The sequence below is a fragment of the Panicum hallii genome, chromosome 1, assembly GCF_002211085.1.
Source record: "Panicum hallii strain FIL2 chromosome 1, PHallii_v3.1, whole genome shotgun sequence".
In the NCBI taxonomy this organism is placed as follows: Eukaryota; Viridiplantae; Streptophyta; class Magnoliopsida; order Poales; family Poaceae; genus Panicum; species Panicum hallii.
In genome coordinates this window covers 55,876,521-56,016,287 of record NC_038042.1, presented here as the reverse complement: position 1 = coordinate 56,016,287, position 139,767 = coordinate 55,876,521, and the positions used below count along the sequence as shown (strand labels likewise).

Sequence of the window (139,767 nt, the reverse complement as noted above, 5' to 3'; positions counted from 1 at the left end):
GGATTGCCCCAATCGACGCAGAACTGAATACGGCATAATGTTGACTGCCGCTCCCGTATCCACCAGCATTTTATTAACGGGCTGTCCATTGAAATACCCTTTGAGATACAGTGCCTTCAAGTGCTTGTAAATCTTGGCTTGTGGCTTCTCGAATATCACCGGTCGTGGTCCCAAATCAAGCTGGGCTACAGATGGCTCCTCGTAGGTCTGAGCGTGAAATTCTGCAGGAAGCACAAAAACCATGTGTGTATCAGCTGATACCTTCTTCTCGGCTATTGTTGACTTAGGCCGCCATTCTTTCCTTGAGGCATGCGGCTTCTTTTCCTGCTCATAACGAATTTGTTCTGCCAGATCCGGTCGCGCTTTTCTCAATGTCTCGATATATCTGGCCTCGGCTTCCTCCAAGCTCCGTAGCCTCTGAACTCGACGCTTCTGCGAACGATTTAATCCATCCGGGCACCAACGTGGGCGATGATACCTATCCTCCTCTTCATCTTCTCTTCGTAGTGGTTGAACCCGCTGTTGCTGAGTTGGCACAGGTCCTAATCACCCAAAAACCGATTCCCTTGCCTCCGTCTTCATAGGTGCACATTCTGGACAATCCTTAACAGTAGGCAATCGGCTCATACCGGAATCCCAACAGTACCTGAAGAACGGACAGTGCCAATGATCACGAGCATCTTCATGCTTCTTCAAACGCTTTCCGGTGCGATGCTCATATTCTTCGTCTTCAGACTCCCGCCGGAGGCGCTACTGGTACTGATACTCGTATTTCCTGAGAAGGTCAGAAGAAGTTGGACGTTGATTCCTGACATACCTTACTCGCTCTTCCGTAACATATTCTTTTTTCGCTTTTTGGGGCCGATTGCTGGAATCAGCCTCTTTATTGTTAACCTGGCGTCGCGATGCCATTCCTGCCATGTTTATGCCGAGCGCGAAGTCCAGCTGCCGCCTTGCAGACCGGTCATTTTGTTCCACCACGTTTACACCAGGAAAGGGCTGAGTGTCTACCTTCATGGCAGTCTTCCCCAAGATCAATCGGCCCTGCTCAATAGCCGATTATATTTGCCGACGGAGCTCCTTGCAGTCATTCGTGCCGTGGGTAAAGGAATCATGCCATTTGCAATATGATCTTCCTTTCAACTCCTGTATGGTGGGAAGTTTATGTCCCTCTGGAAACTTCAACTGCTTTTCTTTTAATAATAAGTCGAAAATTTGTTCGACTTTACTCACATCAAAGTCGAATCCTTTTGCAGGACCAGTTTGCTTCAGCCACTTACAAGGCACAGGGTTCGCGCCACGAGCCCACTCTGCAACCGATACCTCCATGTCTTCTTCAGAGTCATCGGCTTCCTCCGTGTCAGCTACCGCCACCTAACGTTTAAATTTATCTTGGTATAACTCAGGATGACGCTGCTCATACGTCGACAGTTTCTGGACCAGATGCGCCAAAGAGGTGAATTCCAGTTGAAAAGCCAGATCTCTGATCGGCTTTAATAATCCCACCGATGCTAATTCGACAGCTTCTTTTTCTGAGATCCGCGTTGAATAGCACCTGTTCTTCATTTCTCTGAAGCGTCGAACGAATTCTGCTACAGTCTCTCCACGCTTCTGTCGGAGCTGCGCCAGATCGGCAATTCCTGCTTCCGCGGCTTCTGAATGATACTGAATATGAAATTGTTCTTCCAGTTGCTTCCAGGTGCGGATGGAATCAGGACTCAATGATGTATACCATCCAAAGGCTGGTCCTGTGAGCGACTGCGAGAAGAACCTCACCCGCAACGGATCTGACACAGAAATCATACCCAGCTGAGCTAAATATCGGCTCACATGCTCGATGGAGCTGGATCCTTCTGCCCCACTGAATTTGGTGAACTCGGGGAGCCGATACTTGGGTGGCAGTGGGATTAAATCATAATCTCCTGGATACGGCTTAGTATAGCCGATTGCCCTCCTCTTTGGTAAGATGCCGAACTGATCCCTAAGGATAGCGCTGATTTGATCCGCTGTTTGTGACCCAGGGGCCGAGTGCATATTGTCATGACTTGGCCCGGTAGCATAGGTCGCTAGCCACGCTTGTTTATCTGCGTCGGCTCCAGAAACTCCCCCAACTGTCTTCTGCACAGGATGTACCGGATTATTACTATCCGGTATATACATACATACATAACCATGTGGGATCTCCTTAGGTGGCTCGCCGAAAAACTGGTGATCCATGGGATCACCGCCTTCTTTATAAACTACATAAGCTGGAGCACCATGGGACTCTGCAGCTGCAAGTGTATATGGTAGTGGTGGTCTAGTTTGGAACGGCAATTCTCCTCTATGACTTCCCAAGGTAGGTCCAGTTGGGGAATGTTGATGCTTCATAATCTCCTGGACCACACGTAGGGCCACACGCTCAAAAGCATTAACCAAACTTTCTGAATGTCGGTGCAATGAATGAGCCACCGCATAATTCACTTCCTGCCGCAGCGCTCTAGTACGATCTTCAGACGGAATGGATAAATCCACCCCATCAAGAGCACCTTCAGGTGAAAATCCCTTCCACCTGACACCATGGTTGCGAGTCCTTTCGAAAGAGCCGATGAGATCGGCTTCAAACTGAGTCTTGATTTCGTCATACCTCTGCTTGTGTTCAGCAGAGAGCTCGTCGTAAGTAATCGGATCTTCCCTTGCCATCCTGTTGATCACCGCTAACGGAGTCGACGAAGACGACGGAGTCGATGAAGATGATGCCGATGACGATGACGAAGTCGATGAAGAATGTCCCACTGGGCGTGCCAGAATGTGTTGTCGATCGAAACCCACCGGCGAGCAGCGACAGGCAACACGAGGAGCCGGGAGGCTTCCGGGACGGCTGGTGGGCCCCGGTCCCTCGGTCAACGGCCCAGCGATCTGGCGCACACCCTGGCTTGGAGTTGCTAGGCGTGCCACCTGATCCTGTACCTGATCAGGAAGGTGTGATTTGTGAAATTCCTGTAAGCACAGACACTTGTAAAAATCAGTCCGAGCCGTGATCGGCTCATCACTCCTCCCCGGTATCGGCCATAAGGAGCCGATTGCATCATTACCGGATCGGATCTTTGGGTCAGACAACATATGTATATGATAATGGGATAAAAAAAACTTGTTTTAAAGATATTAATCTAATCCGATCTACGACAGCTAAGCCCTCACTACACAACCGGAACGTCCTACACGTGATTGAGCCTAACGAATACGCAAAGCATCAGAACAAATACCTAAACAGAGACCCTAAGAACAGCTAAAGAGCCGATTCCTTAAGGAACCCTCTATGCAGACTAAGATCCGATACTAACGTACTGCCGGAACTTTCAACTCGTTTGCAAGGCCTAATCATGCACATATCGAGCTAAATCCCTAACAAGTAGGAACTAACCATAACAGATTGGATCTATCAATAAAAATAAAGCAAGACGCGATCATTGCATCCATGAACGGGTGCAATGATCGCGAAACACGCAAGAACAATGAACAGAGCAAGATCATGACATAAGAATAACATTACTCTATGCGCGCTATGATAACTAATGCTACTCGCCATCTACAAGGCTTCAGAACGAGCAACACATAAAACAACAAGCAAGAGCAATGCGCCCCCGATCACGCGAAGCGTGATCCGGGGCCACATGGCACTTACCCGATGAAGAACCCTGGAACAGGGGAGGCGATGCGCCGTGAGTTGTTGATGAATGAATCCTTTTCTTGTTTATTCATGGTACATATTTATAGTCCGTAGACTTGTTCTCCTTAACTAACCCTAACCAAACACGACACGAATCCTAACTGCCTAAGCCTGAATTTACACAGCCTTACTGGCCCCAGCCACCCGTACGGGATCCAATCTGTAATCCTACCATCACCTTTCCCTAGGCCCGTTTTGCTCCTTGGCCCACTTTTGGCCCGTCCAGAATATGGCGATAACACCCACCCAACTTCGCTTTCTCGCACCCGAGCATCGTTCCCCGCAGCGCCGGCGAGCTCAAGCTCCACCGCCGCTCGGCCTCGCCGTCGACCCGACACTACAAAGCCCCTCAACCCCAACCAAGAGCACCACGAGCACCACATCATCCCATAGAAGCTTTTTAGCTACTCCTCCACCACCCTCCGGCACCCCAACCACCGGAACACCGTCGACCTCCCTCGGAACTCCGCCGCCCCCTCGGCTTCGCCGTCGATATGCCGCCACAGCCCCTCTCTGCCTCAACAATGGCCACCCCCGAGACCGCCGTGAGTCCCTGAGCATTTCCCCTCACTTGCCCCTCGCCGCCGGTGAGCCCTCTCGCCGGAATTTGATCGGCATCGATCGGACCTCCTGTGTATCCTGGCCAAGGACCCAATTGCAACGATTCAAAACTTTCCAGGGGCCTTTCTGTAGAAAACTAATACCCTTCTCCAATTTCAAATCAGCCAACTTGTAATATTCATAGGGCTTTGTAGAAAAATCTAAAAATAGCCAAACCAATTTGATTGTACTCCTGAAATCCAGCTCTACCACTTTTATTAGTAGAGTTCAATTTGAAACCAAATGCTTTTAAAGTTATTTTAGAGTTTAGAAAAAGGGTATCTTGTGTATAACCTTTGCATACATGCTTATTTTCTTGTGCTTTTTGGTGTGTAGCCTGTTTAGGTGATCAGTAAGCTTGTGTAAAAATTGCATACTCAGTACTGCTCTGTAGTTTAAGTTCTTTTAAACTTTTGCAAATCAAATTTGAAATGGTTTGAATTTATTTAAGCATGTTCCTAAAACTTTACTACTTAGATATTTTTAACATAACTCAATCTGTTGATAATGAGTTCCTAATTAAATTTTCAAGAAATTAAAGCTCTGTTTGCTTAAGGTTTGAATTTAAACTTGAAATTTGAATTTAAATTTAAATTCTTTAGTTTCTATTTTCGGAAAATTATGAAAAATTCACAATAAGCTTATTGTTAGAAATAAACTTATCCACCAAAAATTCAAAGTTATAATCTTTATGGTTTTCAAAATAAAAATCAAACTTGTCAAATTACTTCAAAGTAATTCCATTAATATGACAATGAATTAAATACAAATAGTAGATTTGGATTCAACCCCCCCCCCCCTTTCTTGTTGTTCTATGAGTTTATGTTATTAATTTGTTGGATTGCAATTTTATTATAAAGTAAAATCCTTAACTCGAGAACCATCTAATCAAACCATTGCATATCATGTAGAGTCAACGACACTCGACGACGGAGACTACGAGCTAGTCCCGGAACACGCGCAAGGATTTTCTGAAGACCCTGCGAACGTCGCCGAGGTTATAACTGAAGCCCCGAACCAAAGTTCGGAAGTCTCTGACACCACTGACCCTAGCCCCACTCAAGAAGGCAAGCCCCGGTGCATAACCCAGTACTTCAATTTACTACAATTTTATATTTATATATTATATCTTGCATTAAGTGTAGGAGTTGAAATGGAACCCTAGATGCATGAATCCTAGGAACCTATGTGTTGTGCCTGAGTCCTTATCGCATAGATGCTCTGCTAATAGGACCGGCAGAAGTCGGGTGATTTCATATCACTCGCGCGATTTAGGAATTGAATGTTTACTATTCTGCAATCACTATAAGGATGATGGACGGGGTCATGTACTGTATCATGACTCGGAAGATTACCCCGTCTGTGTTGATAAAAGTTGTAAAGGTCATAGTGTGTGGTAGTGGTGGCTAAGCGTTTGAAAGTACTAGCCACATACCGCGAAATATGGTAAAGCGGTAAGCCTAGTACCTGATTGGCCCGGCAAATGGACATGTCTCCACCACTTGATTATTTGGTTTCTGTTGTACACATGCACCGAAGTGTGGGAGTACGTTCTGCGTAGCAGACAGGAGGACGATCATGTAGTCGCGCTACAGACGTATGTCCTGCACAATTGGTGTGCGTACGGTCCTGCAGTCACTTGTGGTGGCTCTGATCCATAACCCGAAATATGAGGGAAACGGTTGCTTCGGAATGATCTTTGGATGTTCCAAGCGTGTGAGTTAGGTTTACCCTTGCAAGGTTTGGAAATTCGATTCAGAATCGTCCGTTTCTCGCGGAGATTGAGATTGCTTATTCCTTCTGCCACATAGAGTAATAACAGTAACTATTGTTGGAATAACCTTGATGAATGCTAATCCTACCTTGCTTGTCTAGCATAGGTGCTAACCTAGAATGATTAACGAAACTAGAATCTGACAGCTAAAATATGAAAGTTAATTCATACTCTTTGTTGCTCTTCAGATGAAATTAAACCCAGAACCATTTCAAGCATTCATGAGTCTAGTTACATGGCTAATTATACCATGAAGCGGTTAAGTCTTGCTGAGTATTAGTATACTCAGTTTTGCTAGTGAAATTTTTAGATATGACCTTTGAGAATCCCATGGATAGTTCTGCATGGCCAACTTCTGTTCCGTTTGGCTGGTCCGTGGAGTGGGATCCGTCCCCGGCTGGCACTGACCCTCCTGAATGATGCCATGCTTCGGGCTGAGTGTGGTGTCAACCTTCACGATGTGTGTAGTCGCGTGTTAATTTTTTTCCGCTGTGAACTTGACAAGCATGGTTAGCTTGTCATTTTAATCAATGTTTGTTTGTTACCTTAAATTTGAAACGGTTTGTAATAATGTTTAATATGCTGTGAATTAAAAGTGGATGAGCTGTTGTGCGACTGTAAACTCACCTTCGTGCGAGATAAACCTGCTTCGATCCTGTTGAACCGTGGTTGCATCGGACGGAGACCCGACAGACCAATGGGTTATTCCGTTTGAAGTGCGTTGAGCTAGTATCAGCTGTATAGCGATGACTAGCTGTTATCACCGTATTTTGACCAGGTCAGAAGTGGGCCACGGAGCAAGATGGGCTTGGAAGGCGGTCGTGACAAAGCTTGCGAATCGGGCCCGTGTGGAAGATGGGGGCCATAAGGCCGTGTAAATTAGGAATAAACAGTTAAGATTCGTGTCGTGTTAGGTTAGGGTTAGTTAAAGAGAACAAGTCTACGGACTATAAATATGTACCATGAATAAATAAGAAACAGAATCAATCATCATCAACTCTCGGCGTATCGCCTCCCTTGTTTTAGGGTTTTTCATCGGGTAAGTGCTACGCGACCCCGATCACGTCTTGCGTGATTGGGGTAGCGTCACCCTTGCTCGTTCGCTTATACGTTGCTCGTGCTGAAGCCTTGTAGATGGCGAGTAGCGTTATTTATCCTGGCATGCGTTGAGTAATCTTTTCTTTTGGTGCTTTCATTGTGCTTTATGCGTTACTCTCGCATGTTTGATCATCGTACCTGTTCGTGGGTATGATGGTTTTATCTCGTTTCGTAGTTGTCAGTAGATCCAATCTGTTATGGCTGGTTTCTATGTATTTAGAAGCTTGGTTCAATATGTGCACGATTAGGCCTTGCAAACGAGTTGAATGATCCGATAGAATGCTCTGTGTCGGCTTTTTGCCTGAATAGAGGTTGTTCGGGAATCGGCTTTTAGTTGTTCTCTTGCTCTCTGTTTAGATCGTTTTGTCGATGCTTTTGTGTATCTATTAGGCTCAATTACGTGTAGGATGTTCCGATCGTGTAGTGAGGGCTTAGTTGTTGTGGATTGGATTAGATTGTTATTTATGAGGCAAGTTTTATTTAAATATATATGTACGTACTAGTTTCTATATTGCCTGTTCCAAAGATCCGATCCGGTATTGACGCAATCGGCTCTTCATAGCCGATACCGGGGAGGAGGTAATGAGCCGATCACGGCTCGGATTAACTTTTACATATATCTGTGTATGCAGGAGTTCGACACGTCACACCTTCCTGATCGGGTGTAGGATCAGGTGGCACGCCTAGCGACTCTCAGCCAGGGCGCGCGCCAGATCACTGGGCCGTTGACCGAGGGACCGGGGCCCACCAGCCGTCCCGGAAACCTCCCGGCTCCTCGTGTTGCCTGTCGCTGCCCGCCGGCGGGTTTTGACCGACAACACATTCTGGAACGAACTAGAAAGTTCGGGCTCCGGATGAACCCAAAGAAGTGTGCTTTTGGTGTGTCGGCTGGGCAGTTCCTGGGATTTCTAGTTCATGAAAGAGGGATAAAGATTGGCCTAAAAAGTCAGGAAGCCGTACGCACCATGGTGCCACCCACCACCAAGAAAGAGCTCCAGCAGCTCATTGGTAAGATTAACTTTGTCAGGAGATTTATTTCTAATTTGTCTGGACGGATCGAGCCTTTTATGGAGTTAGTCAAGACTAGAACGACTGACGAGTTCCGCTGGGGGCAGACCAACAGCGGGCATTTGAAGAAATCAAAGAATATTTGTCGAATCCGCCTGTGCTGGTGCCACCACAACAGGATAGACCGTTTTATATATATCTATCAATGGGCAACACTTCTATTGCTTCAGTGGTGGTACAATTGTATGATGGCAAAGAAAAGGTGGTCTTTTATCTCAGCAGAAGATTGTTGGATGCGGAAACAAGGTACCCCGACATGGAAAAACTTTGTTTATGTTTATTCTTTACATGCACCAAGCTTCGCCATATCCTGCTATCGGCTGAAGTGGTTGTCATCTGCAAATCGGATGTCATAAAACATATGTTATCGGCTCCTGTTTTGAAAGGCCGATTGGGGAAGTGGATGTTCGCGTTATCAGAATTTGATATCCGATATCAACCTGCAAAAGCAGTTAAAGGGCAGGCGTTAGCGGATCTTATCGCCGAGAGGGTTAACACCAATATCGCAGCACTGTCTATACGAGCCTGGGCCATGTACTTCGATGGATCAGTTTGTGGGGATGGATGCGGCATCGGCGTCTTACTGGTATCGCCTCGGGGGGCAACGTATTCTTTTTCGATCAGATTACCTGTCGCCTGTACCAACAATCTTGCAGAGTATGAGGCGGTACGAAAAGGTATGGAATTGCTTTTAGAGGCCGGAGCTGAAGCAGTGGAAGTTTTTGGGGATTCAAAATTGGTAGTTTCCCAGCTTACAGAAGAATACAGGTGCGAAAGCGAGCTGCTGTTCCCAATGTGGGTCCAATGCCAGGAGCTGATAGCCCAGTTCAGGTACATTAATTTTTATTGGATACCCAGGGCTCGGAATGCCGAAGCCAATGATCTAGCACAGTTGGCTTCAGGGTACAAAGCCGATGGGTCAGTTCATCAGGTATACTTTCTGGACCAGGGAGATTGGAGAGCCGATATCTTCAATTACTTGAAGGATTCGGCTCGGGGGGCACCCAAGAGGATACGATACAAAGCCATGAAGTATGTTCTCATAGGGGATGATATGTTCTACAGGACCCTAGAGGGGTTACTGCTTAAGTGTTTGGGGCCAGTGGAGTCCAATCGGCTCCTGCATGAAGTTCATGAAGGAACGTGTGGGACCCATCAATCGGCACACAAAATGAAATGGCTAATTAGGCGATCAGGATATTACTGGCCCACCATGCTTGAAGATTGTTTTAAATACTATAAAGGGTGTCAGGCATGTCAGAGGTTTGGAAAAATCCAGATGGTACCAGCGTCCGTTATGAACCCCATCATTAAACCATGGCCGTTCAGAGGCTGGGGTATGGACATGATCGGCAAAATTAATCCCCCATCTAGCAAGGGTCATCAGTTCATCCTAGCTATCACAGATTATTTTACCAAATGGGTGGAAGCGGTTCCGATGAAGTCAGTGACGTCCAGGGACGTTATTCAGTTTGTCAAGGAGCACGTCATTCACAGATTCGGAATTCCACAGACTATTACAACGGATGGTGGCTTGGTTTTCATTTCAGAAGAATTCAAGAAGTTTGCTGCTGATATGGGAATCAAGCTGATTAGATCATCTCCATATTATGCTCAGGCAAATGGACAGGCCGAAGCGTCCAACCAGAGTCTTATCAAGTTGATCAAAAGGAAGATTGATGAGTACCCTAGACGTTGGCACGAGGTCCTATCAGAAGCACTTTGGGCGTACCGCATATCATGTCACGGAGCGACAAAAACTTCTCCTTACCACTTGGTCTACGGGCAGGAGGCCGTGTTGCCGTGGGAGGTTACGGCCGGATCAAGGCGTGTAGAATTCCAGAATGATTTGTCCGCTGAAGAGTATGCTACCCTGATGAGCGACAATGTGGAAGATCTCACGGAACTCAGACTATGGTCCCTAGAGAAAATCAAGGAAAATAAGGCTAAAGTGGCCCGTGCATATAATAAAAAGGTCAAGCCGAAGGAGTTTCAGGTGGGAGATTTGGTTTGGGAAGCAGTATTGCCATTAGGAACTAAAGACGCGGCTTATGGCAAATGGTCTCCAAATTGGCATGGGCCGTACAAGGTCGACCAGGTCCTACCAGGGAATGCGTACATGCTTGAAGAATTGGATGGCGTTAAGTTCCCAGTAGCAGTCAATGGCCAACACCTTAAGAGGTACTTCCCAAGTATGTGGGCTAATGAACAATGAAGCCGATGATACCCATCAGGCCACGAGCCGATGCGACCAGTAAGCCAAGTATAGGAGACGAAGAAAGAACAACAAGTATTGATCGACCCGATCAGATCAGAACAGCCGATGCGGTGCCACCGGCTCTAGAATTGTGCTTATGGTAATCAGGCGTCACAGGTTACCAAACAGCCGATGTGCCACCATCGACTTTAGATTCGCTACATAAAAACACCACAGGTCTACCACACAAACACAAAGTTTATCTCGGACAGGGCTGCAGAAGGAAGGCGTCGATAGCGGCGATAGCATCAAGACGGATGCGGTCAACCTCATCAAGCACTGCTTCGTCCTCTTCGTCTGCCCCCGGCACCACCTGTTTGTTCAAGCTGTTCAGCTGGGCCAAGTCCGTCTTCAGTTCAGTGGTTAGGATTTCTGCCTCCTGCTTGGAACCCGCGATGAGATTCTTCTCCTCTTGGATGCGCTGTTTGGTGGCCTGGACCCTAGCTTCAAGGTCTTCCAATTCTTTCTCCAAGAGGTGGAGCCGATGGGCGGAAGCAGATGTATCGATCTTGGCATCGAGTGCGGCTTTCTTCTTGTTGATCGACTGACACATTTCGGCGATAATGGTCCTCAAGAGCGATTGGGAACGCCGGGTCTCGATCCTGCGGCGAGCCTCTGCTACTTTCGCTTGAAAGGAAGAAAGGTACCCTGCTGGCAAAAGCTTGACCTGGAGGCTGACAGGGAGCTGGGAGCTAACCTCGTCGAGGATCTGCTTGATCGCACTAGAATCCTGGATCAAAGCAGAGATAGGGCCCGACAGAAGATCCTTCACACGGAGAAGTTGATTGGCAGCGCTGGTTGGGCCTGAGGAAGAATCATCGGCCTCCAGTATGGTTGACCCAATCGTGGCAGGGTCAAACGCAAGGAGCTCTGAAAGATCCAGGTTCTGAAGGAGAAGAGAGTGAGACAGGCATTACGAAAAAGACCAAAATAGTTACAAAGAGAAGATATACCTGTCTCGAGGAGGAAGCAGCGATGGCCAACGAAGGGGTGATCGGCTCCCGGGAAGGTGTCCCTCCCGAGGAATGAGCGGTGGCGGTAGAGGCCGCATGGATTGCACCTCCAGAGGGAGGAGCGGCAGCCGATGGAGCAGCAGTCGGCTTTACAGAAGCAGCAGCCGATGAAACGGCGATCGGCTCCGTTGGGCGTACCTCTCGTACAGGGGAATCAGCAATAGCCGATGAAACGGCGATCGGCTCCGTTGGGCGTACCTCTCGTGCAGGGGAATCAGCAATAGCCGAGGCGGGGAAGGGTCCTTCCAGACAGGAGTCAATGACCTGCAGACCTAGCGGAGCAGTTGAGGCAACAGCCGATGCAGAAGGGCCTCCCGAGTCTGTCACACCAGGATTGCAAAGGGTGATCAGGGCCCTGATGGGTACGTCTACGCCCTCCGGCATCTCCACAGACGAACCTTTCTGACATGGGGGCTCCTCCCCGCTGGAGACTTCTACAACAGCAGGCTGCAGGAAAAGAGAGTGTCACTAGAAGGGGGATGAACAAAACCCGATTGCGAAGTGGGAAGAGGGGCCAAACCTGGTCGGCGACTGGAGGTGGTGGATTAGGAGAAGACGGCGCAGTTTCCTTCCGGACCTTTCTGACAAGGATCTTCCTCGTCTTAGCACAGACACGGGGGGCAGCAGCCTCAGAAAGCCGTTTCCGCTTGGGGGTCAACTTGGCGGTACTCGGCTGGATCTGCATTACACTCTTCGAGGGAGGGGGTGCGTTCCTGCCAAAAAGAACCACGGGAGCGACCTCCCGGAAGCAAAAAGGGGATCCATCCTCGTTTATTGGCTCTGGGCCATCTTCTTGCTGCAGTCGTAAGGTGGACTCAGGAGGGATCCAATACAATTTAAAGAATGCTAGTCCAGAAAGGGGGTACCTCTCCATCGGGGATGTCATATTCAGGGTCGATCCGTTGAAGCATCGGACCCAGGGCTCCTCGGAAAACATGAGTTTTCCACATCGTCCACCATCCATCGAAGTCAACAGCCGAGGAGGTGAAGGTGAAGTTGGCAGGAACAGACAGGGGAAGGTCTGCGAACAGACTGTAGCACCTCTGGGCGGTTAGAGCATCGGGGAGGTCCACCCTGCTGGATGTTAGCAGATGGAGAAGGAAGTGGGGAGGCACCTGCGCAAGGCCAAATTGCCGGGCTGCTACGACCGGCTGGTAAAACTCATAACCGGGTTTAAGAATCCGGTTAGAGGTGCTCATGCCGACTGGGAGAAGGCAAGGCCGAACCATGATGGAATAAAGATGCCTGGTGTCAGCATCATCGGCAATATCAGCCAAACGGAAGGTAGCTGGGTTCTCAAAGAGCTCAGAGTCGGCATAAGGAAGGAAGTCTGGGTTATCGAGGCCTTTGTAAAAAATCTTGAACCAACGGGAAGCATCTGGGGGATTCAGTTTCCCGCCAGGGAGACTGTATAGGGCCTGCCCAAAGCTAGTACATCTAATTTGTCTCCCGCTCAGATCAGGGAAGGAATTACCGACCAAAGAAGGGAAATCAGGATCAGAATTGTGGAAGTAAAGACGAGCCCACAACTGAATGAACCACCATGGGCCACCAGTTCTAATCTTCTTCTGGGTAAGGAGGCTGGAAGTCATCAGATGAAGATAGCGGTAGAGTTCCGCCAGAAATAGTCTGCCGAGGCCAATGGGTTGACCCTTGGCCAACTCATAAGCTAAGGAAAGATAGTTTTTGGTCGGGGCAAGGGAAGGGCCACAGAAGAGGAAGTGTTCAAGCCATAAGTTCAGGAAGGTCGTATGCTCCTTTTCCGACACAGGGCCTTTGCTTTTCTGGTGTTGGCTCAGGTATGTGCTCCAGTTAGTGCATTCAGTTTTTGAAGACAACTTGTAAGGGACCACATGGAGACTGTAAGCAGAAGGACAGGCTGAAGATATGTTCAGGTCAGTAATCATCACAACATCTAACAGTGTTGGCGCTAATGGGCTATGCCCAAAGAGGAAACAATTCAAGGCATCAGACCAGAAATAGCCGATGGTCTTCAGAAGGTTTTCATCTTTCTCAAGAGGGGAGAGTGACAAAGACAAGGCATCGGCTATTCCAATTGATTCCCATAAGGGCTGATAGGTGTTCGCTACCCTATTATACCAAGCCACCCAGCCTTCAGGAGGGTTTGGCCAGGCGCGGAGGCTATCCGACCAAGATTCTAGGTCTACATCCTGGCTCACAAAGGGAATCCGGTTGGCCTCACACGAGATCAGATCTACGGGTTTCTCATAGGAGCGAGGTCCAAGGCAAAAGGAATCGGGGGAAGAAGGATGTGGCAGGAAGATATCGGAAGCCTGAAAAAACCCCAAAAAATCAAGATCGCCGGGGTGAAAAGTCATTTAACTGCGCAGTAAGAAATGTGCGGACGCAGTGTTAGATTAATGGGGGTCGGAGTTTACCTTCAGACCAAAGGCGGCGGCGGCGGTACGCGAAGATCCTGCCATCGGAAAATTTGGATCAAAACCTTGGAGAATGAATCTAGGGTTAGTGGCGCAAGATCGAGTGTGTGTTTCAAGGACTAGGGGAGATCTTGCGGCTAGGGTTTGCGAGCGAAAAGGGGATCGGAATCGACCTATAGGGGTTTGCGCTGGATTGATTGGCAGAAGGAAAAGTAAATTGAAGAGCGGTTTCAGATCCGGGGTGGTATACTCTAGAGCCGATGCGATGCCATCGGCTCTTGAATAAATTGTTGTGCATAATAAGAGGGATTAATACAAAAGCAGAGTGTATCCATAGCAAGGCAGTAAGAAACAAAAGAAGAGCTAACTACTCCTGGAGATAACCTAACGGGGGGACTACATTCTACCACCAGTGCACATCAGAGTCTTTGCGGCGCTTGGACGGTGGAGCAATGCTGGCGCCGCTGCTGCTGCTACCGTCGCGGCCATCATCGTCAGCATCGTTCCCATCGCTGCCACTAGTGAAGCCGTCATCATCGTCGGCTCCTCCGCGGCTATCGGAAGTATCGTCCGATGACCTGTCAAAGAGAAAGTTACCTGCCATCGGATCTTCTTCGGAGGAGAAGGAGTCAGATTCTTCCTCTGAGAAAGAAAGGTCTTCTCCCCAAAGGACATCATCTTCCTCTTCCTCCAGCTCAGCTCCGAGAAGGAGAGTGAGGTCCTCGCCGTCAGTCAGAGAGTCGTTGTCTTCAGACTGGTAGTCGAAGTCCCACCCCACTGCGTCCCAATGCAGGGGGGCACGGACCTCATAAGCAGCGATTGGGTTATATTCTGGAGTAGGTTCTCGTGTTGATCCGGACTCATAAGAGATAACAGAGGAAGCAGAGGAAGAAGAGGCCATGGCGAAGGAAGAAAGGGAGTCGGCGATGGTTGTGAGAGAAAGTGGGTAAAAAAGGTGCTGGAAACAAGTTTATAAAGCCAACGAGTGGATGAAATGAATCGGCACCGTAACGGTTCCCCAGGAGGCCGATGCAGAGCAGTCACGTCCATCGGGAGCCGAAAGGGCACGGTCGTACGGATCGGAAGACGTAGGGTCAAGGTAGTGATGATTTCGGAATTTCCATTACCGAAACCAGGGGGGCATGTGTTATCACCGTATTTTGACCAGGTCAGAAGTGGGCCACGGAGCAAGATGGGCTTGGAAGGCGGTCGTGACAAAGCTTGCGAATCGGGCCCGTGTGGAAGATGGGGGCCATAAGGCCGTGTAAATTAGGAATAAACAGTTAAGATTCGTGTCGTGTTAGGTTAGGGTTAGTTAAAGAGAACAAGTCTACGGACTATAAATATGTACCATGAATAAACAAGAAACAGAATCAATCATCATCAACTCTCGGCGTATCGCCTCCCCTGTTTTAGGGTTTTTCATCGGGTAAGTGCTACGCGACCCCGATCACGTCTTGCGTGATCGGGGTAGCGTCACCCTTGCTCGTTCGCTTATACGTTGCTCGTGCTGAAGCCTTGTAGATGGCGAGTAGCGTTATTTATCCTGGCATGCGTTGAGTAATCTTTTCTTTTGGTGCTTTCATTGTGCTTTATGCGTTACTCTCGCATGTTTGATCATCGTACCTGTTCGTGGGTATGATGGTTTTATCTCGTTTCGTAGTTGTCAGTAGATCCAATCTGTTATGGCTGGTTTCTATGTATTTAGAAGCTTGGTTCAATATGTGCACGATTAGGCCTTGCAAACGAGTTGAATGATCCGATAGAATGCTCTGTGTCGGCTTTTTGCCTGAATAGAGGTTGTTCGGGAATCGGCTTTTAGTTGTTCTCTTGCTCTCTGTTTAGATCGTTTTGTCGATGCTTTTGTGTATCTATTAGGCTCAATTACGTGTAGGATGTTCCGATCGTGTAGTGAGGGCTTAGTTGTTGTGGATTGGATTAGATTGTTATTTATGAGGCAAGTTTTATTTAAATATATATGTACGTACTAGTTTCTATATTGCCTGTTCCAAAGATCCAATCCGGTATTGACGCAATCGGCTCTTCATAGCCGATACCGGGGAGGAGGTACTGAGCCGATCACGGCTCGGATTAACTTTTACATATATCTGTGTATGCAGGAGTTCGACACGTCACACCTTCCTGATCGGGTGTAGGATCAGGTGGCACGCCTAGCGACTCTCAGCCAGGGCGCGCGCCAGATCACTGGGCCGTTGACCGAGGGACCGGGGCCCACCAGCCGTCCCGGAAGCCTCCCGGCTCCTCGTGTTGCCTGTCGCTGCCCGCCGGCGGGTTTTGACCGACAACACTAGCGCACTTGAGCCAGAATAATTTAGGCGGTTCTGCCACACGTCCGCTCCAGAAACTCCTCCAGCCGCCTTTTGTGCTGAATGTACCGGAATACTGCTATCCGGAATATAAGCACACACATAGCCATGCGGGATCTCCTTGGGTGGCTCACTGAAGAACTGGTGATCCATGGGATCACCTCCCACCTTATAAACCACGTAAGCTGAAGAACCATGTGACTCCGCAGCCGCGAGCGTATAAGGTAGTGGTGGCCTGGTTTGAAACGGTAGTTCCCCTTTATGACTCCCCAACGTAGGTCCTGTTGGAGAGTGCTCATACTTTATAATTTCTTGGACCACACGCAGGGCAACACGCTCGAAAGCGTTAACCAAGCTCTCAGAATGTCGATGCAACGAATGGGCCACCGCATAGTTCACTTCTTGCCGTAGAGCTCAGGTACGGTCCTCAGATGGGGTAGACAGATCCACTCCATCAAGGGCACCTTCGGGTGAAAACCCCTTCCACCTGACTCCATGGTGGCGAGTCCTTTCAAAAGAGCCGATGAGGTCAGCTTCAAATTGAGTCTTGATCTCATCATATCTCTGTTTGTGTTCAGCAGAGAGTTCTTCGTAGGTGATCGGTTCATCCCTTGCCATCTTGTCAACAGCAATTGACGGAGTCGAAAAAGATGACGAAGTCGATGAAGATGATGAAGATGACGATGATGGTCCCACTGGGCGTGCCAGAATGTGTTGTCGGTCAAAACCCACCGGCGAGCAGCGACAGGCAACACGAGGAGCCGAGAGGCTTCCGGGACAGCTGGTGGACCCCGGTCCCTCGGTCAATGGCCCGAGATCTGGCACACGCTTTGGCTTGGAGCCGCCAGGCGTGCCACCTAACCCTGTACCTGATCAGGAAGGTGTGATATGTTAGATTCCTGCATGCACAGACACGTGTAAACATCAGTCCGAGCCGTGATCGGCTCATTGGGTGTTTCCCGGTATCGGCTGTAAAGAGCCGATTGCATCAGCATCGGAATCGGACACGATGACTATCAAATGCTCATGAGTAACAAACAAAGCACAATCGAGACACAAATTAACGTTACTCTATGCGCGTCAAGATAACTAGCGCTACTCGCCATCAACAATGCTTCAGAACGAGAAACACATAAAGTAAATGAGCAAGGGTGATGCTGCCCCGATCACGCAGAGCGTGACTAGGGCTGCACGGCTCTTACCCGAGAAAACCCTAAACCACGGGAGGCGATGTGCCGAGAGTTGTTGATGAATGATTATGTCTATTGTTTACTCATGATACATATTTATAGTCCGTAGACTTTTCTTAACTAACTCTAACCAAACATAACACGAATCTTAACTATCTACATCTAAACTATTTCAACATATCCATCTAGATACACGGCCTCCCTAGGCCCAAAACATCTGCACAGGGTCCGGTTCGCAAGCCCATTATAGTTAACTTCAAAACCCATCTTGCTCCACGGCCCACTTCCGGCCTATCCAAATTATGGCGATAACAGGATGTGAAAAACTTCTGAACTCTGGTTCAGGGCTTCAGTTAGAACCTCGGCGACGATCGCAGGATCTTCAGAAAATCCTTGCTCGGACTGCGGGACTAATTCATAATCTCCGTCGTCGAGTGTCGCTGACTCTACATGATATGCAATGATTTGGATTAGGTGGTTCTTAACTTAAGAATTTATTTCACGATAAAGTTGCAATCCAACTAATTGATAAACACAACTTCACAAAACAAGAAAGTTGAAATCAAACCTACTTCTTGTATTTTATTCCAATTACCCTAATTAGTTGAATTATTTGAATTAAGTTTAAAAGTTTGATTTTAATTTTGAAATCCACAAAGGCTATGGCCTTGAATTTTTATGGGTAAGCTTACTTCTAGCAGATAAGCTTACTATGAATTTTTCATAATTTTCTGAAAATAGAAACTAAAGCATTTGAATTAAGTTCAAACTTCAAGTTTAAATTCAAATCTTAAACAAAATAGTGCCATAAATTCTTGAAAGATTTACTATAAACTTTTTAGTTACAGAACATCATATGGTAAAAAGATCTAAGCTTGAAAACCTTAGTAACATGCTTGAATAAATTTTAAATCATTTCAAGCTTGATTTGCATAAGTTCAATTTAGTTCAAGCTAGAGTTTAGTACTATAATTGAAATTTGCACATAAGCTTACTCATAACATAACCAGGCTATACACCAAAAATCATAGACAATGAGGCTAGCATGCAAAAGTTATGCTCAAGATACCCTTTTGTTAAAATTTACAATAATTCAAAAAGTATCTGGTTTGAAATCAAACTCTAGTAACAAAAGTAGTACAATTTGCTTCAAGGATTCAAATAAAACTAGTTTGACATTTTTCTGAATTTTCTACAAATTTCTAAAGATCACTGATTTTGAATTGAGGGGAGGGACTGGAATCTTGCAGCCAGGCCCTCGGGAAGATTTAAATCAATGCAATTGGGTCCTTGGTTCCTTGGAACAGAGAGGCTGAAACTCGCTGGTCAAATTCCAGTGACGGCGGTCGCCGGCGGCGAGGGGAAACCGATCAGGAATGTTCAGGGGACTAGGGCGGTCCTAACTAGGGTGATGTGCAGGTCGGAGTTGGCCGGAGGGGCTGGAACGGCGGTGAACCAAGGCGGCGGCTATGGAGCTCAACCATGGCGGCGGTGTTCCGGCGTGATGGCTCACCGGCGGTGGATGAGAGGTGGGGGAAAAGCTCCAGGAGAGTAAGGCGGTTCGATTAATCACCTTGGCGAGAGCTGGGACGGCCAGAGGGATGGGTTCCCACGGCGACCTGGGACGGCGGCGAAGGGGGAGCTCGTTGGCGAAGTAGATGCAGTGCTTATGGGCGGCGATGGAGGGGCTGGTGAGCTTCACGGAATCATGGCGGAGCTACTGGAGATGACGGTTTGGCTTGAGAAGGGGCGGAGCGAGCTGACGACGGCGAGCAGGACTGCGCCGAAGAAGTGAAATACGGCCGCAAGAGCGGGTATAAGTAGTCGAAGCGGGCTCCTGGTCATACTGTGGGACTAAGAAGAGGCACGGCATGCGGTAGCTGCTACTGGCGGTCGGCGGCGCGTCGTGGCGGCCGGGCGGAGCTCGGGCAGAGACCGGGCGGCGTGGCGCGCGCGGAAGAGAGCCAGCAGAGGGAAGCTAGGGCGGCGGCTGGCTTGAAGACGACGCGTGGGTGCTACCAGAGTAGAAAATAGCGTAGGCAGAGCTGCAGCGGCGGTGAGCGGCAGCGGCAACGGCAAGCAGCTGCTGGCGGCTCGGGCGGCGACGCGGCGCGCTCGGGAAGTCCAGCAGGAGGAGCTAAGGCGGTGGGCGAGCTCGGGGTCGACGCGTGGAGCGGCGCTGGAGCAGGAGATAGCCTCGGGCGGCGCAGCACGAGGGCCTGCGGCGGCCCTGTCGTGCGGCAGAGGAGGAGGCAGAGGAGGAAGAAGAAGGGGGGCGCTGGGGGCTGATTGCAAATTCAAAAGTTTCAGGGACCTCACTGTAAACCAAAGTTCCCCACAGTTCTAAAGCTCTAATGAGGAAATAGTCAAAATAAAAGTTGTAGAATTTTTCAAACCTAAAACTTCTATTTAGGGTTCAAATTCAAAAACTCAAAGAATAAAGCTTTATTTAAAAACTTTGGACTCAATTTAAACTTTTCAAAGTTTTTATCCTTAGTTCAGTAAATTCCATATACTTTTGGACTAAATTGCAAGTTTAGGTGATGTAATGATGACTAACACTTTTACACTTTGAACCCTAGTCAAAATTGGAAGTTACATGTGTAATTCAAATATTTTGCATAAAAGGATTCCTACTTTTGAAAAATTACACATAAGTCCTTATATTCCCTCATTCACACAATTCAATACACACTTTACACATTCCTTCCTAATGTTTTAAAATTTTGACACCTAGGATGTCACAATTATCACAACGTAGTCAGTAGTGTAGCTTGGTGATGGCTTGTGAGTGACAACCTTAGTCTTGATGGTAGTCTCAACCTTCTTTCTGACTTGAGAAGGAGTTGTGGTGGTCACACCATGTGCTATTGTCATCAAGTCCTCAAGATTTGCTCCTTTTGTGAACGTGACACATTCCTTACCTTTGACCACCTTCCGGTCATTTACCTTACCTCCCTTGTAATGTCCAAGTCCATCCTTTTTGTTTGGAAATCTTCCATCCTTATAGTTTACCGTAGGCTTAGGCTTGGTATTATCTTCATATCCATTCTTTACTAACATGTTAAATCTCTCAAGTTGAGCATTCTTTTCTTGGATCAAATTTTCTAGCTTAGTCATGTTAGTAACACAAGTTTGTACATCAACTTTATAATATTTTGAGCACCCTTCACTTATGGAGACACTGGAGTCAAGAGTTGCTTTATAATTGGTTTTGTGCTTTCCCAAAGGGCATTATAGCTAACTTCAAGACCTTTGTACTTGGTCGTTAAGCATGAGAAGGTTTCTTGAAGTTCACTATGAGTGACCTTTAGGGAAGCTACAGATTCATTTATCAAAGTAGTCTCCTTTGACATTCTCTCTTTTGAATCATTAGCTAAAGATAAATCAATAACTAATTTTTAACTTTCGCCTTTTCTTCGGCAAGAGCCTTCTCTAAGGCAAGATTTCTCTCTTTCTAAAGGATGAGAAAATCCTCTTGCCCACTGAGACACTCCTTCTTTTTCTCCAATTCTTCCATAAGCTTTTTAATTTCTTTAAAACCTTACTTTCTAAATTCTTTTATCATGAATGCTTTATGTGGTAGAAGGATGAGAGGAAGAGGTGGATGATTCTTATACCTTAGTCTCTCTTGCCAAGAGACAAAAAGGGGCATCATCTTCATCATCGGAGATGTTGTTGAAGTGTTTCCTTGAAGACTTGGGTATGGCTATAGTTATCATACCTTCATAATCGGAGTCTTCATGACTAAACTCCCACTCCTGACCAACATGGGCATGACCTTGATATTTGCTCTTCTCCTTTTACCTCTTCTCCTCCTTTTCTTTATTCTTCAATTGTGGGCAATCGGCAATGTAGTGGCCCACTTCTTAGCACTCATAGCATCTTCGTTGTGATGGCTTCTTCTTATCATCGCTATCTTTCTTGTATTACTTCTTCTTCATGAACTTCTTAAAGTTTCTCAACACCAAGTCCATCTCTTCATCGGTGGAGCCTTCATCACTTGAATCTTCTTTCCTTAACTTTTGAGCTTTTGATCTTGATTCAACCTTATCATTTGAGCTAGCATTGAGTGTCACATTCTTGTTCACTTTATGGCTAAGTGACTTGGCTACATCCATCTCAATGATCTCTTGATGAAGAATTTTACCAAGAAGTTGATTAGGTGTCTTGACCTTAAATTTAGGATCATTTCTGATCATTATTGCAAGAGTAGGATTCCTTGGTGTGAAAGCCCTAAGTAACTTCTTTGTCACCTTATGATCTTCCCACTTCGTGCTTCCAAGAGATTTAATGTCTGATACAAGGACCATTAGTCTATCATACATTTGCTTTACGGTTTCTTCATCATCCATGACAAAGTGTTCTAGCTCTCCTTGCAACAAATCCATCTTGCCTTCTCTAACTTCATTGGTCCCCTCATGAGCTTCTCTTAATGTGTTCCAAATTTTCTTGGCTACTTCAACATTGCGGACCTTGTTGAATTTTTGGGCACAAAGGGAACTTGTGATAAGCCTCACGGCTTGCGCATTGCGGAAGTAGTCTTGAGCTTGTTTGGCCGTGGGTACACTATTTGTAGGAGGAGTCACACCTACAACCACAACTTCCCAAATAGAGGGGTGAAGCCCATAGAGATGCATTTTCATATCATAAGACCGCTTGGGATAATCCATCCCATCAAAGAAAGAAGGTTTTCCCAAGTGGACCGATTGAAATTGAGAAGTAGGATATTGAGATGAAGCATAGTTATGAAGAATTTGATGTAGCCTGAAGAAAAGATGCTTCTCGCTTTCTCTTGATTCACTTCATCATCAACTTCCCCTTCTTCTCAATTTTGGCCTTCATCTTCTCTTTCTCCTTCTTCTTGCTTCTAATGTCTAACCTTCGCTTTCATCACTTAAACTTGAGTCGGCATCATGAATGGAGGGTGAATGGCTTGTTTGCCCAAAGGGATTTCCGGCACCATCTAACCCAGTACCGGCATCGACTTGAGCAGCGACGGTTGTGGCAGCGGCGGCACCATCCCCAACTATGGACATCTTGATATCCCTTAGCGGTTAAGCCTTAAGAGATTAGGCTCTGATACCAATTGAAAAGATCTTGCTAATGCGGGGGTGAATAGGCGTAACTGTAAAACATGAAAAATTCTTCGCAACAATTACATCTGTCGGAACTTTCGATACTGTGTAGAAAGTTCCGATAGGTCGAAACTTCCGACGCTGGACTGGAACTTTCGATAAAAGGAAAGTTCTTATACGAAATTCAAAATTAAACTTGAAACTACAGAACCTGACTAAATCAAAAGTTGCGCAATGATTCTAGGAGACTTCTGCAGGCGATCTTTGCAAGCACAACAACTCGAGTACGTAGATCGGCACAAAACAAACTCAAGGTCAACAAGAACTAAAGATACAAGAGATTTCTTCCCGAACTTCACTCCCACTAAGGAAGCTATGTCTCCGTTGAGGAGCTCACTAAGAGCCGGATCTTGCACTAACCTTTTACCTCACTCAATCAATCACAAAGGAGGATTAAATCACTTAATATCAAATCAACAAATGATAGGATAATACAAACTTCCCGGGATGCGCATACACGAGAGGACACTCCATGGGCGACACCAAACCATCTAGAAGCAAGTTTCAAAAGTAACAAACGCAACTTGAAGGATGAAGATGCTTCAAATGCTCTTGAGATGAACTTGGCTGCTCTCTCACTAAAATGGTTGAGTCTCACACCTTAATCTTGCTCTCACCCAAACCCTAGCTCAAATCAAGGATTAGCTCAAGCAGGGATTGGGAAGGAGTAGTAAATGCTCTTGGAGGTGTTTATCTCGGGTAGGTCCGCAGCAAATGAAGGAGGGGCTGAGGAGGTATAAATATCCGAGCCTCAAAAACTAGCCGTTAGTGCATTGATTAAGTGATTGTCGGAACTTCCGACATAGGGTCGGAGCTACCGACCTAGCTAAAATCAGTTGGCCTAGAATCCCCCTTCCGACAGGTGTTAGAATTTCCAACACACACTGAAATAGTCAGAAAACTAGGTGCACATGTGTGTGATTCTATGTCTCTCTTTGAGGGCTAGCATCTCAAATAAGCACTTTGACACCTTCATGCTATCCATTCTCATCCCTGTTAATAGCACTGTTCGCCTACATGGCAGTTTAGCCCGTGTACACGCTGAGTAAATGCTACACAGGGCCAGCCGTATCCGTTTAATCAGCTGTTTACCCCATTTAATGACCGTTTAATCCGTTTAAATGGCCATTTAGTCCGAATAAATAGCTAAATGGCAGACGACCGACTGTTTAGCGTTTGCCATTTAGGCTAACACTGGTTAATAGTACGGTGTTTCCTATACTCAAATTCAAAATAGAAAGTAATAAAAGATCTTCTTTTAAGCCCAACACCGTCTTTTAAACAAATTTGGCACCTTTTCTTGCTCTTTTTTATTTTATTAAATTTTAATCTGTCCATAACCCGATAAACTCATTAGCTCTTTAATTTTGTATGTTATCAACATCAAAATCCACTTAGGGGGACCAAATACACTTTCAGATGATGGGCTTGACGTGATGATTTCTGGGATTGAGTCCCCGCAGCAGGTTGAGCACCTGGCTCGGTTCAGAGACTGGGTGGCCGACGTCGTGGAAGTTGTCGGCGAGGGTCTTGAGGCGGGCGCAGTAGTCGGTGATGCTCATGTCGCCCTGCTGCAGCGTGCGGAACTCGGCTTCAAGGTACACAGCGTGTTGAAGCTCGTTGTCACGGAACAGGCCCTCGATAGTGTTCTAGATGGAGAAGGCGGAGGAGCGCATGTGGTAGACGATGTCCGAGACACCCTTGTTGATGGTGGTGCAGAGCCAATTCACCACACTGTGGTCGTTGAGGACCCAGTCGGTGTCGCGTTGGTCCAGCGGCGGCGGGGAGAAGACGTGCGGTCCGAGCCCGAACTTGCCGAGGACGGAGTCGAAGAAGCACCTCCACTGGCTGTAGTTCGACTCGTTGAGGTCGAGGACGACGGGCACGTGAGAGTGGACGTTGACTTGCTTGCAGAGCGGGGGGAGGGTTGATGGCGCCGCGTCGTCGTCGGAGGAAGAGGAAGAGTGGGCAGGGGAAGCCATGGCAGCGGAAGGTGTGGCGAACGGGTTCTCAGGTGAGGATCCGTCAGTCATACCATGAAAGAGGAATTGGAGATCAACCACACGTTGTATTGATCAATGAGTGTTACATTTTATACAGCTACAGGATCAGCTATGCTCTAACTGACTACCAAGCTAGCAGCCCGAGCGAGCGCTGCGGAACGCGAGCGACGCGGAACGGATGGCGTCGTGGCGAGCGAGTCCTCGGGGCGTGGCGGAACGTCCGCGCGGCGAGGCGAATCCGTGGCGCGCGGGCCGTTCGGCTGGGCGCTAACAGTGACAAGCATACACATCAAGCAACTGTAATATGACATGGGGCATGACCACTGAGAACTCGGCTACCAACGCAAATCCACAAAAGGTCATGTGACCGCCCCCCACAAATTTTGGAATTAGGCTTTTCCAGGCCACCCAATCAAGGCATTTTCCACCTTCTTACTTCTAAAATCAGACATCGAGATGCGTCGCCTTCAAAGGGGGGGAAAATCCTCTCTGAAAGTTCATTAACGATTCCCCAAAGCTGCCTAATCGTGGAGATAGAAATACTCCAACATGCCGCATAAAGACCTGCTGTATAGTACTCCCGGTAGGGCAAGGAATCATTCGCTCGCATAGAATTCTAGGGCCTGGCGCTAACGATATGGATGGATCGGCCGGAAGAAAGTCACAGAGCAAGACAAGGTCTGTACTCCTGGATCTTGTCCTGAACCGGCTACGCCATTATACATTCCCTTGTCTAGGGGCAGGCAGTATGGTAGAGAATAGGAGGAAGCACATGCCGCTGCGTGCTGGAATTCTGGGCGTGGCTGAACTGAGTAGCATCAGAGATTAGGCCCCCAGGATTAGCACATTTTTTGCGACGTCTGAAAGGGATCGTTAGCTCTGAAGTGGCACATGGCGTTTCCAGTCGAGGAACATGCCAATGGCACGCTACCATCAGAAGGATTTCCGGCATCAGATCCACGGTGGGTGGGGCTGGAAGACACCGTATAAAAATTCAGACGGGCAGCATACGTTCCCGGTGGACAGCCTTTGCTGTTAGATACGTATGCCTCAATAATTGAGCTTAGGAAATTAAGTAGTCAGAGCACTCATCAGGCTCAGTTTCACGTATTAAGCAGAATAGTGGCCAAACTCTCCACGCTACATGTCATAAACTATACAGGCTTATCTTCATGCAGCTGTCAGCATGTATCACAACCAGTTTTCGTAAAGATTATTTTTTCTTTTGGAAAGCTATAATGTATATGCAGACAGATACAAGTATACTATAAACAGTTAAACACACATCGGATACTACATCTTACCTACCATACCATCCGATACCAAGATATGGATCATCCAGGCATCCAGCAGCTACATGTATTATTTTGCTCAACATGCCTATCAGTGTAGCGTGCCATCGCCTGTCCGTAGTATGCTACTGGACGACGATGCATCGATCGACAGGTAGGGCAGGCAAACAGTTCATCTGCTGCTGCTGCGCGCGGCATCAAAGACTTTGTCAGGGGATTGCCAGGGATAAAGCTACCCTGCAGGTCCCTTCAACCAATTCCTGCGCTCCACTGCGTCGCCCCATCTTATGAAAAATCATTGCAGAATTAACTAACGACAATGGGGAGGGACGGGCTGCAAAACAGCAAAAGGGTTCGACCACGAAGAAAGCAGTTGGCGCTTGTGCATGGGTTCCCCGGCAACAGTCTTAAGAGGTTAGAGGAGGACCATTCAGGTAGGGAGGGCATGCCTGCTCTGAATTCTGCAATGAACAAAGCGTTGGTGTGTATTGCGCGACTGCGCCTGCCAGCCTGCGCCTGCCAGCCTGCGCGAGGGAGAATATCATCGCATTCTCAGTTCGTGGGCGGCAGGCTCGTGCGAACAGTGGCGACGAGAAAGTGAGAGCAAATTCAGCTCGTAAAGTGAACGAGCGACTGTTGCTCATTGAAGCGGCACTGGGATCCGAGCCTCCGGATGGAATAGTTGGCCGGAGCGGATGCGCAATTCTGAATCTCTGATGGAGAAGGAGTCACGTCAATCCAACGCAGGACGCAGTAACCGCGGCTCGTTTCTACCGATTCCCGAACTCTGCCCGACGATGTGTATGAGCATCATGTATGTTGACATGCTGTATGCATGCAGCTGTATTCAGAGGGTAGAACGGACAGTGACAGAGTGGCATGTAAAAATCATAGGAGAGAAAAACGAAGAAGAAAAAGAACTCAAAGTTTTAACTCGTACTGCTGGACTTTTTGCACTGTCACAATTAACTCATATGCATTCAGAATTAATAGTTCAGATCTTGTTCTGTATCCGCAGACAAGAGAACTGAACTGTGAACAAGGCCGTTGGTGTCTGTACGACCAGCCGGGCCGGACTCAAAACCTCGAGGTGGGTCAGACTTGACTAGACGGGCTCAGTTGTCCTGCCGCCGCAGAGGCCGAACGGGCCATGGGCCGCTCATCGACACGGGGGACACGCGTGCACAGCCCACGGGCACGGGTCTCGCGAAGCTAGGGATGGCAATTTTACCGCGGGCGCGGGTGCTAACGCAACCGCCCCAACTAATCCGATATAAGTGTACTAATCATCATCCATAGAGAGGAAATAGCTACCATATATTTTAAACGGAGTAATTCGACAGTCTGTCAGATAATTCCTGATGCAACCATTGAATATTTTCGATCGAAACAAAACGTACACTTAACTTGCACGAAGATAAGTCCAGATATTATAACATTCCATAACTTTTACCTCACAAATCTGAAAATTCTTTATTACAGCCGAGTTCATAAAACAATTACTTCAGAGTTCAAATATAAAAATTTTATTTAGAGTTTCAAAGCAGCGGAAAGAAAACACGATCATCTATTATCGATTCGGATACCACGATGAAGCCCGTACATGGCATCACTCGGCAGAGTCATCGTTGGCTGGGGACGGATCCCACTCCACGGACCAACCAGGTGGCAAAGTACAAGGCCAAGCCAAACCAGCTATCAGTTCTTCAAAAGACGCACTTGAAAACAATACCATAGCCAAGGCTGAGTATACTAATACTCAGCAAAGCTTACCCGACTATTGGTATATGTTGTCGGTCAAAACCCGCCGGCGGGCAGCGACAGGCAACACGAGGAGCCGGGAGGCTTCCGGGACGGCTGGTGGGCCCCGGTCCCTCGGTCAACGGCCCAGTGATCTGGCGCGCGCCCTGGCTGAGAGTCGCTAGGCGTGCCACCTGATCCTACACCCGATCAGGAAGGTGTGACGTGTCGAACTCCTGCATACACAGATATATGTAAAAGTTAATCCGAGCCGTGATCGGCTCATTACCTCCTCCCCGGTATCGGCTATGAAGAGCCGATTGCGTCAATACCGGATCGGATCTTTGGAACAGGCAATATAGAAACTAGTACGTACATATATATTTAAATAAAACTTGCCTCATAAATAACAATCTAATCCAATCCACAACAACTAAGCCCTCACTACACGATCGGAACATCCTACACGTAATTGAGCCTAATAGATACACAAAAGCATCGACAAAACGATCTAAACAGAGAGCAAGAGAACAACTAAAAGCCGATTCCCGAACAACCTCTATTCAGGCAAAAAGCCGACACAGAGCATTCTATCGGATCATTCAACTCGTTTGCAAGGCCTAATCGTGCACATATTGAACCAAGCTTCTAAATACATAGAAACCAGCCATAACAGATTGGATCTACTGACAACTACGAAACGAGATAAAACCATCATACCCACGAACAGGTACGATGATCAAACATGCGAGAGTAACGCATAAAGCGCAATGAAAGCACCAAAAGAAAAGATTACTCAACGCATGCCAGGATAAATAACGCTACTCGCCATCTACAAGGCTTCAGCACGAGCAACGTATAAGCGAACGAGCAAGGGTGACGCTACCCCGATCACGCAAGACGTGATCGGGGTCGCGTAGCACTTACCCGATGAAAAACCCTAAAACAGGGGAGGCGATACGCCGAGAGTTGATGATGATTGATTCTGTTTCTTGTTTATTCATGGTACATATTTATAGTCCGTAGACTTGTTCTCTTTAACTAACCCTAACCTAACACGACATGAATCTTAACTGTTTATTCCTAATTTACACGGCCTTATGGCCCCCATCTTCCACACGGGCCCGATTCGCAAGCTTTGTCACGACCGCCTTCCAAGCCCATCTTGCTCCGTGGCCCACTTCTGACCTGGTCAAAATACGGTGATAACACATGCCCCCCTGGTTTCGGTAATGGAAATTCCGAAATCATCACTACCTTGACCCTACGTCTTCCGATCCGTACGACCGTGCCCTTTCGGCTCCCGATGGACGTGACTGCTCTGCATCGGCCTCCTGGGGAACCGTTACGGTGCCGATTCATTTCATCCACTCGTTGGCTTTATAAACTTGTTTCCAGCACCTTTTTTACCCACTTTCTCTCACAACCATCGCCGACTCCCTTTCTTCCTTCGCCATGGCCTCTTCTTCCTCTGCTTCCTCTGTTATCTCTTATGAGTCCGGATCAACACGAGAACCTACTCCAGAATATAACCCAATCGCTGCTTATGAGGTCCGTGCCCCCCTGCATTGGGACGCAGTGGGGTGGGACTTCGACTACCAGTCTGAAGACAACGACTCTCTGACTGACGGCGAGGACCTCACTCTCCTTCTCGGAGCTGAGCTGGAGGAAGAGGAAGATGATGTCCTTTGGGGAGAAGACCTTTCTTTCTCAGAGGAAGAATCTGACTCCTTCTCCTCCGAAGAAGATCCGATGGCAGGTAACTTTCTCTTTGACAGGTCATCGGACGATACTTCCGATAGCCGCGGAGGAGCCGACGATGATGACGGCTTCACTAGTGGCAGCGATGGGAACGATGCTGACGATGATGGCCGCGACGGTAGCAGCAGCAGCGGCGCCAGCATTGCTCCACCGTCCAAGCGCCGCAAAGACTCTGATGTGCACTGGTGGTAGAATGTAGTCCCCCCGTTAGGTTATCTCCAGGAGTAGTTAGCTCTTCTTTTGTTTCTTACTGCCTTGCTATGGATACACTCTGCTTTTGTATTAATCCCTCTTATTATGCACAACAATTTATTCAAGAGCCGATGGCATCGCATCGGCTCTAGAGTATACCACCCCGGATCTGAAACCGCTCTTCAATTTACTTTTCCTTCTGCCAATCAATCCAGCGCAAACCCCTATAGGTCGATTCCGATCCCCTTTTCGCTCGCAAACCCTAGCCGCAAGATCTCCCCTAGTCCTTGAAACACACACTCGATCTTGCGCCACTAACCCTAGATTCATTCTCCAAGGTTTTGATCCAAATTTTCCGATGGCAGGATCTTCGCGTACCGCCGCCGCCGCCTTTGGTCTGAAGGTAAACTCCGACCCCCATTAATCTAACACTGCGTCCGCACATTTCTTACTGCGCAGTTAAATGACTTTTCCCCCCGGCGATCTTGATTTTTTGGGGTTTTTTCAGGCTTCCGATATCTTCCTGCCACATCCTTCTTCCCCCGATTCCTTTTGCCTTGGACCTCGCTCCTATGAGAAACCCGTAGATCTGATCTCGTGTGAGGCCAACCGGATCCCCTTTGTGAGCCAGGATGTAGACCTAGAATCTTGGTCGGATAGCCTCCGCGCCTGGCCAAACCCTCCTGAAGGCTGGGTGGCTTGGTATAATAGGGTAGCGAACACCTATCAGCCCTTATGGGAATCAATTGGAATAGCCGATGTCTTGTCTTTGTCACTCTCCCCTCTTGAGAAAGATGAAAACCTTCTAAAGACCATCGGCTATTTCTGGTCTGATGCCTTGAATTGTTTCCTCTTTGGGCATAGCCCATTAGCGCCAACACTGTTAGATGTTGTGATGATTACTGGCCTGAACATATCTTCAGCCTGTCCTTCTGCTTACAGTCTCCATGTGGTCCCTTACAAGTTGTCTTCAAAAACTGAATGCACTAACTGGAGCACATACCTGAGCCAACACCAGAAAAGCAAAGGCCCTGTGTCGGAAAAGGAGCATACGGCCTTCCTGAACTTATGGCTTGAACACTTCCTCTTCTGTGGCCCTTCCCTTGCCCCGACCAAAAACTATCTTTCCTTGGCTTATGAGTTGGCCAAGGGTCAACCCATTGGCCTCGGCAGACTATTTCTGGGGAAACTCTACCGCTATCTTCATCTGATGACTTCCAGCCTCCTTACCCAGAAGAAGATTAGAACTGGTGGCCCATGGTGGTTCATTCAGTTGTGGGCTCGTCTTTACTTCCACAATTCTGATCCTGATTTCCCTTCTTTGGTCGGTAATTCCTTCCCTGATCTGAGCGGGAGACAAATTAGATGTACTAGCTTTGGGCAGGCCCTATACAGTCTCCCTGGCGGGAAACTGAATCCCCCAGATGCTTCCCGTTGGTTCAAGATTTTTTACAAAGGCCTCGATAACCCAGACTTCCTTCCTTATGCCGACTCTGAGCTCTTTGAGAACCCAGCTACCTTCCGTTTGGCTGATATTGCCGATGATGCTGACACCAGGCATCTTTATTCCATCATGGTTCGGCCTTGCCTTCTCCCAGTCGGCATGAGCACCTCTAACCGGATTCTTAAACCCGGTTATGAGTTTTACCAGCCGGTCGTAGCAGCCCGGCAATTTGGCCTTGCGCAGGTGCCTCCCCACTTCCTTCTCCATCTGCTAACATCCAGCAGGGTGGACCTCCCCGATGCTCTGACCGCCCAGAGGTGCTACAGTCTGTTCGCAGACCTTCCCCTGTCTGTTCCTGCCAACTTCACCTTCACCTCCTCGGCTGTTGACTTCGATGGATGGTGGACGATGTGGAAAACTCATGTTTTTCGAGGAGCCCTGGGTCCGATGCTTCAACGGATCGACCCTGAATATGACATCCCCGATGGAGAGGTACCCCCTTTCTGGACTAGCATTCTTTAAATTGTATTGGATCCCTCCTGAGTCCACCTTACGACTGCAGCAAGAAGATGGCCCAGAGCCAATAAACGAGGATGGATCCCCTTTTTGCTTCCGGGAGGTCGCTCCCGTGGTTCTTTTTGGCAGGAACGCACCCCCTCCCTCGAAGAGTGTAATGCAGATCCAGCCGAGTACCGCCAAGTTGACCCCCAAGCGGAAACGGCTTTCTGAGGCTGCTGCCCCCCGTGTCTGTGCTAAGACGAGGAAGATCCTTGTCAGAAAGGTCCGGAAGGAAACTGCGCCGTCTTCTCCTAATCCACCACCTCCAGTCGCCGACCAGGTTTGGCCCCTCTTCCCACTTCGCAATCGGGTTTTGTTCATCCCCCTTCTAGTGACACTCTCTTTTCCTGCAGCCTGCTGTTGTAGAAGTCTCCAGCGGGGAGGAGCCCCCATGTCAGAAAGGTTCGTCTGTGGAGATGCTGGAGGGCGTAGACGTACCCATCAGGGCCCTGATCACCCTTTGCAATCCTGGTGTGACAGACTCGGGAGGCCCTTCTGCATCGGCTGTTGCCTCAACTGCTCCGCTAGGTCTGCAGGTCATTGACTCCTGTCTAGAAGGACCCTTCCCCGCCTCGGCTATTGCTGATTCCCCTGCACGAGAGGTACGCCCAACGGAGCCGATCGCCGTTTCATCGGCTATTGCTGATTCCCCTGTACGAGAGGTACGCCCAACGGAGCCGATCGCCGTTTCATCGGCTGCTGCTTCTGTAAAGCCGACTGCTGCTCCATCGGCTGCCGCTCCTCCCTCTGGAGGTGCAATCCATGCGGCCTCTACCGCCACCGCTCATTCCTCGGGAGGGACACCTTCCCGGGAGCCGATCACCCCTTCGTTGGCCATCGCTGCTTCCTCCTCGAGACAGGTATATCTTCTCTTTGTAACTATTTTGGTCTTTTTCGTAATGCCTGTCTCACTCTCTTCTCCTTCAGAACCTGGATCTTTCAAAGCTCCTTGCGTTTGACCCTGCCACGATTGGGTCAACCATACTGGAGGCCGATGATTCTTCCTCAGGCCCAACCAGCGCTGCCGATCAACTTCTCCGTGTGAAGGATCTTCTGTCGGGCCCTATCTCTGCTTTGATCCAGGATTCTAGTGCGATCAAGCAGATCCTCGACGAGGTTACCTCCCAGCTCCCTGTCAGCCTCCAGGTCAAGCTTTTGCCAGCAGGGTACCTTTCTTCCTTTCAAGCGAAAATAGCAGAGGCTCGCCGCAGGATCGAGACCCGGCGTTCCCAATCGCTCTTGAGGACCATTATCGCCGAAATGTGTCAGTCGATCAACAAGAAGAAAGCCGCACTCGATGCCAAGATCGATACGTCTGCTTCCGCCCATCGGCTCCACCTCTTGGAGAAAGAATTGGAAGACCTTGAAGCTAGGGTCCAGGCCACCAAACAGCGCATCCAAGAGGAGAAGAATCTCATCGCGGGTTCCAAGCAGGAGGCAGAAATCCTAACCACTGAACTGAAGACGGACTTGGCCCAGCTGAACAGCTTGAACAAACAGGTGGTGCCGGGGGCAGACGAAGAGGACGAAGCAGTGCTTGATGAGGTTGACCGCATCCGTCTTGATGCTATCGCCGCTATCGACGCCTTCCTTCTGCAGCCCTGTCCGAGATAAACTTTGTGTTTGTGTGGTAGACCTGTGGTGTTTTTATGTAGCGAATCTAAAGTCGATGGTGGCACATCGGCTGTTTGGTAACCTGTGACGCCTGATTACCATAAGCACAATTCTAGAGCCGGTGGCGCCGCATCGGCTGTTCTGATCTGATCGGGTCGATCAATACTTGTTGTTCTTTCTTCGTCTCCTATACTTGGCTTACTGGTCGCATCGGCTCGTGGCCTGATGGGTATCATCGGCTTCATTGTTCATTAGCCCACATACTTGGGAAGTACCTCTTAAGGTGTTGGCCATTGACCGCTACTGGGAACTTAACGCCATCCAATTCTTCAAGCATGTACGCATTCCCTGGTAGGAACTGGTCGACCTTGTACGGCCCATGCCAATTTGGAGACCATTTGCCATAAGCCGCGTCTTTAGTTCCTAATGGCAATACTGCTTCCCAAACCAAATCTCCCACCTGAAACTCCTTCGGCTTGACCTTTTTATTATATGCACGGGCCACTTTAGCCTTATTTTCCTTGATTTTCTCTAGGGACCATAGTCTGAGTTCCGTGAGATCTTCCACATTGTCGCTCATCAGGGTAGCATACTCTTCAGCGGACAAATCATTCTGGAATTCTACACGCCTTGATCCGGCCGTAACCTCCCACGGCAACACGGCCTCCTGCCCGTAGACCAAGTGGTAAGGAGAAGTTTTTGTCGCTCCGTGACATGATATGCGGTACGCCCAAAGTGCTTCTGATAGGACCTCATGCCAACGTCTAGGGTACTCATCAATCTTCCTTTTGATCAACTTGATAAGACTCTGGTTGGACGCTTCGGCCTGTCCATTTGCCTGAGCATAATATGGAGATGATCTAATCAGCTTGATTCCCATATCAGCAGCAAACTTCTTGAATTCTTCTGAAATGAAAACCGAGCCACCATCCGTTGTAATAGTCTGTGGAATTCCGAATCTGTGAATGACGTGCTCCTTGACAAACTGAATAACGTCCCTGGACGTCACTGACTTCATCGGAACCGCTTCCACCCATTTGGTAAAATAATCTGTGATAGCTAGGATGAACTGATGACCCTTGCTAGATGGGGGATTAATTTTGCCGATCATGTCCATACCCCAGCCTCTGAACGGCCATGGTTTAATGATGGGGTTCATAACGGACGCTGGTACCATCTGGATTTTTCCAAACCTCTGACATGCCTGACACCCTTTATAGTATTTAAAACAATCTTCAAGCATGGTGGGCCAGTAATATCCTGATCGCCTAATTAGCCATTTCATTTTGGTGTGCCGATTGATGGGTCCCACACGTTCCTTCATGAACTTCATGCAGGAGCCGATTGGACTCCACTGGCCCCAAACACTTAAGCAGTAACCCCTCTAGGGTCCTGTAGAACATATCATCCCCTATGAGAACATACTTCATGGCTTTGTATCGTATCCTCTTGGGTGCCCCCCGAGCCGAATCCTTCAAGTAATTGAAGATATCGGCTCTCCAATCTCCCTGGTCCAGAAAGTATACCTGATGAACTGACCCATCGGCTTTGTACCCTGAAGCCAACTGTGCTAGATCATTGGCTTCGGCATTCCGAGCCCTGGGTATCCAATAAAAATTAATGTACCTGAACTGGGCTATCAGCTCCTGGCATTGGACCCACATTGGGAACAGCAGCTCGCTTTCGCACCTGTATTCTTCTGTAAGCTGGGAAACTACCAATTTTGAATCCCCAAAACTTCCACTGCTTCAGCTCCGGCCTCTAAAAGCAATTCCATACCTTTTCGTACCGCCTCATACTCTGCAAGATTGTTGGTACAGGCGACAGGTAATCTGATCGAAAAAGAATACGTTGCCCCCCGAGGCGATACCAGTAAGACGCCGATGCCGCATCCATCCCCACAAAACTGATCCATCGAAGTACATGGCCCAGGCTCGTATAGACAGTGCTGCGATATTGGTGTTAACCCTCTCGGCGATAAGATCCGCTAACGCCTGCCCTTTAACTGCTTTTGCAGGTTGATATCGGATATCAAATTCTGATAACGCGAACATCCACTTCCCCAATCGGCCTTTCAAAACAGGAGCCGATAACATATGTTTTATGACATCCGATTTGCAGATGACGACCACTTCAGCCGATAGCAGGATATGGCGAAGCTTGGTGCATGTAAAGAATAAACATAAACAAAGTTTTTCCATGTCGGGGTACCTTGTTTCCGCATCCAACAATCTTCTGCTGAGATAAAAGACCACCTTTTCTTTGCCATCATACAATTGTACCACCACTGAAGCAATAGAAGTGTTGCCCATTGATAGATATATATAAAACGGTCTATCCTGTTGTGGTGGCACCAGCACAGGCGGATTCGACAAATATTCTTTGATTTCTTCAAATGCCCGCTGTTGGTCTGCCCCCCAGCGGAACTCGTCAGTCGTTCTAGTCTTGACTAACTCCATAAAAGGCTCGATCCGTCCAGACAAATTAGAAATAAATCTCCTGACAAAGTTAATCTTACCAATGAGCTGCTGGAGCTCTTTCTTGGTGGTGGGTGGCACCATGGTGCGTACGGCTTCCTGACTTTTTAGGCCAATCTCTATCCCTCTTTCATGAACTAGAAATCCCAGGAACTGCCCAGCCGACACACCAAAAGCACACTTCTTTGGGTTCATCCGGAGCCCGAACTTTCTAGTTCGTTCCAGAACCCGCCGCAGGTCGTCTAAATGTCCCTCGACCGATGCTGACTTTACACAACGTCGTCGATATAAATTTCTACTAGATTACCGATCAGATCATGGAAAATATGATTCATAGCCCGCTGATATGTAGCACCAGCATTCTTCAAGCCGAAAGTCATAACCACGTACTCGAACAAGCCCACTGCTCCAGGCACTCTGAACGCAGTTTTGTGTATATCTTTAGAGGCCATGAAGATTTGATTATATCCTGCATTACCATCCATAAAACTCAAATCTTATGGCCGGCGGCAGCGTTGATTAGTGTCTCTGCGATGGGCATCGGGTATTCGTCTTTTGGAGTGGCCCTATTAAGATCCCTGAAGTCCACGCACACCCTCCATCGGCCATCTTTCTTCTGTACGGGCACGACGCTCGAAATCCATTCGGCGTACCTGCAAGTCCTGATAAATCCGGCTTCCAGCATCTTTTCTATTTCTTTCTTCACCTCGACAAGAACTTCGGCTTTCATCTGTCGTGCTCGTTGCTGGAACGGTCGAAACCCACTCTTGAGGGGAAGCCGGTGCTCTACTATTTTCCTATCTAGTCCAGGCATCTCTGTGTAATCCCATGCGAAGCAATCGGCATATCCCTTTAGCAATGCTATCATCGGCTCTCGTAGTGCTGGGTGTAACTTCCTACTTATGAATGTTGGTCGTGGCTTATCCCCCGGACCGATGTCTATCTCCTCAAGTTCATCAGCCGATGTGAAACCATATCCTAACTTCCCTTCTTCTTCCACTAGATCAACATTGCAAATGGAGAAAGGACACAGCATAAAAAAACTCGGCCGATCTTAACGATCGGCCGTTCCACACATCCCCTTACTTTCCAAGTTTTTGTAAGAAGAACAGGGCCGGCTGTTTATGCTGGCCATTTTATAACGCCTACGAAACACATTTATATTTACAACTTCGTTCCTTCGGGGCCGATTGCAAGAACCGGCCTTTATGACTCCGCTACCACATGTTGCCTCCTGTTCCTTTACTCTGTGAGGCCGGTGGATAAGACCAGCCTTACTCCGTTTTTTGTAGCTTCGATGCGATCACACCCTTCCAGGCTCATTCCTGAAATCGGCTCTTGATCTTCCGCATCCCAAATGCTCATGGCCGCATGTGAAATTTCGATCGAGTCGTCTGCCTGGACTACTTCCACCTCGTCTCCGTCCCATTGGATCAAACATTGATGCATCATGGAAGGGATGCAACAGTTGGTGTGGATCCAATCCCTGCCAAGTAAAACATTGTAGGTGCTCTTGCTGTTGACGACGAAGAACGAGGTCGGGACAGTTTTGTTTCCGACGGTGAGATCCACACTAAGGACACCTTGGGCTTCTGAAGTCTGGCCGTTAAAATCACTTAGGGTGACATTGGTCTTGATCAAGTCTGCGGTGGATCGCCCCAAACGGCGCAGGACTGAGTATGGCATAATGTTGACCGCCGCTCCCGTATCCACCAACATCTTATTTACAGGCTGACCGTTAATAAACCCCTTAAGATATAAAGCTTTCAGGTGTTTGTAATTCTTAGCTTGCGGCATCTCGAATATCACTGGCCGAGGTCCAAATCAAGTTGGGCCACCGACAGCTCCTCCTGGGGCCTCGCATGGAACTCTGCAGGAAGCACAAAAACCATGTGTGCATCAGCCGATACCTTCTTGTCGGCTTTCGTTGACTTGGGTCGCCATTCCTTCCTGGGCGGGCGCGACTCCTTTTCCTGCACATAGTGAACTTGTTCTGCCAAATCTGGTCGTGCCTTCCTTAAAGTCTCGATGTACTTAGCTTCGGCCTCCTCCAAGCTACGCAGCCGTTGAACCCTGCGCTTCTGGGAACGACTAAGTCCATCGGGACACCAACGAGGACGATGATACCTGTCCTCTTCTTCATCTTCCTTTTGTGATGACCGAACCCGCGCTTGCCGGAGTGGGGCAGGTCCTATCCGCTGAAAAACCGAATCCCTTGCTTCTGGTCTCCTTGGTCCACACTCTGGGCAATCCTTGATTGTAGGCAATCGGCTCATACCTGAATCCCAACAGTACCTGAAGAACGGGCAGTGCCAATGATCGCGGGCTTCTTCGTGCTTCCTCAAACGCTTCCCGGTCCGGCGCTCATACTCCTCTTCCTCAGATTCCCGATGGAGGCGCTGCTGGTACTGGTACTCGTACTTCCTGAGAAGATCAGAAGAAGTTGGCCGTTGGTTCCTTACGTACCTTACTTGCCTTTCTGTAATATATTCACCCTTTTCATTTTGGGGCCGATCGCTCGAATCAGCCTCTCCATCTTCGATCTGGCGGCGTGATGCCACCCCGCCATGTTGATGCCCAGTGCGAATTGAGTTGTCGCCTTGCCGTCCGATCGTTGCTTTCCACCATATTGACACCAGGGAACGGCTGAGTGTCGACTTTCATAGCGGTCTGTCCCAAGATCAATCGGCCCTGCTCAATAGCCGATTGGATCTGCCGACGAAGCTCCTTACAATCGCTTGTGCTGTGGGTGAAGGAATCATGCCATTTGCAATATGATCTTCCTTTCAAATCTTGCGCCGTAGGGGGTTGTAACCTTCTGGGAATTTCAACTGTTTTTCTTTCAGCAATAAATCAAAAATTTGTTCCACTTTACTTACATCGAAATCAAACCCCTTTGCCGGTCCTGTTTGCTTTACCCACTTGCACGATACGGGATTCGCACCACGAGCCCATTCCGCAACCGATACTTCCGCTTCTTCCTCGGAGTCATCGGCTTCTTCAGTGTCAGCTAGCGCTACTTGACGCTTGAACTTTTCCTGGTACAGCTCAGGGTGACGCTGCTCGTACATCGTCAACTTCTGGACCAGATGTGCCAGCGAAGTAAATTCCAATTGAAAAGCCAGATCTCGAATCGGCTTCAACAACCCTAGAGATGCCAGTTCCACAGCTTCCTTTTCTGGGATCCGTGTTGAATAACACCTATTTTTCATCTCCCTGAAGCGTCGAACGAATTCCGCCACAGTTTCTCCACGCTTCTGTGCATTTGGGCCAGATCGGCAATCCCTGCGTCTGCGGCTTCTGAGTGATACTGAATATGAAATTGTTCTTCCAATTGTTTCCACGTACGGATGGAGTCAGGACCCAATGACGTGTACCACCCGAAGCCGATCCCGTAAGCGATTGTGAGAAGAACCTTACTCGTAGCGGATCCGACACAGAAATCATTCCTAACTGTGCCAAATATCGGCTCACGTGTTCGATGGAACTAGCACCTTCTGCCCCACTGAATTTGGTAAACTCGGGGAGCCGATATTTGGGTGGCAATGGAATTAGGTCATAATCACTCGGATACGGCTTTGTATAGCCGATCGCTCTCCTTTTCGGCAAAATGCCAAACTGATCCCTTAGGATGGCACCAATCTGCTCCGCTGTTTGTAATCCGGGGGCCGAGTGCACACTATCATGACTCGGCCCTGTGGCATAGTTGCTAACCAAGCTTGCTTATCCGCGTCAGCTCCAGGAACCCCTCCAGCTACTTTCTGTGAGAGATGTATTGGGTTACTGCTATCCGGGATGTATGCGCACATGTAACCATGTGGGGATTTCCTTGGGCGGCTCACTGAAGAACTGGTGGTCTGTAGGATCACCTCCCACTTTGTAAACCACGTAAGCTGGAGCACCATGTGATTCCGCTGCTGCAAGCGCATAAGGCAAAGGAGGTCTAGTCTGGAACGGCAATTCTCCCTTATGGCTCCCAGAGCAGGCCCAGTCGGAGAATGTTGATGCTTCATTATTTCCTGGACCACCCGTAAAGCCACACGCTCAAAAGCATTAACCAGACTTTCAGAATGCCGGTGCAACGAATGAGCCACCGCATAATTCACCTCCTGCCGCAAAGCTCTGGTACGATCCTCGGACGGGGTAGACAGATCCACTCCATCAAGAGCACCTTCAGGTGAAAAACCTCTCCACCTGATACCATGGTTGCGAGTTCTCTCGAAAGAGCCGATGAGATCGGCTTCAAACTGAGCCTTGATTTCGTCGTACCTCTGCTTATGCTCAGCAGAGAGCTCCTCATAAGAGATCGGATCCTCCTTGCCATCTTGTTGACCACCAGACGGAGTCGACGAAGATGACGGAGTCGATGAAGAAGATGCCGAAGATGATGACGAAGTCGATGAAGAAGGTCCCACCGGGCGTGCCAGAAATGTTGTCGGTCAAAACCCGCCGGCGGGCAGCGACAGGCAACACGAGGAGCCGGGAGGCTTCCGGGACGGCTGGTGGGCCCGGTCCCTCGTCAACGGCCCAGTGATCTGGCGCGCGCCCTGGCTGAGAGTCGCTAGGCGTGCCACCTGATCCTACACCCGATCAGGAAGGTGTGACGTGTCGAACTCCTGCATACACAGATATATGTAAAAGTTAATCCGAGCCGTGATCGGCTCATTACCTCCTCCCCGGTATCGGCTATGAAGAGCCGATTGCGTCAATACCGGATCGGATCTTTGGAACAGGCAATATAGAAACTAGTACGTACATATATATTTAAATAAAACTTGCCTCATAAATAACAATCTAATCCAATCCACAACAACTAAGCCCTCACTACACGATCGGAACATCCTACACGTAATTGAGCCTAATAGATACACAAAAGCATCGACAAAACGATCTAAACAGAGAGCAAGAGAACAACTAAAAGCCGATTCCCGAACAACCTCTATTCAGGCAAAAAGCCGACACAGAGCATTCTATCGGATCATTCAACTCGTTTGCAAGGCCTAATCGTGCACATATTGAACCAAGCTTCTAAATACATAGAAACCAGCCATAACAGATTGGATCTACTGACAACTACGAAACGAGATAAAACCATCATACCCACGAACAGGTACGATGATCAAACATGCGAGAGTAACGCATAAAGCACAATGAAAGCACCAAAAGAAAAGATTACTCAACGCATGCCAGGATAAATAACGCTACTCGCCATCTACAAGGCTTCAGCACGAGCAACGTATAAGCGAACGAGCATGGGTGACGCTACCCCGATCACGCAAGACGTGATCGGGGTCGCGTAGCACTTACCCGATGAAAAACCCTAAAACAGGGGAGGCGATACGCCGAGAGTTGATGATGATTGATTCTGTTTCTTGTTTATTCATGGTACATATTTATAGTCCGTAGACTTGTTCTCTTTAACTAACCCTAACCTAACACGACACGAATCTTAACTGTTTATTCCTAATTTACACGGCCTTATGGCCCCCATCTTCCACACGGGCCCGATTCGCAAGCTTTGTCACGACCGCCTTCCAAGCCCATCTTGCTCCATGGCCCACTTCTGACCTGGTAAAAATACGGTGATAACAGTATATAAATAATCGACTCCTAAGCATGCATGGCTCTAAGGCTCTTGGTTTTCTTTTTTAAAATAATCAATAAAGAGTAAGTCCTTAATTTCATATTTTATCTTCCGATATTCCAGTTCATTTAACCATTCTAAGTGAGCATCTATCTCTAACCAGACATAGTGGAAAATAATTAATCATCCAACAAGTTTGATCATAGTCATGGTTCCTCTTGTTACTCTATGTGGCAGAAGTATTAAGCAATCTCAATTACCGCGAGAAATGGACGATTCGAATCGAATTTCAAGGCAAACCTAACACACACGTCTGGAGCACCGAAGGGTCACCCCAAGCGACTTTTTCTCTTTCTTTCCGGGTTGTGGATCAGGGTCACCCTCCCTGACTACAGAGCCACGCTCTGCACTCGCATGTGTATACGCATCTGAACTACGTTCAAGTAGGGTGAAAGTAAAGTTCACTTGCCGGGCCAATCAGGTACTTAAACTTATCGAGTACCATATTTTCAACATGTGGTTAGTACGTTCAAACACTTAACCACCACTACCACATACTGTGGCCTTAGTATTTTTCTCTGCTCAGACGGGACCTCAACCATGAGCATCGTACCACAGACCCGCCCGTCGACCTTGTAGTTGCAGGATATGGTAAATCATTCAACTCCTATAATTCTCGCGAGTGATAGAAATCACTCGACTTTTACCGAACATATTAGCAGAGCATCTACTAACTCCAGTTCTATTATTCATTACATAGCTGCCTAGGATCATGCAGTTAGGGTTCCAATCAACTCCTATGAACTTAAATGCACAAGTAAAAAGGAATAATAGTTGAATCAATTGAAAAACTAGGATCATGCATCGGGTTTCCTTCTTGGGCAGGGTTAGTCAGTTAATCTTCTGAACTTTGGTTCTGGTCTTCGATGACTTCAGTCACATTTACTTGAGCTTCACGGGATTCGTTCTCAGGCTCCGGCTCCAGTGTGTACGTTCCATCAGCAAGTTCGGTCATTTCTATATGGATGCAAAAATGTCGGAGTTATTGAGTGGACAAGTTTTATCATTTTCTTCATGATAAAGTTGCAATCCAACAAAACATAGATTTTATTGTGAAGTTTCTTAATTAAAATAACTTAGGCAATCATTTATAGAATATACCTTAACTTAGTTATATTCATGAAGTGAGTTGGGGTCATTTATCAATTTTGCTCTTTAGCTTGTGCATATATATATTTGGTTTTTAATAAACCTTACTCTTAGAACAAGTTTCTAATGCTAGAATTTTGATACAAAGTACATTTCACTGTTCTAAAACTACAGTGTAAAGATCATAGCTAAACAGTATATGAACTCTACACACAAAATAATCTAAATATTTACTGCAAAAAAAACTTTCATTTTTACAGGACAAAGTATAGAAGTATTGGGTCTCAAGCTTTTACTGAACAAACTTACTCGCATGAGTAGGCTACTGTAAATTTTCTAAATTTTTCCTATGCAAGAATCAGAGAATAAAATTCTAGTTTAACTGGATCTAGCATATAACAAAAGATGCTCAAAAATCTAGTTGTGATTGGATTCAGTGCATGACATTTTTATGAAAGACTATACTCTTAGTTCAGAAGCTACCATCCAAATCTGATGAGCAGTTCTTTCCTGAAACTCTTGGAACAACTAAAAGACATTTAAACTTGATTTAAATCTACAGCTAAAATTATATGAAAATAGTCCAAGATCCTTTTATAAAGTTATAGATCTTAACTTAAGGAGTCCAGAACATTCTATTTTTTATTTTTAGGATTTTTCTATGAATTGTTTGCATTTTCAAAGTTCATAGATTGGTTTTCAAGTTCTAGTTTCTAGTTTACAATGGGTCCCTGAGATTTTATGGAAATCTCCCTGGAAATATTGAAATCGAAGCAATTGGATCCTTTGTGCAGGGGAACGGCGGTGGCAGGCCAAATTCCAGCGAACAGGGTTGCCGGCGATGAGGGGCGGGGTTAGGAGAGGCAAGAGGGGACCAAACCGCCCCTGATTGTGGCCTTGGGTGGGGAAGTGGTGGACCGAGGCGGCTCGCTGGCGTGGCACAGAGCCGGCGGTTGCGGGTGGTGGTGGCGGCGCTCCGGTGAGGAAGAGGGTGCGGGGACCAGTCGTGCAGCTTTGGTGTGAGACAGAGAAGGTAATGGGAGGGTTGGTTCGGGTAATATGGGGGCGGAGCAGCGCGTCCATGCGTGGATGGCGGCTCGCCGGAGTTGGGGTTGGGGCGGCGAGCTCAGGGGGCTCGGGTGGGACTTTTATAGGCGCGAGAGGGAAGGATGGCGGCTTGGGCACGAGCTGCTAGGGGAGGGGCGACCAGGGGGCCAAATCCGAGGGCGCAGCTACCTCGTTGTAGCTGGCGAGGCTCACCGTGGCTCCCGCAGCGCCCACGGCAAGAAAATACCGCCGTGTGGAGGCTTCCTGAGGGGGAGAGCGGGATTTCGTCGGCCAGCGGGGATCTCCAGGGTGCTGGCGGGTCCACATGGCCGGGCGGGCTCCGTTACACCGGGGTGCGCCGGCCAGCTGGCCTGCCGGCGATGGGACAGGGCAGAGGGAGGAGAGAGGAAAGAGAAGGTGTGAGATTTAAGCCAAAAAGCAAAAACAGCAGGGGTCTGGGTAAAAATGAAGCTAAAACTCATTCTTCCAAAGGTCAAATCAAAAATATTTGAATACCAGTTTTGCTCGAATTTTCAAGATATACATTTTCTATTTCATGACTATGTTCATTTGAACAATGTATAATAAGTTATTTTGAATTTCCAAAAACTAGTATTTAAATGACATGTCATTTCATGTTAAATTTTGCACTTTTAGCCCTTGAGTTCAACTAGACTTTTGTTGTTCTTGTCATGACAGATGTGCTATTAAATTTTTAGAATTATTTGTGATCATCTTTGAAAGTTATAAGGGTTTGTTTGCAAAGGTTCACATGCATATATACATATACACATATACATTTGTTTGAAATGTAGATTTTGATAGGTTGTTTTATACTTTTCTTGCTCTTTTATTTCTGATTTCATGTTATGGATCTTTGTTTAGCCTTTTAGACACCGAGGGTGTCACAGGTACCCGCGGGTACCCAACCCGATGGGTGAGAGTATGGGTATAAAATTTTACCGGGGGTATAAATACGGGTATGTAATTTTACCTGCGGGTAGAGCGCGGGTAAGAATTTTTACCCGTGGGTACCCGTTGGGTACCTGATGGTACCTAAAATACAATAATTATAACCTACTGAACTCATATCATTCTAAAAATTTTACATCTTATTTTCTTGTGATTGTATGAACTACATAGACTGATAATGAGATTGTGTGAAAGTGACATTAATATTTTGTCTATTGCTTGTAGGGAAGTGTACGCATCATTGTTGTATTTTTAGATAAAATACTTAGCTAGAATTGAAAGCATTTACTTACATACAACTACAAAATAGATGCTAAAGATAGGAAAAAAAAAGATGCAGGATGAACCCTATAATTCTCTATTTTACTAATGCTTTGGATTTGCTTGTATGGGCGATAAATTCAAAATGTGCTAATCTATATAACCAATTGATATTTGATTTATGCTATCATTAATAATCCCGATGGGTACCCAAAACCCAACCCGTACCCTGTACCCGGTGGGTACGGGTATGCCTTAGAGTTCCGGGTATTGTCGCGGACGGATATTTACTCTACCCACATCTTACCCGACCCGTTCCCATCCCTACTTGGAGCCTTTTTGTCACTCGAGGGTTTGAGCTACGACGGTAGCACAATTCTTTTGGCTAGTGAGATCAGAGCACCACTGAAAGGAATCGGTGCTCATAGTCTAAGAGGAGGAGTACTCACTAGGCGTGAAGTCTAACCGTTCCAATGAGCTGGTCTTCACAATTTGCCAATAAAATTGGCGTTTCTTTGTGAAAGAAGTGAGCTCCGGCTTTGATACCACTTGAAAGAATTCGGTGCTTCTAGCCTAAGAGGGGGAGGGTGTGAATTAGGCAATTCTAAAACCTTAACCTATTGCTCAAACTAGCTAGTACAAAATGTCAAAACTTGCTGGCGAGCCACCAAGACTCCAAGGGGCCGGCACACCGAGATACAACTTATGATTCACTCAAGAACCAGCACACAAGGTAGCAATACCTTGCTCTCTCTCACTCTCTCTAGAGCTAATCCTAGCACTAATACTGTCAAAACTTATGCTAAATCGAAGGATATGATCAATGAGATCTTGTGTGGCTTGGTGAAAGAATCTTAGTGATGCCTAGAAGAGGGGTGAATAGGCGTATTTGAAAAATCTGAAAAATTCTTTGCGGCAATTAAATCTATCGGATCTTTTGACATTATGTAGGAAGTTACAATAGGTCAGAACCTCCGACACTGAGCTGGAATTTTCGATAAAAGTAAAGTTCTTATACAAAATTTAAAATTAAACTTGAAACTGCAGAACCTGACTGAATCAAAAGTTACGCAACGATACTAGAAAACTTCTGCACGTGATCTTTGCAAGCACAACAACTAGAGTACATAGATCAGCACAAAACAAACTCTAGGTCAATAAGAACTAAATAAATGCAATAAGCACAAGACACAAGATATTTATTCCCAAAGTTCACTCCCACTAAGGAAGCTACGTCTCCGTTGAGGAGCTCATAAAAAGCTGGATCTTCCACTAACCCTTTACCTCACTCAATCAACCACAAAGAAGGATTGAATCACTTACTATGAAATCCACAAAGGATGGGTAATACAAACTTCCCGGGGTGCACACACAAGAGGACGCTCAACCGGGCTAGAGTAACAAATGCGACTTGATGGATGAAGATGCTTCAGGTGCTCTAGAGATAAACGTGGCTACCTTCTCACTCAAAAGTTCAATCCTCACACCTCACTCTAGCTCTCACCCAAGCCCTAACTCAAATCAACTAAAAGATTAGCTCTTGGAAAGATTGGGGAGGAGTAGTGAATGCTCTTGGAAGTGTTTGTCTCGTGTTAGGTCAGCAACAAATGAAGGAAGGGCTGAGGGGGTATAAACACCCGAACCTCAAAAACTAGCCGTTAGTGTGCAGAATAAGTGATTGTCAGAACTTCCGACCCCATTAAAAATAGCCGGGCGAGGACCCCCTATCGAAACTATTAACCAACCTCCGACGGGGATCGAAACTTCCGACCCATGGTCGGAACTTCCGACACACACTGAGTCGGTGAGAAAACTAAGTGCACAAGTGTGTGATTTTGTGCCACTCTTGGTTAGTTAGCATCTCAATTAAGCACTTTGATATATTCAATCTATCCATTCGCATCCCTCTTAATAGTACATTAATAGTACAGTGTTTTATATACTCAAATTCAAAATATAAAATAAATAAAGATCTTCTTTTGAGCTCCATCACTGTCTATCAAGTAAATTGGTATCTTTTCACGCATATAATTCATTTCATTAAATTTTAACATGTTCATAGCTCGATAAACACATTAGCTTCTTAATTATGCATGTCATCAACACCAAAACCCACTTAAGAGGCCAAATGCACTTTTAATCTCCCTCTTTTTGGTGATTGATGACAACACAATTAAGGCTCACAAATAATATATCAAATCATTTTGAATCCAATCATATAGTTAAGCTCCCTCTTAATATGCGCATTTCTTAAGATGAAATAAAAAACAGCCTCAAATGCCATTTGCTCATATTAAAGGAGCTCCCCCTGTATCATTGCATTCTTGGGGTGCAAAGTGTGACAACTATCAACGTGATGCATATGATAAGACATCACAACAACAAAGTGGAAATAAACAACCATCAAGTCATGCTCATCACATAAGTAATGAGCTCTAAGATCACACTAACATAGCAAGTCATGAATAAATCTTACAAATTAAAATTCTCACTTGGCACACCACACATAGCACATACAAGTTTTTACATGTCCACAAGCATAAGAGTTCAAGGTTCAAAGCTACTAGATGCTAAAAAGATAGATAAAGCCCAACATCCATATATGGCCTATGGTGAGCTCACTCCCTTTTTGGCATCAAGCGCCAAAAAGGAGAGACCCTGCCATGGCCATCACTCATCGTCCTTATCATCTTCTTCATCATCCGTGGGTGTGTCAGCTGCGGGCACATCACCTTCTTCCTCTTCATCCATCTCCTCACGGCCGCCCAAATCCTCCTCAATATCATCCTCATCCATTTGAGGAGCACCTAACATCATAGATGAGCTGCCAAGCTCTTCCCAAGGGTAGCAGAAAGTTGGAGGGGGAGGGAAGTCCATTGGAGCACGAATCGGGGAGTGGGGCATTATCATTCTTTGCCATAAGAGCCTTTTGCCTTTCTTCCATCTTCAAGAGTTGCTCATCCATATACTTCCTATGAGCATAAATTTCTTGGATGTTGTGACAGCCCACGTTGAAGCATGAGTTGAGAGATGAAATTTAGAATTCCTTTCTTCTTTGGGGCATGAGGAGGTGGACCATGGGAGCTTGAGGGACCTTGGGAGCTAGATGGGCCATGAGAGCTAGATGGAGCATATGATGGTTCTTGAGTGGAGCGTCGAGGTGCATGAGCTCTCAGCTTGAGAAAACGCTGAAGTTGACCTTTCTTAAACTTTTATACTTGATGGCTCATGTCGGTCAAGATATTTACACATGTCACTTCTTTGATCATGGCAAAGATGTACGGTGCATAGTGACAGTCTTTCTTTGGTGAAATAGAGCAGATGATGATTTCCTCCTAAATAAAGTCAAAGACACTAAACTCATTCTTGTTGGGAACCATCCTAGCAAGCAGATTCTTGGGTATGTTGGAGATGTTGTCTGAGTCACCACTTTGGGGGATAGAGTGTAGCGGAAGAATTGGTTGAGCAGCTTGTTGTAGTAAGGTGTCAACCCATGTATTGTCCCAAACTTAATATCATCATAAGCACTGTCATACATGAAGTGAAGTTCTCCATCATCTAGCATAATTTCCTCCTCATGTATCTTCTCTCTCGTGAGATCAGTATTAGAGAACCCAAGAAAGCTTGCAAACTGTGCATACTGAAAAAGGCTTGCCTTGTATGGTACAATATAAGGTCTTGCTGGTTGATATAAAGAGTTGCATAGAACTGATCAATGACCTCCTCATTCCAATCACAGTTGAAGGATATGATTGAGGAGAGATTTATTCTTCTACAAGCATCTTCGACTTCCCCTACCACCGGCAGATCGATTTCAAACAAATAATCCTAGTTGATGGATTTCATCTCGATGGTGGGATGAGATTTGCACAGAATCATGGAGGCATACCAATCTGCATGAAAGTTCAACAAAAAATGAATATTCCCTTGTTGCTCTTTGCCATACCTAGAGGGATCGTCATACCTCAAAGCATATAGATTATGCTTACCCTTTGTGTACTGGACGAGTCCCATTGTACTGCGGATCAATTTGTCTGATTGGTGGCTGCAACCGAATAATAATTCTCTCAAGATACTTCTAGGACTCTCCTGCATCTGCCGTGTGAGAGCCCGGAGCGGAAGCGCGCTTAATGCGAGGGCGAGCACCTTAAGCAGAAGTTTCTTGTTTCAACTACCAATGCAGCGATCCGTTATATTCTGGGACCATCGGTTCAACCGGTCGTCTGATTTCAGCTAGCACTTGTCTAATTCGTCGCTGCAATCATTTGGACATCTTGACAACAAATTGGACTATCTTGTATATGGATTGTACTCCATCCATAGGACCTAAATGTCCTACAATCTTAAGCTTACAAACCCATTAGTCTCGTACAATCACCACAAAATAGGGCATGTTCCTTGCGACCACACCACTAGGCATTAGACCAACGGGGTCACAGCTTACCCGGGCTCAGTTCTCAAGTTGCTTGGCAGTTGTGGCCAAAGTTTCGGCTTCGGTGCCTTCCTTTAACCATAAAACCAGAAAGGAATCGCAGTGGCGCAGTGGCTATAGAAAATCGAGCACTCTTCGTGGAGCCGAGTACTCGCGAGGTATGCTTTCCGCTCGAAAGCAGGGAAGCCAAACAAGAACGAGCATAGCCTACACAAACATGCAATAGTCAATTGGGAGCTATAAACTGAACCGAGCGATTCGTTTTGAATATTGAATTCGGTAAGCCGCCGCGCAAAAGCAACCGACAGAAAATCAGGAACAAACTTTACAGCCACCTTTGGGGGTTGACTGATCCAACAAAGGACGCAGAACCCTCAAATTCAGGTGCTCCTCGTTCTAGCTCTCTCCATTCTGAACAGATGAAACCACTCAAAAAGCGATAGAAAAGAGAGGGAGAACGGGAAGTTTGAACTGAAGAAACAGAACTTAGGAGTTGTGTGCTGAAATGCAAAATCTTTTTTATTTCTGAACCTGTCACACGCCTGTAGATCATGAATGAAGAAAGTTGATGGGTGTGTAACTTTGATTATAACATAGATTTTGGTGCTTCTTTTTTAAAGAGTACGAGCTACAGTCATGGGTTGTCTTCTTTGGTGACCATGGTCCAAACTAATCAGTTCATGTCCGGTAACCAGACGAGATTGCATCAGTATCCTGTTTGATAGACGTTAAAAAACCCTGGATCGGCCCATCACTGCGACTGCAGCAAATTTTCCCTTCTAATCAGGGTCTAATCTCGTTGCCCTTCACCTAACAATCAAGCGATGTTTAGGTCAGGTCACGCTGATCAATGATGGAAAGCATATACACTACTGCTTCTTAGCATCTGTTAGTACCGTTCAATGCATGATTGGTGTAAGTTCAAGTTCAACCATTTCTCATGTCCTTCTTGGCATGGACATGGAAAATATGTAATGTCTTGCCATCCTGAAGGCTGAAACGTCCTCGATCACGATCAACATGTATGCAAGTGTGGAGTCATTTTCAAAAGGTTAGGTAGCTTAACCCAGCCGATCTCCATGTGAAGGGGAAAAATCAGATGCCACACCGCCGGCGCCGGACACAATCAGATTCACTTCGCTTTGGCCGATTATCATATGAAAAGATATCGCACCTAAAAGACCAAATAGCCTCAAATAAAGCTATAAAGGTGCTCTTGATGCATATCTCCCTCAACCCGCGAATCTGTAAATAAAATAGGTGGAGTTTCATCTGAGCCACCCGTTGAAGATCCGATGTTCGAGACCTAGTGGAGTAAGATTTACTCAAAGCATTCAGTTAAGCAGCAGCAGAGAGAAATGGATGTCAGAACTCAGGAGAGAGATCATACAACAAAATCTATGAACTCCCTGCTGCTCGATGAACAGATGACAAGATCGATGTCATGCTGACCCAATGCAAAGTCCTGTTGCTTATGATGGAAAACTTGTCCTCGAAACTGAATCATGATGAAATCTTGTCATTGGTTGGTGGCAACAAGCTAGAGCCAGAGCGGCAGGGCCTGAACAAAGATCGCCGTTCTGTTCATGCATCGAAAGCGTTTCATTTCCACATAGGTAAAGCGGGCTCGATATATTCCTTCCCACACAGCCGGTGAAAGCTCATTGGCCACCAACTCCGCGTTGCGATCGGCGCTGTTATATAGGGGCCATATTCCCGGCGTCTCTCTGCGTCAGTTCCCAATTTCTCATAGTTGCGGCGCAACGCCATCCGGAGTAAAGCTACCCGCTTCCGGAAACTCCTGATCAGCGGTACGGTGCTCGAATCAATGTCTTCCTGGGCGTCCGGCCTGCCTCTGGCGGCGCTGCTGCTCGTGGCCTGCTCCTCCACGGCTGCCGCCAGCACCTACACCGTCGGCGACGGCTCCGGCTGGACCACCGGCGTCGACTACACCTCGTGGGCCGCCTCCAAAAACTTCAAAGTCGGCGACAGTCTCGGTATGTGTACGCGCCTTACTCGTACTCCCACGCATGTATGATGGATGATCACGCATGAGATGGGCTCACGAGTCTGTTTGTTGATTGGTCGTCGTCGCAGTGTTCAACTACGCGAAAGGTCTGCACACGGTGGTGGAGGTGAGCGCGGCCGAGTACATGGCGTGCACGGCGGCCAGCCCGCTGGGCTCCGACAGCAGCGGCGCGACCACGGTACCCCTCAAGACGCCCGGCACCCACTACTTCGTCTGCAGCATCACGGGCCACTGCGGCGCCGGGATGAAGCTCGCCGTGACCGTCGGCGGCTCCTCCTCCCCCGCCACGCCGACGCCGACGACACCAAGGACGTCCCCGACCCCCACCACGCCCTACACGACGCCGGCGACCCCGGCCACCACGCCCTACACGACCCCGACCACCACCACGCCCTACACGACGCCGACGACCCCGACGTGCGCCGGAGGTGGAGGCACCACGACAACCACCCCGGGCACGACGCCGTTCATGGCGTACCCCAGCGCGGCCGGCCTCGGGCCGGCGGCGTTGGCCGGCTTTGGCCTGGTCTGGTTTGTGATCGTCCAGCTAGCGCTGCTCTAGACACAAGGGGCCATTGATCGACCAGGATGGAGGCAGTGCTCTTATATAGCTAGGTCATGTCTCCTGTAACGTGCTACTGATGTGTTTGTTCTTTGTTACGCATCGAGTTGGTGTTTCCTGGAAACTGGTTTTCGTCTCTGCTCTGAGCCTCTGAACCGCAGTGTTAGGGTGTTGTCACTTCTTTAGCTAGTCGAATTATCCTGCGAAACCAACACCGTGTCTAATATATCGTACGGAGTACATTCTACGGCCTGTGGGAAAGGCCACCAGCGGATCGACGAGATCGATTGGAGAAGATGTATTTGGAAGAGACAAGCCCACATGTCAGGTAAATTTAGCCCATTGCAATAGCAGGGCCGCATTTTGATTGGGTCCAAAACTCCGGACAATCTGCCTGCACAGGGACAAAGGCGGATCAAGGCCCACATATAGCAGTAGAGCCCGATGCGGTCCGTTATTATAGTCGATGTATCTGGCCCATCGCATTTACACACACGGTGCCACGTATAGATGGCAACCGGTAAAATCCGTTTGGATAATAACTTTGTAAATCCGTACCCGCCTGCTAAAATCCATGCCCGCATCCGCACCCGCAACCCACCACGGGCACGAAACGACGCCCATAACCACTATCCGCAGATATCCACGTACCCGTGCGCACGCCCGTGTACTCGCAAGTTTTAGAAAATCAAGCACACATTACATTTTAACAGCAGATAAACACCATTTATTTAAGAAAACAAATAAATCTGAGCAAACAAATGAACTAGTCTTATACATAAATACATGATACATCACACGTTAACATAAACAAAATCATACAACCATACAAGAGTGTTCAAAACCATTATTACATAAAAAGTCCAATTGAGTTTGCGGGTTTGGCGGGTTTGCGGATGCAGATATTATTTTTTCAAACCCATTAGCAGATATCTGTCGGATTTAAGGTTGTACCTGCACCCGCGTCCGCGGGCATAAATGCAAATCCGTATCCGCGCCCGTCGGATTTGCTATCCGCGGTACGCGGACCATCTTTGGTGCCACGGTGAGTGTTCGCGGGCGTGGTCGCCGGTCGGCATCGGCGCTCCGCTAGGCTTCCGTTAGGTGGCCGTCTGAGGCCCCGCCGTCTCCGGTGGCGTGGCCCGTGGAGGCTGGTCTTAAGGCATTTCGATGTCGGCCGAATTTTGGTGAAATTTCGTGAACTCTGATGCTTTTCATATATCTGTCAAAGAAACTTTGGTGAGGTTTGATAAAAACTTTGGTAAAATATTATCGTCGGCCTTTGGCACGCCAGCATGTAACACGTCGTACGTTTCCCCTGTTGGCGGCCCTTGTTGTATTGCCAGTCCCAACGATATCGTCAACTCTACAAGTATGAGGTGCCTGGGGTCGGGGGAAACAACGGCAACCCTAGTAATAGTAACCCCACCAACCCGGGCATGGCACCATTCATGGCGTACCCAGCGTGGCAGCGTGGCTTTTGAGTTCATCCTCAGCTTTGCAGATTCAGTCTTTGGTCCAGACTTCCTTTCCACTTTCCCTTCAGTTTCAGGAGTTCAATTCAGCCTCCTGTCCTCCCAATTTCTGTCGAAGTCCTAGGACAAAAGGAGTGCCTTCCATTCCTGTTGTTGAACATCTTGGTGCTCATTTGCGCAGTGGCGCTTTTACCTTGTAGTATCCACCTCTCGTCCTAACAGAAAACTGTTTTTTTTTTTGGGAGAGGAAGAGAAAGCAACTAAACGCTTTGAACTGCTGAATGCCCTAGAACGGACTCTTCTTGAAGAAATCTTTCGGCCCATCTGAGAAAGCGCTAGCCCAGGAGTCTCTTCAAGCCTCTGATGGGCCGTGAGACAAATTGGGCTAACCCTTGTGCTAGCTATTCGAGATCGGCTCGTTTTCTAGTTAAAGCCGAACACGAATCGAACTCAGCCAAACGAGGGGCCACGGCGCCGCGGGCGAGCCGAGTAATCAAGCCGAGCTGATGGTTGTCGCAACTAACGGCCAGCGGCGTCCGTTACGCGGCCGTCCGAGTCCCCTCCTCCTCCGGATCTCCTGCGCCGTGGTGCGTGGTAGACTGGCAGTGGTACTCACGAGAAGAGAAGTTGGGAGACAACAGCTATGGGGGACCCGAGCTCTCAGCTACAAACATACAACCTGCTACTAGTTTGCAGTGCTCCATCAGGAAATAAAAGGAACATACACGCATGAACAAGGAACAAATCTGCTTACAACGTGATCAGAGTCACCAAAATCAAACGAGACGTCCAAAACAAAGATGGACACTTATTGCAAACAACAAACAAATCCGCAGCAAATCAAAGAACACCAACAGCGTTTGGTACCCTCTCAATTTAGAAGGCGCGCACCGCGACGGCAGCGAAAGCCGCTGCCAGGGCCACGAGGCTTGCGGAGCCGGCTGCAGGTGCCGCGGCGCTCTTTGGCGGCATGCTCGGTCTGGGCGCGGGGGCAGGCTCGCCCACCGGGGACCCTGACGCCGGCGAGCTGGCGTGGCGGTGCGGAGACGGGGCGCTGCCCTTGGGGGCGGCAGCATTCTTCGTCGGCGCGGGGGCCGGGGCAACCTTGGCCGGCGCGGGCGCGGGCGCCTTGGCGGGGGTGGGAGCCATGGCCGGGGCAGCCTTGGGTAGCGGGTTCGCTGGCGCCGGGGCGGGGGCGCCCTGTAGGCTGGACGCCGGCGCCGTGGCGGCGAAGGCGGCCACTGCCAGGACGGCGAGGAGGATGGCAGAGAGAGCGGAGCGTGAGGCCGACATTGTCGTCGCGAGAGGTGCCGGTCTCTGCGACGAGCGGAGGCGTGGCTGGCAGAGTTGGCGCCGCTGGTTTGTGCCTTGAGCTTCCTTGCCGCCTTCTCTGCAGGGTTCGAGGGTGGCGAGGGGTGAAATTTGTAGTGCTCGGAAACGAAGAGAGAAGCAACGATTCCTACAAGGCTACAACTCTTTTGCTGCAGAAAATAATTGCAGGAAAGCAGGAATCGATCGGAGGGGAAGCACGGTCTGAACTGTATTATGTGTTACAGACAGAATTATATTAGGCTGCCACCTCAGTACGTGTTCTGGATAGGATTAAGATGCATTTTGACACTGAAGTTTGCCATGTTGATAAGGGAAATGGCATGGCACTAGTCACGATTTAATTTGTATTCGAAAGTACAGAACGTGAACACCACACAGCAGAAATGTGCGTGCCAGTCGTCTTCAGAAAAAATCAGGTCAGAGCTAAAAAAATGAACAAAGTTCAGAGCCAGCAGTACTTCAGAATGGAGACGACCCAGCTTGCTGTTTAGTTGGGCCAAAAGGCCTTGCCAAAGAAAGAAAACGCGCCTCGTGATGTTGAATAGCCCATATCAACCCAAAATAAGAAGGTGAGCTACCGCCTATGGGCCCAAATCGAACAGCAGTGACGTTGAGTAACGGAGAGGTCCCTCAGCTCCAACGAAGAACACCTTCAGTGATGATGAAGACGCTAGGGACATGATTCATGGTGCGAGATCAACTGATGCTGGAAGAAAATCATCTGGATCTACTGGAACCTCCAAAGATACTATTGAGGTTGCTAAACGTGGTGGTTCCAGAAGAGGCAGGGGAAGATACACGAGCTCAATGGTCTTGACACCGTCTAGAGGCAATCAATCACCGGTGCCCGTCGTGCACACTCCCATGATCTACAATGTGAAAGCACACAACAGTTACCAGGCTCACCTCCAGAGAAATTCAGAGCCAGCAAAACTGCTAATATTAAGGGTCACGCTTTCGCGGGTGGCAATCGACGAGTCGCACGAGGCTCATCAATAGCCCAACGCCGCCGCTCGCTGCGCCGCTGAGGTAGGGGAGAGGGAGGGGTGGAGTAGCCGCCGGGGGTAGAAGGTTGGGGGAGCGGCCGTTGGCGAGATCACCGGTGCTCCAGGGTGGTGGTTGAGGCGGCGACGGTTAGGTTTAGGATTTCGGATTTTCAGGAGTGAGGGGCAGCTCCATGGCCGGCAGCTATAGATGGGAGGTTGGGGGCGGTAGCGGACCGACGGTGGTGCCGACGGAGGCAAAGCGGCGCGGGAACGCCGCCGGCTAGGCAGGGCTGCACCCCCGGTGGGCGGTGGCCGGCCGCGGGGCAGGAAGAAGGCCGGTGGCGCGTAGGCGCTGCCGGCAGGGGCTGTGGATGAGAGGGCGGGGGAGGCTGGAGGAAGAAAAGATAGAAGGCGGGGGAGGCGTGGTAGCCTTGTGCGATGCTTCGGCTCCCAGTGGCTGGGAATAGCCCCAGCAAAATCACGATGTTGGATTTGCAATGAGCACGAATGGGCCAAACCTTGTAGAATCTCGCCTGCTTATTTGGGTCTATCTGCCCGTCTGGGCTCTTTCGTGATGGTATTGTTTTTCTTTTCAAGTGCGTAAGTCTGCTTTTCAGTTCGCAAGGTTGCGCTCTTTGGGTCAACTCATTCCATTGGTGAACAGGAAACTAGGCAGCAGCGTGCTTGGAGCGTGCTCTCAGGTTACCTCAGACAGGAGCTTGCCAAGTTGCATCGGCACCGCCGCACGTACAGCACAGAGCATCTGAATGCTTGGCGGTGACTCCGTGTTCTGTTGAAAGGCCCGCCTACGGCCTACGGAGTATCTCTATCTGAAGGCTCGACTGAAACCTACGCAGCCCGGCGGTGCGAGTCGGGCGCGTCATTGCGAGGGTCCCCTGTGAACAACCGACTAGATTCTGACAGCGAGTTCGCGACGCCGTACGAGAATCACCAGGCGGTGCCAAATCAGATCGCGCCGCCACGGCCGCACCGACGCGGCGTCGCCGTCACCCGAGATGAAAAGTACTAGACAAAAGCAAAACCCGCCACCGTCGAGAGGGACCCGGCCGGCGGTGGCGGTTTCAGACTTGAGGCGCGTCCACACGCCTCGACCGACGAGGCAGCGGCGTCACCCATGTGCCGACGCGCGCAAGGACGACGGACGGAGCACGGGTCACGGGAAGCGCCCCCGGACGTCGGCCGCGCTGCCCCGCCGCCCGCCGCGGCCACGGGCTCGGGGACCGCGCACCGGGCACGTGCCCCTGCCCTCTTCCCCGGGCTGCTCCTCTCGCGCCCGGCGCGCGGCAGCGAGACACACAAAACCGACCACGGCGTTAATAAAAACGGCTCGTTCTCGCGGATCCCGCTGGCCAAGAACCCCAAAACTATTCGAAATCGCGTCGGCTGGCGCCGACTTCCGCGCGAATTGCCAGGTTCGTGCTGCCCACGCCTAGTGTCGAAATTGTATTTGCCCTGCTCTATTTGAAAGTTCGAACAAAGTTTCATGGAAATCGTAGCGAAGGTAGCCTCGTCCACCTCGCCCGGAAGTTTCATCTCTCGTCAGACCAGCCTTGGTCTATGGCCTACGAACTTTCCCTGACATTAGCCGGGAGATTTTCAAAACAGAGACATAGAAAATTCAGACCGGCCGCGGAGCTCTCGGACTCGGTCTGGCGCAGGCAGAACCGAGGGCCTCATTTTCCGCCGCCGTGGAACCAGGAAGCCGTCAACCGGTCAGTCCGTCTTGGCATCTTGAAGTGGCTCCACTGACCTGGTTCAGACGGATTCTACAGAAAACATCAGAGCCCCCTTGGGGCTTCACGTGAGCACGACTGGACTGGACGCATTCCTGGCGTCTTCGCGGCTGCTTCGCGACCTCCTCCCACAGCCTGTGCGGCTGTGCCTGACGCAGATGGGATCTCTGTGTTTGCACTGACGACTTGACGAGAGATGCATGGCCGCTTGTGCTCTGCAAACAACGACTGGTTTGTACTTGTACCTCCTGTGCTTCCATCTTACCGCCGAAGAGCGAGATAAAAAAAATGTATGCTAGAAGAGAGAATGTATAGCTTATAACAAAAGAGGCAAAAATGGCCATGAACATATATATGTTTGTTGATTACCCTTTCTTTCTTTGTTTAGCCATCCAGCAAGAGAGCTACCAGCTATATGTACATAGACAAAGTAGGAGAAAATAGAAAAAATAGGGTTGGTTACCATCATTTTTGTCCATTTCTTTGAAACGAGTGTGTGTCCCATCAGCAAAGCCCTGTCTCCGTCGCCTCATCAACAGTTCCCGCTTCCTGCCGGCAGGCGTACCAACACACAAAAGTCTCATCTCTCTTGGTGGATGGCGGCGCATCACCAGACCCATCACCACCACGACTCATAAGAATGAAGCGAAATTCCCTCGCCGTGGAGCTGACGAACCACCACGCATGTCACCCCATCCCAGATCCAGGATCGGAAGCTTCCAAAAGGATCCCTTTACGAAATTTACGAAAAGCGCCCGCGAAAAAGCAGAGAAAAACCTTCCCCGATCGGCCGGCTAAAAAAAAACCCAACCCCGATCAGACGCCGTGCGTGCCTAGTACTCCTCCGCTCCGTGGTCCGTACGTACCGCACGCGAGCACGGCGCCCCGACCGCGCGCACACGCCGCCAACCCGGACCCAGCCAGGCTCCGCTGCCTACGCATGGCCAGCCAGGCAAAAGTCCAACCGCTTCGCAGCTCCCCCCTCCCTCCCACCATCCGCGAAGCTCCCCCTCGGCCCCCGCCCCGCCCGCTCCGTATTTATACGCGCACACGAGCGCGCCCACACACGATGACTGCTGCCTGCTTGGTTCTTACATGAGAAGTAGTGGAGACAGGCGATCGATAGCGTTCCGGCCGATCCTGCTGTCGACATTGCTTGGCGGTTTGGTTTTTCGATCGGCATGGTGATGGGCAAGGCGAGGTCGGGCAAGGCGGAGGGGGCGCGGTGCCGGCGCCACCCGCGGCACCGGCAGCAGGGGGCGGGCGTCTGCGCGTCCTGCCTGCGGGACCGCCTCGCCCACCTGTCCCTCTCGGCGTCGCTGCCCTCCGTCGTGCGCGGCGACGAGGAGGATGGGTTCTACGAGGAGGAGGGGGCGTCGTCCTGCTCGGAGGCGTCCACGGCCTACTCCTCCGAGGGCTCCAGCGCCGCGTCGTCGGGGCGCGCCAGCCCGGCGGCCGAGCCGGCGTTCCACGACGAGATGAGGCGCGCGCCGCGGGTGTCGTTGCTCATGCGCCACGAGCGGGTCGTCGGGGACGCCGACGCCGTGGCCGCGTTCCTGCAGGCGAGGAGGGAGCAGAGGAGGAGGACGGCCACCAGCTTCTGGGCCAAGCTGCTGCACGCCACGCGGGGCGGAGGAGGAGGGAAGAAGGAGGAGGCGTGCTCGATGGCGGCGCGCGCCAAGACGCTCGAGGAGAGGGGCGCCGCGGCCAAGTGGGTCCTCTTCTGATCTGGCCATGCTGTGCATGCTTTCCGTTGCTCATTAGTGTGTCGATGATGACTGTTTCGAGTGGTTTCGTGGACAATTTTTTAAAAAATATTTGGGTGCATTTTGTTGATGGGTTTCGCCTGGGTGTCGAAGGGGCATGCAGCTTAGCCTAGCCATGATGGTCCATGCTTTGTACAGATCTAAAGCAAACAACTTGTACGTGATCCGTTGATCTATATTCTTTGATTGGTTTTAACTTTAATCATCTCAGTTTCTTCTTGTTGTTAATCTAGCTATATACGGAGTATATGCAACTGAACGACAGCACCTGTGTGGCATATTGGCATTCAGCAGTCCCTCTGTTGACTTGAGTTGTTCAACCTTTGTCGCTGACTTTTGCTTGGATTCAAACTTCAAGAGATCAACAAGGCATCCTTCAGCACGCTCAGACTACGACCCATTCTTCTGGTTATACTACTAACTTAGGGGGTGTTTGCTTCCTCTGGGTTTATTTTAAACCCCGTCACATGATATATTTGGATGCTAATTAGGAGTATTAAACATAAATTAATGTCAAAATAAATTCCATTACTCTAGGTTTATTCGCGAGACGAATCTATTAAACCTAATTAGTCCATAATTAGCCCATGTGATGCTACAGTAAACATGTGCTAATTATAGATTAATTAGGCTTAATAGATTCGTTTCATGAATAAGCCTTAGGCTTATGCAGTTAGTTTTATAATTAGCTTATGTTTAGTTTTTCTAATTGGCATTAAAACATTCAGGGCTTAAAATAAGCCCTAGGAAACCAAACAACCCTTAGAATATAAATTTAGGCATCATTTAGGACGCAGAATTTCACATATGAATTTCAACAAATTAAGGTTTGGGAAAAAAAATCAAGGTATTTAAAACTGCTTTTGACAGGTGACAGGGAAATGTTCATTCTATCACTATTTCTTTTTGATACACGATTAATAATTTGCACTGATTATTTATAAAGCGAGTCTCTTCATGTGACATCATCCACATTCTCTAAAACTAGCAAGGTTGTCCCGGGTACCTAATTTTTTGCATGCTAACATTTAGGTTGTTTAGTTGTTTCATTATTATAATGGTTTTGTTTAGTTGTTTCATTATCATTTTTTTGTCAAGTAACCGAGACAAAGATATTGTCTCTTCGTATCATATTATATGGCTTGTAATATTAAATCATTTTCTCTAGGAGTTTCTCCTTTTGTTTCCATACAAATTAGAGTTTCTTCTATTCTATTCGATGTATATTCTAACTGCCACACGGAAGTCTGAGTTGAAATATCCAAATACGGATCCAATCTATTGTTTTCATCTTCTATACTTCATCTATTCTTCTAAAGGATCCCGCTGTTATAACACAAACCTACGCCTGTCAATGGTGTAGATTCTTCTATTTATTCACTCATAATATGGTAATTTCTATTTTCACTAGACAAACATGGTAACTTAATAGTTTTATTTTAGAATCTAACTGCTAAATAGATGGACATAGGAACTGAAATATATTTTTTGAATTGTGAAATTTATCTACTATCTAATTATTTTCTACGTGGGCTCTTTATTTAAGTAATTTGCTTCTCAATAGCAACGAAAATTTTCTAATTATTTTTTATTTCTAAATTAGGTATTTATTTATTGTAATTGATATAGTCTCTTTGGTTGACTATTTTTTTCCAAATTCATAGACAATACTACTAATTTTCCTATTTATTTTATTTTATTTTAGCTATGATTACATAAGTAATAATTTGCTTCCCAATCTCAATGAAAGATGAAATATGTATTAATCATATTAGACATGGACTTTTTGTCTACTACTAATTTTCTTATTTTTCAATCTGCATTTAGCTATTATTAATGGTGCTCGACAAAGATTGTTTGGGTTAATATAGAGTGCATCTTTATTTTTATAATGGCCTGCGTCAATAATATAGTTAACTTTATTATTTATCTTTTTAGAATTCTCTTCCAATTCATATCGTATTTATAATCGATAGATATACAATGATTTTAGAGTTCATGTGATCATCATTATCATTGTCCTTTAGTTTTTAATAATGGTGTATTAAGAGGAAACCATGGAATATGGAGATAAATTTGATATAGGCTCTTTTATTCTATTTTCAATATTAATTTTTTAATGAATTAGTTTATAAGTGCCTTTCTTTACGTGATTTTCTTCTTAATACATATGAAAATCCAACTACCTGTCAATTTATTTAACTGCTTCTACTAAAAGCTTAGGTATTTATTTATACCTATTTATATTTATTTTATATAAACTCTTATTTGAGTATTTTAAAGCCATTTGAATGCTAACTGATAATTTTACTTAATTTTATTGTCTCCTTGGAGTTAATATGGATACTCAAATTTACTTACTTTATTGTTTCTTAACTTATTAAACTATTTAAATAAAAGTATAAGGAATTCGTCTTCAAGGCACACCACAATCTCTGTCTAGGTCAGACCCCTGGTCTTTCTTTCCATCTCAACGACAGTGTGCACCATTGCGTGCTACCTTGTGTATGCATCTGAGCCTCTACCTTCGTCTAGGTGCTTCACCTCCTCCTCCATTATTTGTTCCGACTGATTACTAATGATATTTATACATAGCATACTATGTCAGACCTGGGGGCTACGGGACTGTATACATAACGTAGTTCAAACAGGGTTAGGAGATAATATTTGTCTTATCTCTTATTTATGTTGTTCTCTATTTGTATGAGAGTAGGTCTAGTCGGTACAGAAGGAAATTACTCGAGTTGTACTCGAGTACGATTCCTTAGCTAGTATTGGACTAGGATTCATATAACCCTGTCCTCCCGGATATATAAGGGGGGGCAGGGACCCCCTCAAAATATAACATCAACACCCAAGGCAATACAAACCACCATACAGAACGTAGGGTATTACGCACATTGCGGCCTGGACCTACCTAAACCTTGTGTTCCTTGCACCTTCGAGTTCCTGATCCCGGCGTCTCCTCACCTAAACTTACCACCTCGGGTATACCCCTCGGTGGGCAGCCGGTAAAACACCGGCAGCTGGCGCGACAGGTAGGGGAGCGCATCGAAGATCCACCGGCGAACTCGATGGCATCTTTCCAGTTCACCAGGTCAGTACCCTCTCAAGGCACAACGTTTGTTTTTGGCTCATGGGTCTGCTTCGCAGATGGCGCGGGCAGTTTTCGTCGATTCCTCGTCGACATGAAGCCGAAAACTCCCGCGGCGAGTTTTCATAGCGACCTCAACAAGTTCTTCGATAAGCTCGACGACTTGTCAATCCATGGATCCGCTATGAGGACCGAGGAGGAGTTTGCTTTCGGCGCGACTCCATCCAGCGCTGCAACAACCTTGCTTGGGTTGGACTCGTTCCAATCTGAGGTCTCGTGTAGCCGATCACGACTCGGTCTACGCAATTTGGCCACTGATCTTCAGGAGGCCAACATCTCTGAGTCCCTCTCCACATTGGAGAAGGACTTGGACTCTTTACTCCAACTCGAAAAGCCCGAAAGCCACCGCACGTCGGGGGCTGTGGATTGTTTTGGTGCCAACAGTCTGATGATCACCTCCTCTCTAGAGGGGCATTTCGTGCATTGGAAGAGTATGAAACTTTCTGATCTACTCGAGGCCGAAGACCGGCTTGTGGCACACCTTGAGCCCTTGCCTTTTCAGGAGGGCAGGCCATTAGCCACCGTGGCAGAGGAGTCGACCGAGCTAGTCGACGCGAGCTCTGATGAGCTCATCTCACGCCAGGTGTTGATGGCAGAAGAAGTCGAGAATGATGGCGACTTGCCCATCATCAAATTTGATGCGGTATCCGAAGATGAGGCCACAGCCAACGCCGGCAACGAAAACGACGCCGATCGTGAGGCACGGAGGACCAGGAACAAAGCTCGCGTAGCCCGCCGAAGGAGGGTCAATGAGCGCATGCGATCTATGCATCGCGAGCTAGACGCCGAATTCGCTGCCGTAAGCGAGCGGGGCTTCAGGACTCCGGTGGCTAACATCGCCAGGGTAACTGCTATACTCGAGCGCAGTAATGACCCAAACGTGCGTCAAGCACTTCGTTACGCACAGAGGGTTTGGATTCAGCTTGATCAACAAAATCCGGCGTCTACCATCAGGGAGGAGCGTGTGGGCGAAAGCCGAAGCCATGCTCACAGTCAAACGGCAAGCGGCCGTCCCCGACCTCAGCGCCCGTGGGAGTCAAGCTCCTGACGGGAGGCAGCAGCCACCTCCAGGGGGTAACCCGCGACAGGCCAATCATCGGTCTCCTCCAGAAGGCCTGCACCAGCGAATCAATGAAGGACGCGATGCGCAGTCCGTAATCGATTCCAGGCGCAGAGAACGCGAAGTAGCCGAGACAGAGGGTACTGATTGCAGCGACCGTTTTCCACCTTTCTCCGCACAGTTTAGCAGTTACAAGTACCCTGAGGGCTTCAAGCCGATCGGCATCACCAAGTATGATGGCAAGCAAACTCCTCAGCAATGGCTACATTGCTACTCCACCGCCATTGAAGTCGCAGGAAGCTCCAACATCACCAAGGTCTTCTACTTCCCGATGGCTTTGGACCCTGTGCCGCTCACGGGGTTGGAGAGCCTCAAAAACAATTCGATCGACTCCTGGGAGCGGCTCAAGAAGGTCTTCATCGACAACTTCCAGGGGGCGATCACTCACAGAGGTACTCGTCATGATCTTGCTCAATGTAAATAGGAACGTAACGAGCTCCTACGGTCCTATACACGCTGTTTCTTTGACGTCCGCGCTACTATTACGAATATCTCGGAGGAAGACATCATCGACTGCTTCTACAATGGCATCACTGACCCAGGCATCTACAGAGAGTTTGGGCGGAACAGACTGAAAACTATTGCAAGGCTTCCTGATATGATGCACGACTGGTCCGAGCAGGAAGAAAAGATGTGGGAGCAGTTCCCAAGGCGCAATGATAGCAGCCTGACGCGTCCAAATGACAACCGCAACGACAAGAGCCAGTGGGACTACTCAGGTCCATCCTGACAGCGCAAGCCAGAAGATCTCGTCGCGGTTGTGGATCGTCCCTCGCGAGGCAAGAAGATAACGACACAGGAAGAGTTCGAGAAGCTCCTGCAAACGAAATGCCCATGGCATCCAGGTGCCAATCATGCGGCAATTGATTGCTACCACCTCCAGAGGACATTTAGCAATGCCGGTGGCAGCAAGAAGAACAAGCCAGTGGACAAAGAACCTGAAGATGAAGACCAAGGGGACAAAACGCACAACGTGAAGTTCCTGGATGCCTCAAAGACCGTCAACGTCATCTTCGGGGGAGATGGAGACTTCGGCTCCAGGCGGGACCAAAAACTGCTTCTCCGGGAGATCATGTCCGTTGAGCCGGCGGTACCACGACCACTCCGTTTGTCGGAGGTCCCCATCTCATTTTCCCGCGACGACCAGTGGACAAGCTTCTCGTAGCCCAGTAAGTTCCCCCTGATCCTGGATCCGGTGGTGGCAGAAGTCAGGCTCACCAAGGTGCTCATCGACGGCGGGAGTGGTCTCAACCTCATCTTCACCAGCACTTTGAGAAAGATGGATCTGGACTTCACGGACATGCTGGTTCCGAGCAAGTCTCCTTTCTATGGCATCATCCTAGGTAATACGGCACACCCACTTGGCACGGTGGTTCTTCCAGTCACCTTCCGCACGAGGGAGAACTACCGCACTGAGTTCATTAAATTTAAAGTTGCTAACTTCGAATCTTCTTATCATGCCATACTGGGCTGACTGGCACTCGCCAAATTCATGGTAGTGCCGTATTATGTTTATCTGCTTCTCAAGATGCCAGGACAAAGTCGAGTACTCACTCTCCGAGACGACTTGAAGAAGTCATATGATTGCAACCAGGAGCCGATCCAGTATGCTTCAACTACGCGTGTGCCAGATGCTTCAAGGGAAGTACTCGTGGCCGCGCAGCAGCTCTCCCAAGCCGGGCTGGAGATCCCTTCGAGAAAGGCCAGCAAGTCGAGCATCCAGTCGACTGGCAACGTGGCTCTCAAGTCGATCCAACTCCAGGAGGGCGACTCATCCAAGACCGCCATCATCGGCGCAGGCTTAGATGAGAAATAGGAACTCACGCTCGTCAGTTTCATTCGGGCCAACCGAGACATATTCGCGTGGAAACCAGCGGATATGCCAAGGGTGCCCAGGGAACTGATCGAGCATAATCTGAATGTACACCCACAGGCTGTGCCCAAAAAGCAACGCCTTCAAAGATTTGCTCACAACAAGCGTAAGGCAATTAAATGGGAAATAGCTAAACTCCTCGCAGCTAGCTTCATTAAAGAAGTAATCCATCCAGAATGGGTAGCTAACCCATCCTTGTAAGGAAAAAGAATAATGAATGGAGAATATGCGTTGATTACACCGATCTCAACAAGCATTGCCCAAAGGATCACTTCGGGCTACCGCTCATTGATCAAGTCGTCGACTCGACGGCGGGTTGTGTACTCCTCTGCTTCCTTGATTGTTATTCGGAATATCACCAGATTGCGCTCAAGGAGGAAGATCAAATCAAAACCACATTCATCACCCCGTTCGGGACATACACTTACAAAACTATATCTTTCGGGTTGAAAAACGTAGGAGCAACTTATCAGCACGCGATTCAGATTTGCTTTGCTGATCAGCTACATCGGAATGTTGATGCTTACATGGATGACGTGGTCATCAAGACCAGGAATCCCGATGACCTGATTGCAGACTTGGAAGAGATGTTCAGCAGCCTACGCAGGTTTCGGTGGAAGCTCAATCCAACTAAATGCGTTTTCAGAGTACCATCAGGGAAACTGCTCGGGTTCATCGTCAGCAACCAGGGAATTGAAGCTAATCCTGTGAAGATTACGGCCATCACTGAGATGGGGGCTCCGGCCACAATCAAAAATATGCAGAAGCTAACAGGATGTATGGTAGCCCTGAACAGGTTCATCTCCCGACTCGGGGAGAGAGAACTACCTTTCTTCAAGCTCTTGAAACGCTAAAACAAGTTCTAGTGGATGGAGGAGGCCGAACGGGCCTTGCAAGATCTAAAACATCACCTTCAGTCCCCCCGGTCCTCACAGCACCACTGCCGGGAGAAGATCTACTACTCTATATTGCGGCGACAACTCATGTTATCAGCAGCGCCATTGTAGTCGAGCGCAGCGAGGAGGGCCATGCGTTTGGAGTGCAGAGGCCCGTGTACTTCATCAGCGAGGTACTCTCCGAATCTAAGGTACGATACCCGGCAGTTTAAAAATTTTATACGCTATACTAATTACATCGAGAAAGTTGCACCATTACTTCGATGAGTACAAGATCACTGTGATTACGAATTTTCCGTTGGTGTATATTCTTCACAATCAAGATGCCACGAGGCATATATCAAAGTGGGCAGTGGAACTGGGGGCTTTGTCAATCGACTTCAAGCCACATACTGCAATCAAGTCTCAAGCTCTAGTCGATTTTATGGCTGAGTGGAGAGAGAATCAAATTCCAACTCCAGTCGACAAGCCAGAGCACTGGACCATGTACTTTGATGGATCTCTCAAGCTCGATGGCGGTGGCGCTGGAGTCCTATTTATTTCTCCAAGAGGCGAACAACTGAAGTATGTCCTCCAGATCCTTTGGGAGATATCCAATAATGAAGCCGAGTATGAAACATTGCTTCACGGGCTACGTTTGGCGATATCACTAGGCATCAAGCGACTACTTGTATATGGCGATTTACTTCTTGTCGTTCAGCAAGTCAACAAAGAGTGGGACTGCAACAAGGAGACGATGGATGCTTAAATATAAGAAGTGCGCAAGCTGAAAAATAAATTTTCCGGCCTGGAGATTCATCATGTAGTACGGGAGCATAATATTGGCGCAGATATACTATCCAAGCTAGGATCCACCCGCGCATAGGTTCCAGAAGAAGTATTCATCCAGGAGCTGAAACAGCCATCCATTAAGTCCTCACCCCAGGTAACCACTGATGCTGGCCTTCATCAGCCTGATCGGGAGGTTATGACGCTTGGAGAGGACTAGAGAGAAGCATATATCAACTTCATCCGGGATCAAAGACTGCCAGCGGGGATGGACGCAAGAAGGGCAGAGGCGGCTCGTGTCATGTGCAGAAGCAAAGATATTGTCCTAGTCGACAGTAAGCATTACCGGCGTGGCGCACGATCAGTTGTGCTCATGAAGTGCGTCACGAGAGAAGACGGCTACGACATACTGCGGGAGATACATGAGGGCGTTTGCGGCAACCATGCAACTTCAAGAACGCTAGTGGGGAAAGCATACAGAGCTGGTTTCTGGTGGCCCACCGCAGTGTCCGATGCTGAGGATCTCGAGCGGAGATGCCAAACCTGCCAATTCTTTGGCAAGCAATCTCACATCCCAGCTCACAGTCTCATCACCATACCGCCATCATGGTCCTTCGTTTGCTGGAGCCTTGATATGATTGGGCCCTTCACAACGGCGCCAGGTGGTTTCACCCATGTATTGGTGGCTATCGACAAGTTTACCAAGTGGATCGAGTACAAGCCGATAGCCAAGCTCACACCAGACCGAGTCGTTGATTTCATCTCCGATATCTTGCATCGCTTCGGCTTCCCGAACACCATTATTACAGACCTAGGATCAAATTTCACGGCCAACCAATTCTGTGAGTTCTCTGAAAATGCGTGCATCGAGATCAAATATGTCTCTGTTGCATACCCGAGGGCCAATGGTCAAGTCGAGAGGGTGAACGGCATGATAATCGAGGGCCTCAAGAAAAGGCTCTATGATGAAAACAGCAAGAAAGGAGGAAAGTGGATACACGAGTTGCCACATGTCATCTGGGGGCTCAGGACCCAGCCGTCTAAAGCCACAAGACAAACACCGTTCTTCCTTGTCTACGGCTCTGAAGCTATCTTACCGGCCGACATTATGTGGAAATCTCCAAGGGTTGAAATGTACAATGAAGGCGAGGCGGATGAAGTAAGGCAGTTAGAGCTCAACTCTATCGAAGAGGCTTGCTGCACCACTCTTGTTCAGTCAGCATGATACCTGCAGGGGATCCGGTGATATCATGATCGCAACGTGAGGGAACGGTCATTCAGTATAGGCGATTTGGTCCTACGCCGCATCCAAGACGAGTCCGACTCTACAGATATGGTAATATGGAGAAGACAAAATTGTTTGAAGCACGCACAGAACCGGAAGCGCCCCTTATTTCAAAGAGAGGAGGACGTGTTATTCACACAAGCTCAACTCGAGGTAGGAAGGACCGTTCGTCGTCAAGCAGGTTACAAGACCGGGGTCGTATCGACTACAATATCTTGAGGGCCAAGACGTCCCAAATTCTTCGAACATTCAGAACCTACGCAAATTCTACCCATAAGAAGACGTGAGGGGATAGCTGTTCTCCGGGCGCCTAGACGGTCTTTTTCTTCCGAATCAATTTGGAGGCTACGTGTCACAAAATTCGACATATAAATTTTTTCTACTAACATACGGAGGTTGTAGCCACGTTCATGTTTTATATGAATCGACTTCTCGCCATGAGTTTTGACGGAGGCTATGGCCACGTTCATGTTTTATATGAACCAACTTCTTGCCATGACCTTTGATGGTCGTTTGCGATGACGATCGCGTTTTTCCCAACAAGTTAGATCCGTTCGATCGGTTTATATCTAACTTGTTGGACGGGCTCACATGAGGAGCTATTTCGACTACGCCCAGAGCCGTTGCACTTAGGTTAGTTTCGACTTCTTGCCATAAGCACGGCAGTCACGCGACGATGCTCGCGTTCTTTCCTAACTGGTTAGACCTGCTCGATCGGGTTATATCTAACTTATTGGATGGGTTCCTACTCGGAGCTACTTCGACTACTTCCAGTGTCGCTGCACCCGGGGTAGTGTCTACTACTTAGCCTTTGAACTTGGATGACAATTTAGGAGTCATAAGACACATACAAGTGGAGACATCAAAGACAAATATATACAAAGAGAAGAGTATTTGTTTTTACGACATCTCAATCCTGTAGTACACTTTTTACTATCTTCTCTGCTACAGGTTGAGCTTCTTGGAGGTACTCGTTGAATTGCTCTTCAGAGCACTCTGCAGCCACACCCTGCGCGAACGCCTCTAGTCGAGCCTCCGGCCAAAAGGATTTGACAAAGCTAAGAGCGTGGCTGACACACGCGATGGGGGCTTCAGTGAGGAAGCTGAGGACCTTCTGCGGCGCTCCGAGAAGTTACTCCAGCAAGGGCCGCTCATCTGCTTCGTCGCCTTCTTATGGGTCCACCATGTCCACAAGTTTTTGGGTGGCTCCCTTGAGTTCCTCCTGCTCCTTCTGTCGCTGCTCCTTCTATCGCTGCTCCTTCTCTTCATCCAGCGTCTTGATCTGCTGAAGGCAGTCGGCGAACTATTGTTAAGTATTGGCGATCACCTTCTGCAGCCTCTCGACATCATCTGTACGGCGATACAGCATATTCTTCACGTCAGTAAGCAGCTCTTCTTTATATGTTAATATTTTTCTAAGCTCTGCGGTGAAGATATTTTCAGAATTCAAGATAAATTGTTAAGTAAAAGTACTCGAGGGAAGAAAGGGCTTGCCTTGGTGCACCTTCTTCTATTCTTTGAGTTGTTCCGGGAGCTTAGAGTTGGCTTTCTCAAGATTGCGGAGGTCGTTCTTGAGGAGCCATGTTTCTCGCGTCCGCTCCACCTTCAGATTGTCGAGCTCTTGCTGGAGATATATGTTCTTCGTCAATTCCTCTGATATGCATTTATCCTTTGCGTTGAGTTTCTGGAGGCCACTCACGACTGCTTTCAGCTTTTCAGACTTTCGCTGTGAGAGTTTGGCCACATCCTGCATAAGGGGAAGGGTTAAGACAAGCAACTCGACAAAGTATAACGGCAGAGGAGTAATCATGCCTTACCACGGTATATTGGTATATCTCTTTGGAGATCTTCTGAAAGTATCGCATGTTGCTGACGGTCAGGAGTGGATCATCCACTAGATCTATGGTAATGATGTTCTGGTATCCACTCCCGGGCACCAGCAGATCTTCAAGGTTCCTTGAGGTACCCGTCGCCTTGTCAGTTAGTGGTTGCGGGGTATCTGCAAGTCAAGACACATTCAGTACGTGATGTTTGTGGTCTAAGCAGTTAGCCAGGGAAGGTCAGACATTTACTTGTGCCATCTGCAGGAGCGGCATCAGTGGCCTCGACTTGTTCTTCACCACCGGCGTTGGCTTCAGGTTGCTGGGGCTCGGGTGGTGACAGGTCAGGCAGTGTTGTGTCCTCCTCGGGGGCTGGCTCCTCGGGTGCGGCTCATCTAGGGCTGGTGGCTCGGGGGCTGGAGTAGCTGCGGCAAGTTTTGGCTTGTACCTCATGTCAGTTACAGATCTAATGAAGCAGAATCAGTTATATTATTACACAAGTCGAAAAGAACAGGATGTTCATTATGCAAAAAGGATCTGCACTTACAGCGACGATTTCTTCATGACAGCTTTCTTTATTCTTAAGGCCCGTGGTATTTCGACCACGGTGCTCGTTGCCGGCGGTGGGCACACACCAGCTGATTGCGCGGTGCCCGCCATGGCGATGGTAACCATCCCTGCTGAAGTAGTCGATGGGTCCGTTCCCACCTCTTGGCGCTTAGGGTCGGGAGAACAAGCAGACGGACTGCAAAAAAGATAGTGTTAGCATGCAACAATACCGATATTTGACAATTCAACAAGGCAGCAACTTCGTACCTGGGGGGTTTGACTACATGCGCTTTGCATTTCCGCACTATCTGATGACCCCGAGGGACCACTGGCAACGCTTCGACCAACTCCACGGATGATCCGGTGGAGTTGTTCTTCGCTTTCCCTTCGGCTTCCCTTTCCGCCAGGGGGCTCCCGCTTTCAGTTGTCTTGCTGTCGGGCAGAGCCTTGGCTGCATGAGCCCTTTTCGCTTCGGCTGCGGCACTGCGGAGAAGGTGGTTCGGTCGGGGGATGTCGGGTTGTGGTGGATAACTCCGGTACAACTCTGTGTGTCCCTGCAGAAGATTTCCAGTTAGCAGTGGCACAACAGCAGAACTTGTTCTAAGAAAGTAGTCGAATACTTACCGGTTTTGGAGGATTTTTCGCAGAAAATAACTGCGGGACGTAGGGGACTGCGTTCTCGTCCAGCAGCACTCGCCTTACCCGGATGAGCGCGGCGTCGTCAGTCAACTCCTTTGCACACATCCGAGAGGAATCTTCAGGGCCTATGTACTCGAAGCCTAGTGTATGGCGTTGTTGGATTGGCTGGATCTGGCATTTGAAGAAGGAAAACATCACAGACGCTCCGGTTACTCCTATTTCTTTATGAGCTGCTATGATGGCAAGCAACTTGTCGACTTGGTCCAGGTCTCCTCTGGAGAGTTCGGTGTTCCACTCTGGCCTCACGACAGGAGGTTTGCCGGATTTTTCAGGAAGCTGGGGGGCATGGTTCTCGATGTAGAACCAATGGCTCTTCCATCCAGGAATATTGGAGGGGAACTTGTAGGAAGGGTACCTATCGCCGGCTTGTTGTCTAAGCTGGATGCCGGCGCCCCCTACAATGGATGGATTTTTCGAGGTGGGCTACGGCTTTACTCGGAAAAGGAAGCGGAAAAGATCCCAGTGGGGTTCAATTCCAAGGAAAGCTTCGCAAAAATGGATGAAGATGGCCATGTGGCAAATTGAATTTGCGTTGAGGTGATGGAGCTCAAGCCCGTAGAAATAAAGAAGGCCTCGGAAGAAAGAGCAAGAGGGGAGGGCCAAACCCCGTTTGGCAAAATGGTAAAATGTGACGACTTCGTCTACATTTTTCGTGGGAAGAGGTTCGCGAAAAGAGGGGCGCCAGTTGACTAGACTTTTTTCTTGAAGCAAACCCTCGGAAATAAGTTTCATGAGATCATTGTTGGAGCACTTACTGTGAGTCCATTTCCCAGACGGCGGCTGCGACTCCTTCCCCTACAGATCCTTCTCGTTGGATCTTTTGGGCGCCATTTCTGTATCTGCTCGCCACGAGTTGCTCGGGGGCTGCGGAGTAAAGGCAAAGAGATTTGGATAGATTGGGGCTTTTTCAAAGGGGTGAAGGCGGAGTGCGGCTCTGATTGGGGGATTCGGAAATTTCTTGGCGGATTGCAGATTGGAAGCACGGATTTTATCTAGCGTTACCGTGGGGTTAAATAACCAGCGGTCGGATACAGTTTCACTGTTTCGAGTTGAGGAGTCGTTTTAGGGAATATTCGGAAGATGAGAAGTCATTTAGTGGATTGTTTAGATAAAATATTCGATTAATTATTTTTTCAGGGTTAATTATCCCGGAAAAAGGGGGTTTTCGAATTCCAGATCTAACTTCCATCATTCGTACCATCACACCAGTTATTTATCATGGGAACATTTTTTTACTGTATGTCACGACCTTTGGATCCTTATTTCCAAACGTGAGAGATTTGGACTCAAGGCTCGGGGGCTGCGGGATACGTGGCATCGACTACTTATTTTTCTGAATTTATTTAAAAAGTAAGTAAGGAAGATTCAAGACTAATGTGACCCTCAGCCTGATTCTCCGATTCAACCTAAGGCTTGAGGGCTACTCCATATGGAGTGCGATTTTTCAATTGCACACCATACCAGAGAAGTAATTCGGGGCATGAGCACCTCATAGTTTCGATGCAGCCAAGAAAGTATTCGAAGAAGAACTTCAAGACGGAGCTTTAAAAGAAGTCGAAGACTATTTCGAAAGTACTCGAGAAGCCTGCAGTACTCAGCTACGAAGAGCTCGAGGGCTTGTCAGACCCGGGGCTACGGGACTGTGTACATAACGTAGTTCAAACAGGGTTAGGAGATAAGATTTATCTTATCTCTTATTTATATTGTTCTCTACTCGTATGAGAGTAGGTCTAGTCGGTACAGAAGGAAACTACTCGAGTTGTACTCGAGTACGATTCCTTAGCTAGTATTGGACTAGGATTCGTATAACCTTGTCTTCCCGGATATATAAGGGGGGTAGGGACCCCTCAAAACATAACATCAACACCCAAGGCAATACAAACCATCATACAGGACGTAGGGTATTACACACATCGCGGCCCAAACGTGTCTAAACCTTATGTTTCTTGCACCTTCGAGTTTCTGATCCCGGCGTCTCCTCACCTAAACTTACCACCTCGGGTATATCCCTCAGTGGGCAGCCGGTAAAACACCGACACACTATTTAGGCTAATGGTCTGTCTTCTTATAACATCAATATTTTGTTGACTTTATATAAAAATTATTTGTTGCATTTACTTGATTGTTTTTTACACTTGTTATTCTTCTGGAGTTCCTAGTATTGTAGGCATTTATCTAATTTTTTGGATTTTTCACTGGAAAATTCTCTTCAACAAAATATGTTAGAAAACTAAAATCCTTGTATTTAGATTAGGATATACTCCGATCAGTATCTGTGTCTATTGTTGACGGACCTTTCTTTTGCGTGTGCTACCAGATGAGCTAGCTGGTACACCGCTTAAATTTGACTCAGCCTTTAGCACCTTTTGATCTGTACCTAACAGTAATAACTTGTGCCATTGTCATTGCTCCCCCTCTCAATCACCATACGCACCATGTGCGGTACCACCTCCTTTGAAAGTTTATTTGATATCCTACTTATGGTGACGATGATACAAAAGAGCTAATGTGTTTATCGAGTTATGGATAGGTTAAAATTTCATAAAATAAAAAAGAGCAAGAAAAGACACTAAATTTGCTTAAAGAACGGTTTTGGGTTTAAAAGAAGATCTTTCAATATTTTCTATTTTGAATTTGAGTACAGGAAACACCATACTATTAAGAGGGATGCGAATGGATAGTATAAAAGTGTCAAAGTACTTATTCAAGATGCTAACCATCAAAGATAGACATAATCACATATTTGTGCACCTAATTTTCTAACTGTTTTATTGTATGTTGGAAGTTCTGACACCTGTCAGAAGTTCCCAGTAACTTCCGACAGGGGGTTCTCAGCTAGCTGATTTTAGCTGGATCGAAAGTTCCGACCATGTGTCGGAAGTTTCGGCATCTATCAGAAGTTTCCTGTAACTTCTGACAAGGGGTTCTCGACCAGCTGATTTTAGCTGGGTCGGAAGTTACAACCTGTGTCGGAAGTTTCGACAATCACTTACTATGCACACTAACGGCTAGTGTTTGGTGCTCGGGTATTTATACCCCCTCAGCCCCTCCTTCATTTGCTGCTGATCTAACCCGAGATAAACACCTCCAAGAGCATTTACTACTCCTCCCCAATCCTTTCAGAAGCTAATTCTTTAGTTGATTTGAGCTAGGGTTTGGGTGAGAGCAAGATTGAGGTGTGAGACTTAACCATTTAAGTTTGAGGGCAGCAAAGTTCATCTCAAAAGCACTTAAAGCATACTCATCTATCGATTTGCGTTTGTTACTCTTGAAGCTTACTTCTAGATGGTTTGACGTCGTCTGGTTGAGCATCCTCTAGCGTGTGCACGCTCTCGGAAAGTTTATATTACCCATCCTTTGTGGATTTCGTAGTAAGTGACTCAATCCTCCTTTCTGGTTGATTGAGTGAGGTAAAGGGTTAGTGGAAGACTCAACTTTTTGTGAGCTCTTCGATGAAGACGTAGCTTCCTTAGTTGGAGTGAACTTCGGGAACAAATATTTTGTGTCTTGTGCTTATTGCATTTATTTAGTTCATGTTGATCTATAGTTTATTTTATGCCGATCTACGTACTCGAGTTGTTGTGCTTGTAAAGATCACCTGCAGAAGTCTCGTAGTATCATTACTCAACTTTTGATTCAGTCAGGTTCTACAGTTTTAAGTTTAATTTTGAATTTTGTGTAAGAACTTTCGGTTTGTTGGAAGTTTCGGTCCTGTGTCGGAAGTTCCGACCCATCGGAACTTCATTCATAGTGTCGGAAGTTCCGATGTATTTAATTGCTACGAAGAATCACCCTTCTACTAGGTATCACTAAAATCCTTTCATCCTTACCGTAAAGTAGTTCACATCTTGGCTTCTCGTTTTAGCTTTCCACTCCCATATAGGCATGATTATTGATCGGGTTGAGTCGGGCTAAAAAACTATCCGTCCCTTTTCCTTTAGCCTAAATTTGATCCAACCATCGGGCTAGATATTTTGACCTGAGTCCAGTGCAACATGTGGTCGGGTCAGGCTAGAACTGGGTGGGTCAGGTAAAATCTGACTTTTATGCATATTTTCTAGCTGGGTTCGAGTTTTTTAATATTTTTTGTTAGAAAAAGTTGGCCCGAGCTTGACTCATTTTTACGGTGGGCTGCAAATCTCAGTCCAAATCCACGCAATACATTAACCAGGTCGGGTCAGATTGGTACGTGGGGTCGGATTTAGTTCCTCAGGTCGGACGGCTCACGATCAAATCTGCTCCCATGCATTGATTCTGAAATTTTCTACAGAGAGAAAATCAAATTTGTCTTCTTTCACGTAGTTGCTACATTAGCATCATGTGCTCTCATGATCAAGCCCGTAAATTTGAGGCTTGGTTGGTTCATAAAAAAATTATCTTCCAATCGTCTCACAAATTCATTCACTTTTTCCGTGCTCTCATAAATTGATTTTTTTTCCCGCGTACACTTCCAGCTCCTAGGAATCCATAGACGTAATGAACTATCACGTAGTTGCTACATTAGCATCACCAACACCGAGGGTATTTTTCTTTCTATTTTTATGCGCTAAGGGGTGGGGTATGTTTTCGTAGTAAACATGTTTTGGTATGGTAAATTTAATTGTGAACCCCCCGCCATATCTATTTCCTTTCATAATCTTGATAGGATTATTAGTTTATCTTCAATTTTTAATCCAAATTCAGCTTTGTATTTGGTATGGACTCTTTGAGTTATTTGGGACCGTTAGATCTTCATAAAATCCGACGATCCGAGCTTGACTCGATTTTTATGGCGGGCTGCAAATCTCAGTCCAAGCCCGTGCAATACATTGAACGGGTCGGGTTTAGTTCATCGGATCAGATGGGTATTTGGCATGGATTCTTTGGGTTATTCGGAACCGTCGGATCTTCATAAAATTCGACAGGTATATTCCGATTAATATGATAGTTTCTAGCTCCTCTCGGCGAGCGAACGTAGAAGCTTCTTTTAACACTACTATATTAAGATAATAGATAATCAACTCGTATTTACCAATATACCCTCAGCGATTCTTATTCGTGCAATCGCGCGGTGCCCTTTGATTGTATCTGCCATTCTGCCCCTAGCGTAACATGTGAGCGCAACAATAGACAAACCGGTTAGAAATGTTCATTAGAAATGGGTGGGGTTTTTTTCAGTCAACCAGCAGACAGAAAGTGCCTACAAGTTACAGCATCAAATACAAGTATGATGTCTTGCCACACGAAAACAGTTTGGGGCGTTTTCCCAATCATGTATACATTTGATAGTACACTTTTACTTGTTACAACTCTCAAAGGCACGTTACCCTTCACATAGAATCGTAGGTACACCTTTACATTCTTTCGCTTTGATCACAAAACAGCATCTCCAATACAGTTTGAACAAGGTAAGAGAATCAGTAAGTCAACAACGTTACCTGCATAGTTTCTGTAAAGCAGAGAAGTCCCAAGGCCTTCTTGGTGGGAAAATCTCCTGCCTTTCTGCTAAGCCTCTCCACATATCGTCCTTTCATTTTGCAGTTTTCCAGATGGGCAGGCGTCATGAGCTTCCAGGAAGCACACCAAAACCATCATCAAATCTGTACACCCTATATCTTCCTTTCTGCATCTAATGCTACAAATTCTTTTAACTTTTGCGTATGCATATTCTAAATCCTAAAAGAATGTCACAGCCTATCTCAGTGATCCTGGAAATGCAGATCCATGTCTCCTGTGTTGTCGTCATCGTCGTCAAGGTAATCAACAGGCATGTTTGCAGACCGCCGTTTCAACCTTTGGAATATGTCATCAAGAGATTCAGGTGAAGAGACATTCGAATTTGGAACAAATCCTGGATCTTGGCGCAAAGGAATGAACTTTTTGGCACCCATATTTGCTTTGAAGTTCTGAAAACCAGTCTTCATTGAGGCCCATGTTGCGGACACTCCAGTTGGTGGAACACCAGTGTTGAACCGCTGCTCAGAATTTCTTTCTTCAAGCAAAGACACAGAGTTCGATTGAATCTCCTTTTTCACTGCCTTCCCTGCCTGCCGGTTCTGTTCTCTAACAGAAGTGTATTTGCTGGCAATATTCTCCCTGTTGTTAGCATATTTTGAATGACCAGCCCTCCCATCAATTCTGGAAGAAGTTGCTCCTGCTTTCATCTCCACTGTATTTTCAACCTATAACACAGTTGAGAAAGAAAACAGAAACCAGTAAGTACTAAGTAACCAAAGTAAGCTAAAATTCAGCTGGAGACAACCGAAACCCAAAGAAGAGATCGAATGCTGGAGACAACCAAAGCCTAAAGAAGAGATTGAATCCAACAAACTGCAACTATGAACACTGGCCTAGTCAGCGCAGAATTGCATAAATTAGCAAGTAAACTTAAAAGAGGCAGAGTAAGACCCCTCTGTGGGACCTAAGGCTATAAGATTCTTATATATATATGTTTACACGTCCGAACATGATGCAAAATGGCACATCATCCAACTGGTTTTGGGGCAATGCTTGTGATTTGTACCTGACCAGTTTCCATATCTAGCAGGTGTAAAATGATCAGATATGCGATTTCAGGGGATTCTGAACCCAAAAAGGAGTACCGGGGGGGGGGGGGGGGGGGGGGGGGGTTGAGGTTTTCAAAGGGTACTTGTTCCAAACATATTAAAAGAGAAATGGCAGATAGATTAGAATGTAGACTCCAATGTAAATGGAAACGCACCAATGGCACATTTTGCGACTCAATATCTGTGCTCACACCATTGAAATTCCTTGCCAATGGAATAACCTGCTCACCCACTTTGTATCCTTGTTCAATCCAAGATCTCTCTGTAGAAAAAGAAAAAGAAAGGCAATCAATTAGTATGGCAAATGATGTATTTGGACTGCGGAAGAACCAAATGCTGCTGTTTGCAGGAATAATTCAACAGCAGTTACACATTGTATTGACTGATCAGATAAAGCATCATTCCCAATTAAAGCCAGGAAAGTCATTGACAATCATAATTCAAGGTCCTGTTTTACTTTCATTTGCAAAGAAAAACAAGGAAACTGGAATCCTTATGAAAACTTAAGAAATTACAAGATGCCTCCAATTTCCCCCCGATACAAAATCTGCTGGGTCGTTACCTTTTTGTAGAATAATCATTCCAGACGGATCTAAACCATCTATATTCTCTTCCTCACGCTGTAACTTGAACCTTTTCCAGCTTCCAAAAAAGTCAATCACGCGGCCAAAGAAATTACTAGCAACCAATAGCGTATAAACAACCATAATCAGTGGGTAGATCCTGTTGAAGCCTCTCCCAAAGAAAGGAACCGCATCATCAATGTTCCCCATTCTCTACAACAAATAGTTTGTTCGGCGTTAAGTATGAATATTCTATTTGGCAAACAGCGAACATACTCAATAAATGAAAGAGACAAGCTATAAAATTTTCCTTCCAGTTGCCAAGTATTAACACATTTTTCATGTACACAATTGATATAGATGTACAACAAACAACCCAGAAGAATAAAAATCGCAATTATTTTACCTTCTCGAAAGTAGTTTTAGCATTACCACCAAGGCGGATGAGATTCAGAAAGTTATATGAAATAGGAGGTGCATATCTTGCAACCATTCTGCAAAACCGATTTTCTTGCTCAGCCTAAAATGAGTTGAGTGGCTTTGGAAATGGAAACACCCTAGCATAAAACATAAAGCATTGAAAACTTACGAACAGATCATAAGCAAGCTGACAGAGCTGGTTTGTCTTGGTGTCAGGGAGTAAAACATCAACATACCAATCTTGAATAATGAATAATATGTGCAAATGCACATATACATCAAGGGGACAAATGCAGCAACCTGTGTATAAACAGAAGTTTGTAAATATGGCAAAAAAAAACCTGAAGTTTTATGAAGTCACAACAGAGTGAAACAAAGGAGCGATTTTTTCATTTCTAATATAACAATTCTAAAATAGAATCAACATGTTCCGAGTGTCCCTGGCACACGTGTTTAAAATTTAGATAGCGAGTAGGTGACAAATGAACATAATTGCTGTGGCCTATGCAAATAAACTACCTAACTTATCACTAATAATAAGATAAGATAGTAAGTGTGCAGAGAATAGTCAGTCCCACAAGTAACAAACCTTTCCGGTAATGTGGACTGTGGACACAGGGTAGAAAACTGATTGCAAGTAATTTAAATGAAGTGTCCAGTTCCTTACCTGAACTAAAACCTCTTGCTTTCCTACAGCTTTAATAAGAATGGAAAAAAGAGATAAATCAACACTTGGAAGCAAAGTAGCTTCAGCCAACAGTATAGCAGCTGACATGCAGCCAAGGATAACAGCAAATGCTTTTTGAAGCTGCTTTCTCAGTATACAGTGCCAAATGAACTCTGGAAATGAAAAAAAAAATCCTTGAGTAACCAGTTGTAAGAATAATACAAGTTCACTAAGAAAGTAAGAACCTAATCTAATTGAGATGTTAGTTGTACGAAATTATGAAAACCAAAAAAAACTGCAGTATATGTAAGAAGAATACCAATAGTCCCCAAAAGTGATCCAAGTGTGCCAGAGCGACTTTCTCTAAAACTTGATACGTATTTCCTGTTTTTTTAATAAAAAAGAAATCAATATTAGTAGTTACATCTTTCAGAGCCAAATGAACACAACTGGTTTGCAGTACATATTGCTCAAGGTTTTCCAAGCAATTACTATGAATAGGGGAAAAAACAAAGCTCATGTCTGCAATGATCCTCATATTAACAAGAACAAGCATCTATATTTGTTAGCAATTGAAATATTCAGATCATTAATCAAGTATTCTTGGTCAGTATTGTTTATACTTTCTATATGTTACAACCAATGGACTACTGCAGCTAAAACTTTCTGTGAAACTATTAAGAATACCAGCAGTACACAGTTTGTTACTTTCAGAAATTTACACATTAAATCTTTCCTCATGCTTATCATATATCACTAGGCATAACTTGCTTATCAGAATTATCAAGTTGCACCACACTGTGCAGCATTATTAGGATACAGAAAAGGGGAGGGGGGTGGGGGGATTCCACCAAAATATGTTATCAGGTAAATATAATCGAATGGGACAAAAGGACACAATCTCAATTCCTATAAAATTGAAATGCTCCTGTTCTACACAACAATTACATCAATGAGACTACAAGAACTTTCTGCAAATATAAAATCAATAAACTCACCATCCATTCGCATCACGGCGTTCATAATTTTTTATTGTGTCTTCTAGTTTGAGGGCTTCCATGACACAAGTCATATACTCACTGCAAAATGGCAGCACACTTGAAACTTAGCGGCTAAACAGTGCAAATGCAGTCATATTTTAATTTGTTCTTACTTATTTACTACTTACTAGCTTTTCATAAACTTGTATGTGTCATATGGCAGTTATTTACTACTTACTAGCTTTTCATAAACTTGTATGTGTCATATGGCAGTCCACAACTCCACATTACTAAATGAAATATATCTAGTGGCTCATCCTATAATACCTTTTGCACCTATAATACTCCTCATGAGCCCTCCTGAGTTGCCGCCGAAGTGTGGCCATCGATTTATCATCAGTATCATAGTCCATATCATTCTCACCTAATCTACCACCAGAAGGTTTAAAGGAAGGATCCTCCCGCAGCTGCGATGGACATAAAATCATAAGATATTTTGCATAATAGCAATAGTTAAATTCAAGTCATTCACAGATTACAGCAAGTACCATTTGAGCTAGCATGTTGTCAATAATATCCATGTAAGGCCTCAAAAGGTCACGTTTTGACATTTGATTTGAAGTGGCTTGAGCAACCTGAAATGGAACAGTAACTTCAACAAGATGCAAGAAGCTGCATATTATTGCTTAACAATTTATGAAATGCACTTACGACAATTGCATTTGAATATTCTTGATGAGCACTGTCAAGCTTTACAGCCATCTTGGCAACTCTATGAGAAAGTACTTTTTGGCGGTGAGACCAGTCTGCATTTTTCCAAATGTTTCTTGGGATTTCGCTCAACCCAAAACCAAGAAGAAAAGCGCCAGTCACCAATCCAAAGGTATTTGAGCATGCCATTGCAAATCCAACAATACCACCGTCCCTGTCAAGAAAATTTATTCCAGGTCAACACTCTATTACTGCTAGTTTTGGAAGAACTATGTTCTATGGATCAAAGCAAGAGCATCACTCATTTGGAATGACAGCAGTACTGCGATGGTACCATTGATTATATATTATTCCTCTTATAAATCAAAAGTTACTATGCGACTCTTAACATTCGCACTAAACATAATGTTCGAATTGCCTTTGTGTTGAGTCTTATATAGATATTTCAGCAAAACGTTTCTCCACTCGCTTGGCAACATCACAAATACCATGAAAATGACAAGGGTAAAATGGTGAGAAAAATTGAAGTGATACTGCAAGGTGATGTTCAGACATCAGTTTTGTAGTGCATAATTTAGCTCAAGTGAAGATTGAAACATACCAGGCTCTATGCATGATTAGGAGTAGGATGAGGCCAATAAGGCCAATGGCTCCCACAATTGAATAGAAAAGCAGGTTCATATGAATGCTAGTTTTCAGCCTTTCTTTAACGGTGAAGTCTCCTGCATCTTCATAGCCCTGGATAGTAGGAACTACAGCCCTGTTTAAATATATAAACACAAGTTTTGTTTAGAAATATCAACACCATTGCAAATGATCTGAAGAAGCACTAGAGCATCCAATAAAAATTAAGACTAAAGATCCAAGCAAATCATAACTATGATTGTAAACCAGAATTGATACCCAAAGATTACATTAACCAGTCCTACTAGAAAATGAGTAAGCTAGCAACCATCCATCCAGCACAAGATTATATACCTTCAAATTCTAACTTATCCTTCTACAAATGATACAATGCATAGCCAGTGTTTTCCCAAGTACCAATGTAGTTTTGATAAAGCAAAAAGAGCTGCATTGGTGCCCAAATGAATGAATGGTGAAGCAGTATAAAAGAAAGAAGTTTCACTATTTGAAAATATTATCGAAACCTTGGTTATAATTCTCATCAAATAGATTTGTTTTCTTCCTTTTTCTTTGTAGCTGCCACTAAGAATCAGGAAACTTCAACAGTGGAGGGTAAACTATGCAAGACATGTTTATAGCATACCATGTTAGGATAAATGTGCTCCAATAAGACCAGCTCCAAAAGAATCCAATGCCACCCTTCGCGCTGCCAGTTAATGTCTGCAAGGGAGATGATACAAGGGTTTAAACCAAGGGAGTACAAAAATAGAATTTTCCAGCCCAGTATATCAACAATTGACGCTTCCCCAAACCTAAGTTATTAAGTACACCAGTTAAATGGATACCAAAGACATGCTACCTTAGCTACTTGGGACTATCATTAGCCAAACAATTCCACTGCATCTGGTCTGTATGGCTAGTGGAACTACTCAAGAGTGTCAAGTTGCCTGAACCTAACAAGATGGTGAATCCCAACAAGTAATAGAAGATGTTTTCAAGACGTACTATCAGGACTAGGACTATACAGGGTTGAATGGCAATCAGCTCTGAAGACTCAAATAGTGTAGAACCAGAATTCTCTAAGAGTAACTTGCTGTCAAGCTATGCAATTCTCCTAGGGTACCAATCACTTTGCCCCAGGTAGCGGGTACAGGGTTTCCACTGCATTTTGTAAAGAGCTATGCAATGATCTGTGGCCTCTCCGATGGGCGGCAGGGGTAAAAGCTAGCTTCCCAGATCTCATTCCGCAGCAATACGCGTCAATTCAAAAGCGTGCTCCAAGGCCTGACGCGCTTCCCAGGTAAATTGCTGCTTCAATTCGTACATACGTTCTGATTGCCACAAAGCTAACACACGCAACGAGCTCAACCCAGTGGATCTAACAGCATTAACAGCCAAACCAGCGGAGCCGGAGCTGAGCGATGAACGGAACCGGGGGCAGTGGATGAGGAGGTGGGGGGAGAGACGAGGTGAGGGATCTGACCGTCCAGATGTCGGCGGGGACGAGGATGATGATGGAGAGGGAGCAGAACCATGCGTATCCGACGGTGGCGACGACGTAGCGCGGCACGGCGGGGCCGGCGAAGTAGCGGAGCGTGACGACGACCATGCCCAGCGTCAGGGGCAGCGATATCAGGTAGAACACCCACATCGCGCCGCCCGGGCGCCGTCCGCCCCGCCGCGCCGACGGCCGGAGGAGGGGGAAGAGGAGAAGACGGTGGACCAGAAGCTTCTTCGTGTCGAGGCGCGCGGGTGGTGAGTTGGGGCCCGGGAGATCGCGGGGCTCTTTTGTCTTCGCCTCTCCGGGGAAGTGGAGGCGCACGGCGGGGGAACGAAGACGAGGAAGGTGCTGGTGGGCCGAACAGGGAGTTCGGTGGAGTATGGAAATGTCGGTCCGAGCCTCCGAGGGGAGTACTCGCACGCACGCAAAGAGATTCATTTGTCAAATATACTGGACAAAAATTTTCAAGTTGGTGGGTCATTTGAACTTCATTAGAAATTAGGCAAGGATGCATAATGTCTCTCTAAATTCTTCTAGTTTAACATTTGAAAGAAGATTTGTGAAATTCGCATGATACCACTTGTTATAAAAAACAATCCACTACTCTAGATACATTCCATCTGGACTTGCATTTAGGTTTAAATCATCTGGCTCAATCTTACGTGAAAGCAGAGAATAGATGCAATTTATATTTGATTTTCTAAGAAAAATCCTATGTTCTTATGTGAATGTAGTATACTTTGTCTAGATATGATTCCATTCGCTCTTATTCTAGTTTCTAGATAACAAATTATGCACACTTTGCTTTCAACATAAATTATAAGCTTGTTGCTACTTCCAAAACAAGAATTCGACATCACTGGAAGCCTACAAAATGCTATGGACTATGGAGGCATCTCTCCCTGAAAACCCCAATATGCCATCTGACCTCTACATTCATTTGAATTTTGAAACATATGGCAAAAATATATTTTTCTCCACAAGCATATGGCAAATAATTATGAATGATCGGAAAGGTAAGAAATTTTTTCAATTAAAACAATTACTTAGTTAATTAACTTTCGTACTATATGAAGCGGCTGGGACCAGGGTCTTGGATTCATAGGAACCTATGCCAGATGAAATTTGTATTTTACCACACATAAGATGTGGAATCGAAAAATTACAGACTGCAAAATTATGAATGAGATTCTTAACCATTAATTTTTTTTTGTTATTTTCCCTCTTTGAATTATCCATGTCAACGTACCGTAGGACAGCATAACACGGGTGAGCGCCTCTTGGTTTACTTGTTATGTCACGGTGGATGGTAAATATATGGGATAGTATTTTAAATATACTATTCTAATATAGTGGCAAATTTATAAAGCCACGTATTAAGACTGGTAAATTTCTGAACTCCTCCTGCTCGAGTTGAAGGCGTCGGCGGCCGGGGGGTCCAGGCGTCCAGCGGCGTTGCTCTGGGACCAAACCCGCCGGCAGCCACCTGCCGGGCAAAACCGCAAAAGGGCAAAATTCAGAGCCGTCCGCGCACATCGCCGCATCCCCGTGCGGCCGTATCCCATCGCAATGCTGCGCCTCCGGAACCATCTCTTCTCCGACGTCCGCGCAGCCTTCCCTCCCCCCCACCACCACCCCTTCTCCACCACCACCCCCGCCACTTCTCCCGCCCGATTCGCCGCAGAGGAATACCTCGTCGCCACCTGCGGGCTCACCCCAGCGCAAGCGGCGAAGGCCTCCAAGGGGCTCGCCCACCTAAAGTCTCCCGCCAACCCCGACGCCGTCCTCTCCTTCCTCGCGGGCGCCGGCTTCGCCAAAGAGGACATTGCCGTCGGAGTCGCCAGGTTCCCCATGCTCCTCTGCTGTAAGGTGGACAAAACCCTAACCCCGCGCTTCGCCCAGATCCTCAGCATCGGGCTCTCCCCTGCCCAAATCTCCCGCATCACTAGCATCGTCCCCCAAATCTTCGTCGCACCATCCATGATTCACCGCATCCAGTTCTATCTCTCCTCGCTTGGCACATTCGACCTGCTGCACGTGGCCCTTAAGAGGTACCCGTACCTCCTCGGTCAGAAACTTGAGGTGGTCAAGCCCAACATGGCGCTCCTACTGCAGTGCGGCCTAACAGCCTCTGATGTTGCTGTATTCGCAAAGCTGCTAACGCGGAAGCCAGAGCTTGCCAAGGAAATAGTGGCATGTGCTGAGAAGCTTGGTGTGCCGCGCAATACAGGGATGTTCAAGCGCGCCCTGCGGGCTGTGCAGTGCTTTGGTCATGATTCCATCGGTGCAAAAATGGATCTCCTGAAGGCGACCCTTGGATGCTCGGAGGCAGAACTAGCCCTTGCAGTGCGCAGGGCACCACAAATTCTGACAATATCTGAAGGTAATCTGAGTCGCACATTGAAGTTCCTGAAGGTGGATGTTGGGTTGAAGCTTCAGTACATCTTGCTTAGGCCACCAATACTAGGCTATAGCATGCAGAGGCGGCTTGTTCCCCGGCATTATTTCATCAACATTCTGAAGGCTAAGGGGCTTGTGAAGGAAAACATCGACTTTTACAAAGCTGTTTGTATATCCGAGAAGAAATTTTTCCAGAAGTTTATTGATCCTCACAGGGAGACTATTCCAGGGCTTGCAAATGCTGATGCTACTGCTTGTGCAGGGAAAATACCTCATGGCATCAAAATGTAATAGCTACAAGTAGAGATACTGAAGTCCATCCTGCCTCCCAGGACCCAGCATATGGATGTTAAGGCATAGGCAATTGATTTTCATCACAGAGAGAGAATCATTTTTCCACTTGACTACTGTTATCTCCCTGCGTTCTTTATGCATCTATCTATGCCAGCTGGTGGTAAAATGAAGTTGATTATTATGGTTTGCTACCTGAAACAATTTTGGCTGCTAGACTGCAATGCCATTGGCGAGTCTAATTTGTCAATGAATAATGAAGACAACTAGACATGTTGCTGTTGCAGCGGCACGTGAGAGACAATGAAAGGTGAATTGATGGTAGTGGGGCTCTGCCTGTACTCTGAGCTACCTGTTGATGAACTAATGGATCTAGGTTCCTCAGCGAACACTAATTTGTACAACTGATGTAGTAATGTCCACCTTTGTGTGCTGAAGTGGATTTACTTCTGCTTCAAGACCATTTCTGTGATCCATCATTTTAGGTGAGCTTTCCATCATTCTTACAGATTGATATGCCATCCTTTGCTCTGTTCACTATGTGTTTCAGGTCTAGAAATTGTCTGTACTTAATTTTTACTTTCATGTGCTAATTTCTCTACTTATCAAATATTTCAATCTAAAGTATAATTCTCAGCTCAATATTGTAAACGATATTCCTGACTTTTAATTGTTCAAGAGTTGCTTAAAATTTGCAACCAGCACTGAACAGCACTCATGTTGTGCTATGTTTCTGGAGTTATCTATTGTCTTGTTTGCCAGCTAAAGGTATCCGAGGATGCTGTTAGCTGATTCCTTTTTTTTTAAAAAAAGGTGTAATATAAATTCAGTAGCATTTTAGCTTATTCATTCCAATGCTCCACTTCTGTCAGCTGGAGTTTCGTTTGCTGTTTTGGTAGATACAGCTCTCAGTTTGGCATATAACCTGGGGACGCCTTTTATGTCAACTTACGCCCTTTGAGTTCCTGCTTGATGAAGTCCCTTATTCCGCTCCTTTAACCGTGTGTTTGGTTGGGGAGCGGACCGGAACGGAGCCGCTCCGCTCTCCTTTTCCTCGTGTTTGGTTGCAACTGACCAGGAGCGGAGTGGCTCAAGATGCCAAGATTCCTGCGAGATGCGGAATGGGACCGCTCGCCCAAATCGGCCGGACGTGAGCGCTCCCGTCCCCGCGCCCGCCCCGCCCCGCCCCCCCACCCCCCGCGCGGGGCGCTGCCGCCAGACGCCGCCGGAGGATGCCGGAGTGCAGCCCCCCCCCCCCCCCCCCCGCTGGAGGCCGCCCGCCCCGGACCGGAGGAGGATGCTCGGGCGGAACAGAGCCCGCCGGACTGGAGGCCGCCCGCCTCCGCCCCCCCCGGCCCCGCCGAGCCCCTCGGCCCGGAGGAGGCTGCCCGATGCCCAGGCGCTGGCGGCTGGAATCTAGCTTGAACGGAACGGTTCTCCAACCAAGCACGGGATGGAATGGTTCCGCTCCACTGCACTTTCCAACCAAATAAAAAATGGAGCGGTTCTGTTCTACTTGTCTAACATAGAACAGAACGGCTCCATTCCTAGAAATTGGAATGGAGCCGTTCCATCCAAGTTGGCTCTCCAACCAAACGGACTCTAAATGGGAGAGTCAATGCATCCTTAGAGGACTTGCTTTTTTATGTCTTCTTTTAGTTTGCTTGATGATTTGAACTGAATGCAAGCGTACCAAAGTCTCAACTTTATCATCAGATCACATGTAATGAATTTACTACTTGATCTACGAACTGATTCTCCATTACTAAGTTTAATAATTTCTGCAGTGCTATTATTGTATAAAAATAGAAACATTTTCCTTGCCTGGGTGTCGAATTCAATTTCTGGTCACTTAGAATAAACAAGAACTGCGTGCCGAATGAGAAACATGAAGAACTTGACTGGGTCAGTCTTTTTTGCTACGCTCCTTTGGTAAACTCATGTCTGGCTTTGTTGAATGAAAAACATGAATCATGAGAATATCCAACAATCCAACCACCAAGGCTCATGAAACCACATTTGTCGTAGTTGTATTCCATTTTGGGTGTAAAACAATCATTTCAAACTGTCATTTTACAACAAGGAGATATATATTGAAACTGGTTAAGAGTTGAAACATTGTGATCTTGTTACAAATCCCTTGGTTGAAACCAACGAGGTGTTGTATACTGATCTAATCAGGCCATAAAAGTTCATGCGTGCCAGATCACTTTGCGCAGTCGCTGGTCTACTACCTTCACCGCCAGTTGCTTCCCCTTCTGTGGAGTCAGTTGATGATACAATCTGGTCCTCGATCACTCCGGCGTGAGGCAGATCAGAACCGCCGTGATTCCTCGCGTCAGTGTCGAAGGTGCAAGCGTTGATCATGTGCTCGGTGAATTTTAGGGAGTTCCCGGTCTCCCGGACGGCGACGCGAGCGGTTCACGGCGGCCGGCGCCGCTCCTTGGCCTCACGCACCTTGCCTCTCGAGCTCCTCACGCACTCTGTCCTGGACGAGCTCCTCATGCGGGTTTTGTGCTTGCGTTTGGGCGGCCGGCTATGCTCCGCGCCTCGCGCGAGGTTGCGGCGCATCGTACATCGCCGGCAGGAAATGGGCCACAAACCCCAGAGAAGGTCGTGAGACTTGTATAGCTCTGCGAGGAATCGATCGTAAAATCCTCGTGGCCTATCATCTTCTCCACCCGTTCCAAGAACTGCACAGCTTGATGTGCAGTGCAGGAGCGACCAAGCCGTCGAACAGGGCGACGAGGCGAGGATGGCCCTGGAGGAGCTGTTCCGCGCGGGACATGATGTGCTGGGCGTCGGTGATCGCACCGTTGTCCATCCGGCTGTTGCGCCATGGGCCATGGCGGCTTGCTCCGTTCTGCTTCGCCTTCGTCGCCAGAACGAGGAGGCCGTTTCTGCATCGTGCGTTTCATACGCTCTCGGGTCATGTACTTTGACCAAACGTGTTCACGTTCGATTTGGGTGCTGACACATTTGATGCTTGGGAGAAGAACACATACTGATACTAGAACGCCTTCGATTAGAAGAGGAGAAAGCGTGAACACCATACACACTGCAAATCCCGCTGGATCTGACACCGAAAAGCAAAACCGTTCCTGAATACATTGCTTATTGCACAAGATGACGAGAGAGAAAGCCTATTAAGATCAAGACTAAAAAAAGGAGATATTCTAGCTCCCTCGGACTCGAATTTGACTTTCACTCGACGTTGACTTGGAAGACGTCCTTGCGCTGCTCCTCCTTCACCTTGGGCACGACCACCCTGAGCACGCCGTTCTTCATCTCGGCCTTGATCTTGTCCATCCTGTAAACATCCGGCGACAGCTCGATGCGGCCGGTGTACCTCGGCGGCGGGGCGCTCTCGTCCTCGCCGGCCTCCTCCTCGCCCTCGCCCTTGATCACCAGGCTGTTCTGCTCCGCCCACACCTTGACGTGCTCCTTGCCCAGGCCCGGCATGTCCACGCGCAGGTGCAGCGCCTCCTCGTCCTCTCTCGCGTTCCAGCCACGGCGCACCGCACCGGCGCGGCCCGGCGCCGCCGTCGCGATGTCGTCCATCAGGTTCAGCAGGCGGCCGAGGCTCTGCGGCGCCCTGAACGGATCACGGAAAACATCTGGATGGGGATCAAAACGGAGTCAGCACCGGCCATTTCAATGCGATCGAACTCTCTTATCCTCCCAGTTGAGAGAACGAAGCGAATGAGGCGGGCATGGCGCGAAGATGACGACTACCTGAGAACAGGCTGGGCACAGCGAAGTCCCGGCCGACGCGACGGCCCTCGTACTCGCGGACGCTGTCGTCCTCCGACTCGGTCCCCTCGTAACGCCGGAGCGGAGCGCCGGTGTTGTACCCGCGGAGGCCGCCGGCGACTGCCACCGGCCTGAGAGAGGAGCCAGCGCAGGGTGCGGGCGACGCGGCCAGGAGCTTCTCCAGCGCGTGGACCAGCGGGACGACCCTCTTGGAAGCCACAGTGGAAGCCATGACACTCCCTCTTCCTTCCTCGCTGGATTGATCTGCTTGCTCTCTCGCTGCGATGTTCGAGGATTCCTTCTTGCCTTGTGGTGTGAATGCCGTAGGAAAGTGGAGGAACTTTATATAGCGGCGCAGCTTGGGGAAGAAGAAGAATTCAGAAGGTTCCGGAGGAACCTGCGGCGACGGAACATTCCAGAAAAGGCGGGAGTGCCGCACTGCCACTGCCGCTGCCGCCGCGCGTTGGTCCGCTCGTTCGAGCGGGCCCACCTACCAGGCGAGAGACGTTAACACGACGAACTGGGCCACAAACTTGCAGATGGGCAATATCAATCAACAGGCCGGATCTATCATGACCCGAACACCACAAGGCCCATCCTTAAACTCACAGCCCAAGCCCACCCACCTTTGTCCGTCCCGTCCGAGGCGACGGATCTCTTTGCTCACCGAACCAGCACCTGCCGCGACCGAATCGGGGACAGATCGGGCCATCGGGGGGGATTCGGGTAGGCGAAGGAGCTCACGCCGCCATGGACGAGGAGGAGCACGAGGTGTACGGCCAGGAGATCCCGGAGGAGGGCGACATGGACGGCGCCGACGTCGATATGGCCGCCGGCGGGGACGACGCGGCGAAGGTACCATCCCTGGATCCGTGTCTCTTACGCTAAACCCTAACCCTAGGCCCGTATGGGTAGCTGACCCCCTTGGGGTTCGTCCAGCTGCAGGAGCTCGACGAGATGAAGCGCAGGTTGAAGGAGATGGAGGAGGAGGCTGCCGCCCTCCGCGATATGCAGGCCAAGGTCGCCAAGGAGATGCAAGGTTGTCTTCCCTATGTGCTCCCCAACCTCGCCTTTTCGATGCTTGTACTTTTGCGGTATATTTAGGTTTCAAAAACTATTAGATATTCTTCGCTAAATACTTTTGACGATCTGTGCATAGAAGAAGCTTTAAGGCTGTTCGAGCCAGTTAAGATCAGTGCCTGTAACTACGACCGGATTCGTTATTTGGTACTCGGTAAAATTGTGAGCTAGTGACTAATCCTGCATCTGTTCAGTTTGCGTTATTTTTAACCTGAAGTATGCAATCATGCCATTGATATTTTCTGCACAATTGGATTCCAGATTTCCATTGCTTACATGTGTGTATAATTGGATTTGTGTCATATGATCTCACTGTGGTTAGAATCCAATCTGACATGGAGTCCAGCTATCCTTTCAGATTATTTCCTTGTGTACTTATGACCATGAGCACGCTCAAAAGCTTACATGTTAAAAGTTATATTTGCCACACACACCTACCCCTCATGATACTTGTCCCTTGATCTCTATTTTCTATCATTTTTTTGAAAGATTTCTATCATTTTTTAGATCCTTTAATCTTCTGTGTTTCTCTGCCTATTATCATTTATATCTTATTCACCTATCCCTAATTATGCAAATCGGCAATCTATATGTTTCATCTATTGCTTATTGCATACTCTAAAGCCTAAAGTGTACCAGTAACCATGGATTCATGTACCTGTGATGAAAGTAGTTCCTTCACTGAAGTGGCGAATTCATTCCTCTGGGTAGTTGCATACTTGGTTCCGTGGGTTAACTTTGTTGTGCCTTGGGCACTGTTTTCAAGTGAAAACTTATACTGGGCAGAATATAGGTTGCTACCTTTTGTGAATATGTTGGGACTCCTTGTATGTTTATGTTAATCCAAATTGGTACCTTGGACCTTTGTTTTCTGCTATGTTTGATTTTTTAAGACTATGGATTATGAAGATATGCTAACGCTAACATACATGTATGATTTTCATGCTTCTAAACGAAATATTTTATGAGTTATTGATGGTCAAAGTTTTAGAAAGTTATCAATTATTTGTGTGCATATGGTCCATTTCCCATGTTTCAACGTCCCATATATCAAGAGGAAATTCAAATGTCTGTCTTGATGAGCCTTCATTTTTTTCTATGTTGTCTTCTCATGGATATGCTGGTCTATCATGATTTAGTTTGATTGTGGGTTTGCTTTAATTTTAGCTTGCTAGTCTAGTACAGGGTGCAAGTTCTCTTGACGGTTCGCTCTTTGTTTTGCAGGAGGTGACCCTAGTGCATCTACAGCTGAGGCGAAGGAGCAGGTGGATGCCCGCTCTGTGTATGTTGGAAATGTAAGATTTAATAAGCTCTCTTTCTCTCTTTCCCTACTGTGGGTGTATGTGCCTGTGTTTTGATTCATATTTGAGTGATTATGTTTTCTTGCTGTTAAATTTCTATATAGTTTTCTACGTGATATTAAGCATAGAGGAGAAAATATGGATATTTGTTATGAAATAGTACACACATATTGCATAGTTGCTAACTGGAAATTTCATGGGCACTTCTCACATAGTTATGAAATGTTTCTCGCAAAAAGCCCACAGCCTAATTCCCTCACTCTGAAACTCAATGATTGCATGCCTACTGAAAAATGATTTAGTGCCGGTGTCTTTATTGTCAGACAGAATTAGCAGAGCTTGTTCCACATTTCAATATTGCCTCCTTGACCTGATGCCTTATTCCGTTCTTCAGAATGTAATGTGCTGCTGTTGTGAAGTGTCTTATGTGCGCTTTATCATCATCCTTTGCTATCAGTACACATTAATACTCCTTCGTTTTGTCTTTATGGTGTCTTGTTTTGTTGTTTTTGGGCATTAATTAAGTAATGGTGATGGTCGCAGGGCTAGTGTGCTTGAACAAGCCTTTCAAATTGACTAATGGGCACCTGGCCCATATTTAGAGTTAGCTTAGTGTGAAAAAAGAAAAGAAAAGACAGAAAGATCTCTGAGAAAAATATAAAAAAGTGCGTGGAAAAGAAGAAAAGAAAGAAAAAAAGGAATGAGTAAAAAAAGTATAATATAGATATTATATGTTAGAAGACCTCCATGACGAAGCAAAGGAAGTCAGTACAGAGCTGCTGTGTACACTTGGGATGGCCTTTTTGACTGGAGACGGCATCTGATGCAGTGACGTTCATAGCTGCTGGTTCAATGATATCACCTGAGTGGTGCATAGGTATGGCATTAAGTGTAACAATAGGACACCTTAATATTGAGTTATTGACACTATTCTTTGCTGTTTGTGAACCTGTGCTCTGCCTATCTTCCCACCTTTTTCCTTTTATTCCTCATCTCACCTAACAATTATATTTTATCAGATCATATTGCGGTGATGTCCTTTTCTTAATAACATGAGAACAGACATTGCCTGATATTTAGGTGCATATGAGTGACATGCAGAAGGCATACACTCACTTTAGAAATTAGCAACGGTGTTAAAGAAAAAAGAAGTTGGACCTTCTTGATGGTGTGGGATGTGATCAATATAGATGATAGCAGTTCGAGATGCTACAAGGGAAAAAAAATCTGACTGGGCATACTTCTTTCCTTTGCATTCTTGTGTTAGCCGGTAATTAAAACAAATGGTTTGAAATTGTTTTCTTGCAGTGTTAATTTTTAGGCTCTTAGTAAGGTGTTACTTCTTTTTTTTCTATTCACTATTGACTCAGATATCTCCAATATATTTTCTTTATTTATATAAGGCTATGGCATCAAATATGGATCGCTCCACTCAGTTACTTTTTGTGTTGTGGACCTTACATTTCCATTTTCCACTCAGTCAGTTAACATCATTTTTACTGGTACAATCATATACCGTAGGTTGATTATGCGTGTACACCAGAAGAAGTGCAGCAGCACTTTCAAGCTTGTGGAACTGTCAATCGGGTGACAATTTTGACTGACAAGTTTGGGCAGCCAAAAGGTTTTGCTTATGTTGAATTTCTGGAACAAGAAGCTGTCCAGGAGGCTCTTAATTTGAATGAATCAGAGTTGCATGGTCGCCAGATTAAGGTACAGAAATATTTGGCAGAGTTCAATGTGATCTCAAGAGTTCAAAAACGCTTCTAAATGATGCTCTATCTTACACTCTTTGATTTGTGCTCAACAGGTTGCACTGAAGAGGACTAATGTCCCTGGGATGAAGCAGCGTCCACCACGCGGGTATAACCCCTACCACGGCTACCCATATAGATCATACGGAGCACCGTACTTCCCCCCATATGGTTATGGGTAAGTTTTGTGGTTTTTCGTTATATGGATTTCTACTTTTCTTTTTCTAACATATTCATTTATGTTTTTGCAGGAGGGCTCCAAGATTCCGCCGGCCAATGCGCTACAGACCTTACTTCTGAAGTACGGGGGTCATGAAGTTAAATGCAAATCCAGCCATAGACAGTCCCGGGAATAATTCTACTCTACCTGCTGCTGTTTCATTTGCACTGTTTCATAGTAGACATTGTTGCTGCCTGAATTCTCCTGTCCCAGTTGTCTTTTGTGACCTCTGTTTAAGTGCGACTTGCAATATCGGCTTGCTGTGATACGAGCCGTAGTAACAAACAGCACTGTAATACTGATTCATGCGCGTTTCCGGAGTCGTTTCAGTATTCTATTTGGCCTTTTTAGGGGCCGTTTCTTAAGACTACATCCAAAACGGCTTCACTAGTGAAGCCAAAAAAAATTGGATTTCATTTTAGCATGGGTTTATAAAATGGCTTCATGCTATGGTGTCTTAATTCTTCATGCTACAGTGTCTCGATTTGTGTGAAACAGGTGAAGCTGAAGCTAAGCCATACCAAATAGATCCTTAGTTGCTCTTGATTGTAAGGGCCTGGTACAACTCTCCTCAGAAGTGATGTACATTTGAAGAATTGTCAGTGATGTGGATCAGCTAAACATACCAGACTGTTTACCGCGGGCAAAGCTGATCCATGGTTACCGCAGTGCCGACATAAAGTCTCTGTAACATACTAGTATCACTTTTTCCTCCCTCTTTTGCCCATCATTCCAACACACAAAGAATATTTGCAGACTGCCTCTGATTGCTCTCATGATGCTGCTGATGCCAAAGAAAGGGTCACAGCATCACAGGACAGCGCAACGATGGTTACATGAACAGCAACAACCTGATAAGGCTTAGCCGGCAGCCCTACTCCTCCATGCTATTGTCATCCACAAGTTCCAACAGGGAATCTTGCAAAGTTAATAAAGCTAGGGGACAAAGGCGTGGCAGGTGAGGTGAGGGCGCATGGAAAACATAAAAACCAAAGTGAAAAGGGCGAGGCTTGGGGTAGCAAAGAGTACAGACATCCTATTCAGAAATCCCCCATTAACAATCCTGATGCCAGTGTCAATTGCGGATTTCCAAAAAGTTTAATCCTTTCCCTATCCTTTTGAGACCGCACTGATCAAGAAAGATCTGAGCCACTGGCATGCAGCAAAGTGTAGTGCCGTACGAGTATTTGCCAAAAATGTGTATGCGGGAGTAGCACAGCACAGTACAGTAGGCCCACAGCCATCTGTCCTTTTCATCTCAGCCTTGAGTCCTTTGTTTTTCTGCTCTAGTTCTTCAACTCAAGCGCTAAAACGAAAGAAAGATTCCAACTCAAGTTTAGTATAGATAACCCCTTTTCACTTTTTTTGTCTGAATGTTTGAGTAACAATGTCAAGGGCAAGAAAAAAAACACAGCGCACTATATCCAAAATGCAGAAGAATCATTGCTGATACACTTGGTCCTCGGCACACGACACATGCATAGCAGCAGCAGCGTGATGTCAAGCAGGCAAATCCTGGCCCAGTGATCTCTCCCAAGATTAGTGCTAGTACAGATCGCGCCCAGAACGCGTCACAACATCTTTGCCAGAGGCATCCATCCATCCGTTCAGACCTGACCATACCTCAAGTAGGGCAGATAAAATAGGCCGCACCTGCCTCCTGCTCGCATGGGAATTGGGAAAACCCCGTCAGAATCTAGCGCGCAGCGCCAAGAGGCTCGCAGGCGCGGCGAGAGGCCGGGGCTAACTTGCCTCGCAAGAGACAATCGGCTTGGCAGGGCGCCCACCCCCAGCGATCCTGAGGAAAGATCCCGCTTCCTCACATGGTTTCGGGGCAAAATCTTTGGGATCAATCAGGCGGCCAGGCGCCGTGGTCCGGCTCCGGCCCGGCCTAAAAGCGGAGTAGCTTTTAGCTGCTTGCGTGTGCCCGGGGGCCTGGCCTGCCGCTGCCACTGCATTGGCATGGCATGTGCTGCGGCATCTCTGAAACTCTTCCCCGCTGCTGCGTCGCTTGCGCGGCGGGCCACGACTGCGGCACTGCTACTGCACATCGATCTTGTCCAATTGCAGAGGCCACGCAATCTTTACATCTTTTGCAATCGTGGTGTACTGGCTCACATCACATGGATTGACCCAGGAGATACAATACAGGATCATCATGAGACAGAGTTGTTTGTGTTTTTCTCTAGAATGGCACGGTGAAATCTCACCGCCACCGGTGCATGTTGATTTGCTTCATGTAAACACCAGAGTTTACATCCAGATTGTACTATTAGCAGTCCACTTAACATATCTGCAAGCTAGGGAGAGGGAGAGGGAGAGGGAGAGGGAGTAGTGATGTCGCAGACTCGGTACTGCAACATATCTGCAAGCTCAGGAACAACACACGCACACGCGCACACGGAGTAGAAGCAAGCAAGATCTAACTGCTGCAATCATCTCACGGCGACGGTGGCCAGTCGAAGCCGGCGAAGCTCTCGCTGAATCCGCCGCCGTAGAACCTGACCTCGAGGTTCTCGAGGCCCTGGCCGTCGTCCCAGATGGCCTCGTCGTCGCTGCCGACGGTGTAGTAGCCGTCGGCATCGTCCATGAACTCCCACGAGTAGATGGACGAGTCGTCGTCCGAGTAGTCGGAGCACTCCTCCCAGTAGCTGTTCTCGTAGCAGTCCTCCACGCGCGGGCCCAGCACGCGCAGCCCCGGGTGGCGCTCCCGCAGGAACTTGTCGTCCACGGCCCAGCACCCGCGCAGGTCCAGGAACTTGAGCTCGCGGCACTGCCCCAGGATCTCCGCCACCGCCTCCGTCGTGATCAGCATGTACCCCATCTCCAGGTGCCGAAGCTTGGGCATGCTGCACGCGATGGCGTGGGCCTCGTCGTGCTGGCACTCCTTGTCCACCAGGTCGATCGGGTGCATCACCCGCCGGAGCCCGACCAGGGACTTGCAGTGCTTGCCGAAGGCCTCCAGGGCGCGAGCCCCGATCTTGGTGCAGCTGCTGATGTCCAGGAAAGTGACGTTGGATAGCCGGGGAGCCACGGTTTCCACGATCGAGTCGCTGATCTCACTCCGTGGAATCTCCAGGGCGCGAAGAGCTCGTGCGCTGGTGAACGAAAGGATTTGAGGAAAATGCAAGCAGGGTCAGTGTAACTCTGATGAAAACTAGTATGACAGTTACAGTATGTGGACCAACTGATGAACCCAAGCTTGTGACCAACACAGTAGGCAGGCAATAGGACGTGCAATTGTGAGAGCTTCAGTGTATGACTGTACGCATGTGCATGCCAGTACTTGTGTTTGTACTTGAGAATCCAATAATGTGTATTGCCCATCAACATTTTAGCTCAATTCAGAACAACAGATCTAATCCTAGTTCGCCGTGCAGGCATTTCAGAACAATACATATCAAGTGCTGCAAGCTCTGTATCTACATTTTCATGCACAAAACCCATCCATGCAGTGAACTGAAGAAAGTGGTTTGAACTTGAAAACAGTTTATTTGCTCCTTCATTTCAAATGGCAAAGTTTGAGTACTAGCCCTACGTAGTAATCAACTAGATTGATCAAGCCACAGCCTAGAATTATAAATAAGACCTGAATTGCAAATCAGAAATTTAAATTTGACAGAGTGACCTGCCTGTTCTCTGCAATCAAGCGTCCCCTCAGGCTCACAGCTCACGCTGCAGAAATAACTGACAGTCTGAACTCTGATGGAGATACCTTCTGAATCCATCTCAAGTGTACAGTCTAAAATTCGGGATGCATTACGAAGAGCATGGATTTCTAATCTAAATGGCACGTTGGGGAAAGCAGTAATTTCACAATAATTTTGCAGAGATGTTCACTACCCACGGGAATATGAGAAAATGGAAACAGAAAAGAGCAGAGAGCATCGCCAGAATTCACACTTACTGGTCTCCTATGAACGAGAGGAGCGGGTCGCAGGGCAGCCCGGAGACGCTGATGCGGCGGCACGAGCCGCCGCTGCGGCCGACGAGCAGCTCGACCATGCGGCCGATCTGCTCCGGCTTGCTCTGCTGCTGGCTCCACTCCTCGATGTCGATCTCCTGCCAGCAGTAGGGGCCGGCGACTACCCGGCCCCAGGACTTGCAAACCCGCGGCAGGACGGTGAGCACCTCCTGGAGCGGCAGGTTGCGGAAGATGAGGCCCAGCGCGTCCGGCAGAAGCTCCTCCCAGCACCTGTACTCCTCCGCGTCCTCGCATTCCCCCATCAGTCCCCTCCCCCTCCCCTGCAGCGAGTGAAAGGACCGGCCTTACAAGCTATGCCATTATGATTGAAGAATGAATGCCTCAACTACCAAGAGGAACTGCCGCAGCTCAGATTAAAAATGGAAGTGGGGGAACAGAGCTGGCAATACTACTTCATTTCGTACGCCATCTCCCATCAAAGAAGAAACTGAGAAGAACCAAGTCAACTGAATACAGATCTTGCAAGCAGACTGAGCCAACCAGAGAGAACCAAACAATTTGAAAGATCAGATACATGGAAAGACGATTTTCTTTTATCCGGCAATCTCATATATTTTCTATCAGAACTTGGGAAATCATGGAGGAGTGCAGAGGACTTAATTCCTTGCTCCAACAAAGAACCAAAACTTCCTTTTTTATTTCCATTTCTTCCTAGGGAGTGGGGGCTGCTTACCTTGGAGATCACTCAAGAGCCAGGGATACTAAAAGTGGCAGCCTCCAAGCAGTAAAATGGCTTGTGTGTGCTGTGAGCAAACCCAAAGAAGGCAGCCTATCCAAGAAGCAAGCGAGGGGCGATAAGATGTAAGCGTCATCCAAAAGTTGGCAAGAAAAAGAGCTTCATTAAACACTAAACCTGATTCCAATCACAGCGTACCAGGAAGAGGAAGGCACAGATCTAAAAAGAAGGCCTCTTGCAGCTGCAGGGATGAAAAAAGGGCAGCATGCCAATTGGTGGCCATCCCACATACTATTTCACCCCATGGCCAAGCAAAACAAAAGGCATGGCTCCAGATATTTGTGGGGAAGAACGCAAAAGCTTCAGCCTTTTGGGCTCGGCAAAGCAAAAGGGGAAGAAGAATATAATCTTTCCCTTGCCATAATAATTTGCGGGAGAAAACAGCAAGAAACAAGAAACAGCGTCAGGATCCGGGGGGGGGGGGGGGGAAGCGGTTTATTGCCCGTATTTACCGGATTGGTGATGTGGAGACGAAGGCCCAAATTCCAATTTGGATCTGCAGGAGGCAACACCTGATGGGAGGGGGGGGGGGGGGGGCACTGCCGCGGCCGGACTGGAGAGAGAATCGAGAGAGAGGGCGAGCGACACTGCAAGGGAGAATGGTCGGTACAAGGTGGAGACTGAAGAAGGCTGGGAGCTAGCTTCCGTGTGTGCGTGTGTTCTCGAGAAGGAGAAAAAACGAGGGCCGCGCGGCGCACTGTGGATGCAGCTGTCCCCCTGCCGATATTGCACGGCATGTGGAATTTCTTTATCTTGCCCGTGCTGTCTTTTTTTTTGTTTCCACGGAAATTCAGAAAGAGAATTTACGAGCAGATAATAAGCACAGTAAAAAATGTGATGTGGTAATTACTAATTCAGAAGGAATGTAATGGCGAGAATGGATTTAATCGGAGATAAAAACGAGAAGAATCAAAAAGGTGTACACCATGTTGACTTCATCACAGATGAAAAGATGCTTGCCGAAGTCGTTTTCTGTCCATCCATCCGCTGATTTCATCCCTGATTCGACGGTTCAGCATGACTCTGAGGCCAAGCTGAAGAAATTGTTGGGGGTAGGCGATAGCGTTTGGTAGATTATTGATGCTAGTAAAACCTGGCACATCGCCCCTGCTGGAAGTGCCGGTCATTAGGATCTGCGAGTACACGGGAGTTAACAATAACAAAACAAAATAATCCTGCGACTCTGAAAGACACCGGGCAAGGTCACGTCAACGTGCAATGGGCCGGCCAACCAATGCCTTGGCATCCGCCGGATTGCCATTTCAGCCGTTTCGTTGCGTGGCGAGCACTGTGTCCCAACAGTCGATGCCTCTGTCCGTGGAGAGTTGGCACCTCCGGCGACGCGACGCCGGCGACGCAACGTGCGGCCAATGCTCACGGTTTCTTCCCGTAAAGCAGCAGTCCTGCTTGCTGCTATCACACTAAACGCAAGACCGACTCGACCTACTCGCAGAACATGGAGTCTGAACACCTGGAAAACAAATTGCACAGCTTCGTTCAGGACATTTTAGATAGCACTAGCACTGTTGTTTAACATTTCTTGTAGCTACCAGCTAGAGATTTGTATCTTCCCCCCCTTGGTTTCGTTTTGTTCAGACCTTGTTCACCACCTACCAACCTAGTCACTAGTCACGGCTAGCGCGCATGTGAAAGTGTCTGCAGGGACGGGGACGGAGACGGGCGGCGCGGCGCGGGTCGTTGATTTGCATGGCGCGGGTGCCAGTAGGACAAGTGTGGATTCCTCTCCTCTCCGCTCCTGTCGCACGAGGCCCGTGGCACCGTGCCCCTGTCGGCCGGGTGCACACGCCTAAGCCTGTAGGCTGTAGCGGTGTAGCCCACGGCCACCAGTGCTCGCTCGCTCGTGCACCGGCCAGGCGTGCTCCTCCTTGCCGGACAAATTTAAGGTTCCCACGCACGACCTTGAAATTCTAGGGCATTCCGCAAGTGCGCTGTCGTCCTCGAGTCCTATATGGGCAGAAATTCTTGACTCGGCTTCCATTATTGAGCGTACATTTGTTTATATAGAAAATTCAGACTGTGTTCGAAGCAGTAATGTGCTAATCGTTCAAAAAAGTAGTAATGTGCTGACGGCCATGCACGCGGCAAGCAAGACAGAAGATGCAGCTTGTTTTATGGACGCTGCCATGTACTGCGACAGCTATCCAGTTGCTTCAACTAATTAGCTTGGTAGAAAAAAAGTTAGCTTGGTAGAAATGGGCTGGACATCGAAACGAAGAAAAGGGTTTGAATTTTGTCTTTTCAAGAAAAAAGATGGCATCATGTTGCGACCAGCGTCTGGTCGAATCAAGCGAGGGAAAAGAGGGGACGTCTGCTCCCGTCGTCTTGATGAACCTTGTGATGCGGATGCGCCAACGATCGTGTATTCAATGGTGGATGGATTCTACCCGCTCCGGCTATAGCCATGCCTCCTCTCCAATCGACAGCTAGGCTGAGGGCCTGTTTGTTTGAGCTTAGATTATACAAACCAACTTAAATAATCTGTAAAGGAAACAAACAGGCAGCTTATTTGCTCAGATTATATAATTTAGAGTCAAAAACACCATAATCTCATAAGCTAGTCAAGTGGAGCTTATTTCAACTTATTTCTACCAAAAGACCCACTACCCATGGCAAAGAGGAGCAAATTACCCGCAATTGCCATTGGATCCCACCAGCCCACTCCCTCCTCCCCTCCCCACGCGCCCCTCTCCCTGGCTGGCTCCCCACGCGCCCCTCTCTCTGGCTCGCTCCCTCCTCCCCTCCCCTCGCGTGGTGGTGATTTAAAACTGCTAATGTTGTGAAAATAGTAAGCAAATGAATAAGTCTAGTACCTAAGGGCATTGTTATCTTTACATGTCTAGGATAAATAAGCTGGGCCCAAATAAGCTACGCAAACAAACAGCAAGACTCAGCTTATTTAATCCAGAAAAAATAAGCTAGATTATATAAGCTACCAAATAAGCTGGATAGTATAATCTATAAGCCCAAACAAACAGGCCCTGAGTGGTTCCAGAGACTGATCAAAACGAAATTACTTCAACTTCCATAAAATTGATTTGTTCATGACATTTCCATAAACAAGTGTACACTGAAAACTCTGAAAGTGTCTGCAAACTATTCAGAGTTTCAGTCATACTCTCATATTGCAAAGTTACCGGAGTCCAGTCACACTCTCTTAATGCACTTTTCCCTTGATCTCACCCTTCAGGAAAAGGGTAAAGAACAATTCTAAACTGTATACGAGCGACAAAAGAGGAGAATAATTCCGTGGACGGTAGCTAGTATTCAGTTCAGGGAAAAAAATACAAACGAAAAGGGGAATAATGCCTCAATTGGTCGTAGTAGGCAGGTACGGTGCTGCTAATCATTGTGCTTCCCATTCCCAGCCAAAGCAACAACTGCTAGTATAATACCGTAACAAAGCACCTCGTGCAGGCTCATATCAGGCGACTCTTTTTGTTCAACTACTTCCATCTAACTTCGCTCTAAATTGACCAAGGAAAGGTACTACTGCCATTGCTGGTTTCGAACCGTCTCCGCTCCTAGCTCATGAATGAAAACTTGAAAAGGGTTCATTACGTGCCCATAACGCCCTTCTTGATGCATCGTTTGGGTCCCAACCAACCGAAAAACCTCGACACCCTCACACAATTATTGCGAGCTTAGCGTGCACGTAAGAGGCGCGCATGCTACATGCCAGTACATGTTGCAATATATGCAAATGCAAGCATCGCCACTGTTGCGCCTGCCCGGCACTCCACCGCCGCGCATGCAGCTGTAGCCTGTAGCATTCCATGTCCTCGCCTGGCTGTTCCATCGGCTCCGGTAATCATTTGCAGCTTACCATATGTAGTTTCACGATTCCTTCGTCTTTACCCCCCGTCACTGCCTGCCTGCATCAGGGGGTGATCTCATCACCCGCTATGAACAGAAGAGGGAAAGGGGAGAGAACACCGAGGCAGTAGTTTTATTACTGCAGGCAGGTAATTACCAGGAGACGCGGAATCAACAGGGTGGCATCACCGGTTACCATTCCCTAATCGGTGAGTAAAACCTGCATGCTCGTGCTAATTACCCTCGACTGATTTACTGTTTTACCCTTTCCTCTTGCCCGATCGGCCTGCAGGCGGTAGAGGACGTACGGGGGGCGGAGGTGTATGATCGATTCAGTGCATGCGCGCAGGGAGAAGAGATGCCTGTTAGCCTGTGGCCTCTCTCATTTATGGTTTTGTTGCGTCGCCAGGCACTGTGGGCGTCTCCGCCTCTCTCCCTCTCGCCCCGTGCTGCAGGCTGCAGCGCAGCGTGGTTCAGTGCAGGGCGGTGCAGCCGCACCCCCCCCCCCCCCCAACCCCAATCCCATCCGCTCTCCGCTAGTCCGTCTCTAGCCAGCCATCAGCCGTCATCTTCCTCATGAAGCGCGCAGCTGCGGTTTGCATCCAAGATTGGGACACACACTCTGAATGCTCGTGCAGTGGCGCGGGGGGATGGAGTAAATGCGCATTCAACTGCTCTCGCCAACCCCGCAGGGCCACAGGCCGCGTGCGAGGCGAGCGATCACCACATGCACTGGCATTGACATGCCGTCTCTGACGTGCGGGTCTATGTTCTCACCGTTCACTTCTCGACCGGTTTCTCCACTAGGGTTCCAGTTTCCAGGAGCCCATCAGACTGTGAAGAAAGGAGAGGTCATCGCGCTTTAGTTGCTTCCTTTGACAAACTTGGGCCTGAACAGAGCTACAGGCTGCTCCTTTGCTTTCTGAATGTAGCTTGGAAAGGCTAGCGTCTCTGCACTTGTAGAAAGTCAAGCAAAGCAGTAACTAGCTGCTGCATGCCCCCACAACAACAGTGAGGACACAAAGCACAAACCTAATAACTGCTGCCACCGCTACAACAAACTCAACATGCCTTTTCGCTTTGCGTTGCGTTGCAAGCCTGTGTGGAACGCGTATGTTGCTTCTCTGACAGGTCTCTCCTACCACAATGGACTAACGCTGCAGGGTTTTTGGTCTGGAAAGAATGAACTGGAGATGAGCACGCACAGTAGGAGGGGGTAGATGGAGCTTGGAGCATTATAAGCAACGATTAGGCGCCATAAGATTTATATAGCTGTTCAATTTCAAAAAATAATAAAAATTGCTATATACAGCTGTTGCGTTTTAGAGGCTTGCAGTGACCGAATCCCCTGGCCAACGGCGCCATCAGCTCGGCCTCAGCTCACATGCGCAAGGGAATCCGGCTGGAGCGGCCACTTTGTGTTTGCAGAAGAGACAAGCGAACGCCCTGTTTAGCAATGACGCTTTACACTGTGCAATCACGCGGCAAAGCATTAGACGGGCAGGCAGATCGGCACGGGAAGTCCTCAGCCGGGGGAGTAAAAAAATGGTGCATGGCGACCATGAGGAGTGTTCATGTAAGCAACAGGCGGCGGTCACAAGACTTTCCAGACGACAAACTTCTGTAGCTGGTGCATGCAAAGCTAACAGTAAACTATGCAAAAGTTGCTGCAAGTAGGACCTTCAGCCATGAGCGAGGGCCATAAGTTTAAAGTTTTGGTGCATCGTGCTGATAGAATATATGAGTAAACAAGTGAGTTACAGAGTTAGCATGACTGATTAGTTTTCCGTCTTGTCATGGTTTCTTTACTTTTTCACCATGATCTCCAGCATCTTATAAGTTACGTCCTAAGTGACGTTATTCAGTGTGTTTGTCTGGGGGCCAAGAGTTCAGAGTTTCAGACAGACTATGTACTGCATGCCACTGAAGCTCTGCTGATCGTAGCAGAAGCACAGATACTGCAAATCGTGTTGTGTTTTAACTGCAGAACCGCATTACGTTGCCGGCTTGTAAACGCAGTCACCGCCTTCAGATTAGGAGCAGATTGACCTTAACATCACATAGCTGCCTCCACACCATAACTGATATTCATGAACTGCATATCTACTGGGCCAAGTGCACCGTAGATTCGTGGCTTCACTTTATGATTATGATAGGGTTTATGATTGATACACCAGTTTAGCAATTCTTGTGACTGGTGCGTTTAGAAAGATAAACCACGAGCTGGAATTAGTTTAGAAACAGTTTGTAAAGGAAAAAAAAAAGAAAGCTAGTGTATTACTGGGACTGGTGTGTTGCTCATTTGGTCATTCTTGTACCAAAACAGAAGCAGCTAGGAGTAGGAGAACGGGGCCGTCTGACGTCGACATGATCATATTTATCTTGTCATCAAATGCTGCATTCACCTCTTCCGTTTTATTGCAGCAGTCATCGTTATACCTTTTGCATTTAGCATCCTCCTCCATAAGAAATTCTGGAAACAGAAAAACAGAATCTTAAATAACAGCCGGTAGATAAAAAGAAATGACAACGAAACGTTGATGGCTTGATATCTTATTCTCTCAACTAGTCAATTAGATGCTTAAAGTCCACACAGCAATTCCGCTTTTCTTTTTAGGATAAGGAAAGCACCTGAAGTTGTTTAGGGGATGGGCTTGATGGAGAGAACTGCTGAGTGTGGAAACTGCAATCGCGTTCTAAAACCTGAAGGAAAAGAATCAGGGAGGCTTGCCAAGGATAGCTCTGTTGGATTCTGCGAAGTCCGCATTCATCCAACTGTACAGAGGAGTTCCAAGGATGGCCTTCCAAGCCACCTCTTCCTCGCCCTTGGCTGGTGATGCTGGGACAGTAAGATGGAGGCCAGTCTATGTGGGATAAATTATGACACGGATAGGGAAACATGCCAAAAAAAAACAGAGAGAGAAGCAATTCGAATTCAGCGGCGACGCCAACCAAGACAATGGGGGAAGGCAGATCAGGCATTGACGGGGGCAGATGGACAACCGGCAAGATGCGCTCTAGCGCCTCGAAATCTAGGTCCTCCAAGGACCAATTCTCCCCGTTCCGCGCCATCCGACCCACCAAAGGAGCACGGGGTAGTAGCGATCGCCGGGAGAGCAGGGCGAAGATTCTCGAAGGCGGGCTGGACGGAGGATTCGCCGGGGAAGAATGCAACATGAAAAGGATCGATCACACTCCCCTTACAAGAAAACCAGAGAGCGGCAGGCGATCGCCGCGGCGCTGTGGAAGATGGAGCGGCAGCCGCAGGGGGGACTAGCAAGGGGGGCTATTAGGGGCAACACGCGTTACTGCGATCCAATTCATCGCAGAAGCGCGCTGCCCCCTGCCTCCCCCTGTCTCCTCTTCTTCTAGCACAGCCCACCTCCGCCCTCTCCTCCACCCCCTCATCCACAACCCCGGCCGGCAGCTGCTGCCGCCACGCTGCCTACCCACCCACCGTTGTGCCGTTTGTCTTCGAGCCCGGCTTTCTTCTTACCTCCACCGCCACCCACTGTCCACCAGGGGTCCAGCCCCGGCCGACTGGTGGCGCTCCCGCGCCGCCTCGCCTCCGCCGCCGCCCCCAACCTCCCCTCCATCACCGCTGGCCATGAAAGCCGGCCCCATCCCCGGAAATCCGAAACCTTAAAACCGCCGCCTCGAACACCATACCGATCGGCGGCGACCTCCGGCCGGCCGCTCCCCCACCTCCCACCCCTCGCCGGCGTCCACTCCCCCGGAACCCTAACCTCGGCAGCCCGGACGGCGCAGCGAGCAGCGGCGGTGGGCCGTAGCTGGGCCTTGTGCGATGAATCAAATCGCACCCACGCGCGTAACCCTTAACATTAGCGCTAGCACGTCGTTCTGTGAGAAGGTTTTTGTCGGTACATGCAGATAGGGGTACCTCCTGCTAGGGTGTCCAGGCCCTGGTACTTCTCATAATCCACGCTCCCCCTCGCCTCTGGGCCACGTGGCATACGGCCTCCGGGCCTGACTGCTGGGACCACGGTCTCCGGACCCTCCCCGAGCTCCGTGAGGTCCGGGGCCTTTGCACACCCACGTGGGCGGGAGAGCTCTCGGGTAACCCCTGCGGACCCGGCCTCCCCTGGGAGGTCCGGGGCCGCCACGTGTGATGGCCAGACCATCACAGGTCAGCCCGCTCCGGCCGGCCACGGGGGCCCCGGACCCCTCTTTCCCCCGGGAAGGGGTCCGGTGCCGCCATGTGCTGCCCGGCGGGAGGAGCGGGGCTGACCCCGCCGCGTGCCTGCGGCCGGAGGCCCCTTACGGGTCGCCTCTCCACCTACCAGCATTCAATGCGGTAGGTGAGTTGAGCGCGCCAAGGTCAAAATGTGCGGCCTGCCACTGACACACGGGGCAGGTAAGCTGACACCACGGTAAGCCCGCCTGATCTGAAGGCGGCACGTCGTATCACCGCGCACAGTGCGCGGACTGTGTGCAGTCCCGTCACGGCGCTGCGCGTGTGATGATGGTCTGTAATAGGCGTGCTAAGGCTTGCGCTGTAACAGTGCGCATGGCACGAGTCAGCGCTGGCTCGCCCCCTGACTGGAGGTTCGATCCCAATAGTGACAGCACGGCTTCACTGTTGGGCAACGCTGACACCGAACACTGTACAAGACAAGGCTGTACACGGCCGTATCCTGACTATGGATACGCACATCAACTCCCCGATCGAGAGGACTACGGAGAGGAGCTCGAGGAGATGACCTCCATATCTCTCGTAGAACAAGCTCCTGTTGGCCGGACCCACATGTCGGGGTCCCGCTCAGTGTAAGCATCTCCCTTAGACTATAAAAGGGAGAATGCACTCGTTAGAACACGGGATAAAAAAACACTCACGCTAGACGTTCTAAGGTCCAGGTTGCATAAGCACAAGTTGTATGCTAGGCTTCATCCAGGCTTCTTCAAGCAAAACAACACCAAAGTGGACGTAGGGTGTTACGCTTCGGCGGCCCGAACCACTCTAAATCTCTGTGGCCTTCCTGCGTTCATCTGTTCGCCGATCGAGCGCTCCTAAGTCTCCTCCAAACCCATCCTTAACTAGGATTAGGCGGGTGCTTTCCGCCACCCGGCTGGAGAATTCCTCCGACAGTTTTCCCCTAGGTTTCGAGGGTTCAGGCGACTTCGGCGGCGATCATCTTTGCCGAAGGTTGTTCCACCGACACCGTGCCCTTCCTCGTGTTTGATTGGGCTGCCTCTTCTCGGGCTGATCCAAGGATTGATCTAACTCAACCGCCAGTCTTGGCAGAGCGTCTAGCTCAATCTGCGAGGGGAGGACGCTGGTGAACCATGGTGGCAGAATCTTTGCACTCGGGAGCAGGGAAGAAGGATGTGGAGGTGGAGGATCTGCTGCAAAACCTCCATCTGAGCGAGGTGGAGAGAGAGGGAGTGCACTTGACGAAGGAGGATAGCGGGAGTCTATCGGTGATTAAGTGGATGGCGGCAGCGAAACTTCTAACAGTGAAGGAATTTAGTGAGTCCTCACTGATGAACACCATGCGATCTGCATGGAATTTGGCTCGAGATTTTACGTTCCGTCCAATAGGCAAGAATTTGTTTGTGATCCAGGTCTTCTGTCTTGGGGACCGGAAGAAGATCATGGAAGGAGGACCTTGGATTTTCCGAGGGTGCGGTTTGATGATTGAGGAGTTTGATGGATCAACAACCACACCAACGGTTCTTCCTCACAAGGTGCCGCCCTGGGTTCAGATCCATAAGGTACCCCATAGGACGGAGGCAATTTCGAAACAATGGGCTAGGAGGATCAGGGAGGAGGTGACAGTGGAGATGAAAGCAATCCCAACACAGAAGGGTGATTTTCACAGAGTGAGAGTGAATCTAGAAGCTAATGCTCCACTTGTTAGGTTTGTCATGTTGAAGCCTGAGGGGAAAGAGAGCTTCATGATCCAGATCAAGTTTGAGAAGATACCTCGGCATTGTACATACTATGGAATGATGGGCCATGTTTATTTGGAGTGTGGAACTGGAGAGTACACGGAAGACGAACTCCAGTATGGAGAATGGATGCTCGTGGATGAATCGACTTGGCGCCCGGGGACTCCTATAGTGCATAACTCGAGTGTTGAGGAACGGCCCGGGCAGAGGAACGACCGTGCCGGACGAGCTACAGGGTTGGGACGTGGAGGTGATCGACAAGGAAGAGGGCAGCCCCCATGGGACACTATGTGGAGGGCAAAGAAAGCTGATAAGGGACAGCGCAAGCATAGGCGCATGCAAGAGATCTTGAACGGAGGCGGATCTGAATAACGGCAAGGATGATCTTGCTGCAAAGCCAATAAATGAGGTGACGCAGGCAGAGGGAGATCGGGAGGCAAAGAAGAAGCTGAATATGTAGGATGTTCAGACCGAGGATGGCGAGCATGAGGTACCTCCACCCCCACCGTGGTACATCTCGCCGAGGGAAAAGAAGAAATACAAGAAGGATATGGTGGGGGAGGAAGCTGATAATCTGGCGGGCTCCGAAGTCGGAGCGTCGCCCGGAACAATGAGTTGCCTTAGTTGAAACTGTCGTGGTCTATGCAATGCCACGACGGTTAGGGAGCTTCGCGAGCTTGCGAAGAAGTTTGCCCCGACTGTACTTTGTGTTCTAGAAACTCAAGTTCATAAAGCACGTGTGGAGTTGTTGAAAAATACTCTAGGTTATGATCAATCTTTTGCTGTTAGTAGCTCCGGCCGCAGTGGCGGACTTGGCTTGTTTTGGAATAATAATACTAGAGTGGAGATTTTACCGTATTCGCAGTATCATATTGATGCAATTGTTGCCGAGAACGGGAGGGAGCCGTGGAGACTGACATGTGTTTATGGAGAAGCGCAAACTGCTGAGCGCCATAAAACATGGGACATGCTGAAATTTATCAAGGGATCGTCGCACCTTCCATGGGTGTGTATAGGTGATCTTAATGAAGTCCTTCACAGTGATGAGCCCATGGGGGTGCAAGACCGGAGCTATGCTCAAATTGCAGGCTTCCGTGAAGTAGTGGATGTGTGTGGATTGTATGACCTTGGTTACGAGGGACGGAAGTGAAGCTTTGAAAAGAAAGTAGCTGGCGGTTCGTTCTGTCGTGTTCGACTTGATCGTGCGCTGGCCACGGCTGATTGGTGCTCACGGTTTCCGCTAGCGCGGGTATCACATCTTACCATGAACCCATTCTTCTCAGATGGGATCAGAGAGAACGAGGAAGGAGAAATAAAAAGAAGCTGTTCAGGTACGAAATGATGTGGGAGTCTCACGATGATTTTATGGCTATGTTGGCTCAGACCTGGCAGCGAGCAGGGAAGGCACATACGCTGCGGGAGTTGCATAACAAATTGATGTCGGTCGCTGGCGGCCTGAGCGAGTGGGGGATCCACACATTTGGGCATGTCCGTCGGGAACTAAAATCGTTAAATGAAGAACTTGACCGCCTCAGGTCAGACACAACACGAGCCGGTGGCCCTTCACATGCTGAGCACAAAGTGGTGGAGAGGATCATGGAGCTGAACCACCGGGAGGAAATCATGTGGAAGCAATTATGTGGCTGGCGGCAGGAGATAAGAATACACGATTCTTTCATCTTAGAGCAAGCCAGCGCAGGAACAAGAACCGTATCTCCAGATTGAAAAAACTAGATGGTCAATTCACGGAGAATGAGAAGGAGATGGGGGTTATGGCGACGGAATTTTACAAGACGTTGTATAATTCTGAAGGAACATCTGGAATGGATCGTGTCCTCGACACGGTCCCGGCAAATGTGACAGCGGAGATGAATGAGAATCTGATAGCGCCCTTTGAACAAGAGGAAATTAAGAGGGCTTTATTTCAGATGTTTCCAACAAAGGCACCGGGGCCGGATGGCCTGCCGGCGCATTTTTCCCAGCGCCATTGGGAGCTATGTGGTGAGGAGGTAACTGAAGTAGTCCTACGGGTCCTCAGAGGAGAGGATGATCCATCAGTGATTTATAGCACTTGTATTGTGCTAATACCAAAAGTGGAGAAGCTGGAGGAGCTAGGCCAGTTTAGACCTATAAGTCTGTGTAATGTTATTTATAAAATCGCATCTAAGGTGATGGCGAACAGGCTGAAAGTTGTGCTGCCGGAGATTATTTCAGAGGAGCAGTCGGCCTTCGTTCCAGGGCGGCTGATCACAGATAATATTATTACAGCTTATGAATACATGCATTTCATGAAGAAGAAAAAGAGCTCGGGGGAGCAGATTTTGTGCACTTAAGCTGGAGATGAGGAAAGCTTATGACCGAGTGGAACGGGAGTACTTAAAAGCTATTATGCTTCGGTTGGTTGGGTTTCCACCGTTTATGGGTGGATATGATTATGAGATTGGTAACTACAGTTTCTTTCTCGGTTTTATTTAATGGTGACCGTTTGGACACTTTTACTCCATCAAGGCGGATCCGCCAGGGAATCCGATCTCAACTTATTTGTTCTTGTTAACAGCGGAGGGCCTCCCGTGCCTCCTAAAATCTAGAACTCAGTCGTCGAACCTTAGTGGAATCAGTGTGGCGGCATCGGCTCCGATGGTTAGCCACCTTTTGTTCGCAGATGACAGCCTGCTGTTTTTCAAGGCAAATAGGGAGAGCGCGGATGAGGTGATGGATGTGCTAAATATTTATTGCCAGGCCTCCGGGCAGAGGATCAATATGGATAAATCATCTATACATTTTGCCAAAGGGTGAGTGGAGATATCCGGGAGGAAATCATGAACTCTCTGGGAGTGCATAATGAAGCGTTGAGTGAAAAATACCTGGGCATGCCCACAGATGTGGGTTCTTCGACCATTGGAGCTTTCAAGTACATAAAAGATAGGGTGTGGAAGAAGGTTCACGGCTGGATGGAACAAACTCTGCCGGCTGGTGGTAAAGAGGTGCTGATCAAGCAATGGCGCAAGCTGTGCCGACCTTCTCTATGTCTTGTTTCAGGTTGCCACGAGGATTGTGCCAGCACATTGACGAATTACTCCGAGGCTTCTGGTGGGGGAGCAAGGAGGGTAAGAGGAAGACGTGTTGGGTTGCATGGGAAAAGATGACGAAACCAAAACACATGGGAGGACTCGGTAGAGAGATTGAGCTCTTCAATCTTGCTTTGCTTGCCCGACAGGCCTAGCGAATTTTGGAAGAGCCAACTTCTCTGAGCGCACGAATCCTGAAAGCAGTTTGCTTCCCTGAATCTGATTTCTTGAACGCCGAAATCAGCTCCTCGCCGTCCAGAATATGGCGAGCTATTGTCGATGGCAAAGATGTGCTCAAGCAAGGGCTGATACGTAGGATTGGGACTGGCGACGATACAGATGTCTGGGGCATGAACTGGCTGCTGAGGGATGGGTTGATGAGGCCGGTGAGTTGCATCAGCACCACGCCGCCAGGAAAGGTATGCGAGCTGATTGACCCAATACTGAAGACATGGAATGTGCAGACTCTGAAGGCGCATTTCATACCGATGGACTGGGAATAGATAATTAGTATACCACTGACCACCCGGAGACAGCAGGATTTCTGGGCATGGCACTATGAGAAATCTGGGGTGTTCTCGGTTAGATCGGCGTACCGGATGTTAGATAACAGCCGGGAAAGAAGAAACGACTGGATCGAGCACAATGCTGGCCGGTCGGACGTGAGGGCGGAGCAGAAGGAATGGACGGACCTGTGGAATGTTGAAGTCCCATCTAAGGTTCGTGTCTTCCTGTGGAGGCTCGCGAAGCAGTCTATGCCAACTGGAGATGTCCGTCACCACAGAAACATGGCGCAAAACAGCAGCTGTTGCATATGTGGTGGACAGGACTCATGGAGGCACTCTTTGTTGGAATGTAATATGGCTAAGAGTGTGTGGGTAATGCAAGGAGAGGAGTTATTGGAGTTTATCAGTCAGGCGCAGAATAATGATGCTCGTGGCTGGCTGCACGAAGCTATGGGAACCCTCTGGCATGGGGACTTCGTGCGGCTAGTGGTCACTATGTGGTCGATCTGGTATGCAAGGCGCAAGGCTATACATGAAGACATATTTCAGAGCCCACTCTCGCGACTCACAGTTTTATAGAAAGGTTCCTTGCGGACCTGGAAGGGGCTACACTGCTGACAGAGAGGGGTGGTGTGCAAGACAGTGCTCCTCGTTGGATTCCACCTCCTCGGGGAATGATGAAGGTGAATGTAGATGCTGCGATTTCCAAGAACTCGTGTATTGCGACTATGGCAGCGATCGCAAGGGACGAAGGAGGACCTTTCCAGGGGGCGTCGGTGCTTGTGATGGAAGGTGTTTCGTCCCCAGAGATAGAAGAAGCTATGGCCTGTCGAGAAGGATTGGCGCTTGCTAAAGACCTTGTGCTGCAAAAGGTCCGGATTGCCACCAATTGCGCGAACGTGGTCACAAGTATGCAAGGCCCTAGAATGGGCCCCTATGGCCACATTATTAGGGAGATAAAGGCAGAGGTGGCAAGTTTTGCGGAAGCGGAAGTCGTCCATGAGAGCAGGAAGTCAAACGGAGAAGCTCATAATTTGGCTAAGAGTTCAGTTTATAATTCAGTAGGTCGTCATGTTTGCTTGTTATCTCCTCCTGATGGAGTTTGTTCCGGTCACCTTGATATATGAATAAAGGCGGTACTGTTCTCAAAAAAAAGATAGCGCTAGCACGTGGTAGCTCCTTACAAGAGAGATAGGTGGATTGGGCTTCGTACGGGCGGCAGCGTGTGTGTTTCAAGTTGCAGATCAAATTGGGCCTGCCATGAGTCCAAGCTGGGCTACGGAAAAAGTTGGCATGGAACCTCCTCCGCTGATGCTAGCGGCCCGTCCTGTTGTGTCCTTCCTCCTCCTATTATTTCTTTGAAAAATTCTAGATTTTATCCTTCTCGTCTTCTCGGCAACGAATGGAAATCAAAATCCGATGCGAATTTAGGGATGAAAATGAAGCACTGGATATCATAGGAATTGCACTTCAAAAAGTAACTCGGCGTTGGAAAAAACAAAAAATAATTCCGACCTGCCGGATTCGAACCAGCGACCTAAGGATCATCTGCACATACTACAGTCCTCCGCTCTACCAACTGAGCTAAGGTCGGATTGCGTTATTTCGGTCATTTTTCTTTCCTAATCTTGATTTCAACTTGCATGTGCACTCCTACCTGCACAGAGATCGTCGCAAAGGTTACTGTTCATCATCGCTCGCATGGCGTGCCGATAACGAAACTGCCGACTGCGGGAGCGAAGATCTTCGGTGACCAGGAACGAGGTGCGTTTTCTCTGGTGGAGGCAGAGTTCTTCGTATCGTGCCATGACGCATGATAGGGATACTACACCGAACTGCAGATGCTAATCTGATTTTTTATAGAGTTTTTCTTATGGAAAGGCAGAAAGTTAGTAGGTCAACGTGTTTACAGACTAGTACAGCCTACAGATGCACCACTTCACTGTACTGCAAGCCTTTTGTGAACTGCCGCGACGCGTTGATGGAATCCCGATTCTTGAGCCAACAGACTTGAGGAAGCTAAAAAACCGAGCATTAGATGCACGGTAATTCCATCAAGAACAAAAGAGCACTGCCCATTTTCTTTCTCCAGTGTACCCTTTTCTGAAGCGATCTCATGTTTTGGGCTGACGCAACTCCGGCCCATGGTCAGTTCGGGTCTTCCTCCCTCCACTTGATTAAGGTTTCTGATTTTATACGCGGTTCTTGAATTTTTTTTCTCTTAAACCCTGCATGTGGTTTTACTGCACAGCTCGAGACCGTAACATCGAAGAAGGTATCGACAGTTTGGTCGCACATGACGTGAGGGAACATGCTCGCTGATTTCCCACTTCCCTTTGCCCCGAAAACATTATTTTTCTGACCAAGTCTTATTGTTTATGCTATCTTTTTTCTCCCATTGGTACAATGAACACTTGCCATCTGCACGTCTTATTGTTTACGCTATCTTTCTTCCCTTTGTACAATGAACAACTTACCATCTGCACGAACAGGTGCAGAACAGCACATGATCTGCACTCAGATGCTCTGACGAAATTGCAGAATCGAGCAAGCATACGGACAGGATATGAGTGAAAATATAAGCATACGGACAGGATGTGCGTGAAAATATTCTTTTTTCATCGAACAAATGAAAGAATCCACCATCACTACTACAGAGTACAGACACAGCCGTGTGGAACACTCTCCACCGTAACACACCACCCCTCACAAAAACACTAGTCATGCCACGAAATCCTACCCCAAGGTGGCGCACGACGACGTGTCCGGGTCCACGAGCGCCGGGACCAGGTACTTCCTCCCGTGGGCCCCGTTGGCATTGAAGCTGGCCCCGCTGGCCTGGTCCACCAGCAGCGACCCCGCGTAGCCGGGGTACGCGCCCTTGCCGTACACGCCGGCGCACGCCGTGGCGGCCTCCAGCGGTGCGTCGGCGGAGCCCTCCTGGTAGAACCCGTTCCCGAACGGGTTGGTCACCGTGCCGACGATCATGGACGCCAGCGAGATCACCATCCCGTCGGCCCCGACGTCGCCGTTGGGGGGCGTGAGCGCCGCCGCCTGCGGGCCGTACACGGGCTGGTGGAACGGCCACGCGCACTGGCCGGGGCACTGCGTCGCTGGGTTGCCCACCCACACGTACGCGAACCGGCCGGAGCGGAACCGCGGGGACGCGCCGTGCGTGCCGCAGCGGGACATGCAGAACCCGTCCACGGCGACGTCGTCGGCGGTGAGCACCACGTTGATGGCGCGGCTCGGGGACCCCTTCGCGGCGAGCTTGAGGAGGTCACCGTCCGAGAGCCGCTTGCCGAGGGAGTAGGACGCGTCGAGGACGTGGGAGCCGACGTGCAGCGCCGGGAACCGCGCCTTGGAGCTGGCGTAGTACTTGCGCGCCGTCTTGAACCAGGTGGCGACCGACGGCTCCGGCTGCCCCGCCGCCGGGGCCGCGGACAGCGACGAGACGAAGTCGGTGATCACCGCGCGCTGCGGCGCGGAGAAGTTGCCGTACCAGATGAAGTTGACGGCGATGCGGCCCGACAGGAGCGCGCCCTTGTGGTACTTCATGGTGATGCCCGGCTCCTGCACGAGCGCGGTCAGCCGCCTCCCGGCGAGGCAGGCCTGGAACAGCAGCGCGAACGCCAGCAGCGTCGCCGCTAGAGACGCGGTGGAACAAGCCATTGGTGGTGGCTCCAATCCAATACTAAAATTTCTAATGGAGGATTTGCGAGTGATTTCAGCTGGTTGTTCTTGCTTGGTGCTTGAGGATTTGCGATGGGTTGGGTGGGGAGCGAGCGGGGGTTTTATAGAGGCAGCGAGCGGGGGTGAGTCAGTCAGTGAGTGGAGCGTGGAGGGGCTCGGCTGGCCCTGCGCGTGACGTATGAGCAGGGGGAGAGCCCTTTCTGGGCCAAAGTAAAGAGGGCGTCCTTGGCGGGGCTGCCCCGAACGGTCACTGACAGCTGGCTTTGCGTGGCCCTGCTCGATCCCAGCTGTAGCGGGGTGGCCGCTTTACCGTTTTGCCCCGGCAGTCGCCGCCTCGGATCCCCGCGCGCCCCGGCTTGAAAGCAGGGGCAAGTTGGGTATTGCGGTGGGAACTGGCAAAGTGGGGACTGCGGGAGTGGGTAAAAGCAGGGTTGGCTTCTCGAGGCGCTTGAAATTTTAGGCAGCGGGGGATACGAACGTTGGGCGAGGGGTGGTCAGTGGTTGGGCCGGGCCCAGCGGGTTCCGAACGTCGGAGGTCACTGGTTGATGGGCCCGGCTCCCCGTTAGCTGTGAACAGGGCAGCAGCAGTCAGCAGAGTATCCCCGGTCCTCGAACAGTTGGTGCGCACTGCTCGCGCTCAGTACGATCCATCCAGTCACAGCCTCGCCGGTGGCAGCAGGGCTAGGCCATTCCTTAGCCGCGTAACTCGCCAGCCAGGCCGCTGCTGGCCTCGGCCTGCCTGGGCGGCGAGAGGACGGAAGAAGCTCAGCACGGAGATGGCGAGGGACATGGGAGGAGCGAGAAGTCGACCGATCCTACCATTCCATGTTCCCATCGACACGGCCAACGGTGGGACGGGACCCCGTCGATCCGAAATCTCCATGGCCAATGCTGGAGCGAGGTGGTCCGTCGGATCGTCCTCGCCATTACAGCCATGATCCCAGCATGCCAGCACCAACTCCATCGCCTCCGAACCGTACATAACTGACCATGGATCCATGCATGCACAAAGCTGCGACCTGGCAGATGGTCACTGTGGGGTTAGGGAAGCCCAGCAGCTCATTTGCCAATCGGGGAGAGGAGACGCGATGGGTCGATGTCGATGGGATCTCTGACGAGGCCCATCGGCGTACGGTGGCGGCATAAAGCGAGCCGAGGTACAGCAGGCCCCACATGTCACCGGGCCACCAGCGGGCCCGCGCCCGGCGCTTTCCTGCTCCCCGGACAGGCCGGTGTGGGCTCGCCTGGAGATCCGCGTACGGCCGGCGGCCAGCTGGTGGTGAAGCGGCTAGGGGCTGTCGCGCTGCTGCCCCGGCCCTACCGCCCTCACGACGCGCCCGTGAACGGGCTCGCTCGCTCGTTTGCTCATCGCTCGCGTGCCCACCAGGCAGGCACCAGCTGCTAGCTAGCAGCCGCGCCCGCCAGCCGGCCGGTCGGGCGTGGACACGCGTACACCCACACGGTAGACGGCGGACGGGACGACGAGACGACGCAGAGGCTGGCGGCTGGCCTGGCCTTATCCGCGACGGCGTGGCTGGCGACCGTTGGATGGTGATGCGATGATGTCGAAGGGCCGAAGAGGAAAGAGGGCAGCAGCGTTCTTGAATGCGGCGAGGTAGCTCCGGCCACATTCATCAGCTTTTGATGCGTGCGTGAATGTGAATGTGGAGTGAAGCCAAAATGGCGTGTCCTGCTGCGACACTTTCTTGGCTCGTCTCGTGAGAGCCAGCTAGCAGACTTGTTGTTCCGAGCCGAATGCGAAATGTGAATGCGGTTGGGGAAATGGTGCTTCACATTGGAAAGCTTTTGGATTTCTGAATAATCGAAAGCTTTTGGATTGGCCGTCGTCGGGTCGTTGCATGTTCGGGCACGAGTAACTTTTGCTGTACACGGGGCTTGCTAGTTCAACGGTTAAGCACGCGTTTATGGTGATTCATCGTTTGTGATCCGGGCAGAGGACAACGGTCTACAATCTGGCATAGTGGCATTGTCCGCGCCAGGTAAATTCTTCAGGATGTCTAACCAGGGGAGCCCGCGGCCGCCAATTACTACTGCAAGGCCGTAAGGCCCGTACAGGTAAGGTAATTCAGCAGCCGGCAAGATCCTATCTCTCCGAAAAAAGTTGAAAAACTAACGTAATGCAGGGAATGCAGCTAATCCTGAGCAGGGGACAGAGCAAATATCAAGAAGTTACGGCAAGTACTTCTTGATTCGTGATGATTTTGAATCAAGCTGTAGCTATGCAGTAATGCTTCACCCTTTATTAAGAGCCATGACTACTGACGACGTACTGTCATTTTACAGTCAGGCAGAGTCTACCAGCGATTTGAGCTGATGTTCGGTACACAGCACCTCAAATCTACTGGTACTCTTTTACCCCCCGTGATACGGACTGGTACTCTCCTCAAGTGCAGTAACATCATCAGTAATTTACCATGAGTCGGGGTGGTTACCAAACGGATCAATCAACTCATGCAAAAACGGTCAGGTAGGAGGAGGAGGAGAGTACCTGTCGAACGGAGTAATGGCGACGCGTAGAGTGCTGTACAAGCGCTGAGCCCCCGGGTACGGGTGCACGCGCACGGCAGCCGGTCTTGAACACGGCCACCCTTCTCTGCCTGCGGACCGCGGGGCGGGGGCGGGGATCCGGCGCCCAGGCTGTCACCTCGCAGGACTCTCCTAGGGCTCATAAACCCGGCTGCGCCGTGTCGCGCGCGTGTCCCCCTGTCATCCAGCCTCTCCTGTGGACGGCCTTATCTCGCTGGGTCATGGGCGCCCACCCACCCTCCCCTGCACACAAGATCATCGTGCGGTGGTGATCCCCTCGAGCGGGGATCAGGTGGCGTCACGCGCGCTGATTAATAAATGGTTAGCGGCTGACCGCGAGCGCTAATCCTAATCTCTAGCTGTGGCTAGTGTCGGAGCAGGTTGTTGGGTTATCAAGGAACCGGGACGGATAACCATGGGGAGTTGGGGACGAGAACGAGACACCGCGGTCCGCGGGCCTTGGATCCTGCGCGTTTTCTTTTTCTCTACTATCTCCGCTGCCCGCTGCACCACAGGCCGTGAACAGCTGGCTTGCGATGGGTGAGTGTCAAACTATTTGGAAGATGTTTGTGTTTGGTTAATGAGGATTAAACTTTAGTCTTAAAATTTTATTATTTAGAAGTATTGAATAAATTTTAATTATAAAATTAATTATGGAACCCATAGGCTAATTCGCGAGATGAATCTAATAAGATATATTAATTTAATTAAAGAATGGTTATTGTAGCATCAATGTCGCAAATCATGGATTAATTAGATTCATTAAATTCATCTCATAAATTAGCACCCTCTATACGAAAAGTTTTGTAAATAGATTTTATTTAATGCTCATAAATAATAAGAATCTTTTTAATATGACGGGATTAAAATTTAGTTCCCAGAACCAGATCAAGATTTCCAACCCGTTTGAGCCCTTCATCAGGCCGGGACAGGGCCGAGATGTACCACTCGGGATTCCACGTGAGCAAAGCTCCTACTACCAGAAATTTTACGCTCTCCCTTCCTGCTCGTCATCACCGATGGTTGTGGAGGTATTCATGTACTTGTTTGTGACGATTCCAGTTTGCTACTTTGCAGTACTAAATTGTTGTCCGTCCAGAAAACAGGGGATGGCATTGGGTTGCAATTACGGGTTTTATGCTAAAAGAAATCTTCAGATATGTGCGTGGAATAATTGAGTGGCTTTCCCCCTCCAGAAAGCATGCATTATTCCCGGCATTTCAAGAAAAAAAAAAGCACTACTCCGATCCATGCCATTGAACTTGCACAGCAAACCACTGCTGACCTAGGCATGGACCTTCTTTGTCTGCCTTGATATTCAGAGTGACAACCTTGGCAACAAGCTTACCCCTGTCAAAGGCTCTGATCATCACAAAGAAAAGCACAACCTGATACTGACAGAAATTTGAGGCCAATGCTACTTGGTCAACACGCCTTGTTTAGGTACTACTGCGGCGGGCAGGAAAACAATGGCTTTGCTGCCTATATGCATAGATGCGTGGTGGCTGGCTTGACGTGGAAGCGACAACGCGATCGGCGTCGCCCTCGGGCACAAACGCATCCAGCTGCCTCCCACCGAGTCAACTTCAGAGTTAGGCACCCCGAAACCAAAACAAAGGCAGCTACGACCCCAGGGATGGGCAGGGAAGGCTTCACGAAACTACCGGACACCTGCGGAATTCGTACCTATATATATCAAATCCCATCACCACTCGGAAATCACACAAACAGCACGCAGAAACCACTCTAGCTTGCACTACGACTGCCACTGAACGACGATCACCTCCCTACTCGCCAATTTCACCCTGAGAAATGGCATCGCCGCCTCGTGGTAGCGTTCGCGTTCGGCACGGCACGAGCCACGTCGCGCTCTTGCTGATCACCGTGCTGCTCCTGAGCTCGGCACGTCTCTCCCTGGGCGCCAGCAGGAGGCTGCTGGAGCTGTACAAGCCGCCGGCCAGCGCGCGCCTCACCTACCACAACGGCGCCGTGCTGCAGGGCCGCATCCCGGTGTCCATCATCTGGTACGGCCGCTTCACGCCGGCGCAGAAGGCCGTGGTCACCGACTTCCTCCAGTCCCTCACCGCCGCCTCGCAGGCGCCTACCCCGTCCGTCTCGCAGTGGTGGAACACCATCAACCAGCTCTACCTGTCGAAGGCGCGGAGGGGCAGCAGCGCCAACGGCGCGCAGGTGGCGCTCGCCGGCCAGGTCTCCGACGAGGCGTGCTCGCTGGGGAAGCGCCTCACGCTGGCGCAGCTCCCGCGGCTGGCGGCGCGGGCCGGGCCCAAGAAGGGCGGGATCGCGCTGGTGCTCACCGCGCAGGACGTGGCCGTGGAGGGGTTCTGCATGAGCCGCTGCGGCCTGCACGGCGCGGACGCCCGGGCCGGGACCGCCTACGTCTGGGTCGGCAACTCCGCCACGCAGTGCCCCGGCCAGTGCGCGTGGCCGTTCCACCAGCCGCTGTACGGGCCCCAGGCGCCGGCGCTCGTGCCGCCCAGCGGCGACGTCGGCATGGACGGCATGGTGATCAACATCGCCAGCATGGTCGCGGGCACGGTGACCAACCCGTTCGGGGACGGGTTCTACCAGGGCGACAAGGACGCGCCGCTGGAGGCCGCCACCGCCTGCACCGGGGTCTACGGCAGCGGCGCGTACCCCGGTTTCGCCGGCAACCTGGCGGTGGATCGCGCGACGGGGGCGAGTTACAACGCCAATGGCGCGCGTGGGAGGAAGTACCTGCTTCCCGCGCTGTTCGACCCTGCAACGTCCACGTGTTCAACTTTGGTGTAACGGCTAAGCTAAGGAAACAATCCTGCAAGAATTGTGTAGTAGCACTGTACATATGCCAGTGACTGGAAGTGTACTGTAGTAAGGGTTAATTTTTGTTTCATATGAACAATAGAAAAGTTCCACTTTTGAAGTATCAATTGCCTATTGGGAAAATTGTAGCCAGAAATTTTCTTCTCCAAACTGGAAAGGGCCAATTTGAGGTCTGAGCGATGCTGATGCTGCCCATTTGATGATACGTACTCCACTTTGAAGGAAACTCTGTTTCAGAATTTTCTTCCTCTTCCTGTTCTTGGAGTTTCGCTGTTTCTTCCCCTTTCTGGAGGTGCTGGGCCTGTGTATGGAGGTCGCGGGGCAAGTGAAGGCGAGCGGCGTGGCCGAATCGAGTGGTCCGACAGCTGATGGGTGGTTACGGAGGATGTGCTGCAGCTTACCAATGTTTGGAGTCCGACCTTCGCTTCGGGTGGATGATGGCGGAGGGGTGCTGCTTCTGTGCGTGACCCGGCGAGCAGATGGGGATCGACGGCTTGCTTTGAGGAGGAAGATCTACAATAGCAGTAGGGACTTTCTTGTAATTTTCTTATTTCTTGGGGTCCTTCCTGCGAAAGAAGGGTGCACTGTTCCATCCTTTTTCCTTTTAATATAGGTTGCATCCTTTTCAAGAAAAAACATTGGCGCTAGCATGTACGAGGTGTACCTCAGGCTTGTTTGGCGGGGCTCCGACTCTTCCAAAATATGGCTCCAGCTCCGGCTTCACTGGCAGAGCGGCTTATCTAGTGGAGCTAAAGTTGTTTTGAAAAATATTTGTCAAAACGGGTTCACCCTATTTTTATTTTCATGAATGGATTGAATAAGTCAACTATCCAATATATCCTTAGCTATTTTTTCTCCCATTTATTTTCTTTCCTTCTATTCTCTCTACTTCTTATCCGTTCCTCCTCCCGTGCGCCTCCTTCTTCCACCGGCCGCCGCCGGCGGCCTCCGCCCGCGCCTCCTCCTCCCGCCGCGCCCGGCCGTGCCACTGCCTCCGCGGCGGCCACAGGCTGCGCCTGGTCTGCCGTGGCCGGTGCCGCCCGGCCTCTCGCCCCGCCCCGCCGCGCCTGCTCTGCTGTGGCCGCAACCGTCCGGCCTCCCGCCCCGCCCCGCCGCAGCGCGCAAAGAGGCCGCGAGGAGGTAGGGGGCAAAGGTGGCAGGCGAGATGGAGGAGCCGCGCGGAGCTACGTTTTATGGCTCCTTCTCCACCAAATCGCTCTAGAGAGCGGAAATTTTGGAGCTCCACCGCCGGAGATGGATGCATGCACCCTGTTTAGAAGGGCTCTAGCAGGAGCGGGTTTTGAAGCCTCTCATAGAGCCATGCCAAAGGGCCTTTAAATCCTTTCCTCCCCGCACATCGCGCCAACATGTGCTCAGATGGCAGCTGATTTCCAGCAACGTCCATCCAAGAATCAAATAGTAGCTAGCATTAAAACGTGTACCATTTTATCTTAAAAACAAACTTGTAACATTAAAACGGTCCCTAACATTGTATCAAAAAATTATTAGCATTGTCATAGAAAGGAAGAAAAAGACACAATAGCACTTCGTATTGTCTAGCAAAGACAAAAGGAAGTAGGTTAAAAACTTAAAATCCTTGTATGCGTGAGTATTGACGGGACCTAAAAAATCTAGGCTTCTCTAAGCTGATTGTCCATAAATGATCAGCTAAGGGTCTGACTAGCTATCAAGTTTGATGCCTTGCAGCAAGTATATTTGCCTGAAAGACTTCTTTTCCATGAACCCGTGACACTATCTTTGAAGCAGATTTCAGCAAGCAATTACAGCACACCACTTGGTGCAAAACCGCTGCAACTGCCTGCGGAACGGAGACGGGCAAGTTTTGGACTGCTTCGCGGGAACTATCCTCCGTATTGCGGAGAGAAGGGTCAGATACATATACTCGGATGCCAGCAATACAGTCAGACGGCTTGGACTCCCCGAAGGAGGTTGCCACTTGCCACGGATGCCATTTTTATCCGCGAACGCATGCGCCACATACGGCCTCTAGGCAGGCTCCCGGTCCCGGTGAAGGCTGCATTCCGGGGCGGGGCGTTCCGGACCGGACCATGTCGAGGCGGGATCCGCCGACGTGGCCCGTGCACATCTGCCCGTGGTGCCACGCGCGAGCTGCCGGCTGCCGCTATGCCGAAGCGCCGCTCGTCGAGCAGATTCTCCGGTGCTACTCGGCCAGGGCAGCTGGCCGCCGCAGGAGCGACACAGGCTGTGCAAATCAGGGTGTTCCCTGGAACCGAGAAGATCGATGAGAACCTTCATGACCTTGCGCACGCGGCCGTTTTGTCTGCTGAATCCGCAGCAGGGGAAGCGGAAACAAGCTCTGTCGCCCGTCTGGTCGTGGTAATCCGCTGACCCGTACTGAATTTGTTTATGGTCTAGACTCACCCCACCTCGACGGAAGAACCTAAAGGTGGTGTTGAATTGGTTGCGCATTCCATCGAACAGATCGCGGGCACGTAAGGGCTGTTTGGTTTTCTACCCACCCAACTTGCCACAGTTTGCCACGTTTAAAGTAGATTTGACCAACCTAGGTACCTGTTTGGTGGGTAGCCACAGTTGTGGGAAGATTCTTCTGCTGTTATTTTGGTCCCACTTATCAATAATTTGTAAAAATATAGCAAGATGCTCTTAGGCATAGCAAAGTGTGACGAATAATTCGAGCGACTAACTTTAGTTAAGTGTGGCAAGAAAAGTTATGGCAATTTATGACGTGTTGGTCATGAAACCAAACAGCCCCTAACCTTCAGCGCCATGGGCAAGAGAGGTCCAGGCGAATAAGGGATGACATATTCGCATGCCCAGACCAAGAGTAGCCCCTGCAACAAAATCAGTTTGAGCGAGCTCGTTGTCTTCTCTCCCGCTTCGAACCACTTCACCGCGCATGTCCAGGTCTGAACGGCCAGTCGGCGAGCGCGCCTAGAGGCGGAGGACACCCAGCTGCTGGCGATTGAAGGAGCGACGGCGGAGAGATATGTCAGCCATCTGCCCGGAGACATTAGGGCTAATATGCAAGAAACCGGACTCACACAGGGAGGTATATAAAAAACTTATCTGGGTTCTTTTCATATAACCCCTAAATTGGATGACGACTATGAATCGAGATCCGTGCACATTGGTCATGGATTATTTTCATATAACCCCGGATCGGATCATGACATTAATCGCGATCCAATCTAGGAACTACATGGAAACTAGTCTTTGATTATTTTCACATAAGTCCCCGGATATGGTCTCCCTCGAAGCGGCGTGGTGGCGCTCCGGCGAGGACCTGCCGCGGCGGACATGGATCGGAGATGATCCTGGAGATCTTCCACGATGAGCGCCGCTGGTGCCTCCGCTGGAGGGGATCTGCCGCCATGCCCAAGCGCCGCTCGCCAAACAGATTCACCGGCCTCCGGATGCTCCTCTTTGCAGCCAGGTTCCGGTGAAGGCTGCATTCCGGGGCGGGCCGTTCCGGACCTGGTCGAGGCTGGATCCACCGACGTGGCCCAGGCACATCTTGCCTGAGCGCGATGCGACGCACGAGCTGCCGGCTGCCGCCATGCCGAAACGCCGCTCGCCAAACAGATTCCCCGCCCGCAGGGACTGAGCCAGGTCACCTAGCCGCCGCCGCCGCAAGAGCGACATATACAGGTTGTGCATGTCAGACGCGGCAATTTTCGATCCACGGGCTATTTCGGCGTGTTCCCTGGCACCGAGAAGATTGAGAGCCTTCGTCTTGCACATGCGGCCGTTCTGTCTACTGAATCCGCAGCCGGGGAGGCGAAACAGAGCCTTGCCGCCCGTCTGGTCGTGGTGATCCGCTGACCTGCACTTTGTTTATGCTGTAGGCTCACCCCCAACTGCTCAGCAGACCTGGGTTTGCATTCGCAAGTTGTTATTACGACCTTGCTACAAGCAACAGCTCAACAGGGAAGCATCCCGGAACGTACTTGTGCTTCAGACATCGGTGTCCCAAGGTCCCTATAAATGTGTGGTTCTGCACTTCACTTGGTTCATCACCCAGCATCAGAAACTGATCAATCACACTTGTCACTACACACCTCTACATCCAGCCACACTTGGAGTGTTACTCACTGCTCGGTTGTCTAGCCTGCAATGGCTGTCATTTGTGCAAAGGCATTGGTGCTTGCAGTAGTGGTGGTGCTTGTGAGCACGCCGCAGCTCGCTGTGGGGGCAAGGAGGCGCATGGAGCTGTACCAACCGGACCCAGCTGACATGCTCTCCTACCACAACGGCCAAGTGCTCCACGGCGACATCGCCGTGTCCGTCCTCTGGTACGGCCAGTTCACGCAGGTGCAGAAGACCGTCATCTACGACTTCGTCCTCTCGCTCACCATGATGCCCCAGGCCACCCCGCCGTCCGTTGCGCAATGGTGGAGCACCATCGACCAGCAGTACCTGTCCAAGGCGGCGCAAGACACTCCCAATGCCGGCGGCGAGGCCAAGAGGACCCAGGTGCTGCTCGCCGACCAGGTGTCCGACGACGACTGCTCCATGGGCAAGTCCCTCACCCTGGCGCAGGTCTCCGCTCTGGCCGCGAGGGCCAAGCCCAAGAAGGGCGGCGTCGCGCTGGTCTTCACCGCGCGGGACGTCACCGTGGAGGGCTTCTGCATGAGCCAGTGCGGCCTGCACGGCTCGGACGCCGAGTCCGGCACGGCGTACGTCTGGGTCGGCAACGCGGCCACGCAGTGCCCCGGCCAGTGCGCGTGGCCGTTCCACCAGCCCGAGTACGGCCCGCAGGGCCCGCCGCTCACGCCGCCCAACGGCGACGTCGGCGTGGACGGCATGATCGTCAACCTCGCGAGCGAGTTCGCCGGCGTGGTGACCAACCCGTTCGGCGACGCGTACTACCAGGGCTCCAGCGACGCGCCGCTGGAGGCCGCCACGGCGTGCCCGGGACAGTTCGGGAGCGGCTCGTACCCGGGGTACGCCGGCAACCTGAAGATTGACCAGGCGAGCGGCGCCAGCTACAACGCCAATGGCGCGCAAGGGAGAAAGTACCTGCTCCCCGCGCTGTTCAACCCTTCTACGTCGACCTGCAGCACGTTGGTGTAGCGCAAGCAAAGATGCAGGATTATCGGCTTAGTTTAATTTGTTTCTTAGAAGGTTGTGCATATAATAACGCAGATCATGTGCAATCCATTCATTTTAGAGATTTGAATGTCCTTCGTAATAATGTTGACGGTGGATGCAACAAAGGTTGGTCCATTTCAATTACGTTTTATTTGCAACCACGTTTTGATCCACAGGCTAAGTAGGAGTGGTCTGATTTATACTCTCCTCGTTTGAATTTGAATCCCGAGGACTGTATGGCCATTTTCAACACATACCAAGCTAGAACGAGGGAATACATACATCATGGATGGCATCCTATCACTACCGGGAGTATGTGTAATTATACGGAATTGGATATACCTTAGGATGAGACGCACATACAGATACACCTATTTTGATTAATGCTAATCTAGAGAACGATTTCACATATGACCGACTCATGCGACCAGCATATAATTCGAACTAGGAATGTGCATCTTTTTGATGTAGTTCCTTGATTTTTCTTTTTCATGGGGCTGAAAAAGAAAACTCATGTATAACAACACTTAGGTAAATGTGCATCTTTTTGATGTAGTTCCTTGAATTTTTTTTCATAGGACCCCTTGCGTCAAAACTGAATTTTAATGTGGAAATTACCATCCTCGACCAGCAACATCATCTAGCTGTTGGTGGAGGGTGGATATAGGGCACACCGCACACACTTGACACTACTCAAATTCAAATAGGAACTGTGTGAGTACCTTTTTCTTGATTGCTATAGCTATCCTAGAATGTTAGGCCTACTCCACCTGTTTAGCTTCTGCCTGTTTGAAAATGAAGTAAGATGTATTTGAGTCCAGTTTACCACTTTTGACCGTTTAGTGATGACAGTCAACTACTGGTACACAAACAAGAAGTTCGGACCTGTTCTGAAGATGACTGCGTACCGGATCAACTATACTTGTAGCCTGTTAGGAGTAGGGAGGATCAACTACTGGTACACAATAGTCGCATGCTACTTTCACCAGGATGGCACCTCAGATGAAACCACACAAATTTTAAGCAGAGCCAGACTAGAGTGGCCTGTAAGTAGCGTGCTCTGAAATCACGCGAGGGCGCACCGCTGGGCCGCGGCAGCCGAGTCAACCCCGTGCCTCCCTTACCGCCCAGCGACGCCGCGGGACGGTGCCGAGACCGCACGGGCGCTGCCGCGGTTGCCAGGCGCGCACGGGACTCCGCCGCACTCCATTCCGCTCCCCATTCCCCCCTTGCGTTCTCTCACTAGCTAGCGGCGCGTTCGCGACTGGCCGGCGCGGCGCTCCGGCCGCCAAACAATCCCGCCGACGCGTCTCCTCGGCGGGCGCGCGCGAGGCGCTTCGAACCGCACGGGCGGACAGCCTGTGCCACTGCCCGCCCCTTGGGGCGCTGCCACGCCTCGCCGTCACTTGGCAGCGGAAAAAAGATTCACTTTGCTTGAAGAATCACGAGCCAGGCTATTATTCAAGTCCCTCCTCCCGCTCACGCGCCTGGCGGCTTCGTCGAAGGCAGGCGATCCCTTGGCACCTGATCGAATTGTGCTGCTGCTGCTGCTGTTGACCCCACGTAAACTTAAGATTTTCTTCAACGGGTACACAACAGCGTTCTTGTTAATCCCAGGGGAAGACGAGCATATCCAGGATTCAGGATCAGATCAGCAATCCTGGAATTTTTTTGGGTTCCAAGAAAATCGACTGGATAATAATTTGGGATTACGAAATGCAGGCAGGTAGAGAAAATGGACTTCGAAGCTGACTTGGGCAGCATCCGCCCAGGCTGGCCTGTCCCTCCAAGGCCCAGCACGGCGGCGCCCAGACGCTGCTCGCGCGGCCACGACAAGGAGTCCGTAAACAGAAGGCACGGTCCACTGCGGCATGGGAGATAGTAGACCGGATTCGATTCGGGTCCAGGTGCACAAGCACAACGTTGCATGATTCGAACACGGCGCGCGCGTGTGCGCTCGCGTTGCAGCCACGTGTTCGGTGAAAGTCTCCGGCGTGATCTCCATCCTGCGCCACCGGGACCCGGTCAAATCGGCCAGGCGCTCGATCCCGTTTCAGAGAAAGATCAGGCGCTCGATCGCACGCCACAATCCAGCTGTCAGAGCAACATGCATGCACGGACGCATCGAGTATGGTCACGGGTCAACCAAGTTTTCGCTCGATCCACACAGCAATCCGTCTCGATCTCGCCCGTGCATTGATCGGCCGTCAACTCCCACTCGGCGACTCCGCAGCCCGCGATCTCGCAAAATCCGACGAGCACATGCAGGGCACGGCGCGCCACCTACAACGAGCACTACTCCTACTACTACCACGCCCCGCCGGCGGCGGCCGGCGCCGTGGTTACCGCGGCATCGAGCTGCGGTTTGGCCGGCGTAACCGTGCATCTCCCCTGCCCCGGGGCCGCGCCACACCTGGGAGCCCTCCTCATTCCCCGAAGCATATCCACATCTCGGACACCAAAGCCTCATCCGCGCCGCGCCCAGGAGGCCAGGACGCCGGAACGCGCGCGCCCAGTTCTGACCCGCGGCGCGGCGCTGCCGTGCCCTGCTCTTGGGAACCTTCCGCGGCCACATGCGCCGGACAGCTGTTGCCCGAGGATACGCCGCGGGAGTGCGCCGGGTCAAATCCTCATCCCATCCGGGCGCGCAGGGGGAACAAGGCGTGCGGCAGTCTGACTCGCACTGTCTCTGGGGCCGTGCCCGGAAGCAACTGGACAGCGCGGCGCGCACGGTGAGCGACACACGGTGGCGTGCGCGGGGCGCGCCGCGCCTCGTTGCCTCCCCACGGTCCCCCCCGCCCGCCGCCCGCCGCGCCAATCTCTGACGGTACTGCACCAGATGTAGGCAGCACGTAGGGTAGCGAAGAACCAAGCGCGAAGTCTCTCGTTGTCCTCCTTCCGTGGGCACGGACGCAGGGCCTATAAATAGCTAGGCCGGGGAGCCTTCCACTCCCATCACAATTCACAGCAACACACCTGCACACAAGGTCGATCACCTAGCAGTGAGCTCACGACTCACAAGTTTCCTGGCGCAATCTAGCGAGTCCTTTTCAGCAATGGTTTCTCGAGTGCTGGTAGTGGCGGTGGTACTGATGAGCCTGGCGCAGCTCTCCGCGGGGAGCAGGAGGCTGATGGAGCTGTACATCCCCACGGCGAGCGACCAGCTCACGTACCACCACGGCACCGTGCTCAGCGGCGACATCCCGGTGTCCGTCCTCTGGTACGGCAAGTTCACGCCGTCGCAGAAGTCCATCGTCTCCGACTTCCTCCTTTCGCTCACCACCGCGCCGGGCGCGGCCACGCCGTCGGCCGGGCAGTGGTGGGGCACCATCGACCAGCTGTACCTGTCGGGCGCCGCCACGAACGGCGCGGCGCCGGCGCGCGCGCTCCTCGACGCGCAGGCGTACGACGAGGCGTGCTCGCTGGGGAGGTCGCTCACGCTGGCCCAGGTCGAGCAGCTCGCGGCGCGCGCCGGCGGGAAGAGGGGCGGCATCGCGCTGGTCCTCACCGACGAGGACGTGGCCGTGGAGGGGTTCTGCAGCAGCCGGTGCGGCAAGCACGGGTCCGGCGCCCAGGGCGAGTCCGCCTACATCTGGGTGGGCAACTCCGCGAAGCAGTGCCCCGGGCAGTGCGCGTGGCCGTTCGCGCAGCCGCAGTACGGGCCGCAGGGGAAGCCCCTGGTGGCGCCCAACGGCGACGTCGGGATGGACGGCCTGGTGATGGTCCTCGCCACGATGGTGGGCGGCACCGTGACTAACCCCTACGGCGACGCGTTCTACCAGGGCCCCAAGGAGGCGCCGCTGGAGGCGTGCACCGCGTGCCCGGGCGTCTACGGCAGCGGCGCCTACCCTGGCTTCCCCGGGAACCTGCTCGTCGACCAGATCACCGGGGCCAGCTACAACGCCAACGGCGCCAACGGGAGGAAGTACCTGCTCCCGGCCTTGTACAACCCGGAGACGTCCACCTGCAGCACCCTGGTGTAGTCGAGTCGTGTCGAGTCCGTAGTGATGTACTAGTCTGTACCAGACGCGGACACCACCCCTGTTTTCTGTACGCCTGACCAAAGCTGTACATATACGAGTTTGGACTTGGGAAGAAATGAAATTACTTTGTTCGTTTAAATTGTTTAGTGGGCCTATGCTGAATCCTGTGTCATACCAGCCTACGGCTCATTAAAACTCGGAGATCCAAATCTACCCGGCCCAAATAATGAGAAAGCGACTTGGGCAAAAAAGGCCACAAAGCCCTTGGCGCCAACCGACCGCCCACCATCAGGATCTGCACGAACCGCCCCCATCAGATCTGGCCGCCGCACGGCGGCGCACACAACGACGGGCGCCGGCAGCCGGCTAGTCGCCAAACTCCCCGCCACGGTACGCGAGCGACACGGATGAACTCTGATCTGATGCATCAGTTTCACTGTTTCAGCAGGTATCTCAGTCTCGAGTTACAGTTCTTAATCTAGTTCGTCTTCATTTTGCCGAAATTCGCAATCTAACATCAGTATTGTAGTGCCATTTGCTGCATCTATAGACGTTGGTACCGAGTGATCGGATTCATAACGGTTTAGGGCGTAGAGGGGTTGAAACATCACAGGTAAGCATCACATTAAAACGACATCTGTTGCTCTATATGTCGCTAATCAGCCTGCACTAGACATTTGAACTTACAGACCACATTGAATGACTGAACTCTTTATTTTGCAGCTCGCTGACTGCTGAGACGCCTAAACATGATGTCCTATACGATGTAAGGCTATCTCCACCGGTGTGCTCCAAATTCCATCCCCTATTTTCATCCTCCGTATCAACTTCATTCCCTATACCAAATCTAACTCCAACGATATCCTCTATTTGCATCCTCTATACCCCACAATCTTATTTTTCTTTAATTTCTTCCAACGGCCGTTTCCACCACCCCGCCGCCCCCGCGCGCCTCCTCCGCCCGCGCCTCCTCGCTCCTCCTCCTCCGCGCCCCTCCGCCCCGCCGCGCCTCCTCCGCCCGCCCCCCTCCTCCTCCTCCTCCGCTCGCCCGCGCCCCTCCTCCTCCTCCTCCGCCCGCCCCCCCTTCTCCTCCGCCCGCGCCGCCTCCTCCGCGCCGCCCGCGCCCCTCCTCCTCCTCCTCCGCCCGCCCGCGCCCCGCCTCCTCCTCCTCCGCCCGCCCCCCCCTTCTCCTCCGCCCGCCCCCCTTCTCCTCCGCCCGCCCGCGCCCCTCCTCCTCCTCCTCCGCCCGCCCCCCCGGCGCCCCGCCCGCGCCTCCGCCCGCCGCCCGCGACTCCGCCCTCCGCCCTCCGCCTCCGCCCTCCGCCTCCGCGCCTCCCTCCGCCTCCGCGCCTCCCTCGTCCGCCTCCGCCGCCCCTCCGCCTTCCTCCTCCGCCTCTGCCCGCCGCCTCCGCCTCTCCTCCTCCGCCTCCGCCCGCCGCCCGCGCCTCCGCCTCCGCGCCTCCCTCCGCCTCCGCGCCTCCGCCGTCCGCGCCCCGCCGCAGCCCCTCCGCGCCCCGCCGGCCGCGCCCCGCCGCTCCGGCCGCGCCCTGCAGCGGCGCCGCCCCGCCGGCCGCGCCCCAACGCCCCGGCCGCCCCGCCGCTGACGCATGGCAGTAGCACCGGGATGGAGGACGCCGCGCGGCCCTTCCTCTGTGCGGGACGCAGCGTTCCTCCTCCATTTTGGAGCACGCGATAGCGGATGCCGTTGGAGCCTCACCGGAGCTACAGTATCCCGTATTTTTACGGAACAGGACGTTTTACCGCACGCCGTTGGAGACAGCCTAAGCTAGCAAAATCCCCCATTACACATCCCCCTTTGGAGGCTCGATTTCTTCGTTTATTTCTTGGTTAATCAACTGCTCATTTTACCCTGCCGTACTTTGGTCACGACACTCCCGTCGCGTGCCTCAAACAGAATTCTGAATACCCTCGAATTTATTTCCAGGTCCAGGTGGGTCAAAGACGCCAAATTTAGAGCGAGGCGTATGTTGACCGCTCCGTATCTACTTTTTCAGTACTGCATCCAATGGTCTACACACATTAACCAGTGTGCTTTGACGCCTGAGGCTTGAAGAATCTCCTTGCAGTGAAGTTCAAAGCTCGATAGACATAGACCCGTCGAAACAAAAGTTGAGAAGATTTCTGCACAGCAGCATCCTCGCGCAGCTTTCCCCAGCGCCGCGTCTCAGCCACCACCCTCCGCCGAAGCGTCCCATCCATCCCACTGCCATCTCGCAATCAGCAACCCTTTGCTTGCCTATTCTCCCAGGTCCAGAGCTCCCAGCTTTCCCAACCCCACCGCAGAGCCTACCCGGCTACGCCCTCTGCTCATTTGAACAGGCGAAGAAACGCCCGGTCTTTTGATATCGCGATCGCAGCCGGGCATCGGCAGGTTCCGCCACCGCGAATTGAATCCGCGTGCCCCGTCGGAACGGGTCGAATTCAATGAACGATGAACAGTGAGCACCGTGTCAGGGGGGGCCGCAGTAATGGCGTTCCATGTTCGCGAAATCCGAGCAGCCCGTCGATCGCCGTTATGGCCGCTCCGGTTACCGGAATAGCGCCGTTGCCGCCGGACCGGACGAAGAGCAGCACAGACCACATATGCCATGGCTGGGCACTGCAGCTGCTGCAGCTTCAAAAACTCTGCATTTGAACGCGGCATGGTTTCCTGCGACACGACGTCCTGGCCTTTTTTGACCTGCTTGCCGTTGCGTGAAGGCGTGAACAGTGAAGAAGATACTGGTGCTAGTGAAGTGCTGGTGGACAAGTACGTATGGAAGGCCAGTGGGGATGTTTGATAGATAGTTCGATTCGATGGCTGGAATAAAGTTCATTTTTGCTACCGGAATCATTTGTGATCCGTTTATTTCCTGCGGGCCTTTTCACCCTGCTGTCCTCCGCCTGCTGCTGCCACCGGATCTACCCGGCCGCCTCCGGCCTGCCGTAGTGCCGTGCTGCTGGCTGGCCTACGCGAGGAACAAGGCCACGAGTGTTTGACCGATCCACTGATAGCCGAGACCGTCAGGCCGGTGGTTCGACGGTTCCTGTTATCGTCGTACGGTGGTTGCTGCGAGTAAAGGAGATTCTGAACCTGGGGTCCCTTTTTTCCGAATGTGTCTCGATGGCCACCGTTGATGTCTTGATGCTGGAACTATCAAAGACAGGACTGGCCTTGCGTTCTTTGGCTGGAAACTGCTTGCTGAAGGACGGGTTGCTCTCAGAGACCCAGATGCGTCATGGCATGCAAGGTCGACAGCCTACTTCGGCTCCATCTCGCACTCAGAGTTTGGACCATCCATGGCATCCTAGGAGATCTATGCTGTTCTTCCGTTCTCGAGCTCCACATCCTATACGCGCCTCCCTTCTGCCCTAGCTAGCTGCCTCAGCTAGTGCAGATAGCTGATGGCAGCCAGCATTGGTCCATTGCCACTCATCAACTTCGTACAGCCGAGTCCTTTGCTCCTTCGCCATCACCAACTACATCCCCAATTCTCAAGCAACAAGCATGAGCATCCTGATCCCGTGAGGCGGCATTGTTCATTTGCATAGCTGATCCATTCAATGCAATTCATCCATTCATTCATTGTGACACGACAGTCGGTCAAAGTGCCATGTCCCCGGAACGATAGCGACTGTCGTGGCGCCATTCAATCCCCTCCCCTCGAAAGCGACTGCATCCTCCTCCATCAGAGCCGAGGGATACAGAGATGGCGCGGTAGAACGCCGCTGGTATGCATGGGACACTGTGTGAAACCAAACCAAATAGTGATAGGCTTGCGAGGTGGTCACCAGCAGCCGTGTCCTTGCTGCGCCCTCCGTCCTGCCGTGGCGTCCCCCGGCCCGTTCGTACATATACGCCCATGCCACGGTCGTCCCGTTCCTCTGCTCTTGCTCCCCCTCGCACCATTGCCCTCCATAGGCCACTGTGGCCAGCAGCTTCTCTTGTGCACCTGTGGCGCCATCACTGCTCAGCTCCATAGCAACCTCGGTAGCTTCTCCATAGTAGCTCAAGGAAACCACCTCCTAGCTTTCCGGCAGCATCTCCCTGAGCTTTACTGCGTTGATTGATGGCAGAGCCTACACGAGACACAAGCTAGCTCGATCTCCTCAATAATCTCGCTCGCTCCAAGAAGAGCTTCCCTGCTTTCCTTTGCTGCCGTCGATCGACCTGCCCAAACATCTATACTTTCCTGGCTGTATGAGATGGTCTCATGGCCGTGAGCTCACCTCACCGGGCACTCCTCGCCGCCGTGCTCCTTGGCTTCCTCCTCGGCGCCGCGACCAGCATCCGCACGGCGAAGTTTTCCTCTTCTCAGGTACGAGACCACCAGCGCCCGCCGCGTTGTGCGCTCGCGCCCTTCTGTCTCTGGCGCAGCTTTCTTTCTATCGTCCGTCTCTGACACGTGGGCTCTGCAGAACCTGGCGGAGGACAAGTCGCGGCTGGGGTCGACGCCTCCGAGCTGCCGCAACCGGTGCAGCGCGTGCAACCCCTGCACACCCGTCCAGGTGACGACCGTGCCGGGGCTCGGCGGCGCGGCCCGCGTCACCGACGACACGGTGGCCGGCTTCTCCCGCTACTCCAACTACAAGCCGCTGGGGTGGAAATGCCGCTGCGACGGCCGCCTCTACGACCCCTAGCGTGCCGGTGACGCTTCTCTTCTCCACGGCGCCGTGGCAATTCGTGTGTACTCTGCTCCGATGGAGATTCTGGTGTGCTCTCGGTTAGCTAGCTCATCTGCTCCCCGGATTCTTCTTCTCGGGCGTGTCATCTCATCTGTTCCTGCCCATGGCGGCTTGCTTCACGAGGTCAGTCCCCCTAGATCGAGCTCGCTGCCTCGCAGCTTGTACCGCCCGTAGCCGTAGCCAATTTTTGCTCTCCGCTGAAGCAATTTACTCGCGTGTAAAGAGCGTTTGAGAGCAGTAAATTCCAGCCCTACAACTGCTAGTGCCCTGGTAATGGCAGGTTGAAGGCAGGCCTGCATGGCACCATGTGACTCGCCTCTGACGACGGCTCTGGCAGCCTGAATCTACCGCTGGATCGCAGCGCCGAACCGACTAGCCGCCGCCGTCGTCTCGTCGACGCTCGGCAGGGGCCCCAGCACCGACTGATTGCGCTTGTAGCCTTGCGTGACGTATGATGTGGCCGAGCGAGACGCGTCGGGGGCAGTGGCGCCTGAACCTGATGATGATGGTGGTGATGCGATTTTTAATCCTGACGCTGCCACGTAGTTATTGCGACCATCATCGCCTCTGGGGGTGGTAAGTACGGCTCTGATGGATCGCCATGTGTGGGTTTACTGAGGTGTCTCCCTCGTGCTCGCGCCCAGCCGCTCGTATGGTGTGGGGCGCGTGGCGCCATGGAGGTAGCAGCAGGCCGCTGCATGGGGGCGTTGCTCTTGTCGGGCTCGCGCGCCCTGCAGGATGTCGCTGTGTGCGGGGTCGCCCGGCTCTGGATCCCGGTAGGGACGGTGCAGGTGACCCTGACATTGTTGGATTTCAAATTTCATGCTGGCGCTGCTCGCTAATGATTCGATGGCAGCGTGTAGTTGGGATCGGAAATTTAATTTGACCTGTTGATGAATTATCTCGTGAGAGGATCAACGAATGCTCGATTGTTCCGTGGGGACATGCTTGTCTACCGTTAAATTTCGGTTGTATCTATTTATTGCATGTGCGATTGCCGCCCTATCATTTTACGTGCCATAAATAGACGCCTCCTCCAATCTGCCATGACCTTTGGCGTCGGGGGTAGGTAGTTATTGGGCTCATTCGGATACGAGAAACAAAACAAATGGCGGATGGGCGCGGTTTTCTGCCTTGCTAGTGCCGCCTGCGGTACGACTTCGGCCCGTCAATTTGCGGTCCGCCAGCGTGGCATACGGCCCAGAACGGCTATCACGGACTGGGCCCCTTCAGGAGCGCACGCGATACGAAGCTTTTGATTTTCCCACCCTCAGAAAAAGAAAAGCTTTTGATTTCCCCATCGAACCAGCCAATCCTCCACCAACAAAAGGCGAAGAATAAAAGGAGTAGCTAGGTGCCTGAAAACCTCGCATCTGTATCAACGTCACTTCACTCCTAGTACCATCTTGAGCTCTTGACATCTCTTGGCACCATCCGGTAGCTGTGTTTTTCAGTCCGATTCAGTGCATGCAGATACATCGGACCAAGCGAACAATTCAGCAATATACTAGTTACAAAATGGAAGGCTTGTACATTATTGGTTTACACAACCACACTGACGTATAGTGATTTGTCTGTCACCTTGAACCAAACGATCAAAATTACAAGACCCTGACAGGAACACAGTAGAAAGATGTGGGAAACCTGCTGCCTAGTTCTTGGGCAGGAGCACGTCGCGGACCAGCTCGTCGAAGTTGCGGTGCGACGCCCCCCCGGGCTTGGCCGCCTCGATCGCCTTGTCCCTCCATTCCCCGGTCTTCCTCCTCATCTCCTTCCCCTGCTCCCCCTCCATGAGCTCAGTGATGAGGCCCGCCACGGCGTCGCGGCGGACGTTGGCGTCGATCTCCATGCCCACGCCCCACACGTTGCATTGGTACCGGCAGTTGGTCTGCTGGTCGGCGAAGAAGGGCCAGCTGATGACGGGGACGCCGCCGCACATGGCCTCCAGGGTGGAGTTCCAGCCGCTGTGCGTCAGGAACGCGCCGACGGACGGGTGGTCCAGCACCTCCTGCTGCGGGCACCAGCTCGCCATGAGCCCGCGGTCGGCCGTGGCGGCGAGGAACTCCGGGGGCAGCACGGCGCTGTCGCCCTTGACGAGGTCGCGCCGGATGATCCACAGGAACTGGCGGCCGCTGTTGGCCAGCCCCCACGCGAACTCCACCAGCTGCTCGTTGGTCATGACGGTGATGCTGCCGAAGTTGACGTAGACGACGGCGCCGGGCTCCCTGCCGTCGAGCCACCGCAGGCACTCCGCCTGCTCCTTCCAGAGGCTGAGGCTGATGGAGGAGCGCGGGGTGGGCGGGTCCTCGCGCGCCAGCAGCGGGAGCGGGCCCAGCGTGTAGACCTTGCGCGCCAGGCCCAGCGACTCCATGGCCGCCACCGCCTCGCCCTCGAGCTCGTCGAAGGTGTTGACGATCACCGCCGACGCGCCCGCCGAGCGCCCCGTCTCCTTGAGGACGTAGCGCACCATGAACTCGTCCAGGTCCGTCGTGCGGATGAAGCTCGGGAAGTCCCGGAACCTCATGCTCCGCAGCCCCGGCACGTCGTCCACCGGCGTGTCGAGGAATCCGTTCGTCAGCTGCTCGGCATCTGCGCGCAACAGTAGAAGGTCAGAAATGGCTGCTCGCTCGCTGAAGCACGGACACGGTTGCAGTGATGGCACGTGACGTGCGCGCGGCGGCAGAAAAGTTTGACGCGCTGTACATGTGGAGTCAACGAGATTGATTGATTGAATACCTTTGAGTGGGGCGAGGCCCCGGCTCATGAGGAGGCGGTAGTGCTGGTAGGCGAGGAAGCTGATGGTGCTCGCGGTCCAGAGCTGGACGTAGGGTAGTCCGAGCTCCTTGGCGGCGTCGATGGAGAAGCCCATGACGACGTCGGAGACGACGCAGGTGACGAGCGGGTGGCCCGTGGCCGCGGAGTCGTCGTTGAGCTCCGCAAGGAGGCGGCGGAAGGGGCCGAGGCAGGTCTCGGTGGTGGACCTGCAGAGCGAGGGGATGTCCTGCGTGACGTCGTCGTCCTCCGAGGGGGGCAGGCCGTCCGGGATGGTGGCGAAGCGGAAGCCCGGGACGCCGGCCACGGCGGCGGCGCCGCGGGTCCGGACGAGGCGGGCGTGGTTGTACTCGGTGTTGACGAAGGTGACGTGGAAGCCCCGGGCGTGGAGCAGCTTGGCCACGTTGAGCATCGGGGTGATGTGGCCCTGCGCCGGGTACGGCAGGCACACGGCGTGCGGCTTGCTGCTGCCCTGCGCGGCGCCGCCGAGGGAGCCCATGGTGATCGGTGATCTGATCGCCGGGCGTGCGGGTGCTGGCTCGGGCGTTGATCCGCTCTAGGTAGCTAGCGCTGCTGCGTTGCCCGGCAAGGAGGCTGGTAGCTCTCTGGTCACTGGAGCTGCTGGGTTCTTTGCGATTTTGCTGGTGGGATTGGGTCAGCATGGGCGGGGCTTTTTATAGGCTCCGCAGCCTATGGTCCGAAGAACGCAGCAGCCGGGCCGTAATCTGTTTCGAACCCGCGTGTGATGCCTCCAGGTCGGTACGCGCGCAACGGCGCACGGGCGGTAGGCCTGCTTCGCCGTCGGCGCCGCGATCCGGGAGCTTCGCCCACGTGCGAGACGCGTCTCCGGCCGGCGGCGCGCAAGGTCGGCGCAAGCCCTCGCCAACCCAGGCCAGGCGCTCGTCATCGTCACGCCTCTCGTGAGAGTACGAGCCGTACGTTGACCGGGCGGGCTAGGCACGCTGCAAGCTTCTTGTGGAGCGTTTGCGATTCGATATTTTATTAGGATGTACGCCAGATCCAGTCGATCCGGATCTCGATTCAAACCTGCACGGTGCGTTTGCGTACGTGCTGATGCTAGCTTCTCAATTATTGTTACGGAGTAGTACTCTCTAGCGCCCGTCATGGGGTCATGTAGGTGGGCTGGCTAATTTTTTTCGTCGTCCTTATATAATCTAGCTCGTATAGTCTTGTATAATCTCACGTGGACAGCATGAACAACAAGTACTGTAGATTATTCTAATATATATATATATATATATTAACTATCCTAAATTATCATAATCTTATAAGCTGATCAAGATATATTCATTTTAATTGTACAATCGTGTGTGTAATCTGATCCGAAAACAAATTGAGCCTCAGGGTGTGTTCATTTCCTACCCTCTAAAATTTAGCCCCGTCACATCAAATGAGAATCTTGCTATTTAGAAATATTAAATAAAATCTGTTTATAAATTTTTTTCACAGATGGGTGCTGATTCGCGAGACAAATTTAATGAGCCTAATTAATCCATAATTTGCTACAGTGACGCTACAGTAATCATCCGCTAATCATGGACTAATATACCTCATTAGATTCGTCTCACGAATTAGCCCTGGGGTTCTGCAATTAGTTTTGTAATTAGACTTTATTTAATACTTTTAAATGATAAGATTCTCTTTAATGTGACAGATCTAAACTTTATACCCTAAGAAACGAACTACCCTTAGTCGAGCAGACCCGGGCACCTGGAAACAGAGTAGGTATGAGACAGCTCATAACTCGGTTGTTGCAATGGTTGTTTCGTCCACGTCGTAACTGTTGCAGGTCAGGTCTGCCTGTCAAATTTGGGTGTAAGTGTAGCCTTGAAGCCTTCAACCTGAAATTATGTACACCCATGCTATTTCTGAACGGGGCAAATTGTCTATAGCTGCATCGTTTAGTCATACCATGGCATCGCTTCCCACGCAACCGACCGAAACTAGGTCATCCCACGCTCATATCATTTCCGAAGGAGTGCTTGTGATTCATTAGTCACTAAAGTCTAAATCAACGCTTCCACGTGATTACTTAACCATTTTTATCAGGACTCATTTGCGAAAGCAGCGACATCCACGTGTCATTTGCAGATCTGCTCCCACGAACGGATCTGGCACATACGTGCAGATCGCAC

At 49.7% G+C, this 139,767-nt stretch overlaps 14 protein-coding genes and 1 non-coding gene across 16 annotated transcripts; 8 read left to right on the top strand and 7 right to left on the bottom strand.

The window, feature by feature from the left end:
• The first annotated feature begins 50,648 nt into the window (after positions 1–50,648).
• LOC112903816 (blue copper protein-like) lies at positions 50,649–51,916 on the top strand. Its single transcript, XM_025973014.1, has 2 exons — positions 50,649–51,096; positions 51,197–51,916. Exons 1-2 carry the CDS (start codon positions 50,928–50,930, stop codon positions 51,688–51,690), a joined length of 663 nt encoding a protein of 220 aa, XP_025828799.1. The 5' UTR covers positions 50,649–50,927; the 3' UTR covers positions 51,691–51,916.
• Positions 51,917–54,041: 2,125 nt separating this feature from the next.
• LOC112898918 (alpha carbonic anhydrase 8-like) lies at positions 54,042–54,458 on the bottom strand. The gene has a single exon (XM_025967234.1). It carries the CDS (start codon positions 54,456–54,458, stop codon positions 54,042–54,044), a length of 417 nt encoding a protein of 138 aa, XP_025823019.1.
• A 3,776-nt stretch (positions 54,459–58,234) lies between these two features.
• On the top strand, positions 58,235–59,205 carry LOC112874665. Its single transcript, XM_025938128.1, has one exon. It carries the CDS (start codon positions 58,419–58,421, stop codon positions 58,962–58,964), a length of 546 nt encoding a protein of 181 aa, XP_025793913.1. The 5' UTR covers positions 58,235–58,418; the 3' UTR covers positions 58,965–59,205.
• A 17,089-nt stretch (positions 59,206–76,294) lies between these two features.
• On the bottom strand, positions 76,295–83,580 carry LOC112872367 (LMBR1 domain-containing protein 2 homolog A). The gene is made up of 14 exons (XM_025935454.1): positions 83,161–83,580; positions 82,321–82,397; positions 81,655–81,813; positions 81,054–81,267; positions 80,891–80,977; positions 80,670–80,809; positions 80,361–80,441; positions 79,682–79,746; positions 79,363–79,535; positions 78,865–78,995; positions 78,682–78,769; positions 78,275–78,488; positions 77,868–77,974; positions 76,295–77,328 (listed from the first exon to the last, which is right to left on the bottom strand). Exons 1-14 carry the CDS (start codon positions 83,326–83,328, stop codon positions 76,846–76,848), a joined length of 2,187 nt encoding a protein of 728 aa, XP_025791239.1. The 5' UTR covers positions 83,329–83,580; the 3' UTR covers positions 76,295–76,845.
• Positions 83,581–84,613: 1,033 nt separating this feature from the next.
• LOC112879112 (transcription termination factor MTERF8, chloroplastic-like) lies at positions 84,614–86,319 on the top strand. Its single transcript, XM_025943476.1, has one exon. It carries the CDS (start codon positions 84,748–84,750, stop codon positions 85,867–85,869), a length of 1,122 nt encoding a protein of 373 aa, XP_025799261.1. The 5' UTR covers positions 84,614–84,747; the 3' UTR covers positions 85,870–86,319.
• A 2,552-nt stretch (positions 86,320–88,871) lies between these two features.
• LOC112888781 (24.1 kDa heat shock protein, mitochondrial-like) lies at positions 88,872–89,957 on the bottom strand. 2 transcript variants are annotated; one of them, XM_025955108.1, is made up of 2 exons: positions 89,602–89,957; positions 88,872–89,486 (listed from the first exon to the last, which is right to left on the bottom strand). In XM_025955108.1, exons 1-2 carry the CDS (start codon positions 89,852–89,854, stop codon positions 89,074–89,076), a joined length of 666 nt encoding a protein of 221 aa, XP_025810893.1. In that variant the 5' UTR covers positions 89,855–89,957; the 3' UTR covers positions 88,872–89,073. The 2 variants fall into 2 exon arrangements, with proteins under 2 accessions (XP_025810893.1, XP_025810900.1); XM_025955115.1 differs by having other exon boundaries at positions 89,605–89,956.
• A 311-nt stretch (positions 89,958–90,268) lies between these two features.
• Positions 90,269–94,342, top strand: LOC112888793 (polyadenylate-binding protein 2-like). The gene is made up of 6 exons (XM_025955127.1): positions 90,269–90,477; positions 90,562–90,661; positions 91,927–91,997; positions 93,525–93,716; positions 93,814–93,935; positions 94,009–94,342. Exons 1-6 carry the CDS (start codon positions 90,373–90,375, stop codon positions 94,055–94,057), a joined length of 639 nt encoding a protein of 212 aa, XP_025810912.1. The 5' UTR covers positions 90,269–90,372; the 3' UTR covers positions 94,058–94,342.
• A 1,807-nt stretch (positions 94,343–96,149) lies between these two features.
• Positions 96,150–99,124, bottom strand: LOC112874366 (F-box protein FBW2-like). Its single transcript, XM_025937654.1, has 4 exons — positions 98,837–99,124; positions 98,636–98,731; positions 97,885–98,222; positions 96,150–97,075 (listed from the first exon to the last, which is right to left on the bottom strand). The coding sequence occupies exons 3-4, from the start codon at positions 98,202–98,204 to the stop codon at positions 96,418–96,420; spliced, it is 978 nt and encodes a 325-aa protein (XP_025793439.1). The 5' UTR covers positions 98,205–98,222; positions 98,636–98,731; positions 98,837–99,124; the 3' UTR covers positions 96,150–96,417.
• Positions 99,125–113,525: 14,401 nt separating this feature from the next.
• TRNAY-GUA lies at positions 113,526–113,610 on the bottom strand. The gene is given in 2 exon segments: positions 113,526–113,561; positions 113,574–113,610. It is a non-coding gene; the product is annotated as a tRNA-Tyr (tRNA).
• A 977-nt stretch (positions 113,611–114,587) lies between these two features.
• On the bottom strand, positions 114,588–115,851 carry LOC112876958 (protein EXORDIUM-like). Its single transcript, XM_025941150.1, has one exon. The coding sequence runs from the start codon at positions 115,686–115,688 to the stop codon at positions 114,753–114,755; it is 936 nt and encodes a 311-aa protein (XP_025796935.1). The 5' UTR covers positions 115,689–115,851; the 3' UTR covers positions 114,588–114,752.
• Positions 115,852–119,987: 4,136 nt separating this feature from the next.
• On the top strand, positions 119,988–121,279 carry LOC112876951 (protein EXORDIUM-like). Its single transcript, XM_025941139.1, has one exon. It carries the CDS (start codon positions 120,069–120,071, stop codon positions 121,044–121,046), a length of 978 nt encoding a protein of 325 aa, XP_025796924.1. The 5' UTR covers positions 119,988–120,068; the 3' UTR covers positions 121,047–121,279.
• A 3,797-nt stretch (positions 121,280–125,076) lies between these two features.
• On the top strand, positions 125,077–126,314 carry LOC112901886 (protein EXORDIUM-like). Its single transcript, XM_025970752.1, has one exon. It carries the CDS (start codon positions 125,193–125,195, stop codon positions 126,150–126,152), a length of 960 nt encoding a protein of 319 aa, XP_025826537.1. The 5' UTR covers positions 125,077–125,192; the 3' UTR covers positions 126,153–126,314.
• A 2,790-nt stretch (positions 126,315–129,104) lies between these two features.
• LOC112902797 (protein EXORDIUM-like) lies at positions 129,105–130,292 on the top strand. The gene has a single exon (XM_025971981.1). It carries the CDS (start codon positions 129,227–129,229, stop codon positions 130,151–130,153), a length of 927 nt encoding a protein of 308 aa, XP_025827766.1. The 5' UTR covers positions 129,105–129,226; the 3' UTR covers positions 130,154–130,292.
• Positions 130,293–134,059: 3,767 nt separating this feature from the next.
• On the top strand, positions 134,060–135,087 carry LOC112877663 (EPIDERMAL PATTERNING FACTOR-like protein 1). The gene is made up of 2 exons (XM_025942016.1): positions 134,060–134,472; positions 134,573–135,087. The coding sequence occupies exons 1-2, from the start codon at positions 134,368–134,370 to the stop codon at positions 134,792–134,794; spliced, it is 327 nt and encodes a 108-aa protein (XP_025797801.1). The 5' UTR covers positions 134,060–134,367; the 3' UTR covers positions 134,795–135,087.
• Positions 135,088–136,263: 1,176 nt separating this feature from the next.
• On the bottom strand, positions 136,264–138,260 carry LOC112890347 (7-deoxyloganetin glucosyltransferase-like). The gene is made up of 2 exons (XM_025957272.1): positions 137,576–138,260; positions 136,264–137,428 (listed from the first exon to the last, which is right to left on the bottom strand). The coding sequence occupies exons 1-2, from the start codon at positions 138,108–138,110 to the stop codon at positions 136,491–136,493; spliced, it is 1,473 nt and encodes a 490-aa protein (XP_025813057.1). The 5' UTR covers positions 138,111–138,260; the 3' UTR covers positions 136,264–136,490.
• Between the last annotated feature and the right edge of the window lie 1,507 nt (positions 138,261–139,767).

What these genes read in the sequence shown, in the direction of transcription:
- LOC112872367 (XM_025935454.1), bottom strand. Translation starts at nt 83,328, where the DNA reads ATGTGGGTGTTCTACCTGATATCGCTGCCCCTGACGCTGGGCATGGTC. An exon ending in AATATTCAAATGCAATTGTC is followed by an intron (nt 80,978 to 81,053) that starts GTAAGTGCATTT and finishes GTTCCATTTCAG; the next exon opens with GTTGCTCAAGCCACTTCAAA. An exon ending in CTAAAACTACTTTCGAGAAG is followed by an intron (nt 78,489 to 78,681) that starts GTAAAATAATTG and finishes TATTTGTTGTAG; the next exon opens with AGAATGGGGAACATTGATGA.
- LOC112903816 (XM_025973014.1), top strand. Translation starts at nt 50,928, where the DNA reads ATGTCTTCCTGGGCGTCCGGCCTGCCTCTGGCGGCGCTGCTGCTCGTG. An exon ending in CAAAGTCGGCGACAGTCTCG is followed by an intron (nt 51,097 to 51,196) that starts GTATGTGTACGC and finishes TCGTCGTCGCAG; the next exon opens with TGTTCAACTACGCGAAAGGT.
- LOC112888781 (XM_025955108.1), bottom strand. Translation starts at nt 89,854, where the DNA reads ATGGCTTCCACTGTGGCTTCCAAGAGGGTCGTCCCGCTGGTCCACGCG. An exon ending in GCCCAGCCTGTTCTCAGGTA is followed by an intron (nt 89,487 to 89,601) that starts GTCGTCATCTTC and finishes ATCCCCATCCAG; the next exon opens with ATGTTTTCCGTGATCCGTTC.
- LOC112876958 (XM_025941150.1), bottom strand. Translation starts at nt 115,688, where the DNA reads ATGGCTTGTTCCACCGCGTCTCTAGCGGCGACGCTGCTGGCGTTCGCG.
- LOC112874665 (XM_025938128.1), top strand. Translation starts at nt 58,419, where the DNA reads ATGGTGATGGGCAAGGCGAGGTCGGGCAAGGCGGAGGGGGCGCGGTGC.
- LOC112890347 (XM_025957272.1), bottom strand. Translation starts at nt 138,110, where the DNA reads ATGGGCTCCCTCGGCGGCGCCGCGCAGGGCAGCAGCAAGCCGCACGCC. An exon ending in GGGCCTCGCCCCACTCAAAG is followed by an intron (nt 137,429 to 137,575) that starts GTATTCAATCAA and finishes TGTTGCGCGCAG; the next exon opens with ATGCCGAGCAGCTGACGAAC.
- LOC112901886 (XM_025970752.1), top strand. Translation starts at nt 125,193, where the DNA reads ATGGCTGTCATTTGTGCAAAGGCATTGGTGCTTGCAGTAGTGGTGGTG.
- LOC112898918 (XM_025967234.1), bottom strand. Translation starts at nt 54,458, where the DNA reads ATGTCGGCCTCACGCTCCGCTCTCTCTGCCATCCTCCTCGCCGTCCTG.
- LOC112879112 (XM_025943476.1), top strand. Translation starts at nt 84,748, where the DNA reads ATGCTGCGCCTCCGGAACCATCTCTTCTCCGACGTCCGCGCAGCCTTC.
- LOC112877663 (XM_025942016.1), top strand. Translation starts at nt 134,368, where the DNA reads ATGGCCGTGAGCTCACCTCACCGGGCACTCCTCGCCGCCGTGCTCCTT. An exon ending in CGAAGTTTTCCTCTTCTCAG is followed by an intron (nt 134,473 to 134,572) that starts GTACGAGACCAC and finishes TGGGCTCTGCAG; the next exon opens with AACCTGGCGGAGGACAAGTC.
- LOC112876951 (XM_025941139.1), top strand. Translation starts at nt 120,069, where the DNA reads ATGGCATCGCCGCCTCGTGGTAGCGTTCGCGTTCGGCACGGCACGAGC.
- LOC112888793 (XM_025955127.1), top strand. Translation starts at nt 90,373, where the DNA reads ATGGACGAGGAGGAGCACGAGGTGTACGGCCAGGAGATCCCGGAGGAG. An exon ending in GCGGGGACGACGCGGCGAAG is followed by an intron (nt 90,478 to 90,561) that starts GTACCATCCCTG and finishes GGGTTCGTCCAG; the next exon opens with CTGCAGGAGCTCGACGAGAT. An exon ending in GCTCTGTGTATGTTGGAAAT is followed by an intron (nt 91,998 to 93,524) that starts GTAAGATTTAAT and finishes CATATACCGTAG; the next exon opens with GTTGATTATGCGTGTACACC.
- LOC112902797 (XM_025971981.1), top strand. Translation starts at nt 129,227, where the DNA reads ATGGTTTCTCGAGTGCTGGTAGTGGCGGTGGTACTGATGAGCCTGGCG.
- LOC112874366 (XM_025937654.1), bottom strand. Translation starts at nt 98,204, where the DNA reads ATGGGGGAATGCGAGGACGCGGAGGAGTACAGGTGCTGGGAGGAGCTT. An exon ending in CTCTCGTTCATAGGAGACCA is followed by an intron (nt 97,076 to 97,884) that starts GTAAGTGTGAAT and finishes TTCGTTCACCAG; the next exon opens with CGCACGAGCTCTTCGCGCCC.